This window comes from Prunus avium, chromosome 3 (genome assembly GCF_965620075.1).
Source record: "Prunus avium chromosome 3, drPruAviu1.hap1.1, whole genome shotgun sequence".
Taxonomy (NCBI): domain Eukaryota; kingdom Viridiplantae; phylum Streptophyta; class Magnoliopsida; order Rosales; family Rosaceae; genus Prunus; species Prunus avium.
This window is the reverse complement of record NC_142286.1, coordinates 33,526,874-33,648,944: the sequence shown is the minus strand read 5'-3', so window position 1 is coordinate 33,648,944 and position 122,071 is coordinate 33,526,874. Positions and strand designations below refer to the sequence as shown.

At 36.4% G+C, this 122,071-nt stretch overlaps 13 protein-coding genes and 1 pseudogene across 20 annotated transcripts; 8 read left to right on the top strand and 6 right to left on the bottom strand.

The window, feature by feature from the left end:
* Window positions 1-2,793: 2,793 nt before the first annotated feature.
* LOC110771455 (palmitoyl-monogalactosyldiacylglycerol delta-7 desaturase, chloroplastic-like) lies at window positions 2,794-4,422 on the bottom strand. The gene is made up of 5 exons (XM_021975758.2): window positions 4,058-4,422; window positions 3,822-3,962; window positions 3,556-3,699; window positions 3,343-3,449; window positions 2,794-3,217 (listed from the first exon to the last, which is right to left on the bottom strand). The coding sequence occupies exons 1-5, from the start codon at window positions 4,343-4,345 to the stop codon at window positions 2,989-2,991; spliced, it is 909 nt and encodes a 302-aa protein (XP_021831450.2). The 5' UTR covers window positions 4,346-4,422; the 3' UTR covers window positions 2,794-2,988.
* Window positions 4,423-5,773: 1,351 nt separating this feature from the next.
* LOC110771445 (putative lipid desaturase ADS3.2, chloroplastic) lies at window positions 5,774-7,533 on the top strand. The gene is made up of 5 exons (XM_021975743.2): window positions 5,774-6,059; window positions 6,164-6,304; window positions 6,511-6,654; window positions 6,893-6,999; window positions 7,082-7,533. Exons 1-5 carry the CDS (start codon window positions 5,778-5,780, stop codon window positions 7,335-7,337), a joined length of 930 nt encoding a protein of 309 aa, XP_021831435.2. The 5' UTR covers window positions 5,774-5,777; the 3' UTR covers window positions 7,338-7,533.
* A 4,671-nt stretch (window positions 7,534-12,204) lies between these two features.
* Window positions 12,205-15,232, bottom strand: LOC110771456 (delta-9 acyl-lipid desaturase 2-like; annotated as a pseudogene). Its single transcript, XR_015834557.1, has 4 exons — window positions 15,125-15,232; window positions 13,641-13,970; window positions 13,404-13,544; window positions 12,205-13,289 (listed from the first exon to the last, which is right to left on the bottom strand). The product of XR_015834557.1 is annotated as a delta-9 acyl-lipid desaturase 2-like (transcript).
* Window positions 15,233-17,280: 2,048 nt separating this feature from the next.
* On the top strand, window positions 17,281-18,966 carry LOC110771461 (putative lipid desaturase ADS3.2, chloroplastic). Its single transcript, XM_021975765.2, has 5 exons — window positions 17,281-17,602; window positions 17,709-17,849; window positions 18,056-18,199; window positions 18,438-18,544; window positions 18,627-18,966. The coding sequence occupies exons 1-5, from the start codon at window positions 17,321-17,323 to the stop codon at window positions 18,880-18,882; spliced, it is 930 nt and encodes a 309-aa protein (XP_021831457.2). The 5' UTR covers window positions 17,281-17,320; the 3' UTR covers window positions 18,883-18,966.
* A 10,946-nt stretch (window positions 18,967-29,912) lies between these two features.
* LOC110771426 (palmitoyl-monogalactosyldiacylglycerol delta-7 desaturase, chloroplastic-like) lies at window positions 29,913-31,498 on the bottom strand. Its single transcript, XM_021975722.2, has 5 exons — window positions 31,112-31,498; window positions 30,811-30,951; window positions 30,588-30,731; window positions 30,365-30,471; window positions 29,913-30,279 (listed from the first exon to the last, which is right to left on the bottom strand). The coding sequence occupies exons 1-5, from the start codon at window positions 31,424-31,426 to the stop codon at window positions 30,030-30,032; spliced, it is 957 nt and encodes a 318-aa protein (XP_021831414.1). The 5' UTR covers window positions 31,427-31,498; the 3' UTR covers window positions 29,913-30,029.
* Window positions 31,499-41,514: 10,016 nt separating this feature from the next.
* On the bottom strand, window positions 41,515-43,546 carry LOC110771438 (palmitoyl-monogalactosyldiacylglycerol delta-7 desaturase, chloroplastic-like). Of its 2 annotated transcripts, XM_088250843.1 has the most exons (5): window positions 43,174-43,546; window positions 42,879-43,022; window positions 42,490-42,633; window positions 42,039-42,145; window positions 41,515-41,918 (listed from the first exon to the last, which is right to left on the bottom strand). In XM_088250843.1, exons 1-5 carry the CDS (start codon window positions 43,498-43,500, stop codon window positions 41,654-41,656), a joined length of 987 nt encoding a protein of 328 aa, XP_088106969.1. In that variant the 5' UTR covers window positions 43,501-43,546; the 3' UTR covers window positions 41,515-41,653. The 2 variants fall into 2 exon arrangements, with proteins under 2 accessions (XP_088106969.1, XP_088106970.1); XM_088250844.1 differs by lacking the exon at window positions 42,879-43,022.
* Window positions 43,547-49,335: 5,789 nt separating this feature from the next.
* LOC110771452 (uncharacterized) lies at window positions 49,336-52,669 on the top strand. The gene has a single exon (XM_021975756.2). The coding sequence runs from the start codon at window positions 49,870-49,872 to the stop codon at window positions 52,597-52,599; it is 2,730 nt and encodes a 909-aa protein (XP_021831448.2). The 5' UTR covers window positions 49,336-49,869; the 3' UTR covers window positions 52,600-52,669.
* Window positions 52,670-54,689: 2,020 nt separating this feature from the next.
* LOC110771434 (ARM repeat superfamily protein) lies at window positions 54,690-57,624 on the bottom strand. Its single transcript, XM_021975731.2, has 2 exons — window positions 55,738-57,624; window positions 54,690-55,158 (listed from the first exon to the last, which is right to left on the bottom strand). Exon 1 carries the CDS (start codon window positions 57,490-57,492, stop codon window positions 55,780-55,782), a length of 1,713 nt encoding a protein of 570 aa, XP_021831423.1. The 5' UTR covers window positions 57,493-57,624; the 3' UTR covers window positions 54,690-55,158; window positions 55,738-55,779.
* Window positions 57,625-61,161: 3,537 nt separating this feature from the next.
* Window positions 61,162-66,179, top strand: LOC110771424 (uncharacterized). Of its 3 annotated transcripts, none has more exons than XM_021975720.2 (14): window positions 61,162-61,456; window positions 61,533-62,170; window positions 62,339-62,502; window positions 62,624-62,684; window positions 63,072-63,137; window positions 63,335-63,420; window positions 63,880-63,943; window positions 64,267-64,479; window positions 64,827-64,892; window positions 64,977-65,056; window positions 65,140-65,265; window positions 65,356-65,419; window positions 65,713-65,770; window positions 65,924-66,179. In XM_021975720.2, exons 1-11 carry the CDS (start codon window positions 61,315-61,317, stop codon window positions 65,252-65,254), a joined length of 1,695 nt encoding a protein of 564 aa, XP_021831412.2. In that variant the 5' UTR covers window positions 61,162-61,314; the 3' UTR covers window positions 65,255-65,265; window positions 65,356-65,419; window positions 65,713-65,770; window positions 65,924-66,179. The 3 variants fall into 3 exon arrangements, with proteins under 3 accessions (XP_021831412.2, XP_021831410.2, XP_021831411.2); XM_021975718.2 differs by having other exon boundaries at window positions 65,704-65,770; XM_021975719.2 differs by having other exon boundaries at window positions 65,356-65,439; window positions 65,704-65,770.
* Window positions 66,180-72,062: 5,883 nt separating this feature from the next.
* On the top strand, window positions 72,063-73,599 carry LOC110771420 (1-aminocyclopropane-1-carboxylate oxidase). The gene is made up of 4 exons (XM_021975713.2): window positions 72,063-72,254; window positions 72,377-72,603; window positions 72,706-73,039; window positions 73,122-73,599. The coding sequence occupies exons 1-4, from the start codon at window positions 72,150-72,152 to the stop codon at window positions 73,413-73,415; spliced, it is 960 nt and encodes a 319-aa protein (XP_021831405.1). The 5' UTR covers window positions 72,063-72,149; the 3' UTR covers window positions 73,416-73,599.
* Window positions 73,600-81,005: 7,406 nt separating this feature from the next.
* Window positions 81,006-83,351, top strand: LOC110771422 (elongator complex protein 6-like). Its single transcript, XM_021975715.2, has 5 exons — window positions 81,006-81,345; window positions 81,548-81,617; window positions 81,868-82,073; window positions 82,172-82,318; window positions 82,997-83,351. Exons 1-5 carry the CDS (start codon window positions 81,130-81,132, stop codon window positions 83,105-83,107), a joined length of 750 nt encoding a protein of 249 aa, XP_021831407.2. The 5' UTR covers window positions 81,006-81,129; the 3' UTR covers window positions 83,108-83,351.
* Window positions 83,352-88,330: 4,979 nt separating this feature from the next.
* Window positions 88,331-88,786, top strand: LOC148295986 (1-aminocyclopropane-1-carboxylate oxidase-like). Its single transcript, XM_088250666.1, has 2 exons — window positions 88,331-88,369; window positions 88,487-88,786. The coding sequence occupies exons 1-2, from the start codon at window positions 88,331-88,333 to the stop codon at window positions 88,784-88,786; spliced, it is 339 nt and encodes a 112-aa protein (XP_088106792.1).
* Window positions 88,787-93,767: 4,981 nt separating this feature from the next.
* Window positions 93,768-96,743, bottom strand: PFA-DSP1 (Phosphotyrosine protein phosphatases superfamily protein). Of its 2 annotated transcripts, XM_021975763.2 has the most exons (6): window positions 96,207-96,743; window positions 95,951-96,044; window positions 94,830-94,877; window positions 94,422-94,479; window positions 94,281-94,324; window positions 93,768-94,170 (listed from the first exon to the last, which is right to left on the bottom strand). In XM_021975763.2, the coding sequence occupies exons 1-6, from the start codon at window positions 96,467-96,469 to the stop codon at window positions 93,985-93,987; spliced, it is 693 nt and encodes a 230-aa protein (XP_021831455.2). In that variant the 5' UTR covers window positions 96,470-96,743; the 3' UTR covers window positions 93,768-93,984. The 2 variants fall into 2 exon arrangements, with proteins under 2 accessions (XP_021831455.2, XP_021831456.2); XM_021975764.2 differs by lacking the exon at window positions 94,830-94,877 and having other exon boundaries at window positions 96,207-96,741.
* A 16,876-nt stretch (window positions 96,744-113,619) lies between these two features.
* AGO6 (Argonaute family protein) lies at window positions 113,620-121,684 on the top strand. Of its 3 annotated transcripts, XM_021975767.2 has the most exons (23): window positions 113,621-113,983; window positions 115,408-115,659; window positions 115,743-115,948; window positions 116,054-116,251; window positions 116,357-116,493; window positions 116,592-116,689; window positions 116,782-116,879; window positions 116,967-117,135; window positions 117,233-117,349; window positions 117,430-117,537; window positions 117,672-117,734; window positions 117,890-118,003; window positions 118,087-118,252; window positions 118,338-118,450; window positions 118,542-118,679; window positions 118,767-118,897; window positions 119,207-119,272; window positions 119,978-120,041; window positions 120,432-120,546; window positions 120,626-120,699; window positions 120,816-120,910; window positions 121,002-121,033; window positions 121,159-121,684. In XM_021975767.2, exons 2-23 carry the CDS (start codon window positions 115,438-115,440, stop codon window positions 121,332-121,334), a joined length of 2,700 nt encoding a protein of 899 aa, XP_021831459.2. In that variant the 5' UTR covers window positions 113,621-113,983; window positions 115,408-115,437; the 3' UTR covers window positions 121,335-121,684. The 3 variants fall into 3 exon arrangements, 2 of the variants coding, with proteins under 2 accessions (XP_088106292.1, XP_021831459.2); XR_015834458.1 differs by lacking the exons at window positions 119,978-120,041; window positions 120,816-120,910; window positions 121,002-121,033; window positions 121,159-121,684 and having other exon boundaries at window positions 113,620-113,983; XM_088250166.1 differs by lacking the exons at window positions 119,978-120,041; window positions 120,432-120,546; window positions 120,626-120,699; ... (1 more) ...; window positions 121,002-121,033; window positions 121,159-121,684 and adding an exon at window positions 119,352-119,956 and having other exon boundaries at window positions 113,620-113,983.
* The last annotated feature ends 387 nt before the right edge of the window (window positions 121,685-122,071 follow it).

Genomic DNA, 122,071 nt, shown 5'->3' with positions numbered 1-122,071 from the left:
AGAAAAGAAAGGCGGAGAGAAAGAAGAAGAAGAAGAAGAAGAAAAGAAAGAGAGAAGGAAAGAAAATAAAAAATATTTTTTTATTATATAATTTTGGATTGATTTGACGATTATATCCCTGGATTTAACAGTTTTTTTGACGGAGGGACTATTTAAGAGCACCTATATTATCGTTAGGGACCATAAGTGACACAAAAAAACTTTAAGGATGCAATGTGATAGTTTCGCAAATGTCAAGGACGTTTTGTGATAATAAGCCTTTTCAAAATGATAGCCCATTTCCCTCCCATTCCAAAATGGGTTTCGTCTCCCCTCTGCACACACTCTTCTTCTTCCTTCTTCTCACTGCAAGTTGGGCCAATTATCGCGAGCCACAATAGCCACAGCAATTTCACTAGCAATCAGTCTGAATTAAATTGAATTTCATGTGTTGATTCGTACATTTCATTAAATTGAATAAAAATAGAGTAAAAAACCCTAAGATTTGTATTTGGTCAGTGGGTATGGCTTGGTGGATTTGGGCAGTGCGTAAGGGTTGGTGGATTCAGGCAGCATGGGGGATCAAGTAGAGAGACGGGGGAGGCTTGGGTGGAGAGATAGAGAGAGAGAGAGAGAGAGGTGGTGGTTGGGTGAGGTTTGTTCTGTGGGGCTGGCGTGGGGGAAGGGGTTGGGTGTGGTGATATGGTATTGGGGTCGGGTCGGGTGGGGTTGTTGGATGGGTCTGGCGATTGTTTGCAGCGGGGTCAGGAGAGGAGGGAGGGGGTGAGAGTTTGTGGTGGTGATGGTGAAGGGGCTGTGAAGAGAAGATGGGGAGGGGCTGCTGTGCTGCTGAGTTTTTTTGGTCATTATACATACTCAAAGTGCTTCTGTATAAAAGTTTACCAAACACTTTGATTACTCACAGCACTTTTTCAAATATAGTTTACCAAATGTTTAACTGATTTTTTTCACAACTAATTATTCTCGCAGCACATCAGAAGCAATTTTTTTAAAGCACAACAACGCCAAACTAGCCCTTAGTACCCTTATCAAATCTTTTTTTTTTTTTCCTTTCTATATCATGTGTATTTCTCTTTGAACGCTAGAAAAATGAGATATTGCAGGGACTTTGTAGCTTAATTGGTTAAAGGTATTTATATGGTTCAATTTCTCCTATCCCAATATCGCTTATATCAACCGAGACAAAGTGAGAAATTAGTAGGGAAGAAGGGACACAAGATCTTAATGGGCTACATGTGTAAGAACGTACTAGTATTTTTTTGTGTGGGAAATTTGCATAAATACTACCTGAACTTTTAGGCATGTGCGCCATTATCACATGAACTTTTTATTTTTATTTTTAATCACATGCACTTTGTTAAGTGTTGTAATCCATCACCTAAGTCTAACTCCGTTAAAGTTTCCGTTAAATATAAGGGCATTTTCGACAATTCAATATAACTAAAAAATAAAAAATAAAAAATAAAGTAAAAAAGAAAGTTAACCTACGCCACTTCCCCCACCCTTCCCTTTTCCAACGCCACTCACCCCCACCCCATCCTCCCATTTTCCAACGCCACTCCCCTCCAAAACACCCTTTATATACATATAAGTCATTTTATAACTATATTCTATAAAATAGGAATTGCAAATCTTCCTTATGCATACCTGCAACTTTGTTTGGATTCGCATGAGGTTGTTGCTATCACAATTTGGTGCCTCCCCAGTATATATATGAAGTTATGATCCATTTCATTTAAAGCATGCCCCTTCAATTTCAACAATCCACTCCAAGAGACGGCAAAAGACAAAGACAAAGAGAAGTTAGGGGTGTATGCAGAGGGTGGGGGATTTGGGGAAAAGTGGCTTTGGAAAAGGGTAGGGGTAAGGGTAGGGGAAGGCATGGTATAATTAGGTTAACTTGTATATATTTATTTATTTTGTTTTAAATTCTATTTTTTATTTTTTAGTTCTATTGAATTGTCGAAAATGCCCTTATATTTAACGGAAACTTTAACGGAGTTAGACTTAGGTGGTGGATTACAACATTTAACAAAGTTCAGGTGGTTAAAAATAAAAATTAAAAGTTCAAATGGTAATGGCGCACATGCCTAAAAGTTCAGGTGGTATTTATGCAAATTTCCCTTTTTTTAATTTTTTAACTTTTAATTTGATGTGCAAAGGGGTGAGGGAAGTCTCGTGGGCTATGACATCCCGGCTCAGCCAGCCCTAGCTTGGGCCCTATAACTCAGTCATAGCAAATTGCTTGCTTGCTAAATGAAAATGACACTCAACTGCTAGAGGCCCGGGGGAAAACAAAGCAAAGTTGGCCCCACAGGAGAAGGAAAACAAGAACCAAAGGCAACTAATTAATTAATGCCCGCCCTTCACAGCCACAAGAAGCACCAAAAAAACTGACTTTGCCAGATTTCCGAGTTCCCAGTACCCACAAGAACAATTTAAAATCTAAATCAACTAAGGCCGTTAATGCCTTTGACAAATGGTTTGATCAAAACTCCCAACAAAATCATCCACTATTGTAGGCCAAACTTGACAAAAGTTTGATAAAAATAACAACGGATATGACCCGCGTTACGTATTATGTTTGATTTTCCTCTTCTCTAATATAACTTGTATGAGAAAGAAAAAAAATACAATTAAACAAAGAGAAAAGGAAAACCGTTCAAATTTCAAGTGAGAAAAATAATCAATCGTTGCATTATGCATGTATAGGTGGCCGGCCAAGTACCCAAACATTATATTCGATCAGCTGTCATCAGCTATGTGAAGCCATTTTTATGGTGGCACAGGCTGTTTAGTGTAAATATTATTTGATTATATATTGTATTTTTACTTTGTAAATTTTCGATGTGGGACGTACATTCTTCAACAACGAGCGAGCAGTAAAGTGAGATGTAATACATTTTATTCTCTAACAATGAGCTAGCAGTAAAACAGAACCCCAAGCTTTTATTTTTTGCATACTTTTTTCTGTATGAATTAATTTTTCTACTTTTGTTTCAAGCTCTCCTCACTGATCTTATTGCATAAAGCTCTTCGTTTTTTCTGAGTCTCAGTTGGAAGTTTGACATCCGTTGCCAAACCAACTGCTTGAAGAAATCTGATCAGATACCAAGTAATATCAATTTGCCACCATTCAAATCCGTGTTGAGCTGAGTACTCAAAAGCATGGTGGTTATTGTGCCAACCCTCTCCGTGTGCCATCAATCCAATTAACCTAATTAAACAGTTGTTAAAAGTTCATTAATTGCAACAACTATTATCCATGTAAATTAAAATTATATATCTATATTTTTTTTTAATTTCATTCATGCGATTAATATTGGAGAAGCTTATAAATACCAGTTGTTTTTCGACAAATCACCAGTATCCCATACTTGTTGTCCCCAGGTGTGGCAAATCGAATTTATTCCGAAAATAGCATGGAGAAAAAGTACTGTCCTCACACCCTACAATTTTTTTAATTTTTAATTTTATAAAAAGGCCAATTAAATAAATGCAATAAAAAAAAAGAAAAAAAGAAAGAAGAGATTAACACTTGCAAATTAAATTTACCATTCCCCAAACCAAAAAGTGCATGCCTCCTTTAGTGTACAATAAAACTCCAAGAGCAACTGAGTGAAGAGGGTACGTATAATGAAGAAATCTATAGTATGCTTGGCTTTTTAAATCTGCAACGTTCTTTAATCTTGCTTCATACTGCAAAATTTTAAATGTTTAATCAAGATCAACAAAACTAATTGTTGATATATTATAGTTTGAGAGAGAGATTTATATATAATAGATTATAGAGAGAGAGAGAGAGAGAGAGGGTTTTATACACTTCCAAAACGAGTACGATAATCAAGGGCCCAACCAACGTGACTGAACCATAGTCCCCTTATTGGACTGTGAGGATCATTCCACGTGTCAGTATACTGGTGGTGGGCTCTATGTATGCTCACCCATTCAAGTGGGCTTCTCTGCAAACCAAAAAACATATTTGTTTGCTAAAACCATCAATTAAAAAACAAAAATAAAATTTCCATAGAAATGTTAGATTTGAACAAATTAACACCTGAAATGAGAGAACCCCACAATAGGCAAAGAAGTATTCAAGCCATTTTGGAAGCTTGAAACTCTTGTGTGAGAGGTTCCGGTGGAAAGATAGAGTCACACCAACGCCGGAGATATAATAAAGTGCCACGGCCGACCAAAACGCCGGCCAGGTGAAATAAAACGGCGCTAGAATGGCAAGGTAATGCAAATAGACGAGGCCAGCCAAGGTGGCTAAGTCCACAAAGTTCCATTGCCTCCCCAAAAACTCAACATGCCACTTCACCAACCAACGATCCCAATCGATCATTATTGCCACACCAAATATTTCTTTTTCTTGTGCTTCAATTCGTAGCAGGTTTTGCTCTACGTACGTAATGACTAATGAGGATATATGCATGTATAAAGAGAGCTAAGAGAGTGGAGCTCGCAGATGACTGCACTCATTCTTTTCTTTATAATTACGTTAGATGTTGAAGAACGGAAGAGTAGTCTTTGCCCCTAACAATATTACAAGAGCATTCACAAAAAGCATGAGTTTGAAAAGAAGTGGAAAACGGAAGTCTTTGCCCTAGCTAGCTCCAACTAAAACGCAAGAGTATATTCATTCCCACTGCCGAATTTCACCTCATTGAAACTCTTGAATGATTTTTGTATAAAATATCATGTTAGAATGAGTCTTTTTTTAATATAAAATGTTAGTTTTCAAAAAGACGAGTCAACATCCCACTACTAGCAACACCGATATTGTCCCCAACTTATATTCTTCAACAAATATCAGTACACTATATATTATAGCTAGCTTGCCACGTAGATTGGGGAAGTAAAAAGTTGGTTAATTTTTGCAGTCAGTCGTTGTCTTGGAAGTTGATTTATTAGTTACCAACAAATAATGTGTGTTTTTCGGCAAAATTAATAATGTCCTTTTCTGAATTATAAAGTGTACCGTCGTTTTGTAGGTGAAGATAGTAATGTTTCGTTAATCACCTTAGGCCTTAAGATGCTGGGAGCCATTTGTTTTTGTATGTATTGTTTGTTTCTTGGGCCAGACTAACAAAGACCCTTCATTCTAGCCTCCCGGCATAACATATACCTGATGCAACGCACTCATTATAAATGTTGTAAAATTTTCATTTGTGGATTAATAAAGGAAGAAGAGAAACTATCTATCTACGTTGCCAAATGCTATAATGGGTTTATAATTTGATTTACACACCCAATAATTATCTTTTCAGAAAGTGAATTTTGCAGTTTTATTTTGGCTCAGGTGATGAACTCAACATTTTTTTTAAATATAAAAGTCAAGAACAACAAACGTACATGTGATAATAAATAAAGAACGGGTGCGGATGTTCCATACCAAACGACATTCAGATTCCAAATATTTATTTCAACCGTCCTCACTTATTATTATTATTATTTTTTTCAATACTGCATGAATTTTAAAAAATGAATATTCTAAAGAGGAAAAACCTTTGCTATAGTTTTTATTTATTTATATATATATTTTAATGAAAGGTGCACTGGAGCAAGAATGCAGATGCATGGCTAGAGCTAGATGGGCATAATTCATCCGACCAATGAAACAACATGGCCATAGATGACATGATATGCTTGGCAAGTTGGCCAGAGAGATGACGTGACATTCCCTAATTTGCTAACAACTCTGAGTCTATATAATATGAAAGCTTTCTTCTTTCTTTTCCATGCAATACTAATCTCATTTCAACATATAAAAAGAAATGGGAAGAAGTTGGGTGACGCAGTGGAGGGTAGAGTTTTTGGGGAGGGAATGGAACTTCGTGGACATAAGCTCAGTGGTTGTGGTTTTGGGTCTGCATTGCCTTACACTCTTAGCTCCATTTCATTTCAACTGGGATGCATTTTGGGTGGCTGTGGCTCTCTATTTTGCCACAGGTGTTAGTGTGAATCTGTCTTACCATAGGCAACTTTCCCATCGGAGTTTTAAGCTTCCCAAATGGCTTGAATACTTGTTTGCCTATTGTGCTGTTCTATCATTTCAGGTGTGTGTGTGTGTCATATGTTTTCATTTTATCTATCTTTGAATTTTAGTGGAATTTTTTAATAATATTTGGACTCTTTTTTGTCTTCTCGAATTTGTTTGCAGAGAAGTCCACTTGAATGGGTGAGCATACACCGATCTCACCATCAATTTACAGATACACCGAAAGACCCTCATAGTCCCGTTAGAGGATTATGGTATAGTCACATTGGTTGGGTTTTCGATTATCGTTCTCGATTTGGAAGTGTACGGAATTCTTTCTCTTTCACCAGTTCTTAATTCTACGAAGAAAGAGATAAAAACATTCTTAATCATGTAATGAAAGAGATAAAAATATTCTTAATTATGTGATGAGAGAGATAAAAACATACGGTTGTGTATAACTGGTTATACACCTAACATGGAAAATTGACATAATAATAATAATAATTTTATACCTTGATAATTTGCAGTATGAAGCAGGAATGAAGAACGTTGGAGATTTGATAAAGGATCCATTCTATAGATTTCTTCAGCATACGTACCCCCTTCATGCAATCAGTTTTGGAGCACTGCTGTATGCTGTAGGAGGACTACCTTTTTTGGTCTGGGGACTGGTAATAAAAATGCTCTTGTCAAGTCAAGGTCTAGCTTTTTGGCTTTTTGACAAAAAACACGAAAATAGTCGAAGGAAAACGAAATAAAAAATCTCATGGTGAACAATTTGGTTGTTGTAAATTAAATAATGGTAGCTTCAGTACTGTTTATATACGTACAAGATATAATTTCTCAATTATGGTGTTGCCCTTTCCTTATATTTTCGCAGTTAGTTGGATTTGATTTCTTTCTTTGTAGGGTGTGAGATCTGTGGTTTTTCTCCACGCTACTTTTGGAATAAATTCAATTTGCCACACTTGGGGACAAGTAGTATGGGATACTGGCGATTTATCCAAAAACAACTGGTATTGAAGCAAATTGATGATATTACTTAGATGTGTGTGTGATTGAAAATGTACTCTCTAATTTGAATTTGAATTTGCTTAGGTTAATTGGATTGATGGCACATGGAGAAGGTTGGCACAATAATCACCATGCTTTTGAGCAATCAGCTCGGCACGGCCTGGAATGGTGGCAGATTGATGTAACTTGGTATGTAATAAGATTTCTTGAAGTGGTTGGTTTGGCAACAGACGTAAAGCGCCCTACTGAAACTCAGAAGAAACGAAAAGCTTTAAGCAACAACTACAAGATCAGCGAGGAAAAGCTTGAGACAAAAGTGATCAACAATGGAAAGCTTTGAAGTTTGGAGATGGAAACGCTATGAACCTTATTTCGCTATGCAGCGCCTATATATATATGCTTTAAAGATTACTTAAGTTTACTTTCGTCAATTGATATGCATATATATATATATAGGTGTGTTATATATATATATATATATGCTGATATTTGTGTGTTATAACTTATGATTGTGTGAATAAAACAAACATTATATATGCTGATTTTGTATGAACATTAATGTATGCATATAAGTGTGTATTTCATACACACACCTAGATTATGATTGTTGCATAATCCAAAATTGCCATGGTAACCAGTGTAGAAAAGAAGAAGAACACAAAATAGGAGAAGTTGAGGCAGCAGCTACCAAACCACAAAATCGCCTGGTTTGAATTCACAGCAGTTGATGTGAGAATGTGAAGAAATGTCTCATATTTTGGAAAGCTGAGAAACCTAGTAAGGACTTATAAGGAGTTGAGATACTCCCCCAATTGCCAATTGGTTTTGGGGTGAAACCAAAACTTCATTCAGTTGAGAGGTTGAATTTGTAATCGAATAAGCAAGTTAATGTAACCTAGCTAGTAGCAAATCTTCATTATTGTTTTCAGAAAACCAGTAACCCTTACATTGAGTTCAATCGTATAACTGTGAGGAGTTTATAGATTAATTGTGGATATTAATTCAACACATTATTATATATCTTGTTTCGTCTTACTTTTCATGTTGTTATTGTGTTTACTATAGAAAGTCACATCGTTTCAGGTCTTGATTATGATCAATATAAGAAAAAAAATATAAACATTTAAACTTGACACTCTGAAACTCACATAGTACTCTGATATCAGTACATAAAAAGTAAATATCTATTTGGGGTTCATGTGGTTACATATATACTTACCTCGACTCTCTCTCTCTCTCTCTCTCACACACACACACACATTGGAAATTGCATGTACCATACTTCTATGTTAAACAGAGTCTTCATTTCATCATCCATATATATGCCAAAGTCGTCCAAACCCTAGCTAGTGGAAAAGTGAAATGTACCCAATTTTTTATTGATGATCTGGCGTACACTGTGTATGATACACATGCATGCTTGATTGATTGTCAATGTGGTCTCCACCTTTGATAAATTCTGATCTATTGTTTAGCATCGCGTTTGTCTTTGCTCCAGGCCCCATCACTTTGAATTAGCCAACCGCACCCCAGGCCCAGGGATATTACTCTCTCTCTTTTCTCTGTAATTTTTGTATGACAGTATAATACTTGGCCATGAAAACAAAGCCAAGATTTGGCCACGACACAACATGGCTTATGGCTTATGGCTTATGGCTGACGTGCTCTCTCATTTTATAACAACTCGGTGTGCATGGAGAGAAACATCTTACTCTGCTGTCACTCTCTCACCCTCTCCCTATCTCTAAACACTTAAACTTAAGAACGATGTCATTTTTAAATATATATATTTTTTATCAAAGGAGAACTTCATTCAACTGTGAGAAACCATACAACGAAACAAACTTGAAAGACCGGAGGGCAAAAATACGGTATCGTTACAACATTGCCTTATCCAAATTTAAAAATTCAGTCAAAGAAAAAGTGTACTACTGCCCTCCTAATTACACATAAAGCAAAAAAACAATATAGGACATTTAGTCTAGAAAAATCTTGAATAATATAGAATGAAACAAACATTATATATGATTGTGTGAATAAAACAAACATTATATATGCTGATTTTGTATGAACATTAATGTATGCATATAAGTGTGTATTTCATACACACACCTAGATTATGATTGTTGCATAATCCAAAATTGCCATGGTAACCAGTGTAGAAAAGAAGAAGAACACAAAAGAAGAGAAGTTGAGGCAGCAGCTGCCAAACCAAGGTACAAAATCGCCTGATTTGAATTCACAGCAGTTGATGTGAGAATGTGAAGAAATGTCCCATATTTTGGAAAGTTGAGAAACTTAGCAAGGGCTTACAAGGAGTTGAGATATTCCCCCAATTGCCAATTGATTTTGGGGTGGAACCTCAACTTCGATTCAGTTGAGAGGTTGAATTCGTAATCGAATAAGCAAGTTAATGTTGTTGAGGAATATAAGCCCCACATTGGAAACTTGACTAAATAAAATACAATATATAATTAATGATTCCACTACTAATATCACCGATGCCTTTTGTGATAAAACTCCACACCTATTGGGCTTTGTAGGTGGGTTAAGTTGGAGACAATATTGGTGTTGTTAGTAGTGGGTCACTGATCCGTCTCTCTGAATTTAACAAATGTAACCTAGCTAGTAGCAAATCTTCATTATTGTTTTCAGAAAACTAGTAACCCTTGCATTGAGTTCAATCGTACGTATAACTGTGAGGGGTTTATAGATTAATTGTGGATATCAACACATTATTATATATCTTGTTTCGTCTTACCTCCACTCTCTCTCTCTCTCACACACACACACAGAGGAAATTGCATGTACCATACTTATATGTTAAACAGGGTCTTCATTTGATCATCCATACATATGCCAAAGTCGTCTAAACCCTAGCAAGTGAAAAATTGAAATGGGGGCACGTAGCTACAAGTCAAGTACACAACGGTTGAGTTTGTGTGTTGTGAGGCCTGATGGTATGGTATTAATTGAAATGTACCCCATTTTTTATATTGATGATCTGGCATACACTGTGAATGATACACATGCATGCTTGATTGATTTTCAATGGGTCTACACCATTGATAAATTTCTGATCTATTGTTTAGCATCTGTGTGTTTGTCTTTGCTCCAGGCCCCATCACTTGTTAGTTGTTCTGCTGCTGCATCTAATCAAATAAATTTAACCTTTTTTCTTTGAATTAGCCAACCGCGCGCACCCCAGGCCAGTGATATTTTCTCTGTAATTTTTGCATGACAGAACTTGCAGTATAATACTTGGCCTTGAAAACAAAGCCAAGATTTGGCCACAACATAACATGGCTTATGGCTATGGATGACGAAACATATGCTGACGTGCTCTCTCACATTTGATAACAACTTGGTGTTCATGGAGAGAAACATCTTACTCTGCTGTCACTCTCTCACCCTCTCCCTATCTCTACACACTTCAACTTAAGAACGATGTCATTTTTAAATATATATTTTTTATCAAAAGAGAACTTCATTCAACTGTGAGAAACCATACAACGAAACAAACTTGAAACACCGGAGGGCAAAAATATGGCCTTGTTAAAACTAGGGGTGGCATTTTAGATCAAAAAGCCGCAAAAATCAACCGACAATTTACCGTAATGGAACCGCAATCGCGGGAAACCGAACCGCATTTGCAGTTGCGGTTACGGTATTTGATTTTCAAAACTTGCGGTTACCGCAAACCGCGACTATATTTTTTTTTTTTAAATTCTACAAGGAAATGGAACATATGACAACTTGTAAGTAATTAGTTTATTTATGCTCATGTTATTTATGCTTCTTCTTATAATAAAATGTACTAAACTTATGTTGTTTTATTTGTAGATAGCATTAGTGCTCAACACAACACAACGGGGTCCTTCAAATCCACTCACCACCACCAACACTTAAGTTTGTAACTTTAGTTTGTAACATTGGTGCATTGCATTTTCCTTTTAGTTTGTAATTTTAATTAACTTTGAATTGGATTTTTCCTTTGGGTTGTAACTTTAATTCATTTTGCATTCCATTTTCCTTTTGGTTTGTAACTTTAAAGGAATTGAAATGCTTAAGAAGTTGAGGTTATGAATGCTTGAGAAGTTTAACTTTAAGGGCATGTTTACGTATCAGTAATAGAGAAAGTAAGGAATCAGAGAATTTAGGAATCGGGGAACTACTGAATCGGTGTGGGAAGAATCATTCCCATTAAGCTGTTTACTAAACATATGGAATTAGCAAAGGAATAGAGTTGATTCCCATTGGTATTGTTTATTAATTTTCATGAATCAGAATCCAAATTAATTTGATTACTAAAATGCCATGCACATTTTCACCACAACACATATATAATTCTCTAATTGGCTAAGGAGACCAAACTAATCTGGTAGCAAACTAGTAAGGCGGTGTAAACATGAGGAATCAATATGTTGAACAAGATGAACAACAAGAGGCCAGTTCAATGATAATGTTAATAACACCTTTGTCAAGAGCCAATTTCAAACGAAAAAATAAACTCCAATAAATATATATCTTTCACATACGTAACTAGTAAACAATCAAATAATAATGACTTGCATAATCTTCATATTACCAAAAAAAGATATATATAATCTCCACAAAAGTCTTTATCTATGACCATACTATGTTTTGTGATGAATGTGAAGACAGAAGATAAAAGAAGAAGATAGATAGATAGAATGATTTACATAGCACAAGGCGTTGCTGCTGCTTATGAGAGGTTGTGTCTGCAACGATAACGTGAAAAAGAAGTTGGAGCGTCTTGGAACTCCTTGGCGTGAGTTTTTATTTTTTTTTAGGGTTTGGGGTTTTTTGGAATTATGGTAAAGTAGTAAAGGTATTTTTGGAAGTTATTAAGAGAAAACAGGTATGGGAATCGTATCGACTACTCCCCCCTAGGTGATCTGATACCCAATTTTGAGGGGATATGATTACGGATTTTGAGGTAGGGACCACTTATTTTTTCATTCCTAATTGCAAGTAAATGCAGGGGAAGTCAGGAATGGAAATCATTCCCTTTCCTCCCATACCCATTACTGATATGTAAACATGCCCTAATTGGAATGTTTGGAATTATAACTTTAATTTTCTTTAGGTTGTGAATGTTTGAGAAGTGGAGGAGGTTATGAATTTATATATGCTTGAGAAGTTGAGGTTGTGAATTTATTTCTTTAGGTTGTAATTTATATTTTTGGATTAAAGTATGCTTGAACTCAAAATGCTTCAAAAGAAGTATCAAAATTAGGCCTAAAATGTGAAATATTGGATTTTTATGACACAAAAAGAACTTGCGGTTTTAAACCGCCAATTAACGGTAACCGATCGCTTTTTGCGATTTACCGCATTGCGGTCGGTTTGCGATTTCAAAAATCACCATACCACAAATAGTCGGTCGATTTGCGGTTTGGGCAAAAATTCGCGATTACCGAACCGCAACCACCCCTAGTTAAAACATTGTCCTATAAAGCCTTATACAAACTTGAAAAAGAGTACCACTGTCCTCCCAATTACTCGTAAGGCCAAAAAAAAAAACAATCTACGACATTTCCCTATCTTGATCCGGACTTGAATCAAGCCAACATCTCCCCAAAAAAACCTTGTGTCCTCCTCCAAACCAAATTGGGCAAGTGCATGCGCCACCCTATTGCCCCTTCTAGGTTTTGATACACCACATCTAATTTCCAGCTTGCTTGGCTGCTCTTGGGCTTGGGCTCTCTATTGTTTGCCACTTTTTCACACCCCATTTGATGAGCTGGTTGGTTCTTAATTTATTAGTTGACAACTTCCTTGGTGTCTCTAGGCCCAGCTGTATCATTTCTCGCTTGTGTGAACAAATAACAATGCTAAGAATACCAACATTCCTTGCATATTTTTATTAGAAAAAACTAAAGGCATCTTAACAAAGCAACAGCAAAAATATTCATAGCTGAAATTAGAGTCTCCATTATTTCATTGTTTAGATTAGAGTTTTCCATTGTTGACTATTGTTTCAAGCCTGTCCTCGCTGATTTTTTTCTTGTACAAAGCCTTCCGTTTCTTCTGAGTCTCTGTTGGGAGTTTCACGTCTGTTGCCAAACCAACAGCTTGAAGAAATCTGATCAGATACCAAGTAAGATCAATTTGCCACCATTCAAATCCGTGTTGAGCTGAGTACTCAAAAGCATGGTGCCATCAATCCAATTAACCTAATTAAACAGTTGTTAAAAGTTCATTTTGTGTACAATCTATAGTATGCTTGGCTTTTTAAATCTGCAACGTTCTTTAATCTTGCTTCATACTGCAAAATTTTAAATGTTTAATCAAGATCAACAAAACTAATTGTTGATATATTATAGTTTGAGAGAGAGATTTATATATAATAGATTATAGAGAGAGAGAGAGGGTTTTATACACTTCCAAAACGAGTACGATAATCAAGGGCCCAACCAACGTGACTGAACCATAGTCCCCTTATTGGACTGTGGGGATCATTCCACGTGTCAGTATACTGGTGGTGGGCTCTTTGTATGCTCACCTATTCAAATGGGCTTCTCTGCAAACCCAAAAACATATTTGTTTGCTAAGACCATGAATTAAAAAAACAAAAACAAAATTTCCATAGAAATGTTAGATTTGAACAAATTAACACCTGAAATGAGAGAACCCCACAATAGGCAAAGAAGTATTCAAGCCATTTTGGAAGCTTGAAACTCTTGTGTGAGAGGTTCCGGTGGAAAGATAGAGTCACACCAACGCTGGTGATATAATAAAGTGCCATGGCCGACCAAAACGCCGGCCAGGTGAAATAAAACGGTGCTAGAACAGCAAGGTAATGCAAATAGACGAGGCCAGCCAAGGTGGCTAAGTCCACAAAGTTCCATTGCCTCCCCAAAAACTCAACATGCCACTTCACCAACCAACGATCCCAATCGACCAAATATTTCTTTTTCTTGTGCTTCAATTCGTAGCAAGTTTTGCTCTACGTAAGTAATGAGGATATATGCATGTATAAAGCGAGCTAAGAGAGTGGAGCTCGCAGATGACTGCACTCATTCTTTTCTTCATAATTACGTTAGATGTTGAAGAACGGAAGAGTAGTCTTTGCCCCTAACAATATTACAAGAGCATTCACAAAAAGCATGAGTTCGAAAAGAAGTGGAAAACGGAAGTCTTTGCCCTAGCTAGCTCCAACTAAAACGCAAGAGTTCCAACTGCCGTATTTCACCTCATTGAAACTCTCGAAGGATTTTTGTATAAAATATCATATTAGAATGAGTCTTTTTATTTATTTATATAAAGTGTTAATTTTCATAGAGATGGGTCAGCTGCCCACTACTAGCAACACCAATATTGTTCCCAATTTAATCACCTTAAAAGCCAGTAAGTGTGGGGTTTTATCACAAAAGGCATCGGTGCTATTGTATTTTATTTAGTCAAATTTGCTAAAATATGAATATATATTTGGGTTTGAATATATTAGGTTGTTATTTTATTCTTCTCCATAAGGAGGTATATATATGAGTTTACATGAGTGTTTTACAAGAAATTAGATATAGTAAGAGATTAGGAAAGTATCTTCTAATTATACAATGATTTGACAACTATATAAAAAAAGGACGTAAATCCCTTAATTAATCAAGGAAATACATCTCGTTTATTAATTAGGAGACTCACTTCAACACTCCTCCTCAAGTTGGTGCATTTACGTCACAAATGCCCAACTTGGTAAGTGAGTCATAAAATACTCTGCCACAAATAGCTTTGGTTAAGATATCTTCCAGTTGATCTTCTGATTTTACATATGGTAGGCGAATGATCTTCTTCTCAATTTTTTCTTTGATAAAATGTCTATCTACATCAACATGTTTGGTTCGATCATGTTGAACTGGATTATGGGCAATATCAATGGCTGACTTGTTGTCACAATGCAACTCCATTGGCTTTTTTGGCTTGAAGCCCAATTCCGTCAAGAGTTTTTTGATCCACAGGGGAGGGGTACCATTAGCATTAGACACCACCGACGAAGTGGATGATTTGCAATTAATAAGTTAGTCAGGAAAATGTTATGTGATTCGTAGAACCCGATTCGATAATTCATGCGGATTTTTGAGAGGACGTATGAAAAAATAGAACCTTTGGTGGTGTTAATAGAAGCACAAGTCCGGGTAGCCGGGTCAGTAGGATTGACCACATGCTTCTGTGAGTCTGCAATAAGAGGAGAATCGTAGGGATTCCTGACATCGCAGCGGAAGTAAGATGTGATATGAGAATGTGAGGGATTTTGATTGGAGGAATTTGATTTGAGGAATTTGATGTAGGAATTGGATTTGAGAGATATGTGTATAAGATTTGAGGAATTTGATTTGAGGAATTTGATGTAGGAATTTGATATAGGAATTGGATTTGAATATGAGAAATTTGAGATAAGGCATTTGAGGACTTTAGATTTGAGGGATTTGGATTTGGGGAAAAATATGAGGAATTTGATTTAGGGTTTTGGATTTGAATATGATAAATTTGAGATAAGGCATTTGAGGACTTTAGATTTGAGAGATTTGGATTTGGGGAAAAATATGAGGAATTTGATTTAGGGTTTTGGATTTGAATATGAGAAATTGGAGATAAGGCATTTGATGACTTTAGATTTGAGGGATTTGGATTTAGGATAAATATGAGAAATTTGATATGAGGAGTTTAAAGAACACAGAAACCCTGTGAACACGGCTAAGGACACAGAAACCCTGTGAACACTCCTTAAGAACATAGAAACTTCTCTTCAATCATCTTCTCTCCCTGAAGAGAAGGGTATGTCGAAGTCAAGAAAGAGGCAAAATCTCCATGAGAAAGAGAAACAGATCCTTTTTCACTCCTCCTCCCCCCCTTGAAGAGGAGGGGAGGAGAAATTTTGATATGAGAATTTAGAGACAATCAAGAATCGATTGCTCTGATACCATGCTAAAATATGAATATTTGGGTTTGAATATGTTATGTTGTTATTTTATTCTTCTCCATAATGAGGTATATATAAGAGTTTACATAGTGCTTTACAAGAAATTAGATATAGTAAAAGATTAGGAAAGTATCTCCTAATTATACAATAATTTGACAATTATATAAAAAATAGAAAGTAAATCCCTTAATTAATTAAGGAAATAAATCTCCTTGATTAATTAGGAAACTTACTTCAACAAAATTTCCGATATGAAACTCATATTCTACAACAAATATCCGTACATATTATAGCTAGCTTGCCACGTAGATTGGGGAAGTAAAAAGTTGGTTAATTTTTGGCCTATTTGCAGTCAGTCATTGTCTTGGAACTTGATTTCGTTACCAAGTTGTGGCAAATAATGTGTGTTTTTCGGCAAAATTAATAATGTCTCTTTCTGAATTATAAATTGTACCGCCCTTTGGTAGGTGAAGATAGTAATGTTTCGTTAATCATGTATAGCTTAGAGTGGAGTCCAAATCACCTTTGGCCTTAAGATGCGGGGAGCCATTTGTTTTTGTAAGTAATTGTTTTGTTTATTGGGCCAGACTAACATAAATTCAACCACAAACCCCTAACAAAACAGTTGAAAAAGACCCTTCATTCCCGGCAAAACGTATACCTGATGCAACTAGCAGACTAAGGCCCAATGCTCTCATTACATTTCTAGTTTAATAAAGGAAGGAGATTTCAATATCGTAACTTTGAACATTGAGAAGAGAAAATATCACCAGATAAATATCTACGTTATCAAATGCTATAATGAATGGGTTTATAATTTGATTTACACACCCAATAATTATCTTTTCAGAAATTGAGTTTTGCAGTTTTATTTTGGCCCAAGTGATGAAGTCAACATCTTTTTTATAAAAAACAACACTCATAAAGTCAAGAACAACAAACGTACATGATAATAAATAAAGAACGGGTGGGGATGTTCCATACCAAGCGACATTCAGATTCCAAATATTTATTTCAACCTTCCTCACTTATTATTATTATTATTTTTTCCAATACTGCATGAATTTTAAAAAATGAATAATCTAAAGGAGAAAAACCTTTGCTATAGTTTTTATTTATATATATATATATATATATATATATATATATATTTAATGAAAGGTGCACTGGAGCATGAATGCAGATGCATGGCTAGATGGGCATAATTCATTCGACCAATGAAACAACATGGCCATAGATGACATGATATGCTTGGCAAGTTGGCCAGAGAGATGACGTGACATTCCCTAATTTGCTAACAACTCTGAGTCTATATAATATGAAAGCTTTCTTCTTTCTTTTCCATGCAATACTAATCTCATTTCCACATATAAAAAGAAATGGGAAGAAGTTGGGTGACGCAGTGGAGGGTAGAGTTTTTGGGGAGGGAATGGAACTTCGTGGACATAAGCTCAGTGGTTGTGGTTTTGGGTCTGCATTGCCTTACACTCTTAGCTCCATTTCATTTCAACTGGGATGCATTTTGGGTGGCTGTGGCTCTCTATTTTGCCACAGGTGTTAGTGTGAATCTGTCTTACCATAGGCAACTTTCCCATCGGAGTTTTAAGCTTCCCAAATGGCTTGAATACTTCTTTGCCTATTGTGCTGTTCTATCGTTTCAGGTGTGTGTGTGTGTGTCATATGTTTTCATTTTATCTATCTTTGAATTTTAGTGGAATTTTTTAATAATATTTGGACTCTTTTTTGTCTTCTCGAATTTGTTTGCAGAGAAGTCCACTTGAATGGGTGAGCATACACCGATCTCACCATCAATTTACAGATACACCGAAAGACCCTCATAGTCCCGTTAGAGGATTATGGTATAGTCACATTGGTTGGGTTTTCGATTATCGTTCTCGGTTTGGAAGTGTACGGAATTCTTTCTTTTTCACCAGTTCTTAATTCTACGAAGAAAGAGATAAAAACATTCTTAATCATGTAATGAAAGAGATAAAAATATTCTTAATTATGTGATGAGAGAGATAAAAACATACGGTTGTGTATAACTGGTTACACACCTAACATGGAAAATTGACATAATAATAATAATAATTTTATACTTTGATAATTTGCAGTATGAAGCAGGAATGAAGAACGTTGGAGATTTGATAAGGGATCCATTCTATAGATTTCTTCAGCATACGTACCCCCTTCATGCAATCAGTTTTGGAGCACTGCTGTATGCTGTAGGAGGACTACCTTTTTTGGTCTGGGGACTGGTAATAAAAATGCTCTTGTCAAGTCAAGGTCTAGCTTTTTGGCTTTTTGACAAAAAACACGAAAATAGTCGAAGGAAAACGAAATAAAAAATCTCATGGTGAACAATTTGGTTGTTGTAAATTAAATAATGGTAGCTTCAGTACTGTTTATATACGTACAAGATATAATTTCTCAATTATGGTGTTGCCCTTTCCTTAAATTTTCGCAGTTAGTTGGATTTGATTTCTTTCTTTGTAGGGTGTGAGATCTGTGGTTTTTCTCCACGCTACTTTTGGAATAAATTCAATTTGCCACACTTGGGGACAAGTAGTATGGGATACTGGCGATTTATCCAAAAACAACTGGTATTGAAGCAAATTGATGATATTACTTAGATGTGTGTGTGATTGAAAATGTACTCTCTAATTTGAATTTGAATTTGCTTAGGTTAATTGGATTGATGGCACATGGAGAAGGTTGGCACAATAATCACCATGCTTTTGAGCAATCAGCTCGGCACGGCCTGGAATGGTGGCAGATTGATGTAACTTGGTATGTAATAAGATTTCTTGAAGTGGTTGGTTTGGCAACAGACGTAAAGCGCCCTACTGAAACTCAGAAGAAACGAAAAGCTTTAAGCAACAACTACAAGATCAGCGAGGAAAAGCTTGAGACAAAAGTGATCAACAATGGAAAGCTTTGAAGTTTGGAGATGGAAACGCTATGAACCTTATTTCGCTATGCAGCGCCTATATATATATGCTTTAAAGATTACTTAAGTTTACTTTCGTCAATTGATATGCATATATATATATATATATATATATATATAGGTGTGTTATATATATATATATATATGCTGATATTTGTGTGTTATAACTTATGATTGTGTGAATAAAACAAACATTATATATGCTGATTTTGTATGAACATTAATGTATGCATATAAGTGTGTATTTCATACACACACCTAGATTATGATTGTTGCATAATCCAAAATTGCCATGGTAACCAGTGTAGAAAAGAAGAAGAACACAAAATAGGAGAAGTTGAGGCAGCAGCCAGCGGCGGACTCAGGAATTTTTCAGCGGAGGTGCAATTCTTAAAAGCTAAAAGCTATACAAAAAATAAAAAAAAACAGACAACTAATTTAAACAATACTAATATTTAAATTCCATGAGCAAGATACAAAAAGTTAACAAGAAAATCTACTGCTGTTGCTGTGGCTGGGATGACTTCTCTTTTCCCTTTTATTGTTTTTTCTATTTTTATTTATTTAAAGGAAGCCATGACAACAATTGGAACAAAATCAATTCAATCCTCAAGGTCTTCATTTTGTTGGAGGAGTTTTCGAGTTCAAATCCCATAATAAACAAGGCAAGACCTGTTTTTTGTTTGTTCTAGAAAAAATCTCCTCGTTCAAACCACAAAATCAAATCCTATCCATCTATGTAGAACCCCCGCCTCTCCCCACACCCTCGAAAAAAAAGGAAGAAAAAAAAAGATAAGAAAAACTTTTTGGTAGATTGAAATCAAAGCCACTTCCCTGAAGTCAAAGTATGGGATATGACAAATCAACTCGATGAATCATCTCTTTTCGAAGAAGTGGTTCCACCAGAAGCTCTTTGCAGCCTTGTGGAGGACAAATCACAGCAGCGCTTCACTTGCGCATTTCATCGAACAGCTTCCGTGCATGAGCAGAGGTGCAACTTCAGCAGCTTCTATGGAGTTTTCCGGCGACCGGAGGTGCAGGTGCACCTCCTTGCGCCTGCACAGGTCCGCCACTGGCAGCAGCTACCAAACCACAAAATCGACCAATTTGAATTCACAGCAGTTGATGTGAGAATGTGAAGAAATGTCTCATATTTTGGAAAGCTGAGAAACCTAGTAAGGACTTATAAGGAGTTGAGATACTCCCCCAATTGCCAATTGGTTTTGGGGTGAAACCAAAACTTCATTCAGTTGAGAGGTTGAATTGTAATCGAATAAGCAAGTTAATGTAACCTAGCTAGTAGCAAATCTTCATTATTGTTTTCAGAAAACCAGTAACCCTTACATTGAGTTCAATCGTATAACTGTGAGGAGTTTATAGATTAATTGTGGATATTAATTCAACACATTATTATATATCTTGTTTCGTCTTACTTTTCATGTTGTTATTGTGTTTACTATAGAAAGTCACATCGTTTCAGGTCTTGATTATGATCAATATAAGAAAAAAAATATAAACATTTAAACTTGACACTCTGAAACTCACATAGTACTCTGATATCAGTACATAAAAAGTAAATATCTATTTGGGGTTCATGTGGTTACATATATACTTACCTCGACTCTCTCTCTCTCTCTCTCTCTCTCTCACACACACACACACACATTGGAAATTGCATGTACCATACTTCTATGTTAAATAGAGTCTTCATTTCATCATCCATATATATGCCAAAGTCGTCCAAACCCTAGCTAGTGGAAAAGTGAAATGTACCCCATTTTTTATTGATGATCTGGCGTACACTGTGTATGATACACATGCATGCTTGATTGATTGTCAATGTGGTCTCCACCTTTGATAAATTCTGATCTATTGTTTAGCATCGCGTTTGTCTTTGGGCCCCATCACTTTGAATTAGCCAACCGTACCCCAGGCCCAGGGATATTACTCTCTCTCTTTTCTCTGTAATTTTTGTGTGACAGTATAATACTTGGCCATGAAAACAAAGCCAAGATTTGGCCACGACAGAACATGGCTTATGGCTTATGGCTTATGGCTTATGGCTGACGTGCTCTCTCATTTGATAACAACTCGGTGTGCATGGAGAGAAACATCTTACTCTGCTGTCACTCTCTCACCCTCTCCCTATCTCTAAACACTTAAACTTAAGAACGATGTCAATTTTAAATATATATTTTTTTTTTATCAAAGATGAACTTCATTCAACTGTTACAACATTGCCTTATCCGAATTTAAAAATTCAGTCAAAGAAAAAGTGTACTACTGCCCTCCTAATTGCACATAAAGCAAAAAAACAATATAGGACATTTAGTCTAGAAAAATCTTGAATAATAAAGAAAAATCTTGAATAATATAGAATAATCTTGAAAAATTGAGAAAAATTGACAAGTTAAAGTCACTAGAAACATCCTACTAATTATCTAATGTATTGTAACTAGATAATTCTAGATTTATTGTACAACTAGTGGTTAAAAATGACTTTGGAAAAGTCGGTTACTATGCAACCGACTTGTCCAAAACCAAGTTGCCAACTTAGCATCCCTATATATATAAACTAGCAGCCCACTTATGTATTCAATTAAGAAAAGTTGAAAAACTATAGCAGTCTAACTCTCCCATCAACCAACTCTAGTATTAAAGCCTTGTACGTTTCTTATTTCAATCAATAAAATAAAATTACCTTGTTAGTCTTTCAAAAAAATTTATATTCAACATCAAGCTATTGTCCTAAACACTACCAACCATTCTCTAAACCTCTTCTCCCTTAAACTAACAGTGGTATCAGAGCTTGTTCCGATCAACCTTGGGTGTTGGTTCACTCTAGTCCTCCATAATGTCTACCACTGGCTAGAACTCTGACACACTTCCTATTTTCACTGGAGAAAACTATGACTTCTGGAGTATTAAAATGAAGACCTATTTTATGTCTCAGGATTTATGGAACATAGTTGATAGTGGCTTAAATAATCCAAAAAATCCAACCCTGGAACAATTGAGGCAACTAAAGAAAGATCAACAAAAAGATGCAAAGGCCTTATATGCCCTGCAACAAGCCTTGCATGATACGATTTTCCGAAGGATCGTGGGAGCCAGGGCCATCCCTGAGATTTTGAGGGCCCTGTGCGAAACTTGAATTGAGGCCTCACATAATCTAATACGAAAATACTATAAATAAAAATTTGCCATAACTTAATGTCATAAATAATTTTTTTACAACTAAAAGTCTCCATCAATAAATATGTAATGACAATCAGAAATCAAATTCATAAAAATTAAATGTTTCTATTTGATAAAATTAAATGTTTTGTACAAAAATAAGCTCCTTGTGCCCCCATAAGGTCCCTTGCTGCCTCTAATAAGCAATCTGTGTTTAGTTACATACCTGAATTTGAATTGAGATTTGAATATGACTATTTGATTTTGAGTGGTCTTTATGAATTTAGGAATTAGGGTTTTCTCTTTTCGGTGTTGAAATTCCTGAAATTGAAAGAATAACAAAAATTCTCAAAGGATTGAAAAAAGAACCAAAGAGAAATTGATGAATGATAATGATTACTTACCAGAAAATCAGAGTTTAAGATAAAGAAAAAGCCATGAAGTCTTTTTTTGTTTTGTTTTGAATGAAGAAAGTACTTTTTTTAGAGGAGAAATTTTTTTTGTTTTAAAAGAACGATAGGTAATGAATAGAAGGTGTTTGGGGGATATATATACTCCTCCTATGGTTAGCTTTTTTTCTGTTTTTTTTAATAAAAAAAAATTATTATTATGTAAAGTTTTTAGTTATAATGCAAAAATAATATAAAAACAGGCAAATAAACCGACTTCAACAAGAATCAAACTCTGGCTCTTCGGTAAGTGGACATACGCTGGAGCCAACTCCACCAGACACACCCTTGTGCAATTATCTAGCACGCTATACGATATATACAATTCCTATAATATTAATTAATATAAAGAAATTTTTATTTCGGGTGCGGTGGCGCCACTTGCACCACCCCAGGGCCGCCCCTGATGGGAGCCACAACTGCAAAGGAAGCATGGAATACCTTAAAGGAGGAATTTCAAGGCAATGCCAAGGTATGTGCAGTTAAACTACAAACTTTGAGAAGAGAGTTTGAAAACATTAAAATGAAGGATTCTCTAAGACCACACAACTATTATGCTAAAATAAAAATAAAAATAAATTAATTGAGAGCCTATGGAGAAAATATTAATGATTCAAGAATTGTAGAAAAAATACTTATAAGTCTTCCTAATAAGTATGATCCTTTAGTTACTGCTATTGAACAGACACAAGATTTAACTAGTCTGTTAGTGACATAACTAATGGGCCCTCTTGAAGCATATGAAAAAAGACTGAGTAGGCGAAATGAAAATTCAGTAGAAAGCGCCTTTTAGTCAAAACTAAATTTAAGGTCTCAGAAAACTAGGGATGGCAATTTTCCCCGCGGGTAAGGGTCTTCGCGGGGATTCGACCCTAATGGGTCGGGTATGAAGGACAAAAATCAGGTATGGGGAGTTTTTTGGGTATGGTGTTCGGGGAGGGGCGGGGATGGTATTTTAATCCCCAACCCGAACCCTCCCCGTTTAGAATATATATTAATTTTTTGATGAGGTATATATATATATATATATTGCCATATATAAATATGCTATTAAAGTGATTGTACCGACTAAGTTTTATATTTGATATTATATACTTATATAATTTATACAAATCTTAAGCCACACTACTTATTTATTTAGTTAACTTCCAATACATATATAAACATTCTTATATTGTCTTATAAGTATATATTATATATATTTATTATCTTGAATTAGTAATTTTTTTTTCAACAAATTAGTTATATATTGGTTTTTTATTCAGTAATGGGGAGGATGGGGAATCCCTGATATGAATATTGCGGGTATGAAGGCGGGGATGGGGTAGAAAAGCTTAACGGGGATGGGGATGGGAATGCCATACCCACCCCCGATTCGACCCATTGCCATCCCTACAGAAAACTAACGAAGGGGAAAGGAAATTTGGAGAAAGTTCTGGAAGAGAAGATTATAAATCCAATAAGAATTTGGGAAATAAAAAAGAAATAAAGGAAAGAAAAAACTATCCTCCCTGCAGGGTGTGTAAAAATACAAACCACCTAGAAAAATATTGTTGGTTCTGTGGCAAGCCCAAATGTCGAAATTGTAAAAAATTTGGGCACATAGAAAAAGACTGTCGGACCAAGAACTATCAAGCCAATTACTCAGAAAAAAGTGAGAAGAATGAGCATGTCTTTTATGCTCATCAAGCCACACCAGAAGGAACCAACAAGAAATGGTATATTGACAACGGCTGTAGTAACCACATGACTGGAGATGAAAGCATCTTCTCCAACATAGACAAGTCTGTAAAATCCCAAGTAAAACTAGAAAATGGAACACTGGTGGAGACAAAAGGAAAAGGTACAATGTCACGACCCGATTCGAAAATAAAGAATATTCCCGAATCATGGCGTGAGTCAAACCATAGTGATAAGAATAAAATCCTACAACCATGATATGATGAGAAATAGAGCCACAAAAAAAATACAAATTTACTTGACATTACAAAATCAGAGTCGCAGTAACTTGCAGTTAACTACACACTAAGATCTTTAACAAACGGTTGACTACTTACAAATATTAATTACACAAATCAACAATAAAAGCCCAGCAGCTTAGTTGAAACCCGCTTCCTCAAACTTCGTCTTGAATCCTTTGAATCCTGCACAATCTATTAGGGTATGAGCATTCTAATGCCCAGTAGAGTACCGTCAAACCCCTCAAAGTCAGCTATCACAGTTAATCAAAGTGTCATGCATCAAACAACACAAGATATACCAATTATGCAATCAAACCAAATAAATAAATTTGCATATGCGGTGATGTCATGAACTCACTCCATTCTAATCCCACTAATTCATATCCTAGGGCAACAAGCTTGCATGTCTCATACCATGCGTTTTACCACTGTGGCTCCGAATACCCTAAAATATGAACTAGCGCCCATCCGTCCTTTACCACATTTTTCTTTTGTTTACGAATTTCTCAACTTTCACTTATCATTAGAGGCCCTGCTCCCATCACCTCAATATATTCAAGCTCTGCTCCCGTCACCTGAATATATTCCACATTTTATTCAGATATATCTAAAGCCTTCTCCCACCCCTTAGATATATCTCAAATGACACACACACACACTCCAAACACCACTGTCTTTATGATGCATATGTAATGCAGTGCAAACATCATTTATCTTTGCAGAATAATAATATAGATAATAACAAATAATATTCCAGGCTTGATCACATGCATAATAATATTCACTCAACGTCAAATAATATCCACGGATAAACATCAACAATAATATTCACATAACATCAAATAATATTCACCGAGCAACGCAACAATAATATTCATATTTATAGTACTATATATAAGCACCAAGATTAAAAGTGATATAGCCCAATCATCGGGAAATCAAGAAACTCTACCTCAAGTCCAGCTAGCTAAAATACCAAATTTACCCTTCGGAAGTTCTCGGAATTGTCGAATCTACACTTTTGATCCAATTCCTGAACAAATTCAAATCCAAATTAATATTGAGAAATCTTCACGCTATTTCACCTAAGACCAAACTCAACCTTGTGCAATTCAAAGATTACGCGCGAAAATGACGAAAATGGCCCTAGGACCAACCCGGGCTCCAAAGCGGCCAAATCTCGTCCAAAATAATCTAAAATTTTGTCCTATGCCCTGTCAACACCAAAACAAAGCCAACGACAGCCGTTAACCAAAAGTTACTATTTGGATCCCGTGGGCCCCACGACAACCGATACTTTGCACCACCTCGGATTGACTCAAAACGTATACAATCGGACTCGGATCGAAAAAATCAAGTCGAATGGACTAAAAATATGGCGTCGGCGGCTGCCGGAACAGCCGCCACGCACCGCCACTTGCCGGAGCCGCGAGTGGGCTTGCTCCGGTTACTGTTCATCGTCTTCAAAAAATCCTGCAACTTACCCTGTTTTTTCAGTTTTAAATCCCAGATTTTATGAGCCATTTTGACCAACCAAACGTCAGTGAAAATGGGAAAAATTATAGTGGTTTTGAAGGCTATTCTCTCTAGTTTCCAACCCAACAAACCACACTTAAAACGGAGTTAAAACGAAGGAGAAAACCAGTTCCAAAGTTGGGCTCGTGGCTGGTTTTTTTGCAGAAAACAGAATTTTTTCCAAACTTTGCACAAGTGTTCAACCTATCAAAACTCAACCAAATTCGACGAAACCAATTGTGTTTTGTTCCTTGATAAGTTTAGTTTAAAACTCAACAAATGGATTCCTCAAACACTCAAAGTATTAGGAGAAACATAGAGCCAAAGTGAGGCTCGCGGACTGCAAATTTCCAGAAAATGACATTTTCCAGATTTTGTTCAAAGTTGTTTTCAACCATTCTAACACCCCAAGTGGTTCCTAAGGCTTCTAAAACTCTTCTAAAATTCATACCTATCCTTAGAACTCATCAAACACTCAAAATGAAACCAAAATCAACAACACCCTCACTTGAAAAATTACTCTATCCACCCAACCCGAAAATAGAGATTCAAAATCTTCCAATTCAATCTTCCCAACACTCATATGACTCAAATCATTCTTTAAGAGATTAAAATCATACAACCACAAGGTTAAAACCAAAATTCTCGAAATTGACTCACCTTAGAAACTCTCTTCTTTTCTTCCTCCTATTTTCTCCTTTCTTCCTCACTCAAATTCCATTTCTTTCCTCCCAAAACTTATCTTAGCTTATGCAATTAATTTTCTTAGCCTAGACTAGGTGAGTCATCCATTCTAGATCTATAACTCATCCAAATTGAGATCAAAATCAGATTTTGAAGAGAAAGAAAGAGGGAATGGGGGAAGAATGAAGGAAAGGATGAATGTTTGGCTTCCACGTTGCTTCTTCTTTCTTTTTTTCTTTTTTTTCTTTTTTTTTTTGGTGTGGTTATTATCTACAAGGGTATTTTGGTAATCTTTCACACATAGGGGTATTTTTTGGTCATTTTTGTCCAACTTCAAATTAAACATACTTAATTTAATAATCTCAATCCAAAATCTTTTGATAAAATACCCATAATCTTCTCTACCATTATATTATTTTCACTAAAATATGAAAATCCACCTTAAATTTTTTGGGGTATTACATACAATCTCTATCCAAACTAATAAAGGAACTAAATATATTAAAGATGTTCTACTAGTACCTAGCCTGGAGCATAATCTATTAAGTGTTGGACAAATGATTGAAAATGGATACTCTTTGCACTTTTCTGGAGACTCTTGCACAATATTTGATAAAAGAAATAAAAATCACATAATAACAAAAGTAAGGATGGAAAATAGAAATTTTCCTATCCAATGAAAATTTGTAAAAGCCACAGCCATGAAAGCATAAGTAGAAGATTCATGGTTATGGCATAGAAGATTTGGCCACTTTAATTTTTATGCACTAAAAACTCTTTATCAAAAGAATATGATGAGAGACCTTCCAAACATAAAAGAGATCCATGATGTCTGTGAAGGTTGCCAACTTGGCAAACAACATCGACACGCATTTCCATTTGAAAAGGCTTGGAGAACTAAGGCCTTGTTGGAGCTTGTTCACACAGACGTTTGTGGACCTATGAGGACTCCATCTCTTGATAACAACAGGTACTTTATCATGTTCATAGATGACTATACTAGAATGACGTGGGTTTATTTTCTATGAGAAAGATCAGAAGTATTCAATATCTTCAAAAAATTCAAAACCCATGTCGAAAAACAAAGTGGCCACTATATTAAAGCTCTAAGAAGTGATAGAGGAAAAGAATATACCTCTAAAGAATTCAACAAATTTTGTGAAGATGAAGGAGTAGAGCATCAACTAACAGTTGGCTATGCTCCTGAAAAAAATGGAGTCTTAGAGAGAAAAAATAGAACTGTCATGGAGATGGCAAGATCCAGGCATGCCAAACACGTTCTGGGCAGAAGTTGTATATACAACAGTATACTTGCTAAATAGATGCCCAACAAAAGCTTTACAAAATAAGACTTTTATTGAGTAAGGAGGAGAAGATAAAGCACTCAAGCTAAAGAAATCCTTGTACGGACTCAAGCAAGCACCACGAGCATGGAACAGCTACATAGACAAGTACTTCATAAACGCAGGCTTCAAGAGGAGCAAAAGCGAGCCTACTCTCTACACCAAAACTCAAGGTAATTTTGATATCTTAATTGTCTCTCTATATGTGGATGACCTCATCTACACTGGAAACAATGAAGAAATAATTCAAGAGTTCAAAAAAGATATGATGAAAACATTTGAGATGAGTGATCTTGGATTGATGCACTACTTTTTGGGCATTGAAATAAACCAAGAAGAAGATGGAATCTTCATATGCCAGAAAAAATACACTAAGAATCTTTTGAAAAAATTCAAAATGTATTGGTGCAAAACTGTAGCTACTCCACTTATCACCAATGAGAAATTAAAACAGGAAGATGGATCAAGTAAAGCTAATGAATCAGTTTACAGAAGTCTCATTGGGAGCTTCCTATACTTAACAACAACAAGACCCGACATCATGTATGCGACGAGCTTACTATCAAGATTTATGCAAAATCCAAGCCAAATACACTATGGAGTAGCAAAGAGAATATTAAGATACTTGCAAGGCACAATTGACTATGGCATATGGTATAAGTCCATAAAAGATCCAAGACTATTTGGCTACACAGACAGTGATTGGGCTGGATCAGTGGATGACATGAAAAGCACATCAAGCTATGCATTTACAATTGAATTAGGAATATTTACATGGTCATCAAAGAAACAAGAGACTGTGGCTCAATCATCAGCAGAAGCCGAGTACGTAACAGCAGCAAGTTCAGCATGCCAAGCTATTTGGCTCACATGAATATTTGAAGATATGGGAGAATGCCAGACAAAAGCTACTAAAATACTTTACGACAACAAGTCTGCTATAGCAATGGCAAAGAATCTAGTGTTCCACAGCAGGACAAAGCATATTGCCATCAAACATCACTTCTTACGAGAAGTCTCAGCAAAAAAAGAAGTTGAGCTCAAGTATTGCAAGACAGAAGAGTAGATTGCAGACATCTTCACTAAGGCACTTTCAAGACCAAAATTCGAACTACTACGAAGTATGCTCGGAGTAACACAAATGTGCATTAAGGAGGAGTGTTAAAAAGTAATGCACACTTGTATCTTGAATAATAAAGAAAAATCTTGAATAATATAGAATAATCTAAAAAGATTTAGAAAAGTTGACAAGTTAAAGTCACTAGAAACATCATACTAATTATATAATGTATTGTAACTAGATAATTCTAGATTTATTGTACAACTAGTGGTTGAAAATAACTTTGGAAAAGTCGGTTACTATGCAACCGACTTGTCCAAAACCAAGTTGCCAACTTAGCATCCCTATATATATAAGCTAGCAGCCCACTAATGTATTCAATTAAGAAAAGTTGAAAAACTACAGCTGTCTAACTCTCCCATCAACCAACTATAGTATTAAAGCCCTGTACCTTTCTTATTTCAATCAATATAATAAAATTACCTTGTTACTCTTTCAAAAAAATTTCTATTCAACATCAAGCTATTGTCCTAAACACCACCAACCATTTTCTAAATCTCTTCTCCCTTAAATTAACAAAAAACCTTGTGCCCTCCTTCAAACCAAATTGGGCAAGTGTATGCGCCGCCTATTGCTCCTTCTAGGTTTTGATACACCACATCTAATTTCCAGCTTGCTTGGCTGCTCTTGGGCTTGGGCTCTCTATTGGTTGCCACTTTTTTCACACCCCGTTTGATGAGCTGGTTCTTAATTTATTAGTTGACAACCTCCTCGGTGTCTCTAGGCCCAGCTGTATCATTTCTTGCTTGTGTGAACAAATAACAATGCTAAAAATACTAACATTCCGTGCATATTTTTATTAGAAAAAACTATAGTAAAGGCATCTTACAAAGCAATAGCAAAAATATTCATAGCTGAAATTAGAGTCTCCATTATTTCATTGTTTAGATTAGAGTTTTCCATTGTTGACTATTGTTTCAAGCCTGTCCTTGCTGATTTTGTTCTTGTACAAAGCCTTCTGTTTCTTCTGAGTCTCTGTTGGGAGCTTCACGTCTGTTGCCAAACCAACAGCTTGAAGAACTCTTATGACATACCAAGTAAGATCAATTTGCCACCATTCGAAGCCTTGTCGAGCTGAGTACTCAAAAGCATGATGATTGTTATGCCAACCTTCTCCATGTGCTAGCAATCCAAACAACCTAAAACAGGAAAATTGGAATTCAATATACATTTACTATTTCCCAATGAAATTAGAAATTGCTTTTCCATCCAAGCTGCAAATACCAATTGTTTCTGGACAAATCACCAGTATCCCATACTTGCTTTCCCCATGTGTGGCAAATTGAATTTACTGCAAAAGTAACGTGGAGATAAAGTATTGTCCTCACACCCTGTAAAAGAATGAAAAACCAAGTGATTAATCGTAAGAACAAAAAGAAAAAGACCATTTGTTCAACAAGCTAGCACTTCACATAAAAATAAAAATAAACAGTAAGAGCAATTTTACCAAGCCCCAAACCAAAAACGGCAGGCCTCCCACGGCATATAGTAGAAATCCTAGTGCAAGTGAGTGAAAAGGGTATGTATAATGAAGAAATATATAGTAGGGCTGCTTTTTTAGATCTCCAACGTTGTTTAGTCGGCCTTCAGTCTGCAAAATTTCACAAGTACATATATATTAGTTTCAACAAAATTACTATTAGAATGTTTGAGAGAGAGAGAGAGCTTACACTTCCAAACCTAGAACCATAATCAAAGATCCAACCAATATGACTAAACCAGAATCCCTTAATAGGGCTATGAGCATCATTCCACGTGTCGGTAAATTTGTGGTGGTCTCTGTGAGTGCTCACCCATTCAAGTGGACTTCCCTGTTAACGAAGTCAAAGTAAGGTTTATAAATAGTTCAGATTCATAGTTTAACAATATAAACATCGTGGGAGACGACCTAACGATACGGCATTTTTCCAAGGAAAAGCCTCTACAAAAAGTTTTCTTAATTAGAATCATATGTACTTAATTCATAGAGACCTGAAGTGCCAGAGTGCCGCAATAGGCAAAAAAGTATTCAAGCCATTTGGGAAGCTTAAAACTTTTGTGGGAAAGGTTTCTGTGGTAAGACAGAGTTACACCAAGACCTGTGAGAACATACAGAGCCATGGCCAACCAAACAGCACTCAAATTGAAATGGAATGGTGCTAAAAGAGCAAGGCAATGCAACCCCAAAATGACAACCGCCGAAGTTATGTCCATGAAGTTCCATTGCCTCCCCAAAAGTTGAACCCTCCACTTCACCAACCAATAGTACCCCGCTGCCTCTATTTCCTCTTTCTGCTTCTTCTGCATGGCTATTGGCTAGCTATAGAAACTTATGGCTCCACTGTATAATAAAGAGATTGTGTTGAAAAGGAGAAAACCCATTTCACCGAAGCTTGTTTTATACAATTTGAAGCCTCTATTATTACTGTTGTCGTTGTGTGCATAATTACATGTATGCATGTCATCCTGACTTTTTACCAAACAATATTTAATATTAGCAGGGCATCATTAAGAAGTAAGGAGGTGAGGGAGAGCAGTCATTCAGTCAGAGATGAAAAACAGGGCATTTCAGAGTCCGAAACCAGCTGTATTATTTATAATGTGTGCTACCCACCGATGAGCTGTCTCATCATCACATTAAAATCTCTGTTTTTTGGGAGAAAATAAAGAGCAGATATTATAATGTGTGATTAATTCTTCTTCTATATAGGTTTCAGAGTCCGAAACCAGCTTTATTATTTATAGGCTTAATTGCTATACAACTTGAAACATTGGTTAACTTTTACCTCATTTATATTATTAGACTTTATTTTTGGTGGAGAAGTTGTATTTTAACTCTGCATGAAGTTGATTTAGGAATGGTTTAGTCTCTAATAATGTTAGGAGTTGATTTTCCCACTCCTTTTTTCTCCACTTATCCATCTTTTTGGTTTTTAATACTTTTTAATCACTTTTATTCTTTTTTTTTCTTTATCTTTTCTATTCTACCCTTACTCTACAATTTTCTTTAATAAATATTATGAAAGAATAAAAATATGAGGCTCGTTTGGTACACATGACTGTCTTGGCATGGACTATGCTTAGGGACTGTCTTGGCTTGGCTTGGCTTGGTCTAAGTTGGATAACACTTATCCTGCGTTTGGTGTACGCTTGGACTAGGACTAGATTTTTTTTTTTTCAAAACTATCTATGTATATGTATATATGTATAAATACATGTATTATGTATGTGTACATATGTATTTTATAATATATGTGACATGTATGTGTATATACGTGTATATATGTATATTATAAATAATATATATATATATATATATATATATATATATATATATATATATGTAGGGGCTTTTTTCTTCCGGCAGCAAATGGGCTGGGTTGATGAAGTTGTCCCCTTTGTGTCTGAGTTCGAAAATTAAGCCCCAAAATGCTTCGAAAGGACAGCAAGGCCTTAGGAAGTATTTTGGTTATCTTCACCAATAAAAATAACAACAAATTACAGATAAATCTTCTAGCTTTGCATGAGAAGATTATGGCATGGGAGCAAAATTAGCATGGGTTTAGCACTTGAGAGAAAACTGAGTATTCTTAGGGGAAAATAGGTATTTAGGTAGGAAATGAAGAATTAGCAGAGAGGTTTGGCTGAGAATGAGGGAAAATAGAGAAATTGGTAGCTCGAGTATATCTTCCGGCAGCTTGGCAGTGACTCTGAGCAGTCTGCCAGAAGGGAAAAATGGGGGAAATAAGAGTAATAGACCCAAAAAGCACGAAAATTACTAAGTTTGCAGGTGAGGGAGAGGAAGCTTGCTCTCTGAAGTGTGTGTTGTGTTTCTTCCCAATCTAGCTAAGCTTTCCTCCTTCTTTCTTCTCCTCTTTCCTGACTTACTTCATGGTGGCAAGGTCAGCTCTTGTCCAATCCCACAAAATCAGAGGTTTTGGGTGCTCCAAGCTTCATCTAGCGGGTGCCTCAGAAGGGAGCTTCCCCTTTTCACCCATCCTCTTTCTCCTCTTTCTTCCCCCTTCCATGGCCAAATCTGATGAAGGAAAGAAAGTGGGTGCGCCTGCTGGTTTAAGAGATGGCATCCCTCCTTGCGTGCTAATATCCTTTGGTTCCTTGAAGGATTTTTGCTTGGAACTTGCTCCCAAGCCTCCCAGCAGCCCCTTCACGTGTGGACATCCAACGTTCCTTTGTGGTTTTGTCTTCAAACTGAGTGCTAGGTCTGATTCTGCCTTTTTATTCTAATCTCATAGGCTTTTTAAGTCCACCACATGATTCATCCAATGGATGTGATATTTTGATCAAGTGTTGGGCCTTTTAGTTGGTTCATTCTAATTGGGGCAATGGGCTTATTTTGGTTGGGCTATTCTAGTTGGAGCAGTGGGGCTATTTTGGTTGGGCTATTCTAGTTGAGGCAATGGGTTATTTTCTCTCTTGTGCTTACCCACGTTTGGGCCTAAGAAATGGGCTTGAGTCCCGAGGCCCCCAAGCGACCTGAGACTTCCATTTCTCGACCCATCGATGGGCCCCATGATAACTTGTTACCATCCATACCACAACCCACTCAAGCAAGCCCCGGGCATTTGAGTGGTGTTCGGTTCATTTTTACACATGATTTTTCATGTTATTCACCCTCTTATTTTGAGTTAGTTCTTGCCATTTAATAGCTTTTTACTTCTTTTTTGTGTTTTAATAGGTTTTACCTTGGTTATAATGAAAATGAGCTAAAAGTGCATTATTAGTGATAAATTCTGTTTTTGTTCATTTTCGTAGGTCAACTTCTTGGCCTCGGATCAGCATGCTCCGGTGCTCGGATGAGGTCATGATCTTCATGAGACTTGTTCCAATGGATGTTAACTACAACATATCCAAATTTGAGCTCCATTGGACAAGTATTGCCTATCCAACCAATCCAGCATGTTACCACAGCTCTGGAAATCCGGAATTGGCCAGCTTTTACCTCCATTGTGTCATCTTGATTATTCTTGTTACCATAACACTTGGTAACAAGAATTTACCTTAGTAGATGAGATATTTTCTGAAGCATTTGGCATCTTTGTGAGGACAAGGCTTCATCATTTGCAAGGGGACAAGAAGACAATGGGTGAAGACTTTGCATTAGAATACTAAAAGTAAAAGCTGGAAAGGAGGAGAGAGGGAAGCAAAAGGAAGTGCAATCTGATTTGGATGAGCTATTGAACGTGGGGGATGAATGGATCCTATCATTCTACACATTGAGAGCAGATTTTGGGAGAGTTGGAGCTAAGAGAAAGCCAAGGTGCAGCCAAGAAAAGGGGAGAAGAAGACTTCCACCATTGATGATCTTGAAGCTTTCATCATTTTCTGAAAATCTGTAAACTCTTTCTAATTTTATTTTGAGTTTGTATTTGGAATAAGTATGAGCAACTAAACTCCATAGCTAGGGCTTAGGTTGAAGCCCTAAACATGATTACCTTATTGTTTTGATGCTTGAGTGTATGAATTTCTAAATATTGTTGATGAATTCCAATTCACCAAATTAATCTATCCTTGATGTGTGTTTTTCCTTGATTGGCCATCTTTGAAAGCATGCCTCTTGAGATTGTTGGGATTATGTATATCTTCATGTTTTCCTAAGCAATAGATGGATGGAGTAAGAACCATCCATGTGAATTGGTTTCTTGAATACCTAATGTAAACACCATGCTATTAGGATTCTTGTGATGTTCATATTCTCTTTGAACTTAATGGGTTTTCCTTGTAATCGAATCGAAGTACGAACCATACCTAGGTTCGGTTATGAGGAGAGCACAAGTATTGTAGCACGAACCATGCACTTTACGTATATTAGAGAGAATCAATGCGTCTTGAGCCACGACCCATGGTCTTGATTGCGAACATCTTCATCAACACGTTTAGAGTTCATCACTTGAGTATTCATGAACTTTGGTAGAATTGTTTAGGGTGGATTCCGAAACCCTAGTGTGTGTTACATTTTAATTTCACATCTTGATAATTCATCTCTGCCTTTCTTGTTAAATTTAGAGTCCATTTACTTTCATGCAATAGAAATAGGTCACTTAAACCAAACCAAAACACCCCCCCCCCCCCCCCACAAATGTGTGTGAGTTGTGTGTTTGATACATTGTGTGTCTTGTTTACTGAATTCTGTTTATTTTCGTAACTGTTTTGGACTTTTGGTCCGCGCTGTGTTCTTCGTTTTTGTGTGCTGAATCCAACCGTATAAAGAACGTGAAATTTGGATAAACGGTTGGAAAGTTATAGGCAAAACAGACAGAGGTCGAAACTGGAAAAACAGATAAACGAATCTGCCCAAAAACGACCGGTCGTTACTGTTCAGCGACCAGTCGCACTGTTCACAGGTGATAAAGTGGTGATAAAATGGCGATAGAAAATGCTGTTTGTGTTTTTGTTTAGTTTTCTTGTGTTGTTTCATTTCTTTTACACTTCTTTACTCATTTTTAGTTTCCATTTTGCATTTGTGCATTTGTGGTGTGTCAATTAAGTGTTCTTTACGTACTCAAATTAGAACTTATAGGAAGCCGACAAGTTCTTCGTGGGATCGACCCCGTACTTACATAATCTATACTTCAATAGATTCGTGCACTTGCGGGTATTTTTAATTGGTTGTTTGCACATTAATTTGTGTCCTCTTAGGAATGCAACAAGTGGCTTGGGCCCACTTAAGCTTGTAGCGCGACGTGTTGCTTATTTGCTTGGCGTGGCATGTGTGCAAGCTCGTATGACGAACTTTCGCGTGCCCTAATTAGGCTTCTCCTCGGTAAAGTATTGCATTGGGCCGAGAATTTATTTGGGCCAAACCGTGGATTTTTTGGGCCTCAACAATATATATATATATATATACATACATGTATATACATGTATATATATATTATAAAATACATGTATATATATGTATATATATATATATTATAATATATATATGTATGTATTATACCCATGTATATATGTATATTATACATATATATATATATACATGTATATATGTATATTAGAATATATATAATACATATATAATGTATATGTGTATATATATGTGTATATATATACTAAAATACATACGTGGGTATAATATATATATAAAGCAAAAGGCAGAGAATGGTGAAACATTCAAAATACCAAAAAATGCCCTTGGTTTAATGCAAACATTAAGAATTAAAATTATTAATTAAATGTGGATAATTTGGTAAATTCACACTTTTTCGTATTAAAAAAAATTAAAATTAAAAGAAAAATCAGATAATAGATCTTATTTTTATGGAACACAACTACCCATTATCTTTTTTAATTCTAAAATAAATTTAAATTTTTAAAAAAAAGCCTCTCGCAGGCACGGAAGCACGTGTGGAGAGGCTAGTAATATATAATATATATTACATATATACACGTATGCTATTATTATAATATTAATATGTATATGTGTATATGGGTATATTATAATAATAATAATATACATGTATATATGTATATGTATATTATATATATTATATATGTATATATGTGTATCTATATATATAAAGCAAAAGGCAGAGAATGGTGAAACATTCAAAATACCAGAAAATGCCCATGGTTAATGCAAACATTAAGAATTGAAATTATTAATTAAATAAGGATAATATGGTAAATTCACACGTTTTCATATTTAAAAAAATTAAAATTAAAAGAAAAATAAGATAATGGATCCTATTTTTATGGAACACAACTACCCATTATATTTTTTAATTCTAAAATAAATTTAATTTTTTTATTTAAAATAATCTTGAAACAAGACATGTACCGTAGCAAACAAATGAAACTAGGCGGTTCGATCGAAATAAATTTTTGTTTTGACTACAGTTATGGATGATTCAATTTCTACCATTATTATGATATTCCGTATTCCAATTGGATACCATAAATGTATTTAGGATCTGTTAAATGAGATAATGAAACCGAGGCATAAAAACAAAAGCCTCTTGCAAGCGTGAAAGCGCATGCGGAGAGTGTATATATATACATATATACATATATGATATATTTATGTGTATATACATGTATATATGTACATTATAGTATATGTGTAAGTAAGTTTAATAATAATAATATATGTTATTAATTTTACAATATAATATATGCATTTTATACATTGGTGAGCATTGAGACTAGCTAATCCTCCATTTCCACATGGGATTAGTAGTCCCCTCCTAAGGAGGTATTTTTGGTGGGCCCGGTATTAGCAATTTCATCTAAGACTAGAATTAGATAAAACAAACATGGTACTAAATTTAGTCCAAGCCAGTCCAAGCCAATCCTGTGTACCAAACGAGCGCTGAGACTATTAAGCATACCTTGCTTTATGCATAACTCATAGTGACAGTTTAGTTAGTAGCATTCTTTGGTTCTTCTACCATATTTATATGTTAGCCCAAAAAATTTATTATCTATTAACTACAACAAAGATAAATAGTACTCACATACAGTGGCGGATTCAGGATTCTCGGGCCAAGGAGTCACAGTGTTAAGGATTCGAAACTTTTTTCAGAAGAAAATACACTAGAAAAATAGTACTTTCCATCCAAACTTCAATTGTACACGACGAATTTTCTATTAAAAACATTGCATTATAGCTTCATAAATCATTTATTTTTTAAAATAATTTTAGGCACTTTTGTTAATGTCTCATCTAAAAGAGAATATCATTTTTTATAAACAATAAAATTATAATGTATAGAGACTACAATTATCTTTATAAAAAAAAAATGAAACAAGCCCAACCCCCCACTCTGAAAAAGAAAATTAAACAAAAAACAAAAAACAATACCTCCCATTTTCTTTTTCACAGTTTCACTCTTTGCAACATCCACCCCAATCCTCTCTTCCGTACCTTCTCAACTTTTATTTTTATTTTTTTAAAAAAAATACTACATATAATATAACATGTTTGCTGTTGTTGGCGTGCCTACATTCCTCTTCCCATTCCCTACCACTTAAACATTTATTACTTTTAATACTCCTAATATTATATTTTTATGTTATTTTCAAAGCCCCACACACTAAATGAAGGGAGCATTTTTGTTCGCCACATTAATTCAAGCTGTACTCTATTTGACACGTGTCTATTGACATAACCTTGGTTGCATAAATACAAAATAAAGAATTAACTATGGTTATGCCAAGGAACATGTGTCATGTGTTGAAAAGGGTGGTGAGGATACACCTTGGATTAAAGTGCTAAGCAAAAATATACCCCTAAAGGAATCAGCTGCTGTATATTAATAGGCCATTTGCTCAATTTGAAAAGCAAGACTTTTCTCATACTCTACGCCAATGTCGACAACCCCAAGTGAAGACCTAAATGTCTTCAATTTCAACCACTCATTTAATGCAACATGACTTCCTCCAAAGGCCAAACCAAAACCAGAACTTGCTCCCCCATTTACTACATGGGTCCCACATGGGAATTTTACCAATCTCAACAGTTTGCAACACAAATTCCCTTTGATTTGCTCTGCCTTGCCTTTCCTTTTCTTTATCTCTGTCCAAAATTAAAACTCACCCACCCCTTACCATCGCGGTAACCCATCAACCCGCCACTCTCTCACTCTTTGGGGACTTTGTCGAGCATGTTCAGTGCACCCAAGGGGTCTGCAACAGCTCACCTTAGACCTCCACAGCCAAACGCTGGTCTCTTGGTGCGTCCGCCCCTCCTCACATACTTGGTAAAAAAAAAACTAAGAATTTGATATACAAATACTCACATTTCTATCCATTTTCCAAATTTATTTTGTTTTTTGTTTTATTTTTTTGTTAACTTTTCTTAATTTCAATTACCAAAACCTTAATGTAGAATAACAAAAAAGAATAATATTAATTAAAAAGTATTAAAATGCAAAAGGGAGTGTAAGTGGAGAAAATGAAAGTGGGAAAATCACCTCCCTAATGTTATCAATATCCCCATGCCAAGTGAGAATTAAATATGTAGTTTGCGTGTGGGTAGCTCTCATCTCTGAAAATCTCATAGCCTGATCTGATCATGATATCATTTTACAGGCTGCATGCAGAGGCTCTGCATAGCCTTACATGCATTATTGCTTCACTTCTTCAGCTCCTCCATTGCCCATCTCAATAAGTTCAAAACCCCACACTACTAAAAAAAACAAAGACTAGCTACTGCTTTGAATTTGTGTGTATTATTAATTTTAGATACAATTAATAGCCCCCTTTAAGCAATAGCAACTATGCAGCCACCATTAAGTTAACAGTGTCCTAGCTTGGGGTGGGTATTGCTCAAAAGAGACCATTTGAGTCATCAGTCCATCCTCTTATACAAAATAGATCAATAATATATTTGAGTGAATCAGTCCCTTTATTAATTTGTTTTAACATTTCATAAGTTTAACTGTCTCTTTATAATTTTCTTTTTAGCAATTGATATCAGTCTCCAAATGGGAATAAGATATGTTAAAAAAAACTTTCACACTTAGTAATAGTTAGTATTGTCCAACGGCTTCTTCCTTTTGATTTGAATTCATTAATTTTTTCAATTTGTGATGTCCAAGCATCCATTAATTGGTGTTGTCCACTGGTTTCTTCTTTTTGCTTTGAATCAATTTTTTGCCTTTCAATTTGTGAGGTCCAGTGGTATATAAGAGGATTCATAAACATGGTTACATTTCAACAAAAAACCATTTTCACTAAGCAATCCCGTGGATGAATCACACATTATTTTTTTATTTATTTTTTTTGTTTTCTTAGGAAAAGAAGAAACCTAGAGGTTTAACCTTGAACTTGAACAACCATTCTTCTGTTTTGCAAGCAATCTTTAGGCCCAGGAATCGACCACAGCTCCTATAGTTCAAAAATCAGTTTGTAAGGATTACATTTAAAAATAATAATGTCAAAACAGGGCAGGTTGAAGAAAAGTGAGTGAAATAGAACCAAATCTTACCAATCACCCATGTTTGTTAGATCAATTGACAAAAACAAGGCAAATCGCTATTAAAAAAAAACCAAAACGAAATGGAAGACCATGTGAGAGACAGAATATGAAAGAATAAAACATAAGTAAATAAAATAGAGAACTCAACAGAGTGTGGAAATCAAATCTAGCAAGACAAACACTGAAGATGAGTATCTTGTGTTGGTCGAGAAAGATGTAAATTCATTAAAGGAAGAAAACCCAAAACAAAATACATCAAAATCCACAATGGAAGGGCAGATAAAAAAAAAAAAGGAATAGAAAAATCCAACTTCTACCAAAGGCAAAGGGGAAGGAGAGCACGTCGCTTATCCTATTTGTGGTTGAAGACGAGTATTAAAGCTTAAAAGGAGAGGGATTTTTAAATTTCAAAAATTGAAATTTTGGGGGAAAATTTTTATACATGTCGTCAAAAGGAGCCTCAGTGGGGATTGATAACAGAGGCCCAAATATTTACAACAAAAAAATGAAAATCACTATATTTGTATTACACACCAATGTCTATCCCAAAAACCTTTAATAGATAGAGTGGGATTCTTAGTTTCCAAAAAAAAATTATACGCCACTTTTATAAATTTGTATCTACATAATCAGTGGGTAATGGCTGATTTTCTAGTAGTGTCCTTTGACAAGTTGGGACTGATAAAAATGCCCAAATACGAAGGAAAAATAATGAAAATTACTTTTCTATATTAGACACCAATGTCTATCCCAAATATCTTTAATAGGCATGGTGGGAGAATTAGTCTCCAAAAAAGAATTCACAAGGCACTTTAATGAATTTGTATTTAAATAATCAGTGGCTAGTAGCCACATTTCTAGTAGTGCCAACAAGTTTGCACTTGTCAGCTGTATATATTATATATTGACTGACTTTATGGATTTTATGAGATATACATTAAGATATGTCCCCAATTTCTTATTATTAATCATCTGCCATGGTTGGTTGATATTGCATTCATTGATACTTCAATTCGGTCTGCACTCTGTTGTATGCCATTATGCAGCACCGCATTGATAAATTTTACTCCATTAACATTTGATCAAATGTTGACGGGTCTAGCTCAAGAAAAAAGGATTTTGATTTATAAATAAAAGATTTTAGGTTCGAATTCCATGTCATTGTGTGTATGTGAGAAATTCCCCTTCCCTCTAGTTTAGACTATCACTTATACTGAAGAAAAAAAAACATTTGATCAAGTAAAATAGCAGTCATTAGTTATGTTTTTATTCAATGGGTAAAAAGTATGTTGGATGTTTCTTTTTTTCAATAATAATATATTTTTATTTTTTTTTTGCATTACATAAAATTTTAGTTTTGAATTCAAAAAGACAACTTGCAAGAATGTAATAGGTCCTTCACCATGACTTGGGCCACATTGTTTATGTCTACCAAAAACAAAAATAAAACACTTGATGAGAAACACAAATTAAACACCATAATTAAAATGATTCATACACAAAAACTCATTCTCCACAAATTCATACTTATGGTGCGTAAGTCTTCTTACAAAACAAATAACGAAAATGTAGATAGCATAAAAGTTGAGTCTCCATTATTTCACTGCTTGGAGTTTTCCATTGTTGCCTACGGTTCCAAGCTTCTCCTCGTTGTTGGCGATTTTGTTGTACAAAGCTTTTCGTTTCTTCTGAGCCTCAGTTGGAAGTTTGACCTCTGTGGCCAAACCAAGAGCTTGAAGAAAGCGTATCAAATACCAAGTCGTATCAATTTGCCACCATTCAAGACCTTGTCGAGCTGAGTAGTCAAATGCATGGTGATTGTTATGCCAACCTTCTCCATGTGCTAGCAAACCAAACAGCCTAATTAACAAAATTAAAATTCATCACACGTTTGCTATTATACCCATCCAAGTTGGAGATTATTGTCTTCCATCCAAATCCAACAGACATATCTATATAGAAGGTTACAACAAAATATACCAATTGTTTCTGGATGAATCACCAGTATTCCATACTTGCGTTCCCCATGTGTGACAAATCGAATTTATTGAGAAAGTAACGTGGAACATATAGACCATTCTTACACCCTGCAAAAAGAAAAGAGCATCATAGAAACTAATCAAAGTGATCGCCATGATTGACAACAAATGAAAATGAGCAAAGTACGACTAGTATATAGTGGTTTGGAGCATTTGTTCTCCCATGAAAGATTTTGAATTGGAGTCTTAGCATATGTGTAGTTTGTATGAATGTAACATGTTATCGTCCCTCTCAATAAGAAATGTCCTCAAAAAAGAAAAAAAGGCAAGGCCACGACACCATGTAAATTTTTCTATTTGACCATTGCTACTTAAATAAAGAGGCATTTAATTTGTTTGTTCTTTCTTCACTTGATCAATACGACAATATTAGTAAATAAGACCAATCTTACCATTCCCCAAACTAAAAACGGTAGCCCTCCTACGACGTACAGTAAAACTCCAAGAGCCACTGAGTGAAAGGGGTATGTGTAATGAAGAAATATGTAATAGGGCTGCTTTTTCAAATCTCCAACATTGTTTAGTCGTCCTTCATACTGCAAAATTTTGAAATTTATGAGTAGTTTAACTAAATTTTAATATTGGTATGTCTATTTACACGAGGGAAGTGTGTGAGAGATGAGAAAACTTGCATGTAACGTAATCCTTACCTCCTTCTTTCTGTATCTCTCATCACATGCTAAGTTACTCAATGAGAGATATAAAGAGAAAGAACCAACTATGACGTTACAATAAAGTTTTAGCCATGAGAGAGAGGGAGAGAGAGAGAGAGTATACGCACACTTCCAAACCGAGAACGATAATCGAAGACCCATCCAATATGACTAAACCATAATCCCTTAGCAATGGGGCTATGGGGGTCGCTCCATGTGTCAGTAAATTGATGGTGGTTTCTGTGTGTGCTTACCCATTCGAGTGGACTGCCCTACATATTAAAGACAAAGTTTTAAAACATTTTTTACGTTGATGCATGTGGTTGCCACAATGCATCGATCAATAACTCATAATCGACTCATGCAGTGTAAGCAATTGATGCTATCATAACTTTTAAAATTTTATTCTACGTAGGCACAAACCTGAAGTCCCAAAACCGCGCAATAGGCAAAGAAGTACTCAAGCCATTTGGGGAGCTTAAAGCTTTTGTGAGCAAGATTTCTATGGTAAGATAGGGTTATTCCAACGCCTGAGATAGAATTGAGTGCCACGGCCACCCAAACTGCACCCCAGTTGAAATGAAATGGTGCTAAAAGAGCCAGGCAATGCAAAACCGAAACCACAATCACAGAGGCCACATCGAAGAAGTTCCATTGCCTCCCAAAAAGTTGTACCCGCCACTTGGCCAACCAAAAGTACCACTCCAGCATTGGCACAACCTTTGCTTCTTTTTTTTCCTTCTTCTCCATGGCTGCCTAGCTAGCTATACCAACTTTTTGGCTCAAATTTAAGGAGCCCACGTTACTGAAACTTGGATTTTATAAGTTTGATTTTGGAGCCTTTATTGTTATATCGTATGTGTCGTCAGCTTGGCTTTAATACAAAAATACTATTTTAAAAAATTAAATTTTAACCAGCCACTCAGTCAGAGACGCAGAAGAAATAGAGCTGCCTGCCTGGAAAAGCGTGAAAACCAGAGGTATTTCCCATCCATAGTCAAGTCTTAAACCAGAGGTATTTCCCATCAATAGTCAAAGTCTTAACGCATTTCAGGCTGAACATGCACCAATAATGTCCTTTTTTTTCAGGTAAATAAATTGTATTGTTTTTTTGTACAGTGAAGGTAGAAATTTGATTTTAAGTTTAAGAGCATCTCCAAGGGAGTCTGCAAAGGAAGTAGGCAACATTAGAGCATGTCCACCCATAAGGGCTAAGTCTAGGGCAAGGACTGCTACTATTCATGTGAATAGTGTCAGCCTTGCCATTTGTGGTTCCACCCATGAGGACTAAGTCTAGGGCAAGAATCCATTCCAAAAGGCTAGGGCAAAGGCAAGAAAGGAAAAAAAGATTATGCAACAAAATATAAACAATTTAGAAAGTTAATAAAATTGTTATGTATTTATTGGGAAAGCATCTATAATTTTTTGGTATTTTAAAAAAAAAATTGAAATTTTTTTGGATTTTTAAAATATTTTTTTGCTCGCTGATGTCATCGTGACATCAGCGCTGACATCACAGCCCTCGAGCTGAAGCCCAGGCGAAACCTGCCCTTGGGCTTGCCCGGGCTAGTGGGACCCACGCCAAACCGGGCTACAGGCTACAGCGCTGGAGCTGCCTTGGGCTTGCGAGGGGGGCTTTTTGCCCGGTTCTGTTGCTGCGCTGGAGATGCTCTTGTACCATAACAACCCTAAGTGACGTGTTGCTTATCCATTTGCTTCATAGAAAAAGTTGGTCCCTCCCAGAAATTAGGCAATGCAATTGTACAAATCATTATCATAATGTTTATTTTTACCTTTTAAATTTCTTTGTGTATTAATTCACAAAAAGGAAGTGAGAGATATGAGATGATATTTTATAAGCAATGCTAAGCATACTACATTTGCATACCACATTGTATACCACTTCTCTAATAGAAGTAGAGTCCGCCAACAAGGGTGGAACTATGAATTTTTCAATGGATGGGCTAGCTAAAAGTTATTAGCTTAAAATCTAATGATAATTTTTTTTAGTACTTACAGTTTCTATAGTTTTTTTTTTGTTGAGAAATTCTAGAGCGGAACCATGAATTTTTCAATTGATGGGATAGCTAAAGTTATTAACTTAAAATCCAATGATAATTTTGTTTAGTACTTACAGCTTGTATAGTTTTTTTTTTTTGGTTGAGAAATGCTGGGATTGCATTCATAATTCAACCAATAAAGCCACTAGTCACAATGGGCCAATACAATAACGGAGCAATCCAACATTAAAATTTAGACAATCTAGGGCTCCTCCACTAATAATCACGTAAAATCGAAGAAACTTTGACTTATGCATACCAACTAAGAGAGCAAACTCAGAATAACAAAAAATATATAAAGCTTGAAAAAACCAAGCCGAGAGAGAGAGAGAGAGAGAGAGAGGAAAAAAACTATAAAACCTCACTTTTTGGGTTATGGGCCTACCAAACGGGTTATTTAGACTTTTGACTTAAAATCTGTTATTGATTTATAAAATTGTATCCAAGAATGATACCAAATGGGCCTTAGTTTTGAATTCAAAAAACAACTTGCAAGAATGTTATAGGTCCTTCCCCATGACTTGGGCCACATTGTTTTTGTCAACCATAAACAAAAATCAAATACTAGATGAGAAACACAAATTGAACACCATGAAAATGAGTCATACACAAAACTCATTCTATACAAATTCATACTTTTGAGAAATGGAATTCATTCATAGAAGAAGTAGCGTACATAGAACAACACGAAACAGTAGCCTCGTTAAAACCTTCTTGAGGGACAAACTCAGGGTAGGAAAGAGTATCACGCATGTCATGGACTAACAAGAGAAGAGAGTCCGACACAGTCACATAGGACCAATACTAAACCAAGATAAAATAAAACAAAATGACACATAGACCTTCGACAAGAGCACCACAACACAACCCAACTGTCAAAAGAGTCCTGCTATGAAATCATAGTCATTTGCACAACAACAAGATAGTGAGAGCATCCTACAAAGAACACGCTCCAGAAAGAAAGAACGCAATCACAAAGCACACCATATCTAGCCACCTCCAATAGCGAATGGCGACGAAAATAGAGAAAGCTGCAGAGAGCAACACAAGAGAAGAGACAAAATATTGCAAACAGGCCAGGATAAAGAAAATAAGAAGTCCCCAAAACACGCAGTATCATCCCAACACTCACAAGGAAACCTCCTATGAAACCATAGTCCTTGAGACAGGCAAAGAATCAATACAAATTTATAAATAAACCAAATCCTAGACATGTATTTATAAAAAAACCCAAACACTATTTAAACATAAAAACACACCCAAAATCAACCCCAAAATCAACAATTGTATATTTTTTGGGTGTGTTTATAAATGGGTTTTGAGTGTGTGTAATGATGGGTTTTGGGTGTGTTTATAAAGTGTTTTGGGTGTTAGGTTTTTTTATAATTTCAGCCCCCATTTTGGGTGTTTTAGTGAAACTCCCAAGAATCAAAGATATACTAAGAGGAGAGCTAAGAAAAATACTACACAACAATAACAAAATTAACCTCAGCCACTTAACCTAAACTCGAGCATCATGCCCAATTTCATACTTATGTTTATGCTATCTACATTTTCGTTATTTGTTTTGTAACCTAACCTCTTACAAAACAAATAACGAAAATGTAGATAGCATAAACGTTAAGTCTCCATTATTTCACTGCTTGGAGTTTTCCATTGTTGCCTACGGTTCCAAGCCTTTCCTTCTTTTTGATGACTTTTTTGTACAAAGCTTTTCGTTTCTTCCGAGCCTCAGTTGGAAGTTTGACCTCTGTGGCCAAACCAAGAGCTTGAAGAAATCGTATCAAATACCAAGTCGTATCAATTTGCCACCATTCAAGACCTTGTCGAGCTGAGTAGTCAAATGCATGGTGATTGTTATGCCAACCTTATCCATGTGCTAGCAAACCAAATAACCTAATTAACAAAATTAAAATTCATTATACATTTACTGTAATACCCAACCCAACCAAGTTGGAGATTTTTCTCTTCCATCCAAATCCAATAGACATATCTATATAGAAAGCTTACAACAAAATATACCAATTGTTTCTGGATAAATCACCAGTATCCCATACTTTTGTTCCCCATGTGTGACAAATCAAATTTATTGAAAATGTAACGTGGAACACATAGACTATTCTTACACCCTGCAAAAAGAAAAGAACATCCTAGAAACTAATCAAAGCGATCACCATTGACAACAATGAAAATGAGCAAAGCCACCACACCATGTAATTTTTTCTATTTGACAATTGATGATTAGAGATTTGCTTCTTAATTAAGCAGGCATTTATTTATTTCTTAACTTGATCAGAAGGATTAGTAAATAAGACCAATCTTATACCATTCCCCAAACTAAAAACCGTAGCCCTCCTACGACATACAGTAAAACTCCAAGAGCCACTGAGTGAATGACGTATGTATAATGAAGAAATATGTAGTAGGGCTGCCTTTTCAAATCTCCAACATTGTTTAGTCGTCCTTCATATACTGTAAAATTCCAAGATTTATGATTAGTTTAACAAAATTTTAATATTGTTATGTCTATTAATTTAAACGAGAGAAGGGTGTAAAAGATGAGAAAACTTACATGTAACATGATTTTTACCTCCTTTATTCATCTCTCATCACGTGCTAAGTTACGTGATGAGAGATATAGAGAGAGAAGAAGCAACGATTATGTTGCATGAAAGTTTTAGCTGTGTGTGCGGATTAATATATATATATATATATATATATATATATATATATATATATATAGAGAGAGAGAGAGAGAGAGAGAGAGAGAGAGAGAGAGAGAGAGAGTACTCACACTTCCAAACCGAGAACGATAATCGAACACCCATCCAATATGACTAAACCATAATCCCCTAACACTAGGGCTATGAGGGTCGCTCCACATGTCAGTAAACTGATGGTGGTTTTTGTGCGTGCTCACCCATTCGATTGGACTGCCCTATAAATCAAAAACAAAGTTGTAAAGACATTTTCTAGGTTGATGCATGTGGTTGTCACAATGCATCGATCAATGACTCATAGTCGACCTATGCTAGCATAACTTTTAAAATATATTCTATATACGCACAAACCTGAAGTGCCAAAACCGCACAATAGGCAAAGAAATACTCGAGCCATTTGGGGAGCTTAAAGCTTTTGTGAGCAAGATTTCTATGGTAAGACAGAGTTACACCAAGACCTGTGATAACATACAGAGACATTGCCACCCAAATTGCTCCCCCAGTTGAAATGAAATGGTGCTAAAAGAGACAGGCAATGCAAAAACAAAACCGTAATCACATAGCCTACATCGACGAAGTTCCATTGCCTTCCAAAAAGTTGTACCCGCCACTTGGCCAACCAAAAGTACAACTCCAGCATTGGCACACAACCTCTGCTTCTTCTTTTCCCGTCTTCTCCATGTCTGCCTAGCTATACCAAATTTTTGCCTCAAAGGTAATGAGCCCATGTTACTGAAACCTGGATTTTAACCAACCACTCAATCAGAGACGCAGAAAGCCAGGGATATTTCCTATCCCTAGTAAAGTCTTAATGTCCTTTTTTTTCCACGTAAATAAATTGTAATGTCCTTTTGTACAGTGATGGTAAGAAAGCCTGAAACGGCTCTTTCAAAAGGTGGGTTGAGGAGATCCTTGTTGAACCAATAATGTCCTTTTTTGAAAGCTTGAATGCAGTGAGCCCATGTTACTTAAACAGCTCTCTTTCCCATCCTTGAAGTCCTATGGGCTGATCATGATGAGTTCATGCTGCACAGACTCTCTGCTGCTGCTTTGTATAGTCAAGTCACATACTTTTTCACTTCTTGCATTGTCCATTTCATTAAGTGTTCACCCCCTTTTTCATTAAAGATCTGGCGTGGTTGGTCGATTGAGACTTCAATTTGGTCTGCAATACTGTTGCTGATGGTCTCGTCAATTAGGCTTCGTACAAGAATCCTAGGCCCAGACCAGAGAGTTATTTGTGTCCTAGCTTTTTGGGCCCTTGACCAACAATGTATATGTAGCATAGAAAAAAGTCAAACACTTGATGAGAACCACAAATATAAAAACCAGAAAATCGAGCCAGCCAGGGCTTGTAAAGAAGTTAATCATATTCATTTACGTGTTTGCATGATAGCATGAACAACACTGCTTTTAGACTCAATCTGGCAACGCATGCATGCATGCATAGAATTTACCCGATCTACGTACCTGAATCACTTCTTTAGTTTTAACTTATACATTCAAAATTCAAAGAGTCTATAGAGTACGTACTTATTGGTCAAAACCAACACTATTTAGCTAACTGCTTCTTGCTTGAAAGACATATCTAAAATACAGCTACAAGTTTTTTCGTCTTCTCCTAAAATTTTGAAAACACTGCCAAATGGAGGCTTAATTAACAATAATATCGCTGGCCTTTGTGCTAATTTAAGGTCATTCTAAAAACGAACGCAGACCTTCCAAATTATTCTAGAGGTAAACGCATACCTTCCAAATCGGACGATAAAATAAGTGCTCTCTCTCTCTCTCTCAAACCAGGAGAATCCAGGGTTGCATGGATCACCATAATCCACCCAAGGAGGATTGCACGTTCTGAAAATGGCAACCATTATTCCAATTGACCCAATCCCATTTCCATTTCAGATTTTGTTTTCTTTCTTTTCAAAGTGGAAGGAAATGAGAAATCCAAAATCAGAATTTCGGACATAAAACCAAACGCTCTTAACCACTAGAACTAATCGTCCCAATCATTCATGGGAGAGTTTGAGTGCAAAGATGCAAACACTGAAAATATGGTTCATATGACGATGGATGACTTGGTCAATTAAACAAGTGCGAGTCCCAGTCACGTCCACAAACAATAAGAGAGTCCCAAGGCCTTTCCCTCCTCTCTTCTCCTCTCCACCACCCAAAATAATTCCAAACCTCACCACCCTTCTCATTCCTCCTCTCAAAACCAAAAACTCGTTCCACTAATCAAAATTAGAATCCCAAAAATTCCAACAAAAAACCTCCTCCTCGCCACCAAAAACACATTGAAAAAACAAAAATTAATTCATGATCCAAAATTATTAACAATGCCAAGCAAGCTGAAGAAGGCAATTGGGGCAGTGAAAGACCAAACGAGCATAAGCCTTGCCAAGGTCTCCAACACCAGCTCCGCCAACCTCGAGGTCACCGTCCTCAAAGCCACCTCCCACGACGTGGTTCCCATCGAAGACAAATACGTCCAGGAAATTCTCACGCTCATTTCGTCAAACAAGTCGTACGCATCCTCCTGCGCCCAGGCCATCGCCAGGCGCATCGGCAAAACCCGCGACTGGATCGTCGCCCTCAAATCCCTCATGCTCGTCCTCCGCATTTTCCAGGACGGCGACCCCTATTTCCCGATCGAGGTCCTCCACGCCATGAAGCGCGGCGCCAAGATCCTCAACCTCTCCAACTTCCGCGATGACTCCAACTCCTGCCCCTGGGACTTCACCGCCTTCGTCCGCACCTTCGCGCTCTACCTCGACGAGCGCCTCGATTGCTTCCTCACCGGGAAGCTCCAGCGGCGCTTCACGTACCAGCGCGACCAAGAATACAACAGCAGTCGGAGGAGCCGCCGGTCGAACGACACCGTGGCGGTGGTTCGCGACATGAAGCCGGCGATGCTGCTGGACAGGATTCACTACTGGCAAAAGCTGCTGGACCGGGCAATGGGGACGACGCCGACGGGCCCCGCCAGGACGAACCGGTTAGTTCTGATTTCTCTCTACGCGATCGTTCAGGAGACGTACGATCTGTACCGGGACATTTCGGACGGGCTGGCTCTGCTTTTGGATAGCTTTTTTCAATTGCAGTATCAATCTTGCGTGAACGCGTTTCATGCCTGCGTGAAAGCCTCGAAGCAATTCGAGGAGCTGTCGGTGTTTTACGGGACGTGCAAGAGCTTGGGTGTTGGCCGGACCTCTGAGTATCCTAGCGTGCAGAAGATCTCCGAGGAGCTTTTGGAGACGTTGCAGGAGTTTTTGAAGGACCAAGCTTCATTTCCGAGTCGGTCGCCGCCGACCCATTTGCTGGCCAAGGGTAGTAAGGATAAAGGGTTGAGCTTGGAACAGAGTGAATTTCCATCTTCGGAGCAATTCGAAACGGCGTCGGAGAAAGGTTCTGCGTTTAGTTCGGCCTGCACGTCGTTGGAGGATTTGATGAGCGTTTGTGATCAGAATGGCAATGTGAGCCCGTCGTGGTCGGTGGAGCAAGAGTTTTATAACTCGGAGGAGCAACCAGAGAAGCGGGCAGAGGATGGTCTCGCCAGAAGAAGAAATGAGAACGGATCGAACCAATCTTTGCCGGAAAGTTTCGATCTTGTTTCCTTTGATGGTTTCCCACCGCAACCGGATCAGATAAAGCAAGAAGAACTAGTAGGAGTTGATGATCAAGAGGGTGCAAAACAGGGCTGGGAGCTTGTTCTGTTTGAGTCTGCAAATAATCAAACACCATTGCAAACATCATCACCAACTCCACCCATTTATTCATCAAACTTGGACAGCTTGTTTCAAAACTCCTCAGTGCCCCAACACAATTACAATCCATTTCTTGATGACCCAATACCAATTGACAGCTTTGCAGCCTCTTCGAATCCAAGCGCCATCGCCAGCAATGGCTTTGGAAATCTCGGAGAAGACGACTTGTTTTCGTTCCCTTTCGCAATGCTGGCAGTGGCACCAACATTTCCCGAACAGAATTTAAAAGAGACCACAATATTTGGCGCCAATAATTCAAATGAGAGCGCAGATGTCACAACATTTTCCGCGCAGAATTCAAATAATTCAACAATGGCACTTGCATTTAGTGCCCCAAGTCCAAAAGAGAGCGAAATGTCACCAAGTTTCTGGCCACGGCTTGCAAATGAGAGCACAACAATGGCACCAGCATTTTGTGCACAGAGCCAGAGAGAGATGAGAATAGCACCAACATTTTGTGTACGGAGCACAAATGAGGCTGGTGGACAAAGACCAAAAGAGAATACAATATTAATGCCACCACCAACATTTCACGCACGGGATACGAATGGCCGCGCAATATCACCAACATCCTGCGCCCAAAATCCCCAAGAGAGCAGAATGCCACCAAACTTTAACGAGAGCGTGGTGCCAACATTTCGTGCGCAGAATCGCAGTGACACGACCATGGCGCCAACCTTTAGTGCGGTGGCTCGCGATAATGAGAGCGTGGTGCCAACATTTCGCGCGCAGAATCGCAGTGACACGACCATGGCGCCAACATCTTGGGCACATAATCGCAGTGACACGTCCATGGCGCCAACCTTTAGTGCGGTGGCTCGCAATAATGAGAGCGTGGTGCCAACATTTGGTGCAAGTAATCGTAGTGACATGGCCATGGCGCCACCAACATCTTGGGCACATAATCGCAGTGACACGGCCATGGCGCCAACCTTTAGTGCGGTGGCTCGTGATAATGAGAGCGTGGTGCCAACATTTGGTGCAAGTAATCGTAGTGACATGGCCATGGCGCCAACATCTTGGGCACATAATCACAGTGACACGGCCATGGCGACAACCTTTCAGGCAGATGAGCCTAACGAGTTCACTGCTGCAACGACTTTCTTTGCAAGAAGTGAAATGAAGACAAGAGGAGCATTGCCTAACGTAGAAAACAACGACCCGTTTGCGACGTTCTTCTCTAAGGTGACAACTCCTAGTGAACCTATGTGTAATGGATTAGTGAATCAGGAAAGCCTCTTGCATCAACAGAGACTGTGGTTGGAACAGCAAAACAAGATTATTGCGAAGCATATGAGTTGATTTGTTGTGCATTAACTAGATGTTGGGGTTTTTTTAAAGATCAAATGTAATGGTCTTGTAATTAAAATTCCTTCTCTCTCTAAGCAAAGTTGGAATGACAGTTGTGAGTTTATGCACCAACAATGAAACATGGTATGATCCGGTGGATGAAAATCCGATGATTAATTATCATGATATTCTTATTTTAAGATAAAATATCCTTAACATAGAATAAGAAGTCGAGATGGGTTAACACAGTGGTTGTGGCCCTCCTCCTTTCCCTGTTTGGCACCCAAGATCGAAACCATAGAAAACCTATGTATAATTACCAAGTGAGACATAAGCGACCTCTTGCATCTGCTTCTGAAAAGCATAAGCACCTCCAAGAAGCCCAACGAATTGGGCCCTATTATTTTGTTTGCTCATGTGATGCTGATATTTTCTTCATTGTCCATCATAGGGTAATGCATTATGCACCAATGCATAACGAGTCAGCCTATAAGGGAACAAGAAGCATTATTCTCTTGCAGCATTGCATTGATGGAGTGGCTTTTTTCAAGTTTTAGGTGTGAAACTTAACAAAATCAACTAACGGAACAACTTACTAACTGAAAAAAGTGTTGTACGTTTGACTGAAAATATACATTATTAATCATCATTACCTGCAAGAGATTCAAAGTGCATGATCCACCGTATTCCATGCATGCATTGCTGGTTAACATAAAAAATCAAGGCTATATTTCACCCCCTTACATTTACCACGAATCTGTTAAATTTAATAGAGATTGACCAACGTCCCATTACTGGTAACACCGATATAGTTCCCAATTTAACCACATACAAAGCTCAATATATATAGAGTTTTATCACAACAAAAGATCTCGGTACTATTAGTAGTGAACCACTCAATTTATATATTATATATCTCACATTCGATTCTATTACAAGAGTACAAGGACAAAGATATAAAAGAAAAGAACAATCCATCAAAAAAAGATTCGGAGGGATTAGTCAGGGATGGGACATTTAATTAACAGTTGAATGAAGGCACGGTGGGTTAAGTTAACGGACTGTCGTTTTAACCGTGCAATGTTGGCGGGAAATGGAAATGGTAGAAAAGAAAAGCAAAAGAAGCACAAAGTGACAGACAGATAGAGAAAGAGGTGTAAAGGCTTTACAGCTAAGTTTCTGAAGAGAGAGAGAGAGAGAGAGAGAGAGAGAGGGAGAGAGATATCACGGGGGCTGCAAACAAAAACACAAAAAAAGGTGACAAAGTTTTGTTGGAGGAGTATCAGATGCAAATGCAAATTCGATAGGTGGGCTCGTTGGGGGGAGGCAAAGGCAAGCAACGGCATGTGAACCTGTTTAAGAGAAATGGACCACACATGACACATATACCCTCATATTATTATTATTATTATTATTATTCATTTGATTACATATTTAACATAATGATAATACATTACATATGCTCTTATGCTCTTATACATTACATAGTCTCCTGTTTTACCTTTTACCTTTCCCAGATTCTCAAAATCTTAAGGACCCACATCACTCCCCGATTAAAATGTCTTTTTTACCCCTTTTAGGTTGGGATAGTGAATCCGCACCCTTTGCACAAGTTCGAGTTCCCTTCCCGAAAATTGGATTAATTTAAAATAATTTAGACTCATTTGTGCATGATATGCCCCAAATTGATTTTGATTGTGAATGTGAAGCTCAAGTCTCTAAAAAGGTTTGGTAGCAGCTGGTGCAATGCAAGTGGAGATGAGATGATGCATGCTAATTGCAAAAACAAGCATGAGGAGATGAGATGCGAGGACCCACCAAGTGTCACCACCAGACAACAAACACCAAATCTGTTTGAAAGAGATAGACCCATTCAAGCCAACTCAGAAACTAAAGATTATCATCATTGTTCACTGCCCTTTCCTTTGATTCCTTCCCATTAACCCGCCTAAAAAGATAGATACATAGATAGATATATAGCATAATCTATTTCTGCTAATGCTTTTTGAGCTACACTTCCAGATTCCCATCATCACCATCATCATCATCATCATCATCATCATCATGTACAGAGAAATGAATTGAAGGGCTCAGATAACATGACTATTCAAAAATACTTGCACTAAACCCTTGTCCATTATCTGGTAGGTAGGGACGATGTACATAATAAGATCGATCAAACAACATAAACAAGTGGGTGGTAATGAAAAAAGATAACCCAAAAAAATTAACAAACATCATCATGAAATCAACCCTCTCTCTCTCTTACAGCTTTCACGAGTGAACCAAGTAATAAGATTAAAAATTAAATAAATAAAAAAGGATAAAGCAAATCGAGGATACTCCCTAAAAACCGCATCCATGCTTCTCTTTTTTTCTTTCTTTACCGATACACTATGATATTAGGATTATATAACATAATTAAATAATATTAATAATTAAGTAATTTAATTAAAAATAAAAAAGGTTGGGTTGGGTTGGGTATACGAACGATGTGTGTATTTTTGTTGCTTGTCCAAGCTCTTTCCTTCTTGGACGGTTAGAAAATCCAAACGAACCTCCTTCCTCCTCCTGTTGAATATTAACAAACAAACGAATTGAGATTTGATGTCAGCCACAATCTTAGACCCAAGAAAAAGTTGCAAAAGCAAAAATCCAAACATTTTGCCACGACTTTTGCCATGTGTCACTAAAAGTCCATGCCCCGCCTGCCTAACTAACACCGCCGCATTCACTACGCGCCAACCCTCACGAGTCAAACAGTAAAAATCTATCAATGTGAAAATGGGGACCTTCTAGCTCTATATAGGCCATCTTCATTCATGGCTGCATTTTTTAATATTAATAAGGATTCCATGTGCTGTGAGTGCCTCAACAAAGTCAGCAGTAAAAAGCTATTGGGCAAGGCACAACTCTCTACACTTCTAGGATTTAGTTAATTAATTTACCACAAATAAGATTTATAAAGATAGGCAGAATTGTCATCTGACACTCTGGTGGACATACGGGTGGCTACTTTCCATGACACATCCAGGCTGCCATGTACACATGCCACCCTCTCAATGGATAAACTCAATGACACGTCAGAGTCAAAGTCATAAAGCTCTCAAGGCAAAACACTTTTCACAAAATTAAAATTCCGAAACTAACCTTTCTTTGGCGGGTATTTTCTTTCTTGGTTAATTACTACTATCATTCCCTCCAAGTTCTGGAGAAGATGGACTTGAGCCTGTTTCCGGCGAGTCTCTGCAGTGCCTTCTTAGCTCCGACGACCTCTATTTCCGCCAGCCTCTGCAAATGCGGGTAAGCCCCGGCTGCCACCAGCCTTCTCCGGCAGCCACCGCTCCCTCCGGAGAGCACCGCCGCAACCACCGCCACCGGGAACTTGCTGCAAACCATCTCGTGATTCTTGGGATCCAACATCTGGACCAGCCTCATCACGCTCTTCTCGTCCCCCACCAGCTCTTTCCTGTTCGACCGGACCGTAAGCAGCGACACAAGCACTTGGGCCGCGGATTCTTGAAGTCCCACCGGTTTTGGCGACTCCATGAGCTTCACCAACGACCCCATACAGCTACCCAATGCTCGCTTATTGCCGTCACTCACATTGATCGATAAGTGAGCGAGTAACGAAGCTGAGATTTGCTGTAGGGTTGTGTTACCGTGCTTTATGAACTCACCGAGCTGGATTAGGAAAAGGGTTGAAGAAGACAGGACTCTAAAGCATGAATCTGAAGCTGAAAGCGAGGTTATGGCTCGGAGGACGTGTTCCAATGTGTCCGAGCTCGGCAAATCTTGGATCAAATGCATTAATCTCTGCAACCCACGTTCTTGAATTATCAAAGCTCGAAAATACTCATCGGAAGAGGCTAAAATCGCTAAACAATTTGCTGATTTTTCTTGGGCAGTAATGGAGCCTGAGAGCAATAACTGGACCAGTACTGGCACAGCCCCTTCTTCTCCCAAAGCCGTCTTGATCTCTTCCACATTGGCCACGTTTATAACGGCGCCAGCCGCGTGGGTCTGGATCGCCTGAGACCCAGATCGGCACGCTTCGATCAACACCGATACGCCACCGTAGGCTGAAAGGGCCCAGGCGTTTTCTGGATCGGCCGTGAGCGCCTCGACGGCCATCGCCGCCTTCTCTTTCAAATGGGTCGACCCGGATTCGAGTATTCTGAGCAACGGCCCCAAACCCCCTTCTTCGAACACGGCCTTGCGCGACGACTCGTCGTTGGCTGAGGCCAGGAGACAAACGGCGAAGACAGCCTGTTCTCGCACAAAAGGCTGGTTGTGGAAATCGAGCAAATGAATCAAATACGCAACATTTCCTTCTTTGGCGACGACGCCGGACGACTTGCCGTCGTCGTTGAGAAGCTGAAGCAGAGACTCAAGAGCTTTTTTCTTAAACTCGACGCCTCCGATTTGTAATCGGGTGAAGAGGTCCCGGACAAAAAAGCCAAAATCCTCTTTATCCGACCCGGGGCCCGGGTGGGACAAAACGATGGCGTTCGACTGGTGGAGCACTCCGGATCTGAGCAATAAGTCGAGGTCGCGGAGCTGGTTGGAGAGCGAGGACGAGGCCATGTCGAGGTCGCTCTGCATGTGGAGCTTCCCGCCGGTGAACCCGGCGTCCGTACATTGGTCGGCGAGGGCGGTGAGGCGCTGGAGAGTGGAGAGGAGGTTGGGGAGGAGGGTGTGGAGAAGAGGGTTCTGGGCCCAGTGGGGAGAGTCGGAGATGTCGGCGACGGAGGAGTGGAGGGAAGTGAGCTTGGTGTGGAGGGCGGTCCACCGTCCGACGAAGGATCGGACGGTGAGGGAGGAGCGGAGGAGTAGGGAGAGGGTAGAGTTGATGAGATCAAGGAGGGTTTGGAGTGGGTTTGGGGCGGCCGTGGCGCGATGCATTTGGGATTGGCGGGTCCGGGTTAGGACCGGGTCGGGCTTGGGTGTGTCTCAGTTAGCGCTGAACAATACATGAGAGAGAGAGAGAGAGGGAAGTGGGGTTTTGGGTTTGGTTGCTTTGGAAGTAAAAGAAAATGGAGGAGGAGGAAGGTGCAGAAAAGTGAAGTGGAGCGAAGCAATCGAGAGAGAGAAGCGAGGTGTGGGGAAGAGCAACAATGGCAAACAATGAAGTGAGAGACAGCGAGTGAGAGAGAGAAAATGAAAAAGAATCGTGTGGCAGTTTTTTTTCTTTTCACTGTTAGGCAGAGACCAGACCAGAGCTTAACTACCTGAAGTGATGGGCCTGGGCCAAATGTGGGCCAGTGGATATATGGCCCACCTCGTCCGGCTCCAGTCTGCAATCTCTCTTTGCTTATTATATATACCTTTATTTATTTTTGCTAACCCCGCCAGAATATTCGTATAAAAGAAAAATAAGTTAATTGATACTCGCGTAATTTACGACAATTGTTGACTTCGTGTCTTCGTCTTCCACTTTGTTCCAACTTCCACCACGACTTGAGTTATAACTACTTCGTTAACGTCTACGCGAAGGTTTTGTTTTTTCTTTCTCTTTTGGTAAACTCCTCATGCAAATATGCAAAAACTACTTCTATATTAACTTTTAGCTTACGGTGATGCACATTACTCTCTTACTTAAGTGGGGCAAAAGTAAGATGTCAAACATTAATCAATGAGGCGCAACGCATTATCAGTGGCGAATTTAGGATTATGTGGGCAAGGGGTCACAGTGTAATAGTTCCAAAATTTTTCCTACAAAGAAAATAATACTAAAAAGATAAAAAGATAGTACTTCCATTCATAATTCATAACAAAACCAATAATACAAGTTACAATTGTCCACGACAAATTTTCATATTTTGAAAATGTTGCATTATAGTTTCGTTGTCATTAATTTTTATCCAAATTATCATATGAATATGAAAATGTCAATAACTCACTATCAATATTCAATATACCAAATTATCATATCAATCAATATTCAATATACCAAATTATCATATCAAATATCAATCAATCCACATTATCAATAAAGCATAAACTCAATCAATCTACATTATCAATTTATCATATCCATAAATTTCAATCCATAAAAAAAATATCAATATCAATAATATAAATTATCATTATAAATTTATAAATATAAATATTGCTTACTTGAAGTTGTAGTTGAAAAAAAGGGCGGCGGACGGCGACACAAGGTGGTGGTGGTCGGCATCTGCGAAGAGATGTGAAATTGAGAATGAAAATGGTTTGTAGCTGCTTTACAGAGTTAGGTAAGTGCTGATGTTTTTTTTTTTTTTTTTTTTCATTTTTAAAACCTAGCTCAACATGACGTCGTTTTGAGGCCAGATCAATGAAAAAAAATTTGACTGAGCCTTGGACCAAATGACGTCATTTGGCAAGGCTCATTTTAGGAAAAATATATATATTATATATAAGAGCAAGCAAATGGGCTAGGACTTTCGTCGAGCACTTGGTGTGCACACAAAGAGTCGTTCACCAGCTCTCCAAGGGGTCGTTCATGGAGTCCACATCCAATTTTCCAAAATTCTAAGGGGTCGTGTGACCCCTCTTGTCCCAACGTGCGTCCGCATGTCATTAGAATTTTCAGAGAACGATGTCTAAATTGTCTATAGTTTCAGGAAGCAATACAAGAATTAAGCCTCAATTTTTTAATCAAATTCTATATTTGTTTATTGTCTGAAAAATAATTTATATGATACAAAATGTCATGCTTACTTTTCTAGAATGGGTCTTAGAATTATTGTGAATCATTAATTTCTTTCGTTTATTAACACATGAGTATTAGAATTATTATGATTTCTAACTTTTTATGCATTTACTAGCACATGTGCAACTAAACATATTTTTTGAGAAAATATGGTATTTCATTAAACCGAAAGGAACATTATATAGTAAGAACTAGTATGTTAACGGCGGCCTCGTTAAAATCTTCATAGAGAAACAAAATTCCATGGTAGGAAAGAGTACCACCCATGCTATTGACTAAACAGAAGAGTCAAACAACTTATACGAAACAAATCAACCTAAACCCCAACCACAAAACCTTTAAAACAACATCCCATCACTATGTAGGTACTGTCAAAGAAGTCCTCCTATGAATCAATACATGCAAAACCATGAATCATGTTGATACCAAATATCAGTAGGGCCCATCCAAAATAGCAAAGGCCTAGACCACTTGAGAAAGTAGATGGGCTCGGGCTACTAATAGACTACACCAACCTTACCTCACATCTAAAGAGGCTCAAATGAGGTAAAAGAAGGCCTCCTAAGCCATAAGCCCACGAGGCCATGACCCAACGCACTAACCCATGCACCTATCCCCAAAGGCCCGTATGTGGGAAAAAGAATAGCCAGAATGGACCCTCGTCATATCCCATTAACGCATGTTGTTCCTCAAAAAAGAAAGGACACACATCAGTCTATCAATATTCGCCCAATAGAATGGTGCACATCATCAACCTCTCTCGGGTCCCACATCGGAAAAAGACAATTGAGAGATTCCATCTTCTCTATATATGAGGGAGTACTTTCCATATGAACTTTCTCCGTAGTTGAGTACAATACTTTTATAAGCCTCATTTGTTGGGAAAAAATTGACATAGGCATCGGAGAGTGTTACTAATCACTGTACAAATCATATTAAATTTTGGGAATATCATACTCATTCATTCTCTATCATATTGATTATTTTTTATGGATATTACTTGCCTTCTTATCGGTAAGAAGATATTTCTCATTCCTGCGAATCACAGTTTTACACATATGCAAAAAATAATTCATAAAAAACACAAAAATAAAAACTTATGCATACATGTTACACTGCTATTAATAAGAATGTAGGAGCTCCTACTTGCCTGATAAAGAGGAAAATATTTTCCTCTTTTTTATCACTTCCCCATTTTTAAATAAATAAACATGTCAAAAATTACAAATCATTGTCAATAAATGAACATTTAGTTTAGTTTATTTGTGATTGATGGTTACTTTTTCCCCCACAAATTGATTGATTGATTGATTAATTGATTAATTGAAGTATTCTACAATTTTGACTTAAATTAGGGTGGTTGTATTATAGTGCATTCAAACCCCGATTAGCACGATCCAAATCAAAATTTCCCCTTTTCCTTTGTCAAACGTGCGAAACGGAGATTGATCGATTAGCACAGAGCGGAAGAATTCCTCCTCCTTAATGGGCTTTTCCAGTGTGCCGGTGGCCTACAACCTGCAAGCTTATAGCCTAAAGGCCCAATAACATTGGGAGAAGATTATGGCCCATAAGTTTTAAGCACGAGTAATCTGAGGTCGCTAAGTTTTGGACATGACGAAATACAAATTTTCTTTGTTTTATCGAACCATTATCGTTTATGAGATTTGAACTTATCACACGATGATGATCATGGCAAAGTAGTAAAGATTTATTTACAACCTAGTGACCTAGTGTGTAACATATACATACCGGCAATTTCTCAATTACTTTAGTGGCATGCCATTTCCATTTTGCAGTAAACTTTTAAAAAAAAAAAAAAATTTAAAAGATAAAAAAGGACAACCACAAGTAAATAGAATAAATAACTTTTCTTCAGCTTAACTCTAGAGAGGTAGCTCGCGGAGGCCGCCCTTGTTAGTCTCCAACTAAAACCCTCCTAATACCCCCCTTCCCTTCTTCTTCCACAAACAACACACAGTCAGTGAACATTGGAAGAGCACAACAAATCTCAGGAAGAAAGTACAACAATGGTGAACAAACCATGGAGGATCATACCAAGGCCATTGTTAGAAACAGTGCTAAACAACCACGCCCAGCACCACCGTGTTCCTCAGCCTCTGATCCTCCACGGCCCCAGAGGCGTCGGAAAAACCACTCTCATCCTCGAACGTAATGACCCACTTTCATTTCTCTGCAATATTTCGTCTCTACTTTCTCTCTCTTCTAACACACTGAGTCTCTCCAGGTCTGCTCAACGACTGGAACAAAGGCCCTCACCTCACTGGCTACGTAGACTTCGCCGAGTCCATCAAAGACCACCACCCACAATTCAATCAGTCGTTTCCTTGGGCTTCTTGGTCCAATTGCCCACCACCCACTTTGTCCGATTGCAGAACCAGGCTTGAGAGCTGCCTCGAATCCATGACTCACAAGGGCGTCCAGCTTGGTTCCATTAGCTCTCATCAAATTTTCTCTACTCTCAACAAATGGCACGGTATTAACACGGCGCTCCGCTGCGTTATTGAGGGCAATAGTGCGTCCAAGAATGCGGTTTCTGATAGAGTTTCGGGTTCTGTTTTGTGGGATCGGGCCGTTTTCGCTCTAAGTGCTCGATGTAATGCCGAAGAGATTGATGGGATTTTGGGTTTGTGTGAGAAGCGGAAGAGTTTGCCATTGGAAGAGGCTTCGTACTATAGGGAAGCTGTAGTGGCATTGAGATTGGCAAAGGAGGTGATTAAGGTCCAACAAAGTTGGAGGGCTAATGCTATTGCACATTTAAATCGGACAGGTGGGTTCTCAAGGTTTTTAGCAAATTCGTGCACTGATTGGCCCTGTTTGTTGTTGGAGTTGTTATCTCAAGCTTCTGAAATTGATCATTTCCAGGTAATGAAGTTCACATTTTTTATATCGGAGTTGTTGTGGTTTTAATCCAGTCATGGTTAAAATTTGCTTGAGAAAAAAAGTTTCTTGGTGCGTAGATTTGTGTGGTTTTGATTAGTGTATGGTGCTTTTATGAAACTCTAATTGACTGACGTTTCACATATTGAGCAGCCTAAGCTGGTTATAAACAATATCGAAGTTTTACGGAATGCAATTTTGTTAGATGAGAATTCGTCAGTCTGTGGATCAATGTATCATGACAGTCTGATATGGAGAATAATAGCTTTAGGTGCAAACGAGAGGTGCATTCCTGTTGTTCTTGTGACATCGGATAGGTGGGGTTCATTCCTATTGTTTGTGTGTGTGTGTTTCTTTAACTTCACATCACTTATTCACCTTTTAAATTTTTGCAATTGCCTATGTTTCTGAATTGTAATTCCTGCTCCTATGCCGCAGTTACTATTCATACCGGGCTTACATGGATTTTGGATTTCCAGACATATTCATCTCTCGTGAGGTACTCAAACTGAAACTCTGAAGTTATATTACGTTATGATCTGTGTGTGTATATGGGATGACATTACCTGTGTGTGCATTTGTTTTTACTTTATTGTCTAATAGGAACAAACACTAGTTATTCTTTTCTGCTATGCACATATTAATAGCTTAAAGACTAACACATTTGTGACATGACTTGCATCAGGGTCAATTTTAAATATTTTAGGACTTGGTCTACTAGATTTGAGTTTTGTTTTTTAAAATTATTTTTGCTTCACATCGTGCCCTGCCAGGCACACAAGACTGCCACGTCATTCCGGGCCTGTTTTAAGCATGTCGTGCTCATGTTGTGGATATTGTGGTGATGCTTGTGGATATTATGCATTTAAACTTGTTTGTTCTGCAGACCTTTGGCTGGAATCCCCAAGAAGCTAAATTGCATATGGTTAATGATTATTTCAGTCAATCAGAGGTAATGAGCTTCTCTAACCCAAAAAAAGAAAAAAAGAAAAAAACAAGACTTATATTTATTGGTTTTCATATTTATTCAGAAAAGTAGGTCCATTGGATTTCTTGATGAATCTCCATTTTCTTGTACTTCTTTTTTTCTCTGTTTCCTGAAATACTGAACTTTATAGTGATTTTAGCATTTCTTTTTGTCAAATACAGTGGTTGGTTATTGCTGAGGTGTTTGGTCCAAACCCTAGACACTTATTTGAGCTATATGCACTCAAGCAGGGCAATTACTATCAGCAGTAAGGATGATATCTCTTTTTGCTTTTGTTTTCTTCCTTTTTTGTTTTTACCGTTCCATATCATATTGATACATGCTACATGAACTAGAAGCTGAACTCTGTTTATCCCTTTTTCTTACTTTTATGACGTGGAGTGTAAAGCCATGTGTTTTTCTAACAGGTATGAAATGTGCATCACATCTTAGTATACCTTCAACTGTGTTGTATGCGGATTCCTGTAGCATCTTGACATGCATAGTCATCAATCACTGTTAAAATCGAGTAATATTATTTTGTGACAAATAACAAAAGTGCAATGGAAACTGCAATATTTTTCTTTCTCTTTTTCATTTTTTTTTGTTTCTTCTTAAGCAGTCAATCTGTGCCTCATTCTTCCATGCTTAATGCTACATGGTGTATTTCATATATAGGTGCTGCATAGTTTTAATATTCATTACTACTCTTTTTGTTCATCTGAAGGTTAGAGGACAACAAAGATAGCACATTTGAGGACATCGTGGATGCATATTTAGCATATTTGCAAGTAAGTTTCTTTGGGGAGCATGAAGTATGCATCTTACATATTTATTCTTATTATTTTGTGAACCCTTAGTGTTCTATTTGCAATTTGGTTCTTTGATAAATGTATGGTAATCTCACGTGATGTATGGCTTGCAAATTCACCACATTGAGATTTATGCTCAGTTCATTGGATATACATTAGGCTTACAGACTAACTTGTCCTGTGAACAACCATGGTTATGCCTACTCATGCTATAATAAAGTAAAGAATTTTCACTTTCTTTATTTTCTGATTCTTTGTGCACTTTGCGCTGCCTTACTTGCACCTCAAGTCTATTCATTTAGATTACTGTAGTGAATCCTGCCATGGAGAAAGCACTGGGGCTTCTACAGAAGTTTGCTGTTGATGCACATAGTGGAAAAATTTCTAAAGACAGACTACGCTTTGGTGCACCTTGGAGACATCCTCCACCAACAGATGATCCTGCCTTGTGCCGTCAATGGGCAAAGGTTCAGCTGATGGATTTTGTGCAGTCCCTAGTCAATACAGAATTTGGAGTACGTAGTTTTTTGTTTTCTGTTTTGTTTCTGTCTTGCTAGAATGCTAGTTATGCACTTGGGACAATTACCTGAAAGAAATCTGTGATAATCATTTGTTATGGACTAGCTTCACTGTGTTTTTAATATTTTATATGACTTAGACTTAGTTTCTCGGATCTATATGATTTATTTGTAAATATACAATGTTGATAACAATAGTAATGCTGACTCATAAATAGCTGGTCTATGTTATTAGTTTCCCCCACTACTTCTCTCTTCTTTTGTGATAGAAACAGAAACTCTGTTATTAGACTTTGTCCCTTGTGTAGTTTGTGATTTCTGTATCCCTATGTACTTGGGTTCAGGTTAATTATCTAGCTGACTGTAGCCTTGAGCTCTTGGATGATCCTTCTACTGTTGCATTGTTGGAGGTAGTTGGATGTCTCCTTATTTCGTTCATTTGCAAATAGATATGCATTGCAATAGCTCGTCATTTCTTTCTTATCACTTGTCAGGTTGGTTTGCTTTATGCTCAACGGGATCCATCCATCATTCGCCCCATATCTAGGGGAATTCAGCGGTGCATTGTAAGATGGTAAGCTAGCTTTCTTGGATTGAAGGTACTAGTAAATGATCATGAAGCTCTAGCTGGTCGCTTATGCAGTTTTTTGACTCCAGGCTTGTCCAAGAAAGGATGCAGATGAGTTCCCCGAAGGTGCTCCAATATCTATGGCAGCGTATTATGCGTGGCCGTAGCTATCGTCATTTGATGCTACAAGTAGGCTATAAGTAGAGATTAAAGAGGTAAACTGTCTAAAGAGTAAAACTGATATTTATTCAAATTTATCTGTGACTCTGTGAGCCTAACGGAATTATGTGATTTGGCTATTTCAGGTATCTCTTGGGAAGTGCATTTATTTTTGCGAGTGAGGCTCATGCTTCAGGTTCACATAAATATGTAAGAGATTTCTGATAATGGTAATTTAATGTGTTCGTTGTCCATCTTGTCCATATGATTCATTCTCTTTCTGTTTACTTGGGAGGCAACACAATCACACATGCCCACAGGAAGGACAACTTGTTTAACATCCTTAACGTTAAGCGTAGTTTACTGCATTCAACAATCCCTTGCATTTTCCTGCTACAGCCCAGTGTAGTTGTAATATACTTCTTTGACTGGGCGTTTATGTTCACTGAATGCCCTTGTTACAACGTATTGACACTCTTTTTTTTCCTTTCAAGCTTTTACAGAGTGCAGACATCGGTAAAATATTCGAAAGCTGATTTCGAGGAATTCTTTTTGTGCCTAGTAAGAACTTCCTTCTCATACTTGTGCGTAATAATTTCTGTATCAGTCTGATAACAAATGGTGGTTCATCACCTCTTTACATTCAAATATAAAACTAAGTGATTCGTTCAACATGCCATCAAAACCATAACTATAAGTTTTCTTCTTGTGCAGGATATGTATGGAGCAACCCTTGGTTAAGATTTGATTCGAAGACGACCCACAGAAACATTTCGAAATTTGGAGATACGTAGCATAGCATGAAGTGAGAGTATACTAACCAGCATTCTCCTACGTTTGATGGGAAGCGTTTTGCTTCTTTCCCCACTAATATTTTTCCCAACAAAAACTCAAAAGCAAAGAATAGATAGAGCAAAATAATGTTACTGCTCGAATGTATGTTTTATGACACACATGTTGGTTTTAGGCTTTTTTTCTTCTTCCCCATTGTTGTATTTAAATGCAGCCAAATCCAAGCTCTTGTGAGCCCAGTAAGGTTTGGGTAGCTGCTAGCGTAGACTAGTTCACTTTAGCTCCCTTATGAATGGGCCTCCCATCAACATGTTACTATTTTACACTTGGTGTAGAAAAAAAATATTAAAATTTATTGCGTAATTTGTTTTCTCCAAAAATATAAATAAATAAATAAATCCTTATTTTAAATCAAATTTCATGTTATCAAATTGAAGAGTAGCGCGCAAAACGTTGACACCTACAAAAGAAAAAGAAATCAAACGTAGAGTGCAAAACGTGACCGTTTTACCAGTCATATGTTTGATTTAACTTTTTGAAGAAAATTCTTGAAGATTACTATAGATCAAACGCAACGCAAATTGTGAATCAACTTCCATTCCAATTCCAATTCCAAAATCCAAGATGGACCAGCTGTTTGGTCCCCCCACCCCTTGTTGAACCCTATTTTGTCCCCATAAAATAAACCCCAAGATGATGACCGAAACAGTCAAGTCGTTTGATTTGACTCTCTTGTGGTGATGTCAATTCAAATATTTATTGAATCAGAGGAAGTTGTCAGGATGGCTCCAAGATTTTGGATGTTTGTTTTGTATGTTTGTGAAGTACAAGAATCCAATTTGGAATTGGAGGACCTAATTGTAATTGGCCAAATACGTTATGACTTGCCTTGGAGGCTTTGGAAGGAAGATGTTAACCAATTCCAATTCACCACACCGTAGATAGATATCTATAGATTTCCCGTCTCTGTGTCATTGTAAGATGGACCAGCTTCTTTATTCTTGATAGCTATGCATAATGCATGCGTGCCTCAGTTTTCAATAGAATGCTGCTATTCCCGCTCACCTGTCGTATTTTCTAATCTACTTTATTTTCAAAATTTTAAAGACAAAAGCTGAAAGAGAATAACTTTCTAACCAACCAGAGCATGTCTAAACTAAAATCACCCTGATATGGTTAATCTAGTATGCATTTTTCTTCTCCTCTAAACCATCCTAGTCCAAGTTTGGTGGTTGTATGGCTTTTCCATTTGTCTTGGCAAATAATATTGACTCTCCTCTCCTTGAGAGAATTCCTGACTACGCCACTGGTGGAAAAATAAAACAAGGAGATGAAAGAAATAGCAGCACTCTTTTCAATATCACTTTCAATTCAAGGAAATCTTTTCGTTTGCCTTCTTCTATGGGGGATGATTAGGGTTCAATTAACCATGTGATTAATATAATCTTAGCGTTTATCATGATTTGGTGAAGTCATAACCAATGCCCTAGTTGATCAAAATTCAAAAGTCATAGCCATCAATTTATTTGTTTTTCTCCCTCCCTTTTTTTAACCATTGACTAAACAGAAGAGAAGACTAAATATTTGTGCAAAATACATACAAAATTATTGTTTTATAAAATTCACGTGCTGGTTGAAAATGATCTGCAACTGTGTCGCACGAATCACATTGATTCTCTCTCTCTCTCTCTCTCTCTCTCCATCAATTGATATGATAACGTCTCAAAGCGATGAAATTTCCTGACTTGATGTAATGTAACAGTGTCACACAGGCTATCAAGTTATAGTGATAAATGCGATAGAGCTGAACTGTTTTTGTCTCAACCACATTTAACAAATTCTTTTGAATACGTTAGTTTTATACGGATTTTACAATGAGGTCAAGGTCTTGCCTCATCCTCATGTGAGAAAATCAAACATCGTACAATATACCACATGCGAAACTGAAATAAGGACCAAAACAACGTTTAAATTAGGTTAAGAAACATGTGTAATTGGCAAGTTTGTCAATTAATTGTAGGTTGGGAAGAAACAACTGAGAAGCATACGTGACGAAATTGAATAGAAAGTGTGTTAGGTAGGTCAAGCCAACAGTGCCAGCAATTCACTGCAAGGTGATGCGAGTGTGGCATGGCGTGACCTTCGGGTCCGGGACGCAGTTTTTTTCCTGCATTTACCTGTCAACAGTCGTTAGTTAATAGTCATAGATTTGACCCAAGAAAAAAGAAACAAGATGATTGTCAAACTTTGTCACTACGAGTCCAAAAACAGAAATTTACAGAGGAAACAGATAATAAAAATTGAACTAAAGGGAATAGATCATAGATATCAAGAATGCTAGGCAATTACGAAAGCCCCCATTTTTGGTTCTTTACTTCTCCATTTTTTTGTCTCCTGTCGCCTGTGGACAACTTGCAATTTTATACCACATTTATGGAATTACTGGATAGACATGAAAGTTCATTCACATCGCAGCCACTAAAGGGATCTAATCGTCCACAAGGTTCGTTCCAAAGTTATACACGTAAATCTTTATATGGGGCATATATAGGGACATAACTCTCAATTTGCAATGTGTTTGTTCCTCAAATAGTTAAAAGCAGTTATCAGTGCACTCAAGGTCTTATATTTGAACTCATTCCCCTAATATCTCATATATCCTAAATAAATAAATAAACAACTTATTTTGTCCCCACATTTACACCTTTTAATTTAAGCGTGATATCTACTCCACTCCTATTTTATACAATTTTATGCCTGAATTAAAAGAAATCCAATAAATTGAAAAATCTGGTTCCACAAATTGTGGGGATTGGGAGCTTGCTTGCAAATAGATGTTCTTATCTTGAACTTGGTACCTTTACTCTGCACTAAAAACTCACAAAGAACGTGTGGTGGTGGTGGGAGTGGTAGGAGCCACATTTGTGATCAATTGATCATCATCACTGGCTCGCTAGCAATTATATGATGCATGGCATGTGCATTGCTTTCCATAAGTGGTTTGTTGTGTCGAAATGGGGTTTGACTAAACCCATTACTTTTTCCAATTCAGTGCCATGGCATTTACCGACCATTAGTTCATGCAGGATTGCATTGCTTCCCATAAACTAATACTTTACTTTATACTTTTATATGAAAGTTGTTAAAATATTGTGTTATATATGGATGGTGTCATGGGTGAATTGCATTGTGAAAGGCGCCTAATTTAAAGGGTCATCTCCTTCCTTACAAGGATCACTCTGTCTTCCACTACCTGCTAAGTTACAAGAGACACATCAGGTCATGAAAGAATGAAGAATAAATTATTTAAAAATTAGTTTCAAAAGTTGCTTTTGGTTGCTTAATTATAGTCTCACACATATGCAAAACTAACTCATGTAATTTACAAAAGAAAAAGCTTATGTACATATATCATACTGTAATTTATCCGTAAAGAATGATTCTTTACTTGTAATAACCTACATAGACATCTTTCTTAGAAGTGTTTGAATTATATATATTGAGAGTTCGAGAATCTCTCAAAGTTAAAACTTTTGATGAAATAAGTGACTGAGTTAAAGAAAGTTATATATAAATTTACGGGGTTACACAACGCAAAAAATTGGGAGATATTGGCTAAGGTCACATCAAGGCATGCAAAGCCAAAGGGATATAGGTGAATCCTATGCCTGTGGAGATAGAGATCACTCAATTTTTTCCCCATCTTCCCATCTTCTTCATGTTATACAAAGATATATAGTCTTCTGTTGTTGTTGAGTATAATCCAAACAGATGAATAGTAGATAATATATTTTTTTATTGGCTTTTCCTAGTCAGTGCATTGTAGTCCCCCACAACATGGACCCAATTAAATTATATCTTCTTTCTTTCTTGGGTGGTTTGGTTTCTATCCAAACAATAATGAACTTACAAAGACGCCCTTGTCTTACTCTTGGTAGATGTGTGTATATATACGGTATTATACAATTTGGGGCCTTAGGCGATCGCCTTGTCTGCTTGTGCCCAGGGCCTCTTATGCTCTTAATCTTGGTAGAGGACGAATTTCATTATTATTTTTAGACCTAAAAAAAGAGTTAATTATTATGATGCTGAAGTGCACATGGCAACAATATTGCTTCTCTACAAAATGATAATGTTGCTTTCTTATTAGTCTATATACGTAAACGAAAAGCAAATGGTAAGTAAGGAAAGATAGATATATATGAATGGGTTTGTTAATTTATTTGCATTATGATTCATGTTTACATCAAACTCATCATCTTAATTGATTGAAAGGCTCATTGATCAGCCAAAAGCTTTCGACGTCAAGATTCCATTTGACAAATAATAATGTGAACTAAATCTAGTCCGCAAGATTCGTCCTCAAAAAGCAAGTTAGGGTTTATTAATTAAGATCAAATTGAAAGGCCTAATCAGCATAGACCACATTAATCTATCAGTGAATATTGTTTTTTTTTTTCTCAAGGGACGGATGAAGCTAAGTTATTAATCGAAAGATTATCTCACAAACACACCATTCACAGAATTGACTATGTAGTTAGTCGGTGGGGAAAATCTTGAACATATCCAACTTAGTAAGCAAATTCCTTATCGGATTTAATAGTTAATCCAGGATATTAGATTGGCACATTCCTAGTCTTAAATATATATAGATAATCTAAGAAAATGTATTAGATTTTGATGCTAAATTTAATCAAGCATGGAAGCCGCCCACGTTGTTTGAGACCTTAGTTAATTTCTCACCAAAGGCATGCCTGCATGCATGACGTACAAAAGTCATTAATTATGGATGTAATATAAGATTAATTTTGTTTATATATATACAAGGAGCTTCTATTGAGGGATCCCTCAAATAAGTTTATCTGAGATACACCCTTATAGGACCCCACTCCACATTGTATTCCACTAATCCAAATCATTTATGTTTTAGATAATCATTTAAAGATCATATCTACAAAAAAATCACTTGAATTCGATATTATTTGACCACTCAATTGAGTTCTTGAAAATGTTAGTACTTTCTTAAAGAATCATGTTCATTGATTTTGTAGGACACAATTGAATATTGAAACGGTTTCCGATTTGTCTAATTTTTTGCTAGGATGATCTATGAATATAGACTTAAAAAATAGATAATTTGGATTGTTGAAAAAAAATTCGTAAGGAATCCCTCAATAGAAGAGGACTATATATATATATTATACAACTTGTCTCCTTAGTAGTAAAGAGATACTCCTCATTTCTGTAAATCACAGTTTAACACATATGCAAAAATAATTCATAAAAAACACACCCAAAAAAAACTTGTGCACATATCTCCAAATTTGGTGTCCCTCCATAGCCTTTCTCCATTTACAAGACACATGTCTATTTACTTAACCCGAAATCTAACAGTGATTTGTACTCTCTTCAATTGAGGACAAAGGATAAAATGGTAAAAGACCCACAAACACACACACACACACAAATATCCATGTATTGACGTACATAAAATCCCATGTATTAAAAAACTTAAAAAGAATTTTGGTGGTGGAGAGATGCAGAGTTTGGGAAGGGCAAAAAGAAAGAGGCAGGCAACTTCCTTATAGATTATTTTCAGGGCATATCCAAACAAAGAGAAAGCCAATTGGGGGAATTGGCATGCATGGAAATTGAAGTGTGGGGTAGCCAAACCTCATTATTGGTCAAAGCACAAAGAAGAGATCGATCAGCCTGCCACCATGACCAAGACACCAAGATGGTGGTGGTCCAAACTAAATTACCAACCAAAGACTCAAACAGAGGAGAGAAAGGTTTTCTCTTTTTCTTTTTCTTTTTCTTTTTCATTTTGCTACTACAGAGAGATGGTGGGCCACCCTACAAAGCCTCTGTGATATTTTTGGAATATTTTAACACTTTCCTTTTTGAATACTTCTTTACCCAAAAATTTCCCTAGCCTGAAAACCTGTCCTCATCCACCCTACAGTAATTTGCTTGCTTTCTACCATTTCTTTTATTTATTTTTATTCTTGTCAAACTCCACAGTACACTTTAAACTACTATAAATACCACACCCACACCAAACTCAACTCCACAAGAACACAATTAACAACACTTGTAGAGAGAGAGAGAGAGAGAAAGAAACATACACAAAGAGAAAGAGAGAGAGATGGAGAACTTCCCAATCATCAACTTGGAGAGCCTCAATGGAGAGGGAAGAAAAGCAACAATGGAAAAAATCAAAGATGCCTGTGAGAACTGGGGTTTCTTTGAGGTAATTATATCCTAAGATATATATATATATGCTTAGCTTCTTCATTCCTTTTCTCTGTTCATCTTTTATGTTCATCAAAATTCACCTTATATATGATGAGTTTGGGTTCACAAATATTGCAGCTTGTGAGTCATGGGATACCAACTGAGTTTTTGGACACAGTGGAGAGGTTGACCAAAGAACACTACAGGCAGTGCTTGGAGCAGAGGTTCAAGGAGCTGGTGGCCAGCAAGGGCCTTGAGGCTGTTAAGACAGAGGTCAATGATATGGACTGGGAAAGCACCTTCTACTTGCGCCATCTTCCAAAATCCAACATATCTGAAGTTCCAGATCTTGAGGATCAGTACAGGTAAAACCAATCACACACTACTTTTAAATTTCTCTGTACATAATGCTAGCTAGCTAGCTGGTGCTTGTTCTTTAGAGAAATTAATTTACATGAAATATGCAGGAATGTGATGAAGGAATTTGCATTGAAGTTGGAGAAATTAGCAGAGCAGCTCCTAGACTTGCTCTGTGAGAATCTTGGACTTGAACAAGGGTACCTCAAGAAGGCCTTCTATGGCACAAATGGACCAACTTTTGGCACCAAGGTTAGCAACTACCCTCCTTGTCCCAACCCTGAGCTGATCAAGGGTCTCCGGGCTCACACCGATGCCGGTGGCCTCATCCTGCTCTTCCAGGATGACAAGGTCAGTGGTCTGCAGCTCCTTAAAGATGGCCAATGGATTGACGTGCCCCCCATGCGCCACTCCATTGTTATCAACCTTGGTGACCAAATTGAGGTAACCCAATATTCCGAATGAATGTTACTTCATGCCCAATTAATATTAAATTTACTTACATATATATATAATAAACATATAGGTGATCACTAATGGGAAGTACAAGAGTGTGGAGCACAGAGTGATTGCCCAAACTGATGGCACCAGAATGTCAATAGCTTCCTTCTACAACCCTGGCAGTGATGCTGTCATCTACCCTGCACCAACACTGGTGGAGAAGGAAGCAGAGGAGAAGAATCAAGTGTACCCAAAATTCGTGTTCGAAGACTACATGAAGCTCTATGCTGGCGTCAAGTTCCAGCCCAAGGAGCCAAGATTTGAAGCCATGAAAGCAGTGGAAACCAATATCAGTTTGGGTCCAATTGCAACAGCTTAAGAGAAACTAAGTTTTACTAGGAAACTGGAAAGGGTTGTTTGATTAAAGTAATTATGTGTGTGGCCAAAGTCTTTTATTGTCTCTTTAAAAATTCAGTTAAATTACTATTGTGGGTATCAGTCTGTGGTTTGTAGAAACTAAATTTATAGTAAATAATACGACTTGAGAATTTGTTAGTTTGCTATTCCTGTACCAGTTTTGTTAATAAACTGTTACGTTGCCAATTCTCAAATAACTATTAGTAAATAATGGAAAAGTCTCGTATTCGAATTCCCACATCATTATAGTTGTGTATAATTGTGTGTGTGTGAGAAATTATTCTTCCTGTAATTTAAACTATCACGTGTATTTAAAAAAACATTGCTTTAAAGGGAACAAACTGAGTAAATAAAGAATATCTGATGCAGACCCCAAGAATTCAAACCAAATTTTGCCCTAATCAAGTTGATTGTCAACAGAATCTATTGATTTAATCATTATTGAAGTTGTCGCCTTAGAAAACAAGGACTTAAAAATATGTGACGAAAAGAGATAAAAGCGGCTGATGAGGCCAGGGGCAGCAGTCATGCCGACTTGATGAACCGCTGAAGCAAAAAGTTTTCAAAGGCAGGAAACAGGGGATAATCAAAAGCCACTTAGCCGAAATATAAAACAATAAAGGATGCTTTCAAGGTGGGAAAAGTAACACGATGAACACTTGGTTTAAAGACCTTTCTATTTGTGCCAATGAGAAAGAAAACAAGTGATTTTGACTTTGATTGAAGCCCTCGAATGTCTGCTCATGCCACTTTAAGAGTAAATTAGTGGCTTATAATCACCGACACAAAACCAACTCACATATTTCATCACATGGAGGTGTAGCGTGAGACATATAAAGTAAGATTACATAAATTATTTTTCACTCACATAAACGGATATCCGTAACATTTATTATTAATTATCTAAAGCACAACAGTTTGTGGCAACATCAAAACAGAAATAATATGTTTTTAACCCTCAAGACAATGATAAGTTTCTTTTGAACCAAGCAAAGAATCATCTAGAGAATTTTAAAGTATAAAATCATTCACCCAACAAGATCATGACGATGTAGTCCACAACAAACGTGTCTCTTTATCATGGCATAGTCATTTGGGACATCCACAAAAGGATGCAACTTGTGCAAGTGGATGGCATCTAATTAGTATCGAGTAGAATAAAATATGCATAAAGATCCAACCTCCTTTTAAGTTTTAATCATAGTTGGGAACCTAGAAGCGTCTCGGAATGCAAGACAATTAACTTTAAAAAAAGAGCACTTTTGCATTGTGGATAATTACATAATCTAAAATTAACTTTATTAAACATCCATATAAAGTTTTATGCTAATTTTTCCCCACACACACAAAAAAAAATTAAATTTGGACTTATTTTATTTTGAGAAGCTTGATAATTACACCTATAAACTTAGGGGTGTATTCAATTGAGATTTTAATAGATTATGATTACAAGATTTTACTTATGATTTTAATTCACGTATGACTTTTTTTGTATTCTCCAAAGTAGATTTGGCCAAAGTGTGGATTGAATTCGGGTTAGCCATCTTCAAACATAACTGTCATGAAACTAAAGCCATGTGGCTATTAAGTTTTGGATAGAGAAGTTGGTATGGAACTGAAAATTGACATAGGAACATGTTACAATAAGGAAAAATCTTGAATTAATTTAATTTATAAATATTACAACATACAAGTTAATTGAATCAGTTCAAATAAGAAATTGAACAGCTAAAAACAAGTCAAAATGGTCCAACTATGACATGATGCTAGTACAGAACACTTGTCACTTAGATTGATCCCACAAATTGACTAAAGGAAATAAACAAGCCGCAAAGCTATTGAGAAAAATGCATGCATATTGCATAATATGAACAATTATTGAAGGCAATGTATCTGAATCTAGACATCTCTAAAATTATTGTTTAGATGAAGGTAAGCCATCTGAGTATATCCATTAAATACAGAAGGATCGAGTTTGGTTAAACCAAGCCGTTGTAATTAGACATGAGTACCATGTTTATCTTCATTTGTTCATCTTCCCCCAAAATAAAACAAAAAACGTGATACACAAACAACTATGATGCTTCAAAATCGGGCGTGGAATTTTTTTTATGGAGTTTGGTATTTATATCACCCACTCAAAAGTCTCACACAAACTATTTAATGAGATACTTCAAAATCGGTAAGTTTTTTAATAGCACTGTACTTTTTCTTATATTTTAAAAGTCCTAATTAAATACCACCAGACTTGGATTTATTATTTAAAAATCTTAATTGAATACCACCAGATTTTTATTGATTACTTAAAAATCCTAATTGGATACCACTAGACTTTTAAGCTTCAAAACAATCTATTAAAATCTTAATTGAATACAACCCGCACAACAACCTTTACCCTTTTCTCTTTTTTTCCTTCTCTGGCAAAGTAGAATATCTAAGTATAATTGAGACTCTTATATATGGCCTGAGGTCCTATCTTTTAACTGTTGGATCAGGCTAACCAATTTGATCCAATGATTAAGAGATATGAGCTCATCTAAAGGCCATATATAAGGCCTCACTATCGAATTCTTGCTAAGTATAATAAAGATGATACACAGTAGTTGGTTGGTGGGAAAACCTTGAACATATCCAACTGAATGGAACATATTTTATTGTTAATAAACTAATTAGATTGGCCATCTTTTTATCCTTACTTAATTATACCATCCATGAAAAATGTGTTAGATTTCGATAAGAAATTAACTAATTAAGTATGGAAGCCACCCACATTTGTTTTCTGTCAAACGATAAAGAGATTGCATTCATAAATTACACCTTTGAAGCCGTAATTAATTTCTCACAAATCCACGCATGCATCACGTACCTTCGTTAACTTTAACTAGTGATGAGGTTAATAAGATTAATCTTGTTTGTTACTTAAACTGAGGCGAGCATATCCTTGAGTCTTTGACTTTGACTTGCTTTAGAGCCACAGATTTGTAGCATATCTCATACGTCCATTCTATTTTGCAAATCTATTATACCTCCATTTGACGACAAAGAGGAAGATCCACAAGCACAAACATAAATATATATATCCATGTAGTAAAAAGTAAAAATAATTTGGTAACTGCAAGAGCAAGAGCTTGGCATATTCGGAGCTTGCTAGATCATTTTCAGGGCATCCAAACAAATAGAAAGTTAATGGGGCATCGGCATGCATGGAAATGGAAGTGTGGGGCAGGTAAACCTTATTATTGGTCAAAGAGCGAAGGAGAGAGATCAGCCACCACCAAATTATCAACACTCGTGTGGCATTTACTATTATTTGGAAATTGGAATGGGGAAGTCATGAATTGGTCAACTAAAACATAGGGGACGGAAGAAATTGTTTGAGAACAATCGGTATAAAACCAAATAACAGAATAATAACAAAAACGAAATATACTTTATATATATAATCAAATCAATACAACAATAGAATAAATTACAGAATACTGACTTGGATAGATGATAGAGTTCTGCAGAGTTGCAATGTGCTTTAGACAGTATTTCTCCTTGGATAGATGATAAATTACAGAATACTGTGCTTGTAGTTCGATAGAAGTCCATCCACCATGATTAAACTATCACAAATCAAAGCTTAAGCACTGTGGCTTTGATTTCTGGCGAACAATGATGTGATTTCTCTCAGGAAGTGCTTATGTGTGGGAATGATAATGCATTTCCAAAATTGTGTTTTCTAGTTTATAGAGGTCTGACACCTCTTCATCCAACAGTTACATTAACTGTTTAACAAATTCGAATTTTAGATAATCTAAAAAGGAAGTTCTAGTTAATAAAAAAGAAATTATTAATTAAATCAACATATGAACCCAAATAAATATATATCCCAAGGCCCATCTTTTGACAATTAAATATAGCGCTCGAATAAGGTGAGAACAGCTACATGGGAACATTAAGTGCGAACTTGTGTCTAGACTGTTGAATAAACTTGGACAATTGAGATTAAAAGATGGTTTTAAAGGGTTTCTATAGAAACGGGTCAAACAAAACCCATATATCTAACTGAGATCCCATCCTCTCCAACTTCTCTATCAAGACCTCCTCACTGGAACAACTATTTTTTCTCATACAAACAAGAGACTCTGAATCAGGAGTCAATCAACACCCACCAACCCCATCCCACCATCATCCCTCTGTTTCTTCTCCCCCCACCCACCCTCCTCTTTCTCTTTTCCCACTCTTTTTGACATCCACCAAACCCAAGTTCCAAATATGAATTTTTTTTAAGCATACTAATTTTACAAAAAAAATTGGATTTGAGATGGTTGTGGGATTCTTAGGAGAGATATGAGAGGTGAGGAGTGGAGGATGAGATCTTGGTTGGGTTTCGGGTGGGTGTTGGGTGGGAAGGGGTGGACCAGGTGGGGTGATGATGGCTGGGAGGGGGATGGGGAGGGCGTCAAGTCTAGATCAATGCCCTTTGTTTTGATTTTACTTACTGGAATGATTTATATAGCATCGGCTGCTTAACTCCTTTTTTGCGTTTTTCTAATATGGATTTCTTGGATTTTGGTATCTTATTCTGTATTTTGGGTTGTTGATTTGTTGATTTGTATGCCGTCCAATAATTTAGGTTGTTGATATCTTATTCTGTAATTTGGGCTGCATCTCTATTTCACTCCCTATTTGATGCCCTTAGCTTGTTGTAGACGATCTATTTATCTTCAACTTTTTCTGATTTAAAGTTGAAGATAATCTACTCATCACCCAATTTGGTTTAAAATTCAGGAACATGAGAAACCATCTCTTACTTGATAAACTTTTTTGTATCCTAGAATCATTGTGTATCATGCTTGTTCCATATTTTAGGTTGTGTATGAGGATAATGGGTCATTTATGTATCATGGCATCAATGAGTATCATGCTTGTTGCATATTACAGGCTATCAATGAGTATCATGCCTGTTGCCAAAGGAGATAATTTGGAAAACCTTAGGGACTATTTGTGATAAAAACCCTTAAAAAATATTTTTAAAAAATCAAACTACACCAAACCGGACTCCAATATTGATTTATATGCAGATTTACATTCTTCTTTACAAGGAGGTTTCTCTTCATGAGAATGTGAGAGTAGAGCATTTCCCCACAAGCATTTATTTGTGGTATGCTCGTTCTGGATTGATTCATCTTAGTTATTTTATCTCATGTCAAGATTGAATTTAAAAAACTCTTCAAGTTTATTTGATTAACTTGCGTTTGGTTTGCTTTCATGATAATGCTCCATAAGCCTCACTGGACTGAACTGGGTTAAATAGTCCTTGAAAACCTATGTTTGGTAAGGAAGGGGATTAAGTTAAATGAGATTATATAGTCCAATGGGAAAAAAAGCATCGGACTCGCTTGTCTAATATAGTAAGCCCGAAACGCGTTTCGCAAAATAGCGAGGGTGCTATTTTGAACACGTGAGTCTGGTTGAATACCACCACCACCCTCAAACACACGAGCTCGAAACATCAAACATACCACCATCACCACGATGCCACAACCGTTAGACCACCACCATCAAACTCATATCCAGCCACCACATACCCAATCGAACCATCACCATCACCTAATCAGTCAATTGAACCATCATCACCAGCCACCACATACCCAGCTCAACCACTAGCACCACCCAATCGAACGACCACAACCATTAATTAGTGGAACCACAGAGAGAGAGAGAGAGAGAGAGAGAGAGAGAGAGAGAGAGAGAGAGAGAGAGAGAGAGAGAGAGAGAGAGTTTGATGGTTCGATCTGCAGTGGCATGAAGATAATGAAAAGGAGGGAAGGAAGAAGAAAAGATAAAGGAAAGAACAGGAAGAAGGAAACAAAGAAAAACAGAAACAGCCTAGGAAGGAAGAAGAAAAGAGGAAGAAAAAAAAAAGAAAAAAAGAAAAAAGAAACGGACCAAGGAAGAAAAGGAAGAAAGAAAAAGGAGAACAAGAAGAAAAGAAAAAGAAAAAGAAAAGATATGAGAATGTTTTAGTCTTTAAACAATATTAGAATTTTATTTATTTACAGGCCAAAATCTTTAATTAAAATTAAATATTTAAAAAATTATTTTTTTAGTCCTACACAACATCAAACATAAGTCTTCATTATTTTTACAATCCAGCTTCTTAGTTCGACACAACAATAAACGTAGGTCAGTATTTAATCCAACTTAGTCCAATCTGGGCTAATCCAAGACACTCCCAAAATTTAGTTCAATCCATAACAATCTGCCGTACCAAACAACCCTCGTTTGGTACACAGGACTGTCTTGGCATGGACTATGCTTAGGGACTGTCTTGGCTTGGCTTGGTCTAAGTTGGATAATACTTATCTTGCGTTTGGTGTACGCTTGGACTAGGACTAGATTTTGTTATTTTTTTCAAAACTATCTATGTATATGTATATATGTATAAATACATATATTATGTATGTGTACATATGTATTTTATAATATATGTGTATATACATGTATATATATATATATTATAAAATACATATATATATATATATATATATTATATTATAAAATACATATATATATATATATTATATTATAAAATACATATATATATATATATATATGTATATTACAATATATATAATACATATATAATGTATATGTGTATATATGTATATATATGTGTGTATATGTATACTATAATACATATATGGGTATAATATATATACACATATATGTATATATACGTATATATATGTATTATAATATATAATATATAATATATATTACATATATACACATATGCTATTATTATAATATTAATATGTATATGTGTATATGGGTATATTATAATAATATACATGTATATATGTATATGTATATTATATATATTATATATGTATATATATATACACATATATGTGTATGTATATATATACATGGAAATTCTCTTATGCGGACATCCGGACGTTATTATCATGCGGACGCTGTGTATTTTGTACTACCCCTCTCTGTTTTCTTGTCTGTTTACAATAGGATCAGCACGATAATAACGTGCAGACATCCGGATAAGAGACTAACTGTATATATACATATATACATATATTATATATATATATATATATATATATATATATATATATATATATATGTGTATATACATGTATATATGTACATTATGATATATGTGTAAGTAAGTTTAATAATAATAATATATGTTATTAATTTTACAATATAATATATGCATTTTATACATTGGTGAGCATTGGGACTAGCTAATCCTCCATTTCCATATGGGATTAGTAGTCCCCTCATAAGGAGGTGTTTTTGGTGAGCCCGGTATTAGCAATCCCATCTAAGACTAGGATTACATAAAACAAACATGGTACTAAATTTAATCCAAGCCAATTCAAGCCAATCATGTGTAACAAACGAGCCCGAAAGGGTTTAGGGAGGATTGTATAGTGGGTCAAACAGTCAAAATTTGCCACCTCAGCAAAATAGAGATTTTACTCGGTCGGCCAAACCGCATTATTTATTTATGTATAGGCGCGGGTGAGATAACGTCACTGTTTGAGAAGCCAAAAACCGTTTAAATCAAATTGCGTAAAGAAACCGTTGAAATCACAAATTCACAAACCCTAAACCCTAAAGCTCAGTGCTTTTTAGCTTGAAAGAAGAAGAAGAAGCGGAAAATGGAGCAAGGAACCTTATTGGACGAAGCTCTAGGGTCTCTCCATCTCAGTGGTCACGTTGTTCTCCTCGAAGACTGCGTCGAGACCAGTGCCGCTTTCGTCCTGCACCACATTCTCAAGCGCTCTCTTTCTCAGCCTCCTCACTCCTCCAACGTCGTCGTTTTTGTTGCCTTCGCTCACCCCTTCTCTCACTACGATCGGATCCTCCGAAGACTCGTACTGCCTCTCTCTTCACAAAGAATTAGTCTTTTTTAAGTGATTTCCATAATTTTATCTATAGCTGCTAATATCCGTGTTAATATACATTTCATTTTTGTTATGAATTATTATTAGTTCTCGTGGTTTCATGTTTATCAGATGAAATGTTCAGATAAGCATAAATGAAAATATCTGATATTTGGATGTGTTTTTGAAACAGGGTTGCAACTTAGTTGTGCAAAGGGACAATAACAGATTCTTTTTCTTTGACGTGCTTGTGGATTGCCCAGGTGAGAAAAATCAGGTATAACACTTGCTAGTATTGGCTATCAAAGTAGAAAATCTAGATACTTGCTCAGTATGCAATTGAATTTGTAACAATATAGGAATCAGTGTAGGATTGATATTAAGTTATAAACCATAGTTCCAGTTCGTTAAATCGATTTTTTTTTCTTTTCAAAGAAAAATGTAAGAATTGTTAGTATTGCTGGTTTTGTAATTGAATTTCTTACAAGAAATCCTCCGTTTTTTCATCTTCAGATGGTGAAGAAGGAAAAAACAGTGATGGTGGACTTGTTGCTTTGTATGGGAAAATCCAAAAGACTATAAGTGCCTTACCTCAAGAGAACAAGAACTGTATCACTGTTATGATTGATGATATCTCTCTGATGGAGGTGGCTGCTAAGGGATCTACAAATCTTGTTTTAGACTTTCTTCATTACTGCCACACTTTAGTATCAGAATTTGTAAGACATCAGTGGCAACTGTCAGTCATTTTCTCCAGTTTTCACACTACACTCCTTTTTCTTCAGTTATTCATCTCGTGTACCTTTTCTTATTGCAGGGTTGTTCCTTAGTCATGCTCAATCATGACGATATATATTCAGACACGGTGAGGCCCTCCCTTATTTTACAGATGGAGTATCTAGCAGACATTCTGATAAGAGCAGAACCGTTGGCCACTGGTTTGGCATCAGATGTGCATGGGCAGGTATTTGCTTGAACACATTTTGTCACTTTACCAGATTGAATTTTCTGTAAAATAGCTTCTCTAATATGGAAAAAGCAAGAGTCTATTTCCTTTCATTTGAACAGTCCTATAGTGAGTTCACTGGTTTTCACTCATGTTTTTTTCATTTGATGCATCTCTTCACCAAGATAGATTGCTAGAAACTAGAAAGCATGTCTGTCAAATCATTCATGTATGGTCCCCTCTCATCATTTGTGGTTACTTACTTTTTGAGTCTTGGTTGTTATGGAAATGAAAAATCTGCTACTTAAAACTTTTAACATATGCATATGCTCTGCTGATCCTCTGGTTGATATTTAGTTTTGTTTTTTTTAAGTGTTATGCGCAGACATATGATAGTTGCTTTGTGTCATGGTCCTTTTTCTGGATTTTCTTGTTCTCTTCTCTTTTACCTCTTGTATCTTCTCCGCCGAGTCCACTAGATCACAATCCTGTGTTAGCAATTGAAAAATTGTGAGAACTATTTCCATTAGTATTGCTTGCCGGCTTGCTGCTGGTGACCTGCCAATTACGCTTGTAGCAAGAGTACTTTTCCTGTCTAGTATTACTTCCCAAAAGTCTCATCTTAATGGTTTTGATATCCATACAATTGAACGAGATTACAAAAGTTATGATCCTCATTGTTCTTGTTGGTTGCAGTTGACAGTCCTGAACAGGGGGAAGGAGAGATCAAGAAACAAGCTGTCTAATTTCCAATTCAAAGTAAAGGAAAACAGTGTCGAATATTTCTATCCTGGAAGCAGGACTTGAAGACCATTTATGCTTGAGGAATTTCAAATTGTGGGTGAACATAGCAATTGAGGCTCCCAAGTAATGAGGAAGAGTTTACCTGCTCGCTAAGGTTCTGTACTATTGTGGAGACTCTTGTCCCCTCGTAATGATACTCGGAGATCCAACTACAAGAAGACAAATAGTTTGATACAATATTGCTTTGTTACTTTGAAGGCTGTAACTCTAATCTTATAATGGAAATGCTTAGAATTTTCTTTTCTCATTTTTTTATTCTGCATCCTACTTGAATGGATATTTGCAAGCCAAATTCAGTGGCAGTGGCTACACAGGGAGGGGGTGTTTCTCACACACACATCGAACTTGAGATCACTGATTTGCAAGTCAATGCTCTTTTTCACTGGGCTAGACTTCGTTGGCTTTTGGGCCTAATTTTATTTTGTAATGTTTTAAGTCAATCCAGTTTTGGATATGGGAGAATCACGAGCACCGGAACTCACTCAGATGGACTGCCTAGTATCACGTTGTTTGCTTGAAAGGCTTGCCTGACTGACGTACTAGACTAAGACTAGGGTAAGCTAAGTTAGGTCACCCAATCGTATGGGCAGCCAGCCATCAAACCACATTTATTTCTTCTTCTTCACTCCCATCTCAGAAATGGTAAGTGTTAATTAGGTCTTAATCCCCCCCCCCCCCCCCACTCTTTTCTTTCTTGTATACTTTGTTTCTCCCTTCAGAGTTCACATGGTTACAAATGGATTTTGCTTTTGCAGGCCAAGAAACCTGTGAAAACCACAATACACATATAATCTCTCTCTCTCTCTCTCTCTCTCTCTCTCTCTCTCCACATACAGAATATATATCACCCTATCTCTATCTCTCTGTACTATATTGTTACCAGCATTCAGATCTTCTGTGTTTGTTTTACATTCATACAGATTGGGAGATGTTGTCATGGCATGCAAGTACAAATTCAATTGATGTATCATTTTGCTTTATCTTCTCTTTCTGTGGAGACATAAGGGCGGCCATGAATTTCGACGTCATTCCAGGCTAACTCTGCAGAACATGTGATTTCAGGCTAACTCTGTGGGAAGCCAACAGGAAGGGGAACTGATTAACGTTATCATTCAAAATCACAGGTTAGGCTCCTTCTGACCTTTGGCCCCTGTAATGTATATCATCTTGTGTATGAGGTTTTTATATACAGGTCTCAGCATAAGGTCAAATCCATCCAAAAAGAAACGAACATCAAAACAGGAAGGATCCGAAAATCAACAAAGGCAATAAGGCCATGACAAATTCTTTATTCAAACCATCCAATGGTGCATATGCCAGTTTTGAATAACAAAATACCATATTTAAGTTTCACTGGAGAAGGCAATCCTATCAGGTTAGAAGACAAATGGAAGTGGGGCAGAGTTCAAACTCTGTATCATCAGCCAAATGCAAAGAGGTTGCTGTTTCCTATGAAAAGGGAAAGGAGCATGAAAGCACTGCTCAAAACGGCCAAGACAGGAAACAAAGTGAAGATCAAGGAAGCAGCAACCATCAAGAGCCCGTCATGGAAAATTATCGGTATTGGTTTGTGCGGTATCCTTTTCATTTGGTTCCTATATTTACAAAGAATGGAAGTCAACATCAAAACCATAACTCTGCCCTCCATACTGCACATAAAGGTACTCTTTTGGAGATGAGGATGGGGGCGGAATTTGTAAGATTTCAGGAATGTCTGATGTAGGGGGTGAAGGCATGTCTTTTTTCTTCAGAGAAAAGTAAACATCAGCTATAAGAAGCCAAATAATATCAGGTTCGATAGATGCAAGACCTTGAAGGGCATTTACAGATGCATCACAGAGACCTTGGAGGGCATTTACAGATGCATCAAGGAGACCTTAAAGGGCTTTAAATATATTTTCATATTGCACCAACAATAAAAATATAGATTTCTCTTAAGGCCTATCTTTTGAGGTGCCCTTTGTGAAAATCTACACTCCTATAAAAGTGTTTATAAACAAAAGCACTATGATTGTTGGGTAAGTGTGATTAACATTGGAGAGTTGGGCCAATGGGCTTGGCTATAGGCTTGGCTTTGAATTTGGCTTTCATTAATAATAATTAAATTAGTCAAAGACATGGGCCTTAGGCTATGTAGAAAGTTAATTAAGACACCAAGATGATTTCACAAAAGACTTTAATAAATAGAAATTAATTATTTTGTGGACTTTTTCTATAACTTTTTTAATATTAAAATATAATTACTAATTAAAGTAATTCAAAAGGCTAAGAAATTACGTAATTACATATATTAAATTAAAGAAGTAGGACAAAAAACAAAAGTAAAGAAACTAATTATATATTTTTTAAATGAAAATGAAAAAAAAAAAAAAAAACACTTGTCCCGACGAAAGTTCGTCAGCATAGGTCTACGCCAGCGAAATTTCCCTGATTAAATTTTATTTTTAAAACGTACAACCGCCCAGCTATACTATTTCAATATATTAAAAAAAGGACGCACCCAGTGCGTAGGTGCCACGTGTCAAAACAGTAAAACCAGGAGGCTATATTATTTTTTTTATTTTATCTTAAAAAAAACGGAAAAACAAGTATAACCGCACGGCTATACTATTTCTTAAAAAAATTCAAAATGAATCCACGTGTCAAATAGGTGCAGCCGTGCGGCTATACTATTTTTTAATTAAAAAAATAGAGAAAAACGGATATAGCCTCCCGGCTATACTATTTTGTAAAGACAATTAGGGAAAAACTGAGAATAGCCGTGCGGCTATACCATTTTTTTTTATAAATATATATTATTTTTATTCAATAGTATGTGAGAATTATATTTATAATACGTGAATTTTGTGTGCCTTATTGAAATTTTGGTACAAAATAGGTGTATTAAAGATTATAAATACGTGCATATAATACATTATTAAATGTGAAAGTGCTAGAATCTTTATATGGGTAATAACTCTAGAAAAGTAAAAATTAAAAAAGGGACAATAGATACTCGAGTAATGGCCTAATAGTAATTGATAGGGCTCTTGGGCTGTGGAGAAAGTTAATTAAGACATCTAGACGATTTCACAAAAGACTTAATAAATAGAAATTAATTATTTTGTGGACTTTTTCTATAATTTTTTATATAAAATAAAATATAATTACTAATTAAAGTAATTCAAATAGGCTAAGATATTACTTAATTACATATATTAAATTAAAGAAGTAGGCAAAAAAACAAAAGTAAAGAAACTAATTATATATTTTTTAAATGAAAATGAAAAAAAAAACTGTCCCGATGAAAGTTCGTTGGCACAGGTCTATGTCGGCGAAATTTCTGTGTGCCGAAGAACTTTCTCGGATTAAATTTTATTTTTAAACAGTACAGCCGTGCGGCCATACTATTTCAGCGCGTAGGTGTCACGTGTCAAAAAAGTAAAGCCGAGAGGTTTTTTTTTATATAAAAAAAGGGAAAACAGGTCTAGCCGGACGGCTATACTATTTTTTTTAAAACTTAAACAAATTCAAAATGAATCCACGTGTCAAATAGGTTCAGCCGAACGGCTATACTGTTTTTAAAAGACAATTTGGGTAACAAGGCTATGCCATTTCTTAAAAAAAATTCAAAATGAATCCACGTGTCAAATAGGTACAGACGCACGGCTATACTATTTTTTTTTAAATAGAGAAAAAAATGGGTATAGCCGAACGGCTATACTGTTTTTAAAGACAATTTGAGTAACAAATGGTATAGCCGCACGGCTATACCATAATTCAAAATGAATCCACGTGTCAAATAGGTACAGCCGGACGGCGATACTATTATTTTTTCAATAGAAAAAAAGGGGGGCTATACGATTTCTTAAAAAAATTCAAAATGAATCCACGTGTCAAATAGGTACAGCCGTCCGGCTATACTATTTTTAATAAAAAAATAATAATAAAGGGTATAGCCGCCCGGCGATACTATTTTTAAAAGCCAATTAGGGAAAAACTGTGTATAGCCGCGCGGCTATACCATTTATATATATTATTTTTATTCAATAATATGTAAGAATTATGTGTATAATACATGAATTTTGTGTGTCTTGTTGAAATTTTTGTAAAAAATAGGTGTATTAAAGATGAGAAATACGTGCGTACATTTATTATTAAACGTGAAAGTTCTAAAATCTTTATATGGGTAATAACTCTGGAAAAGTAAAAAAATCGAAAAGGGACAGTAAATACTCGAGTAATGGCCTAATAGTAATCGATAGGGCTCTTGAGCTATGGAGAAATTTAATTAAGATACCTAAATGATTTCACAAAAGACTTCATAAATAGAAATTAATTATTTTGTGGACTTTTTCTTTAATTTTTTTTATGTTAAATAATAATTAAAATATAATTACTAATTAAAGTAATTTAAAAGGGCTAAGATATTACTTAATTACATATATAATTACCTATCCCATTAATCGATTTAATTTTTTTGAGTTTTTAGGTATTAATTGGCATAATCGTCGTGAATTAGAATCATTTCAATATCCATATGTTACATCTAAAGAGAAAATTGAGATTCTCTTTTTTCTTTTTGCTAGTAAGTAGAATGAGGCAAAATGACCAAACAAAAATGGGAAAAAGCTTGGCTCCTTAAAATTACGGAGGAGCTCCTCCTTGCAATCAATGGGGTTTTGACACATGTTAAATTTTTAAAACTTCTTTTTTTCTTTTTTGTTGAAACTTCGTCAATGTTTGCTTGAATTTAACAAATGTCAAAACCCCAATGGTTTTAAGGAGGAACTCCTCCTTAATTTTAAGGAGCCAAGCCTTGGTAGCCTATATGATAATTTTATAGAAAATTTGACTTTATCCCCTTTAAACTCATTTATTCTAACCTAATTAAGCTTGATGTGTCAGATTTTATATTTTCAGATCCCTAAAATACCCCCACTTAAAGTTGTACTGAATATATTATCAACATATTTTTTGTTGGAATTCAATTGTCATTAATGTCCGTTTCATCTGATTAATTTTAAATTTTGGGTTCACAAATATTGTAGCTAGTGAGTGATGAGTTTTTAGACACACTAGAAGGCCTTCTGTGGAACAAATGGGCCAGCTTTTGGCACCAAGGTTAGCAACTACCCTCCATGTCCCAACCCTGAGCTGATCAAGGGTCTCCAGGCACACTGCCGGCTGTATGATCCTGCTCTTCCAAGATGACAAGGTCAGTGGAGATGGCCAATGGATTGATGTATGCGCTACTCCATTGTTATCAACCTTGACCAACTTGAGGTATTAAAATTAGTCACCCCAAATAACGCAACTTTCCAAATTAATGTTACTTCATGCACAAGTCAATTTGCTTACATATATAATAAACTTACAATTTTGAATTCCCCTATAGCATAGGTGATCACTAATGGGAAGTACAAGAGTGTGGTGCACAGAGTGATTGCCCAAACTGATGGCACCAGAATGTCAATAGCTTCCTTCTACAACCCCGGCACTGGCAGTGATGCTGTCATTTGCCCTGCACCAACACTGGTGGAGAAAGAAGCAGAGGGGAAGAATCAAGTTTACCTGAAATTCGTGTTCAAAGATTATATGAAGCTCTATGATGGCCTTAAGTTCCAGGCCAACGAACCAAGATTTGAAGCCATGAAAGCAGTGGAAGCTAATTTCAGTTTGGATCTAATTTCAACAGCTTAAGAGGAAATTGAGTTTTACTAGAAGCAGGAAAGCTTGTTTGTTTAAAGTAATTACGGGTGTGACCAAAGTTTTCGCATGAACTATATTTGAAGGTCTCTTAATTTTTAATTATCCAAGCTGTCACCTTAGAAAACAAGGACTTCTTCAACCAAGAAAAAAGAAAACAAGGGCTATAAAATCTGTGGCCAAATAGCAGCAGCCATGCCGAAATGGTGAACATCTGAAGCTGAAGTTTTCAAAAGCAGCAACAGAGGATGATCAAAAGCATAAAACCAAATTATAAAACAAAAAAGGAGCTTTCAAGATGGGAAAATCACCATAAAGACCTTTCTATTTGTGCCAATGATATCAGGATCTGCCACCAAAACTAAGTTATTTTGGCTGAATTACATTGACAAAAGAAAAGCCGGGAGGGAATGGCAGCTCAAACTACTTTACGGGTCATGGAAAGATAAGCTGTTCCATAGAATGATATCCCCTACCCCTGTAATAAATTAATGATTTACATGAAACGCAAGAATACAAACCTACACTCTATTTCTCTCATAACACGAGATGTCACATGAGAAATTACATATATCCCGGATCATGTAAGTTTCTCACCCATGCCGGCACACACATGAGCTGAGCAATATATCCCTAGCATTCATGATTGTCAATGCATGTGGGACATACAATGAGAAGTTTCTTTTGAACCAAGCAAAGAATCATCTAGAGAAGTTTGAAATATAAAATCATTCCCCAACATGATCATGACGATCACAACAATAATGTATCTTTATAGTAACTTGGAACATCCACACGACAAAAGGATTCAACTTGTGCAAGTGGAGCGTCCAATACGTACCTACCTTCAAGTTTTAATCATAATTGGGAACCTGAAGGCATCTCAGAATCTAAGAAAGATCCAATTCATAATCTAAAGTGAAGGTTATTGAAACAAACATTTATAACTACACACCTTCAAGAACCTTAAAAACAGCCAACTAGACCTTTTTTGTTTCCTTGTCTTGCAAAGCAGAACATCGTAATATAATCAGAGAGACAATATAATTAAAAGACACGAACCAGACATACCACACAACTGCCATCATGATTTCGAGAAGAGGAATCCTTCCGTGTTTTGCGTAGGGCATCCTTAGGAGTGTTTTTTAGACTTTTGGTTAGCATTTTTGCCCATTCATTTTTCTTAACACGCATGCCAATAGACTATTGCTTTACGTATTTGTCTATTTAAAGTAGAATAGTTGTGTTTTGGAAATTCTTCTTAAATGAGGACAATTTTAGTTTATTTGAAGACATAACTTTAAAAAATTTAAAAGTGAAATATAAAGTAGTCGTCATTAAAACCTGAAAGTGTCTCTACAATTTTAGCACATCTTTTATTATTATTATTTTTTTATACAACCGATATTCTACTTTAATCTAATCTAAATTACTAGTTGTAATCTCGGTGGTGTTCTTTGTCTCCAAGACGGAGATGACGTCTATGGTGGCGATGGCAACAACGGCGGTAGACTGTAGTGGCTCTGTTGGTTTTTGGTTGTTTGTTTGCAATTTTCTTATTTTGTAATAATTGCATCAACTCCTTGTGAGTTGGGTGTTTGATTGTTTTCTACTCTCTACTTGTATTTTGTACTTGAGAGAGTTAAAATAGATTTGGGTGATCTGATTCATGTCTGGTTTGATCACGCATGCGGCTTTTATGTCAAAATTTATCTGGCCTTTTGTGGCTTGTATAAAAGCCGTGTGTGATAGAAAGCTTTTTTACCCATATGTGGTTATTATGCTTCCATATTTGTATTACCCCTTTGTGGGCATTTGTATTTGCCCTTGTGGCTGATGGTCTTTTGCCTAATTTATCAACAAAAACATTTACGAGGATTTGAACTTTGATGTAGTGTGGGGAGCACATCCACTCTAACTACCTTGGCTAAGCCGAGGTCTGCAATGTTAGCACCTCTTAAGACCATTTCCAACCTAAGGGGTGGAAACTCAAATTTTGAGTTTTGTGTCTAAAATCCATCTTCAACCCATGTATTTTGAGGGGTGGAATTTTGAGATGGGTAGAATTCTAGGCGGAATTCCACTCTGGGTTTTGCCTGGACTGTTAATTTTGTATGGAGCACAACCAATGATGCACAGCCCACGTGAAAAGAAAAAAGGAGCGGCCGTGCGTGACAGAAAGTTGTCTGCTCTCCATTTGCTTCAACGTGACAAGTGGCAGCGCATGGTGAATGAGTCGTTGGAATCTAACGACTCCATTTGAAAGATGAAGGTATTTTGTTTTGTTTTAAATGCAACGGCTATATCAACATATCAACGGCCATGATTAATTTTAAATCCAACAGTCAAAAGAATTTTTATAATTAATCTAAATTATATCCAACCCCAAAACCCATCCCAAACTCTATAAAGAACCATTCATTTGTTAAAAAATCCACCCAAAATCATTTTTTTTCTTTCTCCCTTTTTTATATTTGTTCATTCTCTTTTCATTATTGTCGAGAATGGCCCCAAAACTCCAAAGATGTGTGAATTGGAAACCACAAGAAGATGAGGCATGGGGCTATTGGCACCAATCAATCAAAGGAATCATTTTGGTTGAGTGTGTACCACAAGTTTGTGGAAAATAATTCGGGCATGGCTGGAGCCGGGACGCAAACACCGCAAAGGGCCAATGCAAGGCATGTGAGTGGCTCCAATCTTGAAGATGTGGTGAGTACCCATTTTATTCAATGCTTAAATTTATAATTCTAATTATTTTCAAATATTAACTTGCTTTTTATTTTATTTCGTGTGTAAGATATGCATGCAAAAACACTTTTCTTGAATGATAATAAGCCTTTGAATAGGTCTTTCAAGTTGTATCATGCTTGACAAATCTTAACAGATTGCCCAAAGTGCAATGACCTTTGTGAATCTCCCACACAAACATTCAGAGACTCTTCTCATATTGGCAATACAATCAAATTGGAGGAAGATGAGGATGAAATGGTCATGTCCACTCCAAGGCCGCTCGGACGAGATAAATAAAAGGATGAAAAAAAGAAAGGGAAAGGTATTGACGGTTATCTCAACCAAAGAAATTTTGTATAGCCTTCCCACGTGAATTCATTGTAAGAAGGAGAATGAGATTGAAGGAGTGTGTTCAATTGGCTAGAATAACACTTCTTAAATAGACAAAAGGATGAAATGAGGTGATAGGAAATCAAGACAAGATACAAAGGATAAGGAGGAAGTGAGGAAATAATGGCAACATGACAAAACGAGATGACCTACATGTATGATCATAATTGAATGAAGATAGGAAAAGATAGGGAAAGTTAAGGGAATCCAATAAAGTGATATGGAAAAAAATGAGCAATGGTTCAGAACATGATTGAAACAAGACAATATGAGATGAGAAAGAGTTTAGAAAATAATTAAATGAAGATAGGAAAAGATAGGGAAAGATAATGGAATCCAATAAAGTGATATGGATAAAGATGAGTGATGGTTCATAACATGAAACAAGACAATAGGAGATGGGAAAGGGTTCAAAAAATAATTGAAGAGGACAAGTGGAGGTAGGCAAGAGTTTAGAACATTATTGAAGAAGGATAAGGGAATCCAATGAGGTAGAAGTAAAAAACCAATATACCCATCCATTTTCCTATAAATATTTACCTTCATATGCAACATGATCAACTACACCAATGGAATCTAACAATCGAAGGGAGCATCATACATTTGATTGGTGATCCCCCCATCCTAGGTGCAATCCACCTCTAGCTCCGGTAATAATGAAGAAATGCATTGAACAAGTGTTCCTAGAGTCCAACTTCACCCAAAGTTCATAAATCCGAACCCATAAGCTATATCCAAAGTCCAACACCAAGATCATCAAAGGAAAATTTGTAGTTCGTAAATGTGGCAATGACACAATTCATTTAATACTAGAACAATATAAAGAAAAAAATGGAAGACAGTTATGGCAATGGCTTCAATGAAGGGTTCGAATTATTCCTGGCATAAGCAAAAGTAGCTGCTGCAAGGGCTATGGATTGGGTAGATGTTGTGACCACATTGCAACTAACCAAATAAGTCATGTTCCATTGTTTTTAATATAAGTTGTGTGCTACTTGTTTTTCTTTCAAAGACTATGAAATAAAATGTTGTGCTTGTTTTTATTTTTAAGTGAAATTATATTATGTTTTAGAATTTTATTTTTTTTAAGTTTAAAATGTTCAGAAAATTAAATTGAAACAAAAATAATTTCAAGAAAAATTAACGACAACAAAAATTAGGGATTGACTATTCTTAAATAATTAAATTTTAAACCCTGAAAATACATGAATAATTATATTTTGGAGTGTGGAAATTTGAATTTAGCCCTAACATGATTGTAGATGGTCTAAAAGAAACATAAAAGTGCTTCTTTGACCGTCAAAAGTGAACCAAACACTGAACAACAAAAAAGCGTTTTGGCGCTATCAAAAATGTCACTTCCAAGACATTATGCAGTAAACGACGGTTTAATTTGGAAGAGCACGAATTTACAGTACGTATCATACGCCTGAACTGAACCTTCCCTCATATTCCCTGAAGCATTTTTGTTTTGATCATCAATCTTTTTCACTCTGCTCGAATATACAGCTTTCCATTTACTATTGATATGTTAGTAACATTTGCACCGTATTTTACTTTTCAATAAAATACAAATACAAATATTAATACTGTCTTTTTTTTTTTTGGAATTCCAATTCTGGACTCCACAACTAATTATGACGGAATTAGATCAACTCTCAAATTCTGAGTCACCCCCAGTACGAGATTCATGGACCGTCTTGATTTGCAATGCCAAGAGTCAAGACGTTTTCGGCATCAGCTTAGTAATTTAATGAAAATAAAAGTAAAAGGAGAACTAAAAATAATAAATAAATAAAATGGGAAAAGAAGGAGAGAGGGTGGGGTGAGACATGTGAGTAAAAAAGGGTACTAACACTCAAAGCACATAAAGTGAGATTTTATAGATAGGCTGCTTATTATTTATGAATAAGGAAAAAAAAGAAGAAATAATTCCTTTTCCGCTGAAATGCATACCAGGAACTCATCATCACCTTTTCCTATTTATTCCGACAAAGTAGAAAAGACCTAGGATTCTCTTCTTTGACTAAAAGAAGAAGCGAAAGCCATTCAATAATACCTGGCTGATTTTACCTCTTTGAACATGAAAATGGCATCGGTAGATGTTTCAAGCTAGAAACATCAAACATCTCCATGAACCTCTGATCTGCAACTCTGGCTTTCGCAGCTGCAAACCGCTGGTATTCGTCAAAAACAGATGTCAGGCACCACCTCTGCAATTTTCTCAAGCATCCCACGAGACAACCAGTTCGATGCTGAAAATACAATCAAAGAAATTAGCAGCTAATAACAACTTAAAAACTGTCACGGATTATTCAAAATCCCGCAATGAATCTATAAAGAGATCAATCAATGCTGCACATACCTTCCCTCGTTTACAATGAATTAGGACAGGATGATTCCTTACATCTGCATTGCAGAAAAGTAAATTAATGTAAGCATATAACAGTGCTGTAATTCTGGTCTGTATGAAACTAAGTGCAAAATGGTTAATTTCTTGCAGTACCAAGGACAACTTTTAGCGCTTCACGGATTATATCCTCTGGGATGTTTACAAAAGGCTCCTGAATGCACAATGAAATTTTTGAATATCAGGTTATAATGTTCAATATGAATTCATGTTCTAACTAGGAACTTGGTTCAACATTCATGCAATCGAGTAATTAAAGATGTACAACGAGGAAGGATTGATGGTCTCTATCATTGTTTACTAGAAATAAAGAAAAACTGATCCTGAATCTGTTCCATGATGACTAAAATTAGGATGCATCCACTAAAACTCAGACCAAAAAACGTTCAGATATGTAATTGTTAAAACTGATCCTAGACATTTGATAATACTATAACAATGATTTTAGATTGGAGCAAGACAGATGTAATGGTACCTACAGGCTAAACCTAGAGTGAGAAGTACCTTCGTAAAAATTATGTAGTGTAACAACATTGGCAAGGACACAAACTCCTGAATATGTAAAACAGTAAAAGCTTTACTTCGGATAATAATACTCAAAGTAGGATACTTGAATTTTAAAACAATTGGGATGAGACAAAATCTATTAAGTTTTTAAAGCTAGTTTCTGTCAAACTAATGAAATCAAGGGAACCTTGGCCTACAGTTCAGTGTCAATATTGAAATCAGACAGTATTAAAGAAATATACATCACTTGTTTCCAGCAAAACTCAAAACCAAAAAGGGGCAATATAGTTTATAGATAAAATTCTAAACCTAAAAGGGTATTAAACAATAGAAAGAATAAACGCATGTGATCAGTCAGTGAAGATCACAGAAACACAACGCATGCATTATGTTTGAAACTGAAAGGAATTCATGAAACATTGTTTCTATATATATGACAGAAATCCTGGCCCTCTAGTTAGATATGCCAAGACAAGATAACTGTCATCCCATACAAAACCAAACCAACAATACCCCACAGAAATTAAAAAATTTCATTATTAAAAAAATAATGTAGTTATCATATCATTGAACTTATCATGCAACAAAAAGAAGGACGATCATAATAAATGAGCCATTATGACTCAACCACCAAAGCATCTTGATAAGGATTAAGGAGTGTTGATTAAAGATGAAGAATATATGTGATATTTGATTGATTTATCGAGCGATATAGGTACAAGACTAAACCACTAGCTCTCTCGCTGCTACTCAACATATGCATATATAAAGTCCTCTACTATTGAGCTATCTGTATATATACATATATCTTAGCTAGCAAATAGTATTGATATTATTTAGATATGTGCCCCAAACGTCAGGAAACGCAGAAGCCTCCAAACGTCTACTTCATTGGTAAATATATCCAACCGCACTTTCTTAACTCTTTGTATTACCAAAGTAATTTCTAAAAGATCACACTTTCATCAATTTCCTCCATTTCAAAAGTTCAATTTGAATGTAAGCAGCACATAGTAGTCACCGGTTCACAATAATCTCAACTTGAGCATAATTTTTTTAACTTAGCTTAAAGGGACAATACTCAATCCAATGGAATGAAAAAAGAAAAGTAGACATACCTTGTAGCCTTCAATCCCAAATTGAAAGAGCTTAATCCCATTGGACTTTAAAAACTCCACGTTCGCCTCTGGATACGGCTCTGGACACAGACATCTGCATACACACATGAAAATAAATTAATCACATAAAAATATAATTCAAACACAAAATAATAATAATAATAATAATAATTTTGAAAAAAATAATAATAATCAAAACAATATCAAACACTTATATATGAATCATGATGATGTTATTATATAAGTAATGGCTTACATGATGGAGCGGAGGCCTAGGGTTTGGAGGAAGGAGAAGTTGGCGGACTCCGGGAAGCCGGACCTGAAAATGCCGTTATCGACCATGGAGAAGTTGAGCGGCGGAATAAAGAGGTCTTCGGCGCAGTCGTCCGCGCCGGCGATTTGCTTCGCCGGAGAGAGCACAACGCCTCCGGCGACGACTTCGATAGTCCTGCACATCTCGGTCTCGGTCTCGGTCCCTTGATCCTGATGGTGATGATTAGGATTGAGCTCCACTTTCATATCCAGCTTATAAAAGAAGAAGAAGAAGAAGGACAGACGAGGACAGAGAGAGCGTGGTATTTATGGAGAGAGAAAGTCGGGGGCTTGGCTTGGGGATCGCTTAGGATATTCCTATAGCCTTTGCTTTTGCTTCGGGCTGCGATTCTTCTTTTTATTTAATTTTTTGGTGACAGGCAGTTGAAAAAGGGGGGCTTTCTCTCAGATAAGAGAGGAGAGAGAAAGGTCGGGTGGCGCAGGTTGTTAAAATGAGCTGTGTGCGATTGCATCCATGGTAACTGTATTTGTAGAGAGGCGAAGTGAAAAAATTGTGTTTGGCATAATAAATAAATAAATAATAAATATAAACTGCGTGGATCTAGGTGAATAAAATCATGAAAATAAATAAAATATTGAAGAAAATAAGATAACTGGGCGAAGCGAGAGCGGCGTGTTTCTGATTTGGACGCCACTTATGGAAAGGGCGCGTAAACATCTTAATTATGTTTTTACCAAAATAAGTCTCAATGTTTTGTTGTTGTACATATCCAAACGAAATCAACAATTGGATTAGATGAACTTATTTTCTTTCAATGTTAATGTAATGTGAGAAAATTAGTGTTGCGTATATCTCATCATCTATGTATTAGCAACGCAATCAGCAACTGTGATTTGAATCTTTTTTATTACGTGAGTAACTTTGTTTAATGATAAACGTACATAAATGAAATTGGTCTCATTGATGTAGAATGATTCTTGTTTAAGACGAATACGTATGAGAACTTATAGACGAATAATGCAAATGGAATATTATTCAAAATAACATATGGAACAAGTATTTCATCCTTTTTAACTTCTCTTGAGTTCCCAACTATAAAAATTAGTTTTACTTGATCATCCATCCCAATTAGGCTATTTCCTTGTTAAATTATACCTGAAAAGCTCCAATCATGAAATAACCCACTTCATTTCGGATACTAAGAACATTGATAATGCTCCAAACTTGCAATCGATGGTCCAATGAGACGGACGTGTTAAATCGCACTATCAAGCAGAACCTCACAAACTCACAAGAATAAAATGGTTTTATAACTTTATATTATAATGAAACATTATATTAATTTAAATATCCTGTATATGGAAGTGAGAGAAGAATATAAATGGTACATTCTAAGGAATATGCTCGTTGCAAAGAGAGAGACAGAGAAGGTTGCCTTTGTATTATAGTGAGTTGGGAATGCGAGGCCCGTGCGCCACGTACTTTATATCTCGTCTGTTTGTATAAAATCTCACGCTATGAAGTGTCCAAAAAAGTGTCCAAAAAAGGTCACTCGCATTCTTTGCTTACTCATTGCTGACTTGGTTTCTATTTTTAGGGTCACTATTATTGATATTGGTGTTTTCAATTTACTCAATTTTTAATGAATGATATTATATGTGTTATAATTTGTGTAATTTGAAATGATACGTCGGTATATCACGCGATCGCACACTTTTATAAATGGTGCAAATTATACAAATGCACTGTAGCTTTAATATTATAAAGATATGTTAATCAGGTCTAATTCAATAAAAAATGGCATTAATTTGTAGACAAATGGTCTCAAGTTCAAATCCCTATTGCACCTTAGTAGTATATATGTGAGAAACCCACATCTCCTTAGAGCATCTCCAACATCCTCTAAAATAGCTTTGGAATTCTAAAATAGGTGAGCCACATCATAAAAACTCTCTCAAATAGTCTCTTCAACCTCTCTCTATCTCTTCAGGACTAGTAAATTGACTTTGACTTTTCAAATATTTAATTTTACTTTCGAAAAACAAAACCTATCTTTAAAATATTAAAAACATGCATTTTTTATTTGTATATAATAAATACATAGACATTTTTCACGTGTTTTCATATTTTTCATTCTTTTCCATGATATTGTAGTAATTGAATTGAAAAGTCTATTGAAGCAAAAATTATTCAAGTAGCAAATAAGGCTTTTTATATTGCCACGTAGGTCAAAAAACTTCAATTTGAAGAGTTTTATTTTGGGAGTTTTAGTAATATACCCAAAATAGCACTTGAAATTATAAAAGAACCCTATATGGAATACACTTTAGAAACATATCCAAAAAGCATTTACTACCTAAAAAATGAGTGTTGAAGTTCCTATAAATTACATATATGCCATTGATTAACTGAAAACAAGCCCAATACAAACAAAAACAAAACAAAAAACATTAAAAAAACATTTTAAAAAAATCCAAAATAAGCCCAGCAAGCCTGAAGTACATTGTTAATACCATGTCATAGAAGTACATTGTTAATACTATGTCATAGAAATACATTGTTAATATCATGTCATAGAAGTACAATGTTAATATCATTTCATAGAAAAACATTGTTAATACCATTTCATACCCAAAAAAAATCCAAAAAAACCCAGCAAGACATCCGATATCCTTTGCAAAAACCACCTCCAATTGTCCACAATTTCACCAGAAACAATCGCAAAGGTAAAAAGAAATACCTCTACAAGAAAAAAGAAAAAATACACTGTTAATACTATGTCATAGAACTATCTTCCTAGTAAAAATCACATTCTGCATATCATAAACTTCAAGTACACAGCTATATATAGAGCATGCTTTGTTATTGAAAATTTGTTAATACTATGTCATAGAAGTACACTGTTAATACTACGTCATAGAAATCAACTCAGTTGCAGGGTATGAACAGTATAACAATTGTTCATACCACTTACTGGAAGTTAATAACTACATTTCATTTGCATAATAGGTCTGATAAAAATGTACAACTGCAAAAACCCCATGTTCTTAAACCAGCAACCTTAAAAAACATAATGGACAACACAACCCTTTGGAACAAACCTAGGAACCCATAGCAAAAACCTCATGTTCGTAAACCAGCAACCTTGAAATACAACTGAAATGGAAAGAACAAGTGCTGCAGGAAGATTGGTTTGGCAACAAGTTGCTGCCAAAACTGCCATGAAAAAAAAAAACACTATGAACTGCAACACCCAATGGTAATGCCCTTCAAGCCCAACATGGTTAGTAGAGTAGAAATGAAGTAGGGAAAGCTCTTGATAGAAAACAGATGCTACTAGCATTCCAACAACCGCAGATAAGGTCTGAAACGAACATACCGTCAAAGTCAAACTATAACCTATTGCTAATCTGAGCTTACCGTCATGCTAGAGACGATGTGGGTCACATTTTAGAACACAACAGGCTGCCAAATTAGTGGCCCATGCGCCGCCACTCACTACCGGCAACAATGGGTGTCTTGAGAAAATTCCGGCAACGGAAAATTCCCAAAACTCCCTACAGTACCTATACCAACAGGTACAGACTAACAGGGGGAGTAATTTTTGGTATCGGACCTCGGCCAAAAAGTGGCAGAAGCAACCAGGAACACTGCTAAAGTCGTCAGTCAAACTTGGGTGTATTGATTAATTTCCAAAACTCCAAAATCGATCATAACCACATACATAAATAGCTAGAGCACAAAGAGTAGATGAAGTTTCATACCTCGATCGACGGAAACAACCGTCGGAGTCGCCGAAAACGAAGTAGGAAAATTCGAAATCCACATACCTTTCCGAGCTCGCAACGGCGTCGTGAGTGGCTGAGGTGGCTAAGCATTAGCCCAGACGTGATTGCCGGCCCTTATCGGTCCTTTTCCAACCAATCTCACGATTGGTTGTGGCCGAAGCACCAAGATCGCCGACCAAAATTGGCCGGCCTGGTTTCTGTGAAGGGAGAGAGACAAGAGAGAAAAAGTGCCCAGAATATTTCAAAAAAACTAATTTAATACTAAAAGGGTAATAAAGGTATTTCATTTAACTAATTAAACTAAAAAATGTAACACCCGTCAGTTTTGGGTTTTTTTGGGTGTGTTTATATACATTGAATGGTATATAGTTTCTTTATAGAACTATGCCTAGGAATGAGTATTTAACTTATTTTTTATTTTATTTTCTACTATTGTTGGAGATGCTCTTATAATTTAGACTATCGCTTATTATTATTATTTTTTAACTTCCAAAATAAGTTGATGGGTAAAGAGATTCTAACTTCCGGTTTGAATCTTAATTGTATATATTTTATTTAAGTTGGCTTTTGATTTAAGTAATTAAACGGTCAGATACTTCACTACTTTTGGTAACATGGGGTAAGAGCATCTCCAACCGATATGTCAAAAGTGCCACATAGACATTTAACAGCTAGAAATAACATCTCACACACTCCAATCGATGTGTCAAAACTGATGTTGAATGAAGGCTGAAGATTGAGATGTTATTTTTGACATCCCAAAAGCAAGATGTCAAATGAATATTTTATTATTTTTTCTTTTCTATTCTTTTTAATTAAAAATAAATCAACACTAAAATGTAATAAAATAATAATTTAATTTGACATATCGGGTGGAGTGTAAAGCTATGTAAGATGTCAAATTGCCACATCAGCCATCAAATTTAAATTTAATGTTTGGTATTTGACATCTCCCTTGGAGATGCTCTAAGTCACATGGTTGGAGGCTTGGGAGATTTTAACTGAATTATTCAAAGGTGTATGTTTTTTTGTCATTGCTGACATTAGTCTGAATATTTGTGGATTTAAAAGTTATCCCTACTATATGATAAAATAGTTTGCTTAACTTTTTCAAGCTTCCTTTAAACTTTTGACCAAATAATAGAGGCATCAATTTGTTGGTGTGCTATATCTACATATGCATTAGAGGGATGACCATTATCTAGACCTATTGACAATAGCTAGTCTTGGGACCTTGTTTGGTGATTGGTTCAAGTCAATTTTTATGAGTCACATTATTTTAGATAAGACGAAACATATTGAATTATTGCTCAATTAAGCCAATTTAATTGAAACAATTCCAGTTCAAATCGAGCTACTAAACAAGGCCGGGTTTTAAAATTGGGAGATTCACTATTATACCCAATATAAGAGCCCAAATAATAAAAACCCTATATGAAATGGACTTTAAAAACACACTCAAAGCTCATTTACAATATAACAAAGAGGCTTTTAACTTCTTATAAATTATAAAATTGTCATCGATTTCTTAAAACAAGCCCAACCCCAAAACCTCATAAAATAAACCCAAAACACTCAATAGGGCATCAAAGTAATTTAATAATCAAAATTAAATTCAAAAGAGATATTTAGTCATATACCCATTATTAGCACTAATAATATAGATAAACCCTACACCATTTAATTTCTATAAACAAACCCAAAAAATGACATCTAGTCTTATTGAATTTAATTTTGATTATTAAATTACTTTGATGCCATATTAAGTGTTTGGGGTATTTTTATAAGGTTTTGGGTTGTGATTGTTTTAAGAAATTGATGGCAGTTTTGTAATTTATAAGAAGTTAAAAGCCTTTTTGTTATGTTGTCGATGAGCTTTGGTTATGTTTCTAAAGTCCATTTCATATATGGTTTTTTTATATAATTTGGGCCCATATATTGGGTATAATAGTGAATCTCCCAATTAATAATTTATAATAATTCATCAGCATGCCATATATGTTTAAAGTCAAAATGAACGTCATGAAGCTGTGAAGTTCCATTATTTATTTATTTATTAGATCAATATGAATTAGTGAATCTCCCAATTAATAATTTATAATAATTCATCAGCATGCCATATATGTTTAAAGTCAAAATGAACGTCATGAAGCTGTTAAGTTCCATTTTTTATTTATTTATTAGATCAATATGAATTAAGAGTATAAATGACACAGATTGTAAAAGGAGCCATTCAATAACAATATGGTAGGTATGGATAAAACTTTCCGAGTGCCCTAAGCTAGCTGAAAGGTTGAAACGATGTGGAGAGAATTACTCTAAAAAATAACTTTTCTATAACCCCTTTCAACCGCCATAATTTCCCTGAATTTAGTCCAATAACATCAATTACAAAAACTAGCCGCTAACTATCATGACTCTCCTCCTAAAGTTCCATTTTAATTTTTAAAGATTGAGACAACGATATCGACTACATGCATGGCATATAATCACACATGAGAGCATGAGCATGGTATATCATCACTATTTAATTACTACATTAATCCTCACTCTTTAATTACTAAACTATAGTTTTGCCCTAATTAACTACATTTTGTCACATCTCAAAACAACGTTGCAAAACAAAAAAAACCGTCCAAAAAGTATGACTGTGACACGCATGTGGACATGGAAATCAACCTTACATGCTTATAACATATCCCAGCAGACCCATAATGTACATAATTGATCACGCTTATCATATCTTTCATTAGAAGCATGCACGAAAGTGATTCAAAATCATTGTTGTGGATAGTTTTTTAGTACGCTCTTTCTGCTCCACAACTTATATATGGATAATAATTATGTGACACGTCAAAACTCTTAGAGCATCTCCAGCCTTGGCACAAGACTGGGCAAAAGGCCCCCCAAGGCAGCCCAAAGATGCTCCAGCGGAAGAAAAATGGCCCGGGCAAGGCATGGGTCCCACGGAACTGGGCAAGCCCACGGGCAGATCTTGCCTGGGCAGCAGCCCAAAGGCGCTGACGTCACGCTAACGTCAGGCGTGACGTCACGCTAACGCCAGCGAGCGGTAAGTTCAAATTTTTTTACCGTTGGCGCGTGCGTGAAATTCACGCGCCAACGGTAAAAAAATTTGACTTTCGTTCGCTGACGTCAGCGCGATGTCAGCGCCTGACAGGGCCCAACGGAAAAATGCCACGTGGCGCTTCCTGGGCGCTGCGATGGCTTTTTTCTCAGAAATCTAACGGCCCTCTTTTTTTTTGCCAAAAAAAGTCAAATTTTTTTAAAAAAAATACCATAAAATACTGTATTTTTTCCCTATAAATACCTATCAATTTCACTCACTTTCCACTCACTCTCCTTCAAATATTTTTTACATTTTTCTACTAGTTTCCATTTGTATCAAAAAATAAATGGCCTCTTCTGTCGAAGCCGGAGGCTCTTGGATTACTGTGGAAGATATTGTGTTGTGTGAGTCTTGGGTGAAAATCTTATCTGAAATCTGATATTATAATTTTTTTTTTAAATATGAAAATCTTATCTGACATGGGACACGTGGCGCAATTTTAGAGGGTGAAAATCTTATCTGAAATCTGAGATTATAATTTATTTTTTTTTAAATATGAAAATCTTATCTGACATGGACATGTGGCAACCAAATATCTTATCCGAAAATTTTATCCGAAAATGTTATCTGAAATTTGAGGTGATAATTTTATAATAAATAGTGACACATGGCAACCGAAAATATTATCTTAAAAGCTTATCAAAATTAATGGTAAGTATAAAAAAATAGAAAATAAAGTACAATGAATAGTATTTGACCGGGCAAGCCTTCCAAGGGTGGAACCAACTAAGGCAAGGCTGGCACTATTCATGTGAATAGTACCAGCCCTTGCCTTGCCTTAACCTTGCCTTAGCCTACATGGGTGGAGATGCTCTTATAATGAATTGAATCCCAAAAATTGACACCCCCACCTACACAATGATATATCGTTTTCGAAGAAAGATGCCAGCATGACCAGGAGTTTGTCAAGTCTAGATTGAAAGTAGCAAATGGCCTTGTAATCATCAATGATATTAATATGCTTCCAATAGCTAGAGATAAGTGTTATATCAAGTTTATGAGTTGTCCACCTCTATGCAATAAAGGGATAGATGTTTCAATCTTTGTAAAGTGGCGTATTGCTTTTTCTCACTATGGAGGGTTCGAGGAAAATACTTGCTTCCTTTTTCTTTCGGGAAGTAAGAACTCTTACTTTCTTGTCAATCGCAGTTTATTATGTACGTAGAAATCTTCTTTTTTGTGTTTTTCGTAAATTATTTTTGCACATATATCAAACCATAATTTACAATAAAGAAGAGTGTCTCTTTTTAAAGAAGAAGGCAAGCAATATCTCGAGAATCAAAATTTGTCAAAAGCTATTATATACTCCGTCCTTGATAAGTCATGCTTGCTTTATTTTGGATGAGTAGCTTCAATACGTTATCTCTCTCTCTCTCTCTGCATTTCTCTTTTATATGAAAATAACAGCACTTATATTTGTCTTTTATATGAATATTATTGTGTTCTTAGAGTTAAAGTTTTGTACAAAATAATTGACTAAATATCAAGCACGCATAAACTAATGCTCGAGTTAATGGTCGTTTATCTTGGTTCCTCCCATGCGCAACTTCGTTGGTTTATATTCGAAGGGCGGTACATACTAACTATTAGGTCGGTTTTGGCACTACCATAAATAACTAGTTTAATGTGATTAGTGCATTTGTGCTTTTGCTCTGGCCAATCTGCCAGTATAATTATGTCCACAAAAATGATTCCATCGGAATTAGGTCAAACATTTGTAATTGATCATGCATTTAACCACACCCAAATACATCAATGTATGATCATATTAGAATATTCGAAGTTCAAATAATAAAAAAATGTAACACTTTTCCGAGACTGATTTCTCTCCCGTCCAAATCATTTTAGTTTTTTGACTAACTTCGGTCATTAGGAAAAAATTTACCCATATATGTCATATTGCTAATAAGATGGCTCCCTTTACAGTTTTTATCTCTTTCTTGTTGATCTAATAAATTTATATCGCCTTTTTATAAATAAAGAATGTAACCCTTTTCATCCATAATGGTCGATCATATAGTCAACAAAAGATATTAATTAACCCAAAATATCAAAGCTCTTTTTGTTGACATTATTAAGGCTCAATTATTTGAAGAGGTGGTCACCAAATTTTTCCTTAAGTAGAACTTGTCCGCATTTCGTTAAATCTCGATCATTTTAATAATCTAACGACCTATAATATGACACGTCAAACTCCAATTACTAGTCTCTGTTAACATTGTTAAGTCCAAATAATATTTTTAAAACAACATAAAAAACCTACCGGTCAACCAAACGACACCATGGTCGACCCCTTAACCCACGTTATAGGCAACTCCCTCCGCCTATCACAACCATAGTCTAAAATATCGATAATATTGAGGATATTATCGTTTTTTCGGGTCACAAATATTTCGGAACGTAGCCATACACATATCGTATAAATATCGATAATATCGATGTCGATAATTTCGCTCACACTTCATCAATATTTTGTTAAAATATCGCTATAATATCGAAAATATAAAAAATATCGATGTAATGGAAAAATTGAAAAGAAAAAAAACACAAAGCACACACACAAAAGGGATTCAAACCCTTGCCATTTCACTCATCCAACGCCTTAACCACCATATTGCTTATGTTTTTGTGATAATATGCTAAAATATGTATATTTATATTGTTTTGTTTTGAACAATTACATGCAAAACTATTTTGGGGGTTTATCATTTGATAACTACTCTTCACAATACACTTACTCTACACATAGAGATGATGAAGATAGTGAAAATTTTGAACTTCATAAGAACTCTGTGTGGTACTAAGTCACTCATGTATCTTACCATGCAATAAATAAAGTGTAAAATATTGTAGTCATTATATATAAATGATTATGGTGTGTTTAATCTTCTTGCATTAATTACTATATAATTTTCTGCACTCCCAGTGTTTGTCAGCTCGCTATATAATCAACTTAAATTAGTTAACCCATCATGCAATGCATTTCCTTCCAATTTTTTGTGATAAACTAATAGATAATTGACTTAATAAACATCCTCCAAAGTTTCAATAAAAATTTCCAAGTTTTTCTTACAATTTCCGTGGTTTTATTCAATTTTTATTGATATCGAAAATATCCCGATATTTCCATCGAAATTTCTGTGTTTTTGGATTATCGATATTTCCGATACAATCGATATTTTAAACCTTACCACCAACCAACCTCCCCTCCTCTCTCTCCCCCACTTTCTGTCTTTCCTATTAATTCAACTAACCAACCACCAACCCATGCTATAGGAAACTCCCTCCTCCTCTTCAATTTTGGTTTTGAGAGGTTGATGCTTTACTGATGGGTTTCAAATTGGGTGTTGGGGTGGTGATTGTGGGGCATTAGGATCGACGAAGGGGACGATCGACCACTCTGTTGCCTTTATCCCTTACCAGGTGATTACTCCCCTATGACAAATTCTATTCAGCAAGATAGGGGAAAGAGAGAAAGAGGGCAGAGAGAGAAAGAAGGGGATAGATGATAGGGGAGGTTGGCTGGCGGTAAATAGGGAAGAAGAGATACTGCTTGTGGGTGTAGGGTGGTTGTCGGGGCTTTTTTATTTTTATTAATTGGTTGGTTTTATTTTATTTTTAAATTTATATAGACTTAACGGGGTTAATTTGGAATTTAACTTGTCATATCTTAAGTCGTTAAATTATTGAAACGGTCAAGATGTAATGAAATGTGAATAAATGCACAATTGTTAAATGCAAAGGCTCAAGATTAGTAGAACTTGTATCTTCAACCAGAAAATCACATTTATCTTATGTTATTAAACTATTAATCAACCTAGCGGGTCTCCCAAGCAAACATGACATAAAGCATTATTGTCAATAATGTTGAGTATAGACGCAACCCTACTTTGGCGGATCCAAGGCAGGCATGCAAAGAATAGGATTATAGTTGGGAAACACAATCTTCAAGGATGGATGCTCTTGCTTCAAACTTCAAACCCGGAGGCACGACTCTTCATTGTTGTTTTAGGTCACAAACTGTTTTAACAAGACACGTAAATGGACCTAAAACTTGACAAGAAACAGACAATGCGTGCTTCCCCAAATTCGAGCCTTTGTATAAATTTCCTCAGCATGAAAAATATATTAATGGGAGACTTATAAATAAACCCAAAGTGGGTGTAGTATTTATAAAGAAGGACAAAATTAAAGTGTTTGAACAAAATTGCCCTTATTTCTTTTTTGGGGTTTCCTAAGGAGTCCTTCTATTGCTTGCTAGCCGTATGGAACCAAAACATTTCTTCTTTTCAACTAATGCCGTATAGTGCCAAATAGTCGTCATTTTGCTGGGATGATCCTTCATGTGAAAGGATGAGGACTCCATAATGCTTCAATCATGTTGTCTATGTTATGGAGTTCTTCTTCTCCTAGGCTATTCCAATATGTGTTGTCATTATCTTCTGCTACTAAGAATGGCTAAGGATGAGAGGAGAAACCTCTCTATCTGATACTATCTTTCTCTGAACTCTCTTTTACACTTCATATGTACTTCACATGCACACAATATACAATCCAAAAAATTCACATGGCTATTTCAGATTCTCATGTACAAACAAAGCTCTTGAAATATGGACTGCTACATTGTTGTTGCTGGTGGCGGCACTGTTACTATGCTATTGCTGATACTGTTACTGCGCTGCTACGGAAAAAGGACAAGACTTCACATGTTGCTTTGGTCTTTTACGGAGGAGAGAGACCCAGAGGCTTGCATGTCTTTGATGCTAAAGATAATGGTTTTTTAGTCATTTTGAAAAGTTTTTGGGTGTTTTTATAAGATACTTACTTCTTTTGGGTTTTTCACTAAATTCCTATATATTAATTCCCAATTTTATAATGTATTGGTAGTACATAAAATAAAGTAAATTAATGAAAATTTGAAGCCCCAGAAAAAAAAAGGTAAAGGTGAAAGGTTGCGTATGGCATCTACATATACTCGGTCATAGTTTGAAAATTCTTGGGGTTCATAATTGAAAATTGTACTGTGTGGGTTGCTTGTACGGACGCCGAGCTGGATAGGTTGACAATGGGAATGGGGATGTGGTCACATTATCTGAGAAGCAATACGAAAGCTATAATTAGAGGTTGTGGATGGTTTCGTGAGAAATGTGACAACTGATATTATTGACTATGAGACTATTACTTCAACGAACAAGTATTGACTTGTTTGCGGATAAGAAGCACAAGTAATTACACATCGCCTCCCCATGATATCATATGTATGTCATGGGCGGTTCTGTGCACAGGGCCGGTTGGGTGCTAGTCCAATCCAAAGCAAACCCTACACACATGCTACCCATTCACATGCTACCCATTCAAGTGGTCCCATATCTTCTCTCTCCTCCTCTTTTGGCTATGCCACATCAACTTGTTTCTCTCTCTCTTAGCTACACGACATCAACAACTTCTTTATCCCTTGTTTTCTATATATCTTTAATTATAGTTATAATTTAAAATTGAGTATTCTAGGGTTTAATTAGGGATGAAAGAGAGTTTGCTAATAATATCGATAATGCATCAATAATTGAGGAATTTAAGAGTTTTAAGTATCGCATGGTTCAATATTAGATTTAAAATAGTTTTGTTTTTATTTTGCATTGCATTTACTTTTACTTTTACTTTCACTCTTACTTTTTGTATTTGTGGAACTTTAATTTGTGGATATAGATGCATTTGAGGGTAAGATTTAGTACGTCCTTCTTGACTAGGTGTATTTTTTTATGTTTATTAATGAAATTCACTCGTACCCGATGAGTTTAGTATGTAGGTTTTGCCCAGTTGGCTTTCGAATCCTGGAACCTCCACTTGTGTGTGTGCGAGTGAAATCCCTCTCCCATATAGTTTAGACTATCGCTTGTACTCAAAAAAAGAAGCATGAGTAACAATATTGTTTACATGGAAACGTTTTCTAATTAGAACATCTATTGTTCAACTAGATTCGTATTTGAATATATACACTAAATTGACAGTCTAATGGTATAAAATGTCAAGAGAATATCACCCTTTGTTTGCGGATAAGAAGCACAAGTAACGATATTGTTTGTATGAAAATGTTTTCTAATTAGAATTATTGTTATTTCAAACTTTATTTATTTTTAGTTGTTCTGAATTTGCACTCTTAGTTGGGATGCTTATGCTAGAATTTCTTCGATCTTGGGTGATCGTTAGTGGAGGAGCTCCATATAGTCTTAATTTTAATAATAGATCTCTCCGTTATTGTAATGGCCCTTTGTGGCTAGTGATTTTTTTGGTTGAATTATGAATGCAATCCTAAATTTTTATTTTTATTTTTTTATAAAATAAACATCTATTGTTTAACTAGATTCGTATTTGAATATATACACTAAATTGACAGTCTAATGGTATAAATTGTCATGCTTAGCAAGAGAATATCACCCTTTGTTTCGATAGTACTAACTCTTTGGTATTAGATTGCGTTTATCATAATTCCGTTGGAATCGCTAAGTTCCGCTTATCAAAATAATTGAATCCTATTTGTATCAGGCCCATGTAAACACTTTCAAGTGTCCACCAACCACCAGACAAGCAAGCTCCAGCAAAATATGGCACCTAGCTTGCTGCACATGTTAGAAGCCCAGCCTGCACAGATATCGCTCTTGGATTACAGGGCCCATAACTTTTCATTCTGGTACAAGAATTCTATCATGAGGGCCTTATATATGGCCCTTAAGTGAGACCTTATCTTTTAAAAGTTTGATCAAATTAGTTAGTCGTTATATTAAATTAGTTGGCTTGAAGACCTCACTTAAGGACCATATATAAAGCCCTCACTATAGAATGACTTCATTCTAGCAGGGAACCATCCCAAACTTGTTTGATGTTGTGATTAATGTAAACTTTTCTTTTCTTGTTTATTTATTTATTAATTTATAATACAAAGTGATATTGGGGAGGAGGTGAAGTTTTCTCGCACACACTGTCAATGAGCCATAGAGGCCAGAACCGAAAATGCTATAATGAGGGGGTTGTGGTTAAGGAAGTTGTGGGAGGGTTCAATCCCACTATCCAACAAGAGATAAAAAATAATGGACTTGAACTTTTTTAATGATTGAATGGTTGGATTAAACCCATCATTGAACCCCCCGTTATCAAAATCCCCCTCATTGTAGAAGTACCCGGCCTGAACATGATTCTGCAAATCAAGGCCCAAAGCTAGACCCTTTGGCAACTTTTATTTTCTCTTCATATGCATCAAATTGCTCAGAGACCATGCACCTAGTCATCTCTATAGTTTTTAACCAATAATAGAGTGAAACTGTAGCTCTCAAATGCGATTAATATTGTAATAAAGTTATTAAAAATAACATACTGTATAGAGTACATAAATCAAAAGGATAACAGAAGCAGATGGAACCCCAAGACGACAACATGATATATGTACATATCTGAAGATAGGTCCCCACAGCAATGCAAATGACATAGTGTGACGTAAGGGCTCATGATGATCTGAGAGTAGCCTTCACGGGTTTTGAATCAGACATACAAGTTGGGTTGGTTGGATGGAGCACTCGAGTACGTGAAATTAATACTTGCAGCAGAGTCTGAGCTTATATTGTACCCCAGGAATGGCCAGGGACATGTCATCGGGCCACTTACGGGCTTACAATTTGGCCAATACCCTACTTTAATTACCAAAACAAAGATAAAGAAACATTGGTTTATGCCAATGATTTTACTTTTTCTCATGTCTCTTTTCAACATGTTTATCGAGAAGCTAATATGGTAGCGGACTTTTTGAGTAAAAAGTATAATCTACTGATAATACTTGTATTTAATTTCATTCATCTTCCTGTGAATATTAGTTATAAAGTTAACTTTGATTTGTATGGTCATCATATCGGACACGGAACTTCTTTATAATAATTTTCCCTTTTTTTAAATTTGAGAAGAAAAAAAAAGGATTTTACTTTTTCTTTAGCAGAACAAAATAAAAAAAGGCTTTCAAGATTTGATTTTGGTTTGAAAATTTTACATACAAGGTGACAAACAAAAAGTTCAAAAGGCCATTAATATAGGAGGCCATAATATCTGAGATTGACTTTACAATAGTGCAGGTCCCAATTCTGAGAGAATTGCAGCAGCAGCAGCAGCAGCAAAGGGTATAATAATTACATAAGACATGAGAATTAGGGTTTGGGGGGTTTTGGTTTTGTGTGATTTTGGAAAGGTTGCAGAGAGAGGGAGAAAAGGAACAGTGAATAAAGTAGCGGTTTGCTGAAGAGACCCATCTGTATCTAAACTCCTAGGGCTTTGTTCTTGTTCTTTCTCTATCTGTATCAGCACAGAGAGAGAGAGAGAGAGAGAGAGAAAGATGGGTGGTTTTGAATTGCAAGGCAGAGATTTGCTTGAAAAAGTTTACATCTGGTGAGAAATTCAATGGTCAGAAACCACTCTCTTATTTTTTCTTGTTTTTTGTTCTTATTTCTCAAAATGGTCAAAGCTATACCTTTGCATGCATGTAATGCAATTTTTTTCTGATACACAGATGTATGCTATAAGTGCACTACTTCTCATCTCACATTGGATTAACTTTGTGAACCAGTAATTAGGTCAGATTTCTTTATAAAAAAAACATAAAATTTTTCAATCTCTCATCCAAAGTTGAATATAATAAACATACTTTTATCAGTTGTAAAAAGTTTAGTACGGGATATGGCAGTAGTAGAATTCTAAAAAACCAGAAGGGAACTTACTGTTTGAAAAAACAAGAACAAAAGCACAAAAAAGAAGTCCTAATCTGGAAATAGAGTCGGTTTTTGAATCCCAAGAAAACAAATTCTCATTATGCCTAGTGTCTGCCCTACCTTGAAAACGACACATCACCTTATTTTTCCATTAAAGAACCAATTATACCCATCAGCCTTTATTTCATTCTGTGACCACTCCCTCAATATAAATAGCGTCATATATCCCACCCCCTTCTCAATCTTCATGGCACTGTTTCACCAGTCTTGTACCGGTGGTCAACCCTAATAATACCTACATCCCCCTCCTTCATCTTCTCCAAGCTCTCTGGTTCTCACCCACTTTCTCTTGGTCTCGGCCATGGCTTTGTTGGTGTTCATGGGTCTCATGGCTCACCCAGTAGGTCAAGTGGTTTGTGGCGTCGAAGAAGAAAAGAGAAAGATGTGCTGGTAGAAGTCATGGCGATATCTCTTCTGAGCTTATTCTTATTATGTTTATTTTTTTGATTTTTTTAACTCCACGAAGAATGTTCGAGTTTTCTTGACCTTGCAAGCCCGACAGTGCAAAAGTACAGGTCAAGATAGCTCAATATGCAAACACCCCATCTTGGGTTCGTGGATCTTCTTCTCCCCCTTCTATCCCTCCTGAGCTAGCTATGTTATCTCCAACCACAGTGTTGCATGGGTTGCAAAGATGATGATGTATTTTTCTTTTTCTTTTGTGATGTTTTTGCTATGGCATTCTTCATCTTTAAAATACATGTGTATGCTTTGACGATGCAAAGCCTTGTTGCTTGGAAATGAAAAGCTTGTATTTTTTAGAAAGTGATCTTGGCTGGTTTTTGTTTTCTAGCTTTTCTGTGATCAAAATTAATTACTTGGTTTAAAGATCTGCTCTTAGACTCTTAATTCAATATTTTAAATATTATTTGTGATTAAGATCTTAAAATGGAAAGAGGAAACTATGCATTTATCCAACTTTTTCTAAGATTATTGCATTAGCCTATCCAATCCAAGTCCACTCATACTGGGTTTGCAATCACCAATTATTTTGGCTGTTAGTTCATAACTCATAGTCTACCTACCAATACGTATAAATCCCCCTCTTTTTTAAGTGGAAAAAAATGTGTGATTAGCCATTGAACACTTTGCCAAACCAAATTGGTAATAGAAAAGGCTAGTGCTATTATGCATATGTGGGTTAACACAGTTGATTATGACAGTGAGCCCATCTGTTATATTGTACTCAAATTCGAATCCTCATTTCCGCAGATTAGATTGTCGATGGTTGAAGAATAAAAAGACTAGTGCTATTGTTCCATGAATGTTTTTTTTGTTGATACATTGGGGGCATGTAGCCCAAAAGACCCAGAAAAACCAACAAGAACAAAGCCTAGAACTAGAAAGGCCCGAAAATAACCTTGATGAATAAGCTGCATGAAAGCCCATAGCTGGCCACAGTGGCCTTGGCCTTGTTTGCTGCTTTGACTAAGGCTAAGCAACGGCAAGCATTCAACAATCAGAGCCGTTAAACAATTATACCAACACATTATTTGACGGCTCTCTTTAATTAGTTGCTTTAGACTTTCATGGACCTCATCGCACCCAATGGCTCTCTCTGGCAAACCATATACTCAAATGACCAAAATAGCCCTATACTTCCACCAGAATTACACAGAATTCCATGTCCATCTGGCCCCGACACTTGGCCGCGCGACTATCGGAAATGCCACTCTAACGCCACGAGCGATTCCGTACGGGACGATCAGGGTGATGCCTCACCCAACACCCATTGGATCCACGAGAAAAACACGGTGCTGATATCAAATTGCTATCTAATCAGATTGGACGGCTGACATAATTCACCTGCATTTTCCTTGTGGAAAACGAATTTTTGGTTTTCCATTAAAAATTTGAAATTCATCTAAATTGCAACACAGCAGTCCATGACCAAATTTATTTCCTAAAAGAGCCTCTCTTTCCCTCCATGCGCTCGCTCTCTCCCTCAAGCCAATAGAGAGGTACTCTTCGAATTCTCTCACTCCCAACTCTCAGTGGCTCTGCAAAACCCTAGACGAAGCTCGTTCCGCAGCTCTCACGGTACGATTCTCGCTCTAAGCTTTGCTTTCTCACTCTTTCTCATGCTCTGCATTCCGCGATTTCATTCATGCATCGCTCTGTGCTCATTTCGTCTACTTTGTGAAGGATTTTTTTCGCTTTTCATAGTTTTAACTTTGCTTGAATCGGCTTACACTGTAATGTTTTGGAAGAAATTTGTGAGTCGCTTGCTGCATTGCCTTCTGGAAGTCTCCAGAAAACTTTGTTTCTCGTTAATGCAATCTATGTTTTGTGCTTGCGTTAGTGTTGATTTTAGTCTCTTTTTTTCTTCTTTTTTTCAGTTTTTTTTTTTTTTTTTTTTTAACTTCTCGCCCTCGCTCCTCTAGTCCCCAAATTGATAGCGTTGCATACCTTATAGCATACACAAATAATATTTATTTATTAATTTTCCAGATTTTGATATTCGTTTATGGTGTCTTGATATTTCATCTTCACCTGCCAGTAGGTTTGAGTTGTCAAAATTTCAAGCAATTCACGTATGTCATTGTATTTGTATGTCTACATATTTTCCACATTTCACATATTTTTGTTTTATTTTACTACATGCCTCGGAATTTTTTAGTATTTCATCTATAAAGTATCTCAGCTATGATTATTTTCGCTTGCTTCTATTGCTGTTATTGTTGTTTTTTTTTTTGGTCAATTATTTTCATTTGATATAGTTCTTCTGTCAATCTTAATATAACTATCTTCATAGTTTTGAACTTTTATTTTCCTTTTATTTTATAGTGATCGAACACATGGAAAACATTCTATTTTAAAATATTTGGATTTGTGGTCATATTTGTGTTAGTGCCTTTATGTCTCTTTTATCTCAGTTATACCTTCTAAATTTATACATAGTATGTTTGGTACAAAGTGTGACTAATTTCTGGTTGTTATGGTGTGTTTTGAGAAGAGTCTCTTGTCCCCATTTTAGAAAACTCTTTATCCTGTTTTATATGGTTACCCTTCAACTTTGAAGCAAAAAAAACTCAAGGGATTTTGTAATCTTAATTATCTGAGAGAAAAATCTGATTATAATGCACATGAAAGTTCATCTGTAATAGTTGAGTAGTTAGCTTGATTTGCTTCCATCTAGTACTGTTTGAAACGTTGGTTCTGACTGAAGCAGTACTTTCTGCATCAGAGCCAAGATCCGAGCAATTACAACTTTTTACTGAACTTAGAGCACTTCTATAGTCTAACCAAATAAAAAAAATCAACTGATGTCAAATGATCTATCAGGAAATTTATGGTTATGCTTTCAACCTTTTTGGCAGATTTTGGTATGTAACCTTAAGGGAATCATGAATGTTTGACAATCTGAGTTTATGTATAAGTACATTTGTTTCTGTTCGGTTTCCATGAGGATGGGAATTAGTCCATTCTTCACCTAATTAGTTTTGATCTTCCTTGCTTTAAAGCCTTGCAGATCATATTTATTCAAGTGAACAATGGAGGATGTAGCTGGCCCTGGAAATGCAGGTGGGGACCCACATTCGTCCCCACCTCCTCCAACCGTGCCCCCTAATTTGAAGCCAGAACTAGTGGCTCCTCCTCAATATTCTATTATGAGTAGGCATGGGACAGGAACTACTGGACAAACGATACCATTGCTCGCAAACCACTTTAAAGTTTCTGTGAATGTTCCAGATGCTGTATTTTACCAGTATTTTGTATGTTTACCTCCTGTGACTATTCTCTTTACATGTATTTTATTGTATCTAGTACCAATTTCATAATGCCATACTATTTGCAGGTTCGTATTACTTTAGAAGATAAGATAGCTGTTGAAGGCAAGGGAATTGGGAGAAAACTGATTGACAGGCTTTATCAAACATACTCTTCAGAACTTGGTGGTAAAAAGTTTGCATATGATGGGGACAAAGCTCTGTACACACTAGGTCCTCTGCCACAGAGAAGGCTTGAGTTTTCTGTTGTGCTGGAGGAGACATTTGCAAAGCAGTTTGTCCTCCTATTCCTTTTTCCTGGTCTTGGTTTAAAAGTTCTTTTTTATTCTCTTATCAACAATTCATTTGTATTTGTCCAACTGACATTCTTGTGTGTTAGTGAAAATGGGAGCCCCAGTGGGACTGACAAACGGTCAAGGCGTTCTTTTCAGTCAAAAACCTTCAATGTAGAAATAAGTTATGCTGCCGAAATACCTCTGAAGTCAATCGCTCTTGCCTTGAGAGGAGTGGATGTAGATAATACTCAGGATGCATTGAAAGTGCTTGATATCATTCTGCGGCAGCAAGCAGCTAACAGGTACCTCTCTCTCTCTCTCATATGTTTACTATGTTCTTTTTCAACTGTACTCTGTTCTTCTGTGAACTCTAACTTTGTTTATTTATGACCATTAAACATGCACAGGGGGTGTCTTCTAGTACGACAATCATTCTTTCATGATGACTCCAGAAACTTTGTTGATGTTGGAGCAGGCGTAAAGGGTGTTCGGGGATTTCATTCCAGTTTCCGTCCAACACAGGGTGGCTTGTCCTTGAATATGGGTACCAGATCTTATGATTTGGTTTCTTTAGTCTTCAAAACTCACTAGCATTGTTGTCACTTGTTTTGTTGACATTTTTGTTTCCATTTATTTGTGCAGATGTATCTACAACGATGATCCTAACGCCTGGACCTGTCATTGATTTTCTGATAACCAACCAGGATGTACGAGAAGCTCGCTACATTGACTGGGTTAAGGTAAAAAAGAAAACTGTTAAATCTTATACTAAAGGTTCAGATTTCAGCATCAACTTTAGTCTGTTAAATTTCAATTTCATGGTAACATACAGGCCAAGAAAATGCTGAAAAATATGAGGATTAACGCAAGGCACCGTAACATGGAATTCAAAGTAACAGGCTTAAGTGAGAAGCCCTGTAATCAACAATAGTATGTGCTTATCTCCTAAAAGTATGTTTCCTACTTCTTCACATCTGAAAAACTTCCTAATTTTTGTCCTTTTTTTTCCCTTTCAAGTTTCCCTATGAAGTTAAAAAGTGCCAATGGCACAAGTGAGGGTCAGACTGTGGAGATTACTGTGTATGAGTATTTTACTAAGCACTGTGGTGTAGAACTCACCTCTTCCCAATACATGCCATGCCTTGATGTTGGCAAGCCCAAAAGGCCCAACTATCTGCCACTGGAGGTGTGCAAATTTCTTTTGCTTATTATATCATTGTTTGTTAGTCTTATCCTCCGTCTGAGATCGTGATTTGTGTTCCTCCCCCAACGAGGTGTTTTAGCTCTGTTCGCTTGTTTCACTACAACGGTATACAAAGGCTTTATCTTCAATGCAGAGGGCATCCTTAGTTGAAAAATCAAGGCAGAAGCCTCATGAAAGAATACGAACTGTGACTGATGTAAGTTTGCAGGTCACTGAATTTTCTTCTTTGACCACATGTTGCAATATTCTTTTTGCTCAATTGCTTTACTATTGTAGGCAGTGAAAAAATACCAGTATGATGATGATCCTATGCTTGCTACATGTGGTATTTCTATAGAGAAGCAATTGACTCAAGTCAATGGCCGTGTTCTCGAGACTCCGAAGGTAAACAGTTTCTGTATATTTGGATGTGTCCGTAGAGGTGGGGAGAAAGAGAGTGAGAGAGGAGTGTGCCCTCTTCACTCAATCAACTATCACCTCTCTTTCTAATGCATTGCATTCTCTCCTTTGATGAACAGTTAAAGGTTGGTAACAGTGACGACTGCATCCCTCATAAGGGACGATGGAATTTCAACAATAAGGTATTTATTTCTACTATTTCTAAGTTTTCTAAAATTCATTTATCAGTTGTTCTCTGAGAAAGAGGTTGCACTGTTTTGTTTCCTTCATTACTACTATTTGAATTTGATTTTAGCTTATTGAACTTAATTCTGCTTGCAATTCCCTAATCTACCAGACACTTTTCAACCCTACTCGCATTGACCGTTGGCTTGTTGTCAACTTCTCTGCACGCTGTGATACCAGTCATATCTCACGGGAACTTATCAACTGTGGGAGGAAGAAAGGCATTGTAGGTTACACCATTTGCTAAGTTTTGTTTTTAGACTTATGCTGATTCTGATCTCTCTGTCTCTGTCTCTCCCACATGTGCAGTTTATTGAGCGTCCCTTTACATTACTTGAAGAAGATCCACAATGTAGAAGACAAAGCCCTGTTGCAAGAGTTGAAAAGATGTTCGAACAGATTCTAGCTAAGCTTCCAGGGGAACCTCAATTCATTCTTTGTGTCTTACCAGAGAGAAAAAATTGTGATGTATATGGTATGGCTTTGTTATTAATAATTGATAATCAAACTACCCCTCAATCTGATCATGTAATTAGTTTATGCTCTTATACATTTTATAGGACCTTGGAAGAAAAAAAGTCTTAGTGAGTTCGGGATTGTCACACAATGCATTTCCCCTTCCAAGATTAATGATCAGTACCTGACAAATGTTCTTCTTAAGATCAATTCTAAGGCAAGAAGCTAAATGGTGAATATCTGATATCGCTACTTTAATAATTAATGGACCCTATTGATTTTTTTTCTGTTTGTTTAATTCTATATAGCTTGGAGGAATAAATTCTTTGTTGGCAATAGAGCACTCCTCATGTGTTCCTCTGGTTAATGATACTCCTACAATGATTCTGGGGATGGATGTCTCTCATGGGTCTCCTGGTCGCTCAGATATTCCTTCTGTGGCTGCGGTAATTACAATTCAAGTTTCTTTTTATATTATATACCATTCTGTGCTTTATAGTCATTTTGTTTCTTCAATTTTGTTGGAGTTTCAGGTTGTTGGCTCTCGAAATTGGCCACTTATTTCAAGGTACAGAGCAGCTGTTAGAACACAATCTCCTAAGCTAGAGATGATTGATGCTCTGTACAAGCCACTTGAAAATGGAACTGATGCTGGTATTATCAGGTATTTGAGCAGGGAATTTAGTATTCGTACCAGTTGATCACATGTTAAGAATTATAGTTTGCTTTAACACTTATGGGACTCTCTAATATGGCCCATTAGACGGGTTCAAAAGTCTTCGCTCCCAAATTTATTACATAAAAGTTGTGGCTATTAATCTCTTGTAACTTAAATGAGACCTGATTACAATATTTTATATTTTGTAAAAAGTTGGATGAAATTAAAAAGATTTAAGATAGACTGGTGAAATTCGTTTATCTTAAATTATCAATTCCAGTATACTGCTAAGGCTGGAAATGCCTTTTGTTGCAGGGAACTGCTTGTGGACTTCTATAAAACAAGCAATGGACGTAAACCAACTCAGATTATTGTCTTCAGGTATCATGACATTGTATTGGTAATTTTCTGGCTGTTTTGAAAAAGAAATGCTAATGACCCAGTTTTGGTCTTTCAAAAGTGACTTCCTTCGAAACGAAACCGGAATACAGTCCCAAACTCACAGTATGTTTCGTAATATCTTGTGGGCGCTGCAAATATAGTCAAGCTAAATCCTCAAAGAGAAATGTACTCCTTTTGTGGTGATATCATATCATATCAGATATAGTGGATTCACTTCACATTGCAACTTGTGTAGTTTATATTACTTGGTATTTTCCAGTTGGAGGCCGTTCATCCTAGTCGTATTTTGATTTGAGGCAATGTGGCCACCCTGCATGGCAGGTGTTAATTTGTCATATACTATGTGTGGATGCTGCAAATATAGTCAAGCTAAATCCACAAAGAGAAATGTACCCCTTTTGTCAAGCTAAATTCACATAATATACTATTCTTACTGAAGGATGTATCTGGCCTATTTATGCTGTCTCATCCTTCCATTTTACTCTTAAATAGGAATATTTCTCTTTGTGTGGTTTATGCTTCTAGTGGCCCTCTTAATTTAATTAGAAACTTTCTATTTGCTTAGTTCGTTTTTCCCCTCAGTTGAACTGGTTTTTTTACTTATTTTTGGAGCATGAAATGTGGCAACTGTCTTGTTTTTCCTACTGTTACTTGTAAAGACATGTTTTTATTTATTTATTTTAGGGACGGAGTCAGCGAATCACAATTTAATCAAGTCTTGAACATCGAGCTGGACCAAATCATAAAGGTTCTGCAATTCAATTTTTCTTGGGCCATTCAATGTAGTACTTGATTTGAAGGATGATTTACTCTCTCTGTGCTACATGTCCCAATTTGCGTTTTTAGTTTTGACAGTTAATTATATCTGATCTAAGGAAAGCTTTTTATCGGAATACCCACTCAAGGAGACAATTGCTATATTTAATCAATTAGTCTGTGGTATTTAATCCAATCATGCCTTGAAATTGTTGAAATACCCAGAAGTTTAGTAGTTCCTGCCTTATTCCTGCATAAGCCCCTTTATGCCAAGAGCATTAATGGACTGTGGGTTTGTCCCTAGGACCTGCTATCAACCGTGTGCTGAAGTTTGTTCTTTTTTTTCTCAACATTAAGATGGTCAAATTTTTATTTATTGCAGGCTTACCAGCACCTTGGGGAGGTTGATGTTCCCAAGTTTACTGTGATTGTTGCTCAGAAAAATCATCACACGAAGCTATTTCAAACCGGGGGTTCCACTGATAATGTTCCACCTGGTCTGCTACTTTCTGAACTTTGTTATTGCCTTTATCATTTATCTCTTTGTTTTAATGCTCTCTCTCCCTCTCTCTCCAGGGACAGTGGTGGACACAAATATTGTGCATCCAAGGAATTATGATTTCTACATGTGTGCTCATGCAGGAATGATTGTAAGCACCCGCCCCCTACCCAGTGTTTCAGCGTATTTGTTTCCCCCCAACTCAACTCAGGTGTCTAAATTTCCTTTTATCACGTTTTTTATCTTTTGTGTTGCTTCATATGACAGGGAACTTCGCGGCCAGCACACTATCATGTCCTGGTTGATGAGATTGGATTTTCTCCTGATGGCTTGCAAAACTTAATCCACTCCCTTTCTTACGTGTAAGCTTTTCATTTTCAATCCCTTTCCATATGACTCAGCTTGAATAACCTTTCAATTGAATTTATCTAGATATATGTTTGCTTATTTCAGGTACCAAAGGAGTACAACTGCAATCTCCATTGGTAAATTAAACACACTTCTGCAATTAAATCTTTTTTCTTTTATTAAATTCTTTTCCAGTGGAAATGATAAAATCTAGTTAGTCTAGAGCTTTACTTCCATCTCACTATTACCAACCATTTTCCAGTGGCGCCCATATGTTATGCCCACCTTGCTGCTGCACAAGTGGGGCAGTTTATGAAGTTTGAAGATCTCTCAGAAACCTCATCAGGGAACGGCAGTGTCACTTCAGCTGAGAGTATCCCATTTCCAGAGCTCCCTAAGTTGCATAAGAATGTCCAGGGTTCCATGTTCTTCTGTTGAGTTGCTGCTCCTAGCTTTCTTGTGAATATTGCTAATATAATTTTAGCCTTTTGACTCTATAATTACTCTAGCAGTATAAGGGTATATGAGTAGGAAAGACAATCCCGGCTTACTCTTAGGTAGGGCGGAGAGATAGGTGTACAGACAGATTAGCGACCTCTTGCTCTAGTTTGTAGACAAGTTTTGAGGCTTTATATGTTGCAGGATGATATTATTGAGGTAGCTGAATTCAACAAGTAATTTTTGTCTCCCTTGTTCGGGGTATGACTAGGACTTAAAGACGTTCAAAATCAAGACTTGACTATCAGGAAATGTTTTTGGAAGTAATTGACTTAATTTCAATGGAACAATCTTTGAAAATTTTACTTCATTCTACCTCATTTTTATTTTGTCATCAATTTTGCTCCAGGAACTCTAATACTTATATATCAATTTCGATGTAAACTGTTCTTTTATGGGGATTGTGAGAAAGCTCATTGGGATGATCGCTTCAACGAGATTCTCCCACAGTTTATGTGGTGAAATGAATCACTTGCTGGCTTAAGGATGATGATGCTTTAGAAGGTGAACTATTCCTATATTTAATATTATCTCATGTCTTTACTTCTCACTATTTTTATGATATGGCTTATCTTTGCTCTGTGATCTTAGACCAACAGAATCAGTGTACTGGTCGAGTTTGGAATTTCTGTTCGCATATATGTTTGGTATGATTCCGCATTTTTGGCTTCTTTCAA

Coding starts and splice junctions, on each gene's coding strand:
- LOC110771455 (XM_021975758.2), bottom strand. CDS start 4,345: ATGATCGATTGGGATCGTTGGTTGGTGAAGTGGCATGTTGAGTTTTTG. Junction 3,963..4,057: donor GTGGGGTTCTCTCATTTCAG/GTGTTAATTTGT, acceptor TTTGGTTTGCAG/AGAAGCCCACTTGAATGGGT. Junction 3,218..3,342: donor GATTTGTCGAAAAACAACTG/GTATTTATAAGC, acceptor CTGTTTAATTAG/GTTAATTGGATTGATGGCAC.
- LOC110771445 (XM_021975743.2), top strand. CDS start 5,778: ATGGGAAGAAGTTGGGTGACGCAGTGGAGGGTAGAGTTTTTGGGGAGG. Junction 6,060..6,163: donor GTGCTGTTCTATCATTTCAG/GTGTGTGTGTGT, acceptor ATTTGTTTGCAG/AGAAGTCCACTTGAATGGGT. Junction 6,305..6,510: donor ATCGTTCTCGATTTGGAAGT/GTACGGAATTCT, acceptor GATAATTTGCAG/TATGAAGCAGGAATGAAGAA.
- LOC110771461 (XM_021975765.2), top strand. CDS start 17,321: ATGGGAAGAAGTTGGGTGACGCAGTGGAGGGTAGAGTTTTTGGGGAGG. Junction 18,200..18,437: donor CTTTTTTGGTCTGGGGACTG/GTAATAAAAATG, acceptor CTTTCTTTGTAG/GGTGTGAGATCTGTGGTTTT. Junction 18,545..18,626: donor GATTTATCCAAAAACAACTG/GTATTGAAGCAA, acceptor GAATTTGCTTAG/GTTAATTGGATTGATGGCAC.
- LOC110771426 (XM_021975722.2), bottom strand. CDS start 31,426: ATGCAGAAGAAGCAGAAAGAGGAAATAGAGGCAGCGGGGTACTATTGG. Junction 30,952..31,111: donor GCGGCACTCTGGCACTTCAG/GTCTCTATGAAT, acceptor CTTCGTTAACAG/GGAAGTCCACTTGAATGGGT. Junction 30,472..30,587: donor CGTTTTTGGTTTGGGGCTTG/GTAAAATTGCTC, acceptor ATTCTTTTACAG/GGTGTGAGGACAATACTTTA.
- LOC110771438 (XM_088250843.1), bottom strand. CDS start 43,500: ATGGAGAAGAAGGAAAAAAAAGAAGCAAAGGTTGTGCCAATGCTGGAG. Junction 43,023..43,173: donor GCGCGGTTTTGGGACTTCAG/GTTTGTGCCTAC, acceptor TTTAATATGTAG/GGCAGTCCACTCGAATGGGT. Junction 41,919..42,038: donor GATTCATCCAGAAACAATTG/GTATATTTTGTT, acceptor TTTGTTAATTAG/GCTGTTTGGTTTGCTAGCAC.
- LOC110771452 (XM_021975756.2), top strand. CDS start 49,870: ATGCCAAGCAAGCTGAAGAAGGCAATTGGGGCAGTGAAAGACCAAACG.
- LOC110771434 (XM_021975731.2), bottom strand. CDS start 57,492: ATGCATCGCGCCACGGCCGCCCCAAACCCACTCCAAACCCTCCTTGAT.
- LOC110771424 (XM_021975720.2), top strand. CDS start 61,315: ATGGTGAACAAACCATGGAGGATCATACCAAGGCCATTGTTAGAAACA. Junction 61,457..61,532: donor AACCACTCTCATCCTCGAAC/GTAATGACCCAC, acceptor GAGTCTCTCCAG/GTCTGCTCAACGACTGGAAC. Junction 63,138..63,334: donor ATTATTTCAGTCAATCAGAG/GTAATGAGCTTC, acceptor TGTCAAATACAG/TGGTTGGTTATTGCTGAGGT.
- LOC110771420 (XM_021975713.2), top strand. CDS start 72,150: ATGGAGAACTTCCCAATCATCAACTTGGAGAGCCTCAATGGAGAGGGA. Junction 72,255..72,376: donor AGAACTGGGGTTTCTTTGAG/GTAATTATATCC, acceptor CAAATATTGCAG/CTTGTGAGTCATGGGATACC. Junction 72,604..72,705: donor GATCTTGAGGATCAGTACAG/GTAAAACCAATC, acceptor TGAAATATGCAG/GAATGTGATGAAGGAATTTG.
- LOC110771422 (XM_021975715.2), top strand. CDS start 81,130: ATGGAGCAAGGAACCTTATTGGACGAAGCTCTAGGGTCTCTCCATCTC. Junction 81,346..81,547: donor ATCGGATCCTCCGAAGACTC/GTACTGCCTCTC, acceptor TTTTTGAAACAG/GGTTGCAACTTAGTTGTGCA. Junction 82,319..82,996: donor CATCAGATGTGCATGGGCAG/GTATTTGCTTGA, acceptor TGTTGGTTGCAG/TTGACAGTCCTGAACAGGGG.
- LOC148295986 (XM_088250666.1), top strand. CDS start 88,331: ATGCGCTACTCCATTGTTATCAACCTTGACCAACTTGAG. Junction 88,370..88,486: donor TCAACCTTGACCAACTTGAG/GTATTAAAATTA, acceptor CCTATAGCATAG/GTGATCACTAATGGGAAGTA.
- PFA-DSP1 (XM_021975763.2), bottom strand. CDS start 96,469: ATGAAAGTGGAGCTCAATCCTAATCATCACCATCAGGATCAAGGGACC. Junction 96,045..96,206: donor CTAGGCCTCCGCTCCATCAT/GTAAGCCATTAC, acceptor GTGTGTATGCAG/ATGTCTGTGTCCAGAGCCGT. Junction 94,480..94,829: donor ACTACATAATTTTTACGAAG/GTACTTCTCACT, acceptor TTGTGCATTCAG/GAGCCTTTTGTAAACATCCC.
- AGO6 (XM_021975767.2), top strand. CDS start 115,438: ATGGAGGATGTAGCTGGCCCTGGAAATGCAGGTGGGGACCCACATTCG. Junction 116,252..116,356: donor CGGCAGCAAGCAGCTAACAG/GTACCTCTCTCT, acceptor AAACATGCACAG/GGGGTGTCTTCTAGTACGAC. Junction 118,680..118,766: donor ATATTCCTTCTGTGGCTGCG/GTAATTACAATT, acceptor TTGGAGTTTCAG/GTTGTTGGCTCTCGAAATTG.